The sequence below is a fragment of the Neofelis nebulosa genome, chromosome 2 (assembly GCF_028018385.1).
Source record: "Neofelis nebulosa isolate mNeoNeb1 chromosome 2, mNeoNeb1.pri, whole genome shotgun sequence".
Lineage (NCBI taxonomy): Eukaryota > Metazoa > Chordata > Mammalia > Carnivora > Felidae > Neofelis > Neofelis nebulosa.
This window is the reverse complement of record NC_080783.1, coordinates 203,875,507-203,990,007: the sequence shown is the minus strand read 5'-3', so window position 1 is coordinate 203,990,007 and position 114,501 is coordinate 203,875,507. Positions and strand designations below refer to the sequence as shown.

Sequence of the window (114,501 nt, the reverse complement as noted above, 5' to 3'; positions counted from 1 at the left end):
GCCTCCATTCTGCCAAACTGAACGATCGGTTCTTGATCCTTTACTGGCCCTTGGCTGGATTTGGCTCAGTCGCTCGTGCCTCCTTTGAAACACTGCACTTGGTGCTAGGAGATGCCACTGGTTTCAGCCCTAGTTTCCCTCCTGTCTCATTAGTTGGTCCTTTTATGTCTAATGGCTTCTTGCAAACATAACGTGATGGAAGTTTGTCTTAGTCCTTGGTGGATTTCCCTACATTTAATTCCTCATCCCTTGACTTTAAATGTCCTCTTTCTGTTAGTTTGTCAGTTACTTTCTAGTCTGAACTTCCCCCTCACCTAGACCCTGTCCAGCCACCTACTTGTTACCTCGCTTCAGGGGTCTAAAAGAGATACTGAACGTATCCAAAGTAGAGTATTTTGGATGCCGCCCTCTGGTCTTCTCCCCATCTTCTTCTTTCGGTCCACGTCGGCTTCATTTACTCAGAGTTGGAGTGAGTACTGTTAGGAGCGGTGTCGTCTACGCTCCAGTACTTATCCCGTTCCCAAGTCCTCAGTCAGATCACAGTACTGCTCAAAACCCTCTGATAGCTTCCTGCCCCTGAGGAAAATCCACATTTTTTACTGTGGCCTCCCAGACCTGACACACCGGGTTGAATCTGCTTTGGCAAAACCTCCTCCATCCTTCAGTCTCGCGCCGAACCTGCTGCCTTGCCCTCCCTGTGACCCGTCAAAGTCGATTGCTCTTTCAGGACCTTCACACCCACTGTTCCTTCATCCTGGGAGACACTGCTCCTGACCTTGTGGCTTATTTCCTTCCTTGGCTCTCCTCAGACAGTCTTCCTGAACTCCCCTTCTTTGTCTTCATATATAGCAATTACTAGTACCTGAAATGATCGGGTTTTTGGTCCCTAGGAACTCTGGTCTTGTTCGTGACCGTGTTCCCAGTGCCTGCTACGCAGTAGAAGCACAAGTATTTGACGAATGGATGAATGCATTTAACTGACTTGTCTCTGCACTTGCCAGGTGCAACTAGGTAGGGTTTGAGGCAAAGAAAATGAAAAGACCGCGATTGCTGCCACCAAGGAGTATTTGCCCGCTGGGGCTGAACCATGCAGACACTTCGTAGTGGACAGAACGTCGTACAGACCCTGGTAGACCAAGGTTTCTACCGTAGCCTTCTGTGTAACCTCGATCAAGTTGTACTTGACCTAAGTCCTGCCATTTCCTCTTCTACAAGGCAAATAATGGTGGAATCTACCTCGGAGTGGTTTCAGGGTTTTTTTAATGTGTTAGTTGATACGTATAATCCACTGATAGCACAAAGAAAGGTTCCCAACTTTTTAGCTAAGGACATGGATCCATTTTAGTAATGCAGATTTTAGTTTACACGTCTACAAAAGATTTTAACCAATCACAGCCCTATTCAATGCAGTTTTCTTCTTTTTTGTTGTAACTCAGCCTAAAATTTCCTGTTTTAAAGTGTACAACTCATTGGTATTTAGTATATTCACGAGGTTGTGCAGCTACCGCCACTGTCTATTCCAGAACATTTTCATTGTCCTAAAAAGAAACCTGCTGCCCAGTAGCATTCACTTCTCATTCTCTTGACAGTCCCCTCAGCCCCAGCCCCTGACAACTACTTCCCGTCTGTAGATCCGTCTATTCTGGACATTTCATTGGAATCACACAAGATGTGGCCTTTTGTATCTGGCTTCTTTATTTATTTTTTTTTTTTTTCCAACGTTTTTTTAATTTATTTTTTTGGGACAGAGAGAGACAGAGCATGAACAGGGGAGGGGCAGAGAGAGAGGGAGACACAGAATCGGAAACAGGCTCCAGGCTCCGAGCCATCAGCCCAGAGCCCGACGCGGGGCTCGAACTCATGGACCGCGAGATCGTGACCTGGCTGAAGTCGGACGCTTAACCGACTGCGCCACCCAGGCGCCCCACTGGCTTCTTTAATTTAGCGTAATGTTTTAAGGTTCAACAATGGTGGTACTTTTTTTTTTTTTTTTTTTTTTTTTTTAAGTTTATTTATTTATTTCGAGAGAGCGAGAACTCCAAACAGGCTTTGCATTGTCAGTACGCAGAGCCGGACGCGGGGCTCGATTCCACAAACTGAGATCGTGACCAAAATCAAGAGTCGGACGTTCAATCAACGGAGCCACCCAGGCACCCCAGGACTTCATTTCTTTAATTCCCAAATAGTATTCCCTTTTGTGGTTATATCACATTTTGTTTGTCCCTCCATCAGCTGGACATTTGGGCTGTTTCCACTTTCAGGCTATTAAGAATAAAGCTGCTAAGAACATTTGCATGTAAGTTTTTATGTGGACATGTTTTCTCTTGGGTATATACACCTAGGAGTGGAATTGCTGGGTCATACCGTAACTTAACTTTTTTAGAAACTGCTAGACCTTCCCAAAGCAGCTCACCATCTTACATTCCTACCGGGCGTGTATAAGGGTTCTAATTTGTCCACATTCTTACCAGCACTTGTTATGTATCCATTTATTATCACCAGCCTGGTTGGTGTCACTGTGGTTTGATTTGCATTTCCCTGATGGCTGGTGATGTTGAGCATCTCTTCATTTGTCGATACACCATAGCACTCTTTTAAGCTGGTTTGTATCTACATGAAGATTTTTCTGAAATTTCTGTAGGTTGGATCCAGGTCTCTCAGGGTCTGTAGAGGAGAGCTAATAATTCATTTGTAAAGTGCTTTGACATGTGCTCATACTCACTGCGCAGGTTGGGGCTAAACAAAAATTAGTTCCCTTCTTACAAAGAGGATCAGAAGACTCAGACAGTGTGACTTGCTTAAGGTAAGGGGTAGATGCAGGTCTAGTTAATATTGTCCTTCCTCCGGCGCCTGGGTGGTTCAGCTGGTTAGGCATCCTACTCTTGATTTCAGCCAGGTCATGATCTCACGGTTTGTGGGTTCAAGTTCCACGTTGGGCTCCGCACTGGCAGTGCAGAGCCTGCTTGGGACTCTTTCTCTCCCCCTCTGTCTCTGCCCCTCCCCTGCTCTCTCTCTCTCTCTCTCTCTCTCTCTCTCTCTCTCTCTCAAAATAAATTAAAAACAAAGTACTGTCCCGGGGCACCTGGGTGGCTCAGTCGGTTGGGCGTCCGACTTCAGCTTGGGTCATGACCTCACAGTCTGTGGGTTCGAGCCCCGCGTAGGGCTGTGTGCTGACAGCTCAGAGCCTGGAGCCTGCTTCACATTCTGTTGTCTCCCTCTCCCTGCCCCTCCCCTGCTCATGCTCTGTTTCTCTCTGTCTCAAATAAAGACACTAAAAAATAAAAAAATAAAAATACTGTCCCTCCTACCATCTGATAAAGAACCCAATCTTTTTCTCAGTAGGTCTGTCTAGTATATCATAAAAGGTTTTTGCCAAGATCCCCTTTTATTTCAGGTGTATCAGAGGGGAGGGGCAGCCAGCATGCTCCCAAGATCCCGGAGAGTGGCAGCATCCGTGCAGAGGGCTTGTGGACTCTGCTAACCAGATGAAGCAGTCGTAAACTCTTCGGGTAGGGACTACTTTAATTTAAGGAAGTCTTTTGGAGTCTGCACGTTGAGAGCCAGTAGGGGATTATAATTTTACGATTACTGGATCACAACCAGCATTAAAGGAAAAAAAGTCAAACAGTAAGTTTGGCTGTGAATTGTAGCAGGCTAAGTATCGTTTCATGACGTGTCTATTCCCACGCGCACATGTGTAAGTGGGCTACTATGTGAAATGTAGTCTAATTCATAGTCAACAAAGTGGAAAGCCACTGCCGCACGCGCCGATCATCTGGTCCACCAGTGTTTAAACTGCCCTGCAGCACCCTAAGTGTGTGTGGGGGGGGGGGGGGTTACGGTTCAGATTTTCTCTGTAAACCGGGGCTGCTGGTCATACCTACCTTTGTGGAAGGACAGAGAGATGATGAAGGTAAGCCTTGCAGGTGCTTGACTCTGATACGTAGGTATCTAGATACATACAAACACGTATTTTTTTCTTTCAACTTTGGGCTTTTCCTGTAGTGTTCTGTCTGAATAAAGGGATCTGCAACCAAACACCGTGTGAAAACCACCCATCTAGCCTAGTCCGTGTCTTCTACAGAAAAAGTACAAAGAGGAACAGACTGCCCCAAGGCCCTACACATCATAGTAAATAATACTCCCCCAGGTACTTTCCCACTTCATTGCCCTGCCTCGGCTGGGGGCTGTGAATGGCACCCAACCTTACGCTGTGGTGGGAGGAAGCAGACCCACTGAGATCTGCCAAGTGCCTCGGAAGCAGGGGTGAAGCAGCTTTCCATGGGTATCGGTAATATGGAAGGAGAAACCCCATCTAGACACATATGCAAGTTGCTGGATCCAAGAGTCCGACATCTGTCCTTTCAAGATCCTCCCTAGTGCACAACCAGGCGGGGACCCTTCTGGCATTTTAAGCACAGAGGCTTTGGCCTACACAGCCGACATGACCAGTGGGGGGTAATAAGTCTAACTGGGCTCAGCCCCACCAGGAGGGAGAAGCCCACCCAGACCGGCAGGATCTACCCAAGCAGCCAGGGTTTGCTGAGCACCTGGCAGGTGCTCAAGGCCTGTTCGGGGCTCCTGTCCTGTGATCGCCCGCTCTAATTCTCTTGTTTTTCTCCTGCCATTCTCTGGAATGTTCTCTCCTAATGTCCAAATCCTTTTTTGGACTTATGAATGTATATAAGATGATATTTTCTAATTATAAGGAAAATATATGCTGACTTTCAGAGAATTTGGGAAACAAAAATATAGAGAAAAAAATTGTTGGCAATCATACCGTCCTAATATAACCAAGGGCACCTGTGTCAGGTCAAGTTCTCTACCTGACTACACCCAGTGCCCACTGAGCTCCCCCACGTCTAATATATGGAACAAACCAGGTCTTTTTCTTACCTATTTAGAAGTACATATCAGTCTCATACCGTATATACAATAATGTTTAATAATTCTTTTTTTCATTGGGCATATCCTAAACTAAAATTGCAGAGTACATTGTAAATGTTTTCTATAACCAGGACATTTGGAAATTCGATAAATCACCCCATGCCATTAGCAAACCACAGCTACAGTTCTCCCTTTTGTATACGTCTTACCTAGTGATTTAAAAAGATTTTTAGATGCTTCTCTATTGAAACCCTTAGCTCTGTAGGAAAATTAGTATGCCCCTCATAGGGGTTGGGGGAGGACCAACATGAACAAAACGTAGTCCCTGCCCCATTGGCGCTCAGGGCATTTGACAGGAAAGGGGTGGGAACAGAGGGCCAGTCAGGCAATGATAAAACCATATGACTGGAGGCATAGGATCGAGACAGCAAGGCCGTGCAGAAATAAACAAGGACAATATTCGGCGGCCAGCTTTCCAACCAGGGACGCTGGGACCGGGCAGGTAACTTCACCTCCCTCAGCCTCCCTTTCCTCTCCCGTCAGTTGGGCACGGATTCAGTTAAGACGATGAAGGGCTTGGCTTGTGCCCGGCACATCAGGAGGACCCCACCAACGGGAGTTGCGACCATGTTTCGTCAAATCCCGGGGGCCGGCCGTTGTAGGCTGCAATGCCATCCGTTACGCTCTGCATCCCACTCATTTGTAAAGACGCGTCGCGATTTCAGAGAATTTACAACGTAGAGGGGGAAAAAAGTTCTTACGCTGTGTCACGTTCTATACAGTATTGTGCACAGAAGGGTCTGCCACGCCCAGGAAGGGCTCCTGACCCAGCCCTGCGACACACTCGTGTGTCGCTCCACCTCTCATCCCTCCATCTCGGGGTCTCTAACGCCTGTTTCAGCGGCTTTCTAACATTCTTCCACCAGGTGGCGCCCCGACCCCGGCTGCCGGCAGCGGGAGCTGCCGCCCTGCAAGGGAGTCCTCGGTGGGCTTCCCCCGCTTCTCTTTTCCCTTTCCCTCCATCCCTGTCTTGCTTCCTGGCCGCGGGAGGCCCCAGTGCTCAGAGGCTGCCCGCAGGGTTCCAGAGCTTGACAGCCACAGGGGCCCTCGCAGCCCCCTGGCTCCAGTACATCCAAACTGGAATTTCTTCCCGGCTACCCCCCAGCTCTCTCCAGTTCTGACCCCGCACACCTTTGGTGGCTGGAAACTCACTACTCTAGGAGGATCCTCTTCTGGAAGGAAGCCATGTAATGGTCACGCACTTCGGCTCTAACCGTCCCAGCTTTGCCCCTGGTTTAGCAGGTGTGACTTAAACCCCGTCTGTTTTGTTTGTGAGTGAATCCCCGGGGCCTGGCACAGGCGGGGCACTCATCTGGTGAACGAGTTAGTGAACCAGCTCCGTTGTTCTGAGCATCAGTTTCCTCACCTGGGAAATGGGGCTAATCAGGGTAGTTACCTCATAAGGTTGTGAGGAGCGAAGGAGACGACGTGCAAACAGGCTTAGTCTCAGCAAATACGTCTTTCATTTTGGGTTCTTGTATACCTATGGATAACTCCACTCTTATTTGAGAGTTCTCCTTTGAGAGGGAGCCTGGGTGGTTCAGTCCGTTAAGTGTCCCGTCTTTGGCTCAGGTCAGGATCTCACGGTTTATGGGTTCGACCCCCGCCTCGGGCTCTGTGCCGACAGCTCGGAGCCTGGAGTCTGCTTCGGAGTCTGTGTCTCCCTCTCTCTCTGCCCCTCCCCCGCTCGCACTCTGTCTCTGTCTCTGTCTCTGTCTCTCTCTCAAAGATCAAGAGACATTAAAAAAAAAAAAAAAAAGTTTTCTAGAGCAAATTGCATCCTGATTCCCAAAACTTGCATGCACTGGCCTTGGGCTGAGCTCTGTCCCTCTGTCCCTCGGAGGCACAAAGAACATTTACTCCCTTTTCCAAATGATTCATCTCAGCCGTGCATACATGTACTGCCTGTGTGCCAAGCCCTGGGGTTACCAAGACAAAGACGCAACCCCATAGTTTCTTCCTTTGGGGGTGCCTCTCGGTCTGGCCGGGACAAGGGACAATTGAGCGGTAGTGAGCCCTCGGTGAATGTTTTGAATAATAGGACTTATCTATCGAACCTTCACTGCACCTCATTTCCTCCTTCCACCTGTGTTCCTGGGCACGCCAGCCCCATTTTACAGATGAAGGAACTGAGGCACAGAGACGTCACATAAGCTGGCGAGCGGTAGAACCAGGATTTGGATCCCGTCTGACTCCAGAGCTCACACCTTAACTTCTAAGCCCCGCTATCCCCATACCCTGGAGGATGCTGTGGGGCCGGTGAGGACCCTCCTGTTCCTGATCATTCCGCCACCACTACCTTGACGTCATGGCGATTGCGCGGCTTCCCAGCATCGGTTCCCCATCTCCCCCGCCATCAGAGCCGTGTTCGGCCCTGTTGGGAGGCCGTGTGATTGGGTGATGGTGGTACCTCTAGCTCCAGAGTGGGCTCAGAGGGCTTAGGCCAAGCGCCGCATCACCACGCTCCCAGGGACAACAGTGGACGCTTAAGTCAGAGCCAGCGATTTGTCCGGAGAAGTAGCAGGGCTTGCTTCCCTGGACAACCTGGGCCGGGGATAGGAGGGCAGAAGCACGGCAGCCATTGCCAAAAGAGAGTTCCTTTCGAGGATGAGGCCCACGTACAGAGGAAGGCAGCACCCAGAGACTCTGTAGAGACATAGAAGCCAGTCCGTGGTTTTATTAACTATTGTTGTGCAACGAATCACTCCACACGGTCGAAGAGGCCTAGACGGGTGGTTCTGGCTCGGGGTCTCTCACGAGTTTGTAGGGAGGGGTTGGCGAGGGCCGCACGCATCCACAGTCTTGACTGGGCCCAGAGGATCCACTTCCAAGATGGCGCACGCACATGGCCACGGGCGGGACGCCTCAGTCCCTCGCTAGGTGGTCCTTTCCGTGGCGGACGGTTTCCACCGGAGTGAGTGAGGAGAAAGAACGAGGCAAGGAAGCAACGGTCTAGTCTCCGAAGCGGTGTGCTGTCATTTCCACTTTTTTTCTGGGCTCTGGTGACTAAGTCGGACCCACAATTCAAGGGGGAGGACAATGAGGCTTCCTGTGAAGGGAGTGTCAAAGAACCCGTAGACTAGTTTTTAAGTCATCGTTGCGGCGCCCTCACTGGAGCTCCTGGAGCAGCTCATACCTCAGGACCCTTCTCTGAACTCTCTGATACGTTATGAGTTAGGTAGGTAGTTTGTTAGTGTCGGTTAAGTCCCCTTATCGTTTAAGCTTATCTGTATTATCTCTACATCTGCCTGGTTTGACTGTGTCCCTCTGAAGTGCGGTGCTGAGCGCTGGGCCCAGGCTCCAGGAGACGCAGGACAGGCCCTCCGTGCCTTTGGTCCTTTATCCTACACCAAAGTATGTGCCCCGGCTCCACGGCCACCGGTGAAGACGGCCGTGGGAAACCCCCGCTGCTCCTGACTGCTGACCCAGCACGTTCTTCTCTCCACTTGCTGCTTCTGTTAAGACACGACCTTTACATCCTGGGTTTGCCCTTAAACATCGGGCAACAATTTGCAGGCTTCTCCTGGTCAGTCCTCCTTTAGGGGACGGGGACGGAGGAATCACAAGAATTCTAGGTCAGTCTCCCACCCTGCCTTGCTGTGTGACCTTGAGCAAGTCCCCGCTCCTCTCTGGGCCCCGGGGTTCTCTCCGTATGAAAGTAGCAGATTGGACTTCACGTGTCTGAGATGCTTCGGGATCTTCCTAGCTCCCTTCTGTCCAAAGGAGACCGGAAATTTAAGGAGCAAGCCTCACTTCAGACAGTCGGGTCTTGGGTGGTGGTTTCACATGACGGCGGAGATAAATCCACACGCTGCCGTCCCGCTGGATCCTCCCGGCAGCCAGTGAGGAGCCGGGACAAGGCAGAGAGCCGCAGGCCCGACATGCTTTCACCTCCAGGGCCCGTGACAAAACAGCCACTGTCATTTACTGAGTGCTCTCTGCCCACCATGTGCCAAGTACCTCATGTGTGACCGTCGTGTTCATTCTCACGTCAACCCTAATGGGTGGTTACTATTATTACCCCCTTTTACAGATAAGGAAACTGAAACCCGGAGGGTGAAGGAACTATAGAAAATGCAGCAAAAGTCAGCAGTAGAGTTGGGACTCGACGCAGCTTGAATGTCTCAGAGCCTGTCCGTGCTTTTCATCACGCGACGCCCCCTCTTGGCGTTTACAGGGGCGTGAGGGTAGGAATTGGCTGGAGCAAAGCTAGGCCGGAGCCTTGGGTTCTTGAACAAACTCTGAGCCCTTACTCATTCCGCGGCCAGGGAAAACCACGCATCTCTGCGGGCCTCTGTTTCCTTGTCTGTGAAATGGGGATAATGATTCTCCCCTGCATTGTGAGGATTGGGGAGGAACATTTTTAGTGAAGAAGGATGTGAGCATTCCTTGTGGACTGCAAAGCGTTGTCTAAATGTAAGAGATCGTCATTTTCCTTAATCCCAGCGCAGGAGGTGGGGCAGGAAGTGGGCAGGCTCACGAGGCCGGGCCTCGCGTCCCAGAGGGGCTCTTTCCGCCCCCGCGCACTCGAAGTCCCCGGGAGAGAGGAGGCAGGGCAGGATGAAAGGCCAAAGCCCTGGGTGCTTATCTAGAACTTTCCCTCCATTCCAGGGCCCTCTAGGGGAAGGGAAACTTCTGGACTGTCACCACTGAGTTCCAAGCATTCCAGAGGGCTCACTGGCGAGGAAGTCTGTCATCGCCTGACCCAGCATCAGCCCTGGAAAGGCCTGGATGGGTTGGCTATACTCCTCCCCTCTCAGCCCCTGTCTTTGCACTGCCCTGGTCTGATTGACCAGGACCCAGCCTGCGGTCCAGCCCCCACCATCCGTCCTACGGAGAGAAACACCAGACTCCAGGAGGGAAGACCCACTTCCCAGCCCTCCTGAGGGGCAGCAGCTTTGGAGTGAGGAAGCCGGGGCTCTAGTTCGGTTCAGCCCCTTCCCCTCTCTGGGCCTCAGTGTCTGCACTTTGAAATAAGGAACTTTAGCTTGAGGGGACTGGCCTACTGCAGTCCTGGGGCCTGAGTCTCGTTCTGGGTTCACAGAATAGCCACCTCCCACACCTGTCACAAAGTGCTGCCCCTCGGTCCCTCTTCCTGGGCTGCTGGAGAAACAGTGTTTGTTTTTATTTATTAAAAAATTTTTTTTAATGTTTATTTTTATTTTTGAGAGAGGGAGAGAGAGCGTGAGCAGGGGAGGGGCAGAGAGAGAGAGAGAGAGAGAGAGAGGGAGAGACAATCCGAAGCAGGCTCCAGGCTCTGGGCTGTCAGCCCGGAGTCCGACACAGGGCTCGAACCCACAAGCTGGGAGATCATGACCTGAACCAAAGTCGGACGCTTAACGACTGAGCCTCCCAGGCGCCCCGAGAAAGTTTCCTCTACACACGCCGTCCTCCCGGTTGGCCGTCGCCAGTGCTCCAGCCCAGGGATTCGACACCAAGCCATCTTTATAATTTTGTGTCTCTGATTCCTCCTGAATTCCAGGTCTTTCTTGCCTCCAGAGAGACTTGAGTGCTCGTTTAAGCACAAGAGACCGGGGCCCGCTTGCTTCTGTGCTCCCCTCAGAGCCCAGGGTAGGGCTGAGCACAGAGTACAGCAGACCAGTAACTGACGGTGTCGCCGGCTCCTCCCTGAGGCCTTTGACGAACACCCACCGGACCCCCAGCGTCTAGTGGAAAGAGTCCAGCTGCACAGGAAGGAAACCCGGCTTCTGCCCCTGGCTGCACCCGGCTCGGTCTGCATGACTTCAGGCAAGGCCCTTTCTCGGAAGCCTTTGTGGTTTTTCAGATTGCGCTCAGTGGAGGCCAGGCGTGCCGTGGATATTCCTGAGTGGTGGGGAGAGGCCAAGGGCACGAGCTGGCATTCCAGGCCCGGCTCCCACCGCCCAGGGGGGCTCCGTTCTTCACTTTCAACTTTTACACGCTTGGCTTTCACCTGAGATGTCTGTTTGGTTTTGTTCTCTACAGCTTTACTGGGGGAAAATTGATAGGCAACAAACTGACATATTTAAAGCGTATAATTTGAAAAGCATTGTCCATCAACACAATCAAGATAGTGAACATATGCATCCCCTCAGGAGTTGCCTCATGCCCTTTAATTCCTCCCGTGACCCAAGAACCACTGATCTGCCTTCTCTCATTATATACCAGTTTGCATTTTCTTTTCTTTTTTTTATGTTTATTATTTTTGAGAGAGAAAGAGCGTGTGAGTGGGGAAGGGGCAGAGAGACAGGGATACAGAGGATCCAAAGCGGGCTCTGTGCTGACAGCAGGGAGCCCGACACGGGGATCCAACTCACGAACCACAAGATCATGACCTGAGCCAAAGTTGGACGCTTAACGGACTGAGCCACGCAGGCATCCCAGTTTGCATTTTCTAGAATTTTATGTAAACGGAAGCCTGCGGTATGTGCTCTCTTCTGTCTGACTTCTTGTACTCAGAGTAATTACTTTGAGATTCGTCTCTGTTGCCACATGTATCCGTGGCACATCCCTTTGTAATGCTGAGTAGTATTCTGTCGCATGGAAATGCCAGTTTCTTCATCCATTGACCCGTGGGGGCAGTTTGCATTGTTTCAGTTTTTAGCTATTATAAATGAAGAGCTATGAATGTTCCTTCACATAAGATTTTATCTGAAGAAGTTGCACTACTGAAAGGAAGGAAGAAAGAAAGAAAGAAAGAAAGAAGAAAAAGAAAGAAGAAAGAAAGAAAAAGGAAGGAAGGAAAGAAGGAAGGAAGGAAGGAAGGCACAAAGATAGGAAGAAAGAGAAAGACTAGAAAAAAGACAGAAAGAAAGAAGACAGGAAGAAAGAAAAAGACAGAAAGACAAGAAAGAAAGAAAGAAAGAAAGAAAGAAAGAGGAAGGAAGGAGAGAAGGAAGGAAGGAAAGACAAAAGGAAGGAAGACAGAAAGATAGGAAGAAAGAGACCAAAAAAAAAAAAAAAAAGACAGAAAGAAAGACAGACAAGAAAGAAACAAACAAAAAAAGAAAGAAAGAGAAAGAGATAGAGAAGGGAAGGAAGGAAGTCACAAAGACAGGAAGAAAGAGAAAGACTGAAAAAAAGACAGAAAGACGAGAAAGAAAGAAGACAGGAAGAAAGAAAAAGACAGGAAGACAAGAAAGAAAGAAAGAAAGAAAGAGGAAGGAAGGAGAGAAGGAAGGAAGGAAGGAAGGAAAGACAAAAGGAAGGAAGGAAGACAGAAAGACAGGAAGAAAGAGAAAGACCAAAAAAAAGACAGAAAGAAAGACAGACAAGAAAGAAAGAAAGAAAGAGAGAAGGGAAGGAAGGAAGTCACAAAGACAGGAAAAAAGAGAGACTGAAAAAAAGACAGAAAGAAGACAGGAAGAAAGAAAAAGACAGAAAGAGAGAGAGGAAGGAAGGAAAGAAGGAAGGAAGAAAAGATGGAAGGAAGGAAGGAAGAGAAAGACTGAAAAAAAGACAGAAAGAAAGACAAGAGAAAGAAAGAAAGAAAGAAAGAAAGAAAGAAAGAGAAAGAAAGAAAGAAGAAAGAAAGAAAGAAGAAAGAAAGAAGAAAGAAAGAAAGAGAAAAAGAAAGAAAGGACAAAGTTGGACCAGATGACCACTGAAGTCACAGCCTTCTAAGGACCTGGAAGCTGGACGCGGGCCAAGCTAGGGACTCAAGGATGAAGGGAACTGCCGTTTTGAAGCTGTTCACTGGTTCCAAGCATCTGACCACATTTGTTCATTCAATCGCATCTGTGAGGCAGGTGCCACTGTTATTCCCAGTTTACAGACCAAACAGCTGAGCCATAAGGCAGTGAATGTAACCGATGACCCATCTCGGCCGTGACACCACTGTGACTCAGACCGGAGGTCTGGCTGCCCCGGAGTCCAGGCCCCTAGCCACCACGTGTCTGTGGAGAGAAGCAGCGCCGGTCCCCTGGCTTACTTCGAGTCACTGTGTGGTTGGGGGCGGTATTTGCGTTGGCGCGCCCCGTGCTGGCCCCATGGGGAACACCCAGTCAGCCTGGGACGCCCGCTGGGGAGCTGGGGCCAGCCTAGCAGGAGCAAGTGAGTCAGCCGGGCTACCCAGGGGCACCTGGTCCTGGCCTCACAGAAGAAAACCAAGAGGGAGCCCCTGCTTATGCAGAGGCCACTGGACTTTTCACACCCCTGCCCTCCCACCATGCTTACAGCAACCGTGAGGTGGGAATCATCTCCACTTTCCAGAGAAGAAGACTGAGGCTCAGGAGAGTCTATCTGTTAGGATTCTGTCAGCTTTGAGCAACAGATAAGCCAACCCCAAGTGGCTTAAACGATAAAGACATTTATCCGACAAACCCCCCCAAAGTTCTAGATTTGGCGAATTCCAACTCGGTAATCCAGGGACCCCACGGGCCACCAGGACAGGGCTCTTACCCTCTTCGTGAGCTCCTTTCTTGGCACCTTGGCGCAACCGTCTCTCACAGTCCCCAAATGGCCACAAAGGTGTCAGGGACCCACAATGGCGGTCCGGAGGCAAGCAGCGAACTCTCTCTGCCCTGTGACACATTGTAAGAGAGGGGAGACCCTCCCAGGGCGGCCCGCAGACTTTCTCTTGCCTCCCATTGGCCAGGGTTGCCTGAACCAACCATTGGGTAAGGGGACAAGACCTCTTCTGGAGCAGGGGTGGAGGTGGGAGGTAAGGGCGTAGGGTGGTGGGGGCTCTCCTGGGGCGGGGCTTTCCTTGGATGGGTCCTCCTGGGGCAGGTTCTCCTAGAGGGGAGCTCTCCCGGGGCAGGGCTCTCCTGGAGTCCCCTGGGGGGGGGGGGGTGGGGAAGGAAGGGGGGAAGGAGGAGAGAAGGTAGGGGGGAAGGAAGAGGGGAAGGAAGGGTCTGCCTCAGAAGAGACAAGACTCGCTCAAAGTGATCCATCTGGTTCAAGGCAGAGCTGAATTCTAAAACACGCAGAGGCATTTTGCCTTGCCTGTTATCCTTCCAACATCTTTGTTATCCTCATTCCGTAGAGGACAAAATTGAGGCTCCTGTTGTGGAACCCGGGCCAGCGCCAACGCTCCATTAGGAACCTGTGTGTCATAAAACGTGAACACTTCGTGTGCCAGCCACATATGATTCCATCACCTATGATGTAAGGTACTATTATTATCCCCATTTCACAGAGGGAAACACAGAGGCACGGAGAGGAGAAGAAGCTTGCCTGAGGTAACACGGCCAGAAAGTGGTGGGGCAGGTATTTTAACCGCCTGGTGTTCCAGGATCCCACCCCACCAAAAGGTCAAGGGTGGAGTGTGAGGGAAGCCCGGGTAGGTGAGTCAGAGAGGGTGGGTGGGGGAGCCCCTGGGCCAAATAGGGAGAGCTGAGCAGTAACAGGGGAAGGGTGGCCAGGAATGGGGCTAGGGCAAGGCCAGCTGGCAGGCCCGGCGCAGTCTGCAACCTGAGCCCAGGAGCCATCACCGCCCACCCGCCTCCCTCTCGGGTTCCAGGTCCCCTGCCCAACCCCCTCCAGGAGCCTGAAGTACAGATTCGGGTTTTATAGGCGGGGGCAGGCGCGTTTTGCAGACAGATACAGCCTGGGGTTACCTCAAAGAGTTTTTGGTTCAGTACCCTATTTTCCAGATAAGGAAACGAAGGGCAATCTGTACAAAGGGTTTTGTTTGTTTCTGTCTGTTTTTTTCACTGCTTCGTCCCTGCTGCCTAGAACGATGCTTGGCATATAGTAGGTGTTCAGCGAACGTTTGCAGAATGAATGAGTGAATGCGGTTTTCCTATGGCAAGTAGCCTTGCAACAGAAAGCTGGCCATCAGAAGAATCCCTTTGGGGGTTGCCCGGGTGGCTCAGTCGATTGAGCGTCCTACTTCGGCTCAGGTCATGATCTCACGGTCTGAGTTTGAGCCCCTCGTCGGGCTCTGTGCTGACATCTTGGAGCCTGCTTCGGATTCTGTGTCTCCCTCTCTCTCTGCCTCTCCCCCACTCCCGCTCTGTCTCTGAAAAAATAAACATTAATTTTTTTTTTTTTTTTTTTAAGTAAGAACCTCTTCTCTCCTCCCCCAACCCCTCCCCACACAAGTGGGAAGACTGCGGGTCAGAGAAAAGTGGTTTGTCCACAAAGATATACCCTCACCAAGCACGTGGGCTCTCACGGGCACAAAATTTACTCTATCCCTTCACACCCAGACACACAAGGTCACATAGGCCTTGCTCGAGCTGCAAGGTCAGAGGCCGCTCAGCCCAGCCCACTTAGGCATAAATGGGGTAGGGGGCGTGGGGGATATTGACAGGATCCTTGAGCGAGGCAAGGGCAAGGCACTGCAGCCAGAGCTCCCAAGGGGCCAGAAACAAAACCAGAAAATAAGAAATGCCATTACACGCCACCCCCTACCCCTGCCCCTGTCCACTAGCTTTGGAAGGGCTCCCCGCTGTCTCCAGCCCAGCTTTTTGGGTCTCCTCAGTTCAAGCACTCAGCGGGGGCCGGTGTCTAGGTCTCAGTCGCAAATTCTAGAAGAATAAACCTGATTGACCAGCTGGGGCTGGCAGCCACCCCCGGGGGCCGGGGGCCACCACCCACCGCCCACGACCAGGGCTGTGGGAGCAGGCGCGGCTTCTCTAAGATCAATGTGAAGGGTGGAGGAAGTGATGCCTCCCCAGTCCATTCAGCTGGTCTAGATCCCATCCCAGCCCCCATCTCCCCAGACAAGAAGTCTTGAATAATCTCCATGATGGAGCTCTTACTACCCACACAGCACAATGTTATGCATTGTCCCTAATTACTCATTACTCGTGGAAGGCTCTTAGGTCATCCTTTCTTTCCAACGAGCCATTGCTCATTTGCTCAAGTCTGTGACTGCAGCGTTTACACAGGTTTAGGTCAAGGCTACCCAACCGTTGGCTCATTCTGTGTCTTTGGCTGCTATAAACAACTTTTCACCTCCAAACCCCACAGAAGAGAGGATCCGATTGGTTCTCCCGCTCGCCAACTTGTCAGAGCAGCCCCTGTTGGCCAGAGCATTCACACCAGCTGCCCCGGCCACCCCCCCCATTGGGTGCCAGCCAACCTGTAGGATGGCCGCCCAAGACCAGAGGCCTGCCCATCCCTGCGCTGTGATGGTTGGGGTCGTTTTTGTCTCTGGTTTAGGCAAACGTTTTCTCTGCTTATCCTGATTTTCCTCTGGGCCTGGGCCAGTTCCCTGGGCTCCTGCCCCCACCCCAATTCTCTGTTCATTGTTTTCAGAGGCTTATTCTTCTCCTTCCTGGCATTTCCCCACCTTTTTCCTGCTGATTGCACATTTTGGACGCAGCTCTGCTCATTTCAGGCATGGCCACATACATGGCTTTGGGCAAGTCGCTTCCTCTCTTTGAGCCTCAGTTCCCCCATGCGTATATTGGGGCGACTAATTCCCACCTGACAGGGTTATTGAAAGGATGTGTGAGGTCCTTTCACAGGCTTGAACATTAAGCAAACTCAATGTCTGTCCTTTCTTTTGGCTTCAGCCCTGAAAGCTGTCAAAAGGCCACAGAGGCAAAGCTCGACTAGGAGAGAGAAGAGGTCTGAGTTCAAGTCTCAGCTGGGCAACTGACTTGCTGTGTCACCTTGGGAAAGTCCCTTCTGCTCCCTGGGATCAGTTGTCAAATAAGGATTGGACCAGAGGAGCATTTCCCAGACTGCAGACGAACAAACAAACAAACAAACAAACAAGAGTTAAATGCACTCCATAAAGAGAGAGAAAGAGAGAGAGAGAATCCTTGGTAAACATGTTGGGAAAAACCACCTAACACTTACTGGAATATTAAAGACTCTGACGGGGGTGCCTGGGTGGCTCAGTCGGTTGGGCGTCCGACTTCAGCTCAGGTCACGATCTCGCGGTCCGTGAGTTTGAGCCCCGCATCGGGCTCTGGGCTGATGGCTCAGAGCCTGGAGCCTGTTTCAGATTCTGTGTCTCCCTCTCTCTCTGCCCCTCCCCCGTTCATGCTCTGTCTCTCTCTGTCTCAGAAATAAATTTAAAAAACGTTAAAAAAAATAAATAAATAAATAAATAAAATAAATAAAGACTCTGACGCTGGGCTGTCCAACATGGTAGCCACTAGCCACACGTGATTACTGAAATTAAAATTAATTAAAATCGATTAAAGTTTCAAGTCCATTACCTCCATCTCACCAGCCACACTTCAAGGGCTCCATAGACACGTGCGGCTGGTGGTTACCATGTAGCATGGAAGTGATTAGAGGGTTTCCTTGCTTGTAGAAGGTGCTAGTTAATGGCACTGCAGTCAGAGGGGGCCGTTCCACCTTAACCAGAAGTCCCCGCACACAATTGGCCACACTACCCCTACGGCACATCTGTGACCAATGTGAGAAGGAATACCGCTCCCAGGACCGGGGGGTCGGATGTTGAGTGAGAGGCTCTCTTAGGGCCCTTCCAAATCCAAGTGAAGCAGGGGGAACATTCTGGTAGCTGGATTCCCCTTAGGGGAGGGACCCGCCTGTGTTCGGCAGCTCTCTTGGCTACAGAGACACTGTAATTGTGGAAAGAGAGCCCTCCCTGAATGCAGCTGGGCTGCACTGGGAAGAAGGGGGCTGAGAAGTTCATTGTTCAGGGTGCTAAGCGGCGGGTGTGGAGTTGAGAGAGGCAGTTGAAAGAGCCGAGGTGAGTGGGTTGAGGGTGGGGGAGGGTCTGGCAGCCTGGTGGGAAGATGCAGCCCAGGCAGGAGGGAGGATGGGGGCCCCAGGGTGGCTGAAGGACACTGGAGGTCAGAGAGGGCCGACGGGCGGCTAGAAATCATCCGCACGCAGCCGCAGGCAGCGTAGGGATTCTCGCCCATCATGCGTGAATCACCCATGGGTGAGTCAGTACGAGTCTCCTGCATCTCGACACATGACCTTGGGAAAAATCGAGAGCAAGGGGCGTTGACCTTTGGGCTGCCAGTGGAGTAGAAAGAGCTTTCAAGGGAGTTGAGAGCTGAAGGATGTTAAATCCAGCAGAGGAAGGTGGTACGGAAAGGAGGGATTGCGGAGTGAACGAGGGGAAACGACCCCTCCACAAGGGTCCCCAGAGAGGTCAGGTGTCAGGTGTGGTGGCTCTGAAACGTGGCCCCCAAATGCTCTGACCCTCCCCTTGAATACTGGTTCTGTGGCTGCTTGACCAATAGAATACCATAGAAGTGACGTAAATCTTGGGGCACCTGGGTGGCTCAGTCGGTTAAGCGTCGGACTTCCGCTCAGGTCATGACCTCACAGTTTGTGAGTTCGAGCCCCGCGTCGGGCTCCGTGCTGATGGCTTGGAGCCTGGAGCCTGCTTCGGATTCTGTGTCTCCCTCTCTCTCTGCCCCTCCCCCACTTGTGCCCTGTCTCTCTCTGTCTCTCAAAAATGAATAAATGTAAAAAAAAAAATTAAAAAAAAAAAGAAGTGACCTAAATCTTAAGAGACTGGTAGGTCCCACTTCCTGTTTCTAGAGACACTTCTTCTTGGAATCCAGCCACCGAGCTGTGCCCAGGGCACACTGGAAGGCCACGTGTAGGTGTTCTGGCCAACAGTCCCAACTGCGATTCTAGTGACAACCAGTGTCAGCTGCCAGATGTGTGCGTGAGGAAGCTTCTAGATCACTCCAACTCCATTCACCGTGACTGCATACACGCGAAAAACCCTGAGAGAGAGAGAGCCCCTCTTTAGGCCCACCAGACCCACAGAGCTGTGAGAAAAAAAATAATAACATGATGTTGTTTCACGCTGCTAAGTTTTAGTTGATTCACTTTCCAGCAATAGTTTAACCGGACCAGGAGACAAGCTATGAATCCTGTCACAGTGGGATAGGCTAGGGGAACCAACTTTTTTTTTTTTTTTAATGTTTCTATTTATTTTTGAGACAGAGAGAGACAGAGCGTGAGCAGGGGAGGGGCAGAGAGAGAGGGAGACGCAGAATCTGAAGCAGGCTCCAGGCTCTGAGCTGCCAGCACAGAGCCTGACGCGGGGCTCGAACTCACAGAGTGTGAGATCATGACCAGAGCTGAAGTCGGACGCTCAGCCGACTGAGCCACCCAGGCGCCCCGAGGGGAGCCAACTTTTCATGAAAGCTTAAAACACAGGGGGGGCCTCAGCAAGATGTTATACCTGGTCGACCGGGGTGACATCTGGATGAACTCGGTATGAGATAAGGTTTCTGCTGTGACCTTGAGGAGTGGGCCCAGAGACCGTCCAGGTGAGAGAAAGGAAGGTGTCAGCGGTGACTCGGAAGTTTCTGTCCTGGGCAACTGTCCTCAGTGACAGCTGGAGCTGAAATTGGGGGGAGGGAGAGGGTGGGTGAACAGGTTCGGAGGAAGGTGATAAGACCACTTGGGGACGAATGGCGTTGCCTTTGCAATGTGCCTTCCATAAATACCAAAACCTGCTGACAGAGTAATAAAAAGAGAGAGAGAGAGAGAGAGAGAGAGAGAGAGAGAGAGAGAGAGAGAAGCTTCAGCTCACGTTCCCAAAGCAAAGCTTCGAGAAGTCTGAACCCACAGTCGTTAATTCATGTAGTTACTCTGTGAGTTAGCCATTCAGGCAGGTGTAGTTAGGCGTAAGATCACAGACCCTAGAGCCAGACCGCCTGGGGTTCAAAGCCCCACTCCCCCTCTTACAAGGGCCCGGCCGTGGGCAGGTGACTCAGTCTCTGTGCCTCAGTGTCTTTACCTCTAAATGGAGATGGCAGCAACAGAACCCGTGTGGTCGTCAAGATTAAAGGTGTACATGGGGCGCCTGGGTGGCGCCGTCGGTTAAGCGGCCGACTTCAGCCAGGTCACGATCTCGCGGTCCGTGAGTTCGAGCCCCGCGTCGGGCTCTGGGCTGATGGCTCGGAGCCTGGGGCCTGTTTCCGATTCTGTGTCTCCCTCTCTCTCTGCCCCTCCCCCGTTCATGCTCTGTCTCTATCTGTCCCAAAAATAAATTAAAAACGTTGAAAAAAAAAATTAAAAAAAAAAAAAAGATTAAAGGTGTACATCCGTGGAAAATTCTTAGAACAGTGCTTAGAACATAAGTCCATACGACGTGTTAGCTGGTAATATTCGACAAATGATTTGGGGGCACCTGCTGTATGCTGGACGCAAAGCTGCACTGAGGATACAGCAGGGAACGAGGCAGATACAGGCCTTGGCCCATGAAGCTCACGTTCGAGTCCTTATTCAGCAGCTGGGTGCCCTATGTTTCTTCAGCCTTCCTTCCTTCCTTCCTTCCTTCCTTCCTTCCTTCCTTCCTTCCTTCCTTTTTCTTTCTTTCTTTCTTTCTTTCTTTCTTTCTTTCTTTCTTTCTTTCTTTCTCTTTCTTTCTTTCTTTCTTTCTTTCTTTCTTTCTTTCTTTCTTTCTTATTTCTTTCTTTCTTATTTACTTTTTGAGAAAGAGCGAGTACACGAGTGGGGGAGGGGCAGAGAGAGAGAAGACAGAGAATCCCACGCAGGCTCCGTGCTGTCAGTGCAGAGCCCGATGCGGGGCTCGAACTCACAAACCACCGGATCATGACCGGAGCCAAAATCAAGAGTCAGGCACAGTAACCAACTGAGCCACCCAGGCACCACCCCCACCTGAGGTTTCCTTTCATACGTATTTTCCTATTTGACCCTCAGAGAGGCCCCAGGAGGTTGGTACAACAGTGACCTCATCCCCGTTTGACAGAGGTAGAAACTGAGGCCCAGAGAGAACTGATGCCCTCTTCGCACAGCGCCTCCGTCCACTGTCCCAAATCCGTGTGTCCCTTCAACAAAGGCTCTGTGACACGAGCGGCCCAGAGGCCCCGTGTCTCCTGTCGGCCGGCTTGTATTTCCTCTGCCTGGAAACTTCCAGTGGCTGAAATCTCAAAAGTGACCCGCCCCTTGCCCCTGCGGGAGAAGCTCTGGAGCCCCTTCATGGCAAAGTCCTGGAGGCAGGAGGTTGGGGCGCCGTGCCTGTGCTACCCTCTCCCCGCTCAGCCTCCCAGGGGACGCGAGGGTGTCTCCACTTGGTGTGACAAACAGAGCCCCACCCAATACTATCTTCACGGATGCCTGAAATTCCACTGTTCCTCATTCATTCTTTCGGGTTGAGGAATCGCTCCCAGGAATATCTTTTCGCATCCCAAATTCCTCTGGGATGGGCTACTAAAGGCCTTAAAGATAATCACTTTCTTTCTATGGATGAGGAAAGTTCTGCTCCAGAAGGAAAAGTGACTTGCCCAACGACGTATGACCAGTCGGGGGCAAAGTCAGAAATGACTGGATAAGAAGGGCAGGGATCCATGATGCTTCCGTATGTCTTATGCTACTCTGCCGCCTTCGAGGGGCTTCTCCCCAGCCAGAGTTCACTTGATTCAGGTTGTCCCTACCAACAGGCCGTCCTCCTCCCTGAGGTGGGCATGAGTTTTCTGGGGCTGCTACAACCATTCCCCTTCCGATAACGGAGCCTGGTTGATTACTTCCAGAACTAATCTAAAGGTACTCGTCCCTATCCCCACTGCTGGATCCCTGAGTGGCTAAGATTTCTGGCCTTTCCTAGGCCTGGTTTACCTCCTCCCTCCATTCTTTTTTTTTTTTTTTTTTTTAATTTTTTTTTCAACGTTTTTTATTTATTTTTGGGACAGAGAGAGAGATAGCATGAACGGGGGAGGGGCAGAGAGAGAGGGAGACACAGAATCAGAAACAGGCTCCAGGCTCTGAGCCATCAGCCCAGAGCCTGACGCGGGGCTCGAACTCACGGACCGCGAGATCGTGACCTGGCTGAAGTCGGACGCTTAACCGACTGCGCCACCCAGGCGCCCCTCCTCCCTCCATTCTATAGGCAGCCTCAGATCCTTCCAGCACATTCCTTTGCCGCCGTCATTGCTGAAGCAAGCCAAGGTTGGTTTCTTTTTTGTTTTTTGTTTTAAGTTTATTTATCTACTTTGAGAGCGAGCGAGCCCAAGGCGGAGAGGAGCAGAGAGAAGGGGAGACAGAATCCCAAGCGGGGCTCCAACTCACGGACCACGAGATCGCAACCTGAGCCGAGATCAAGAGTCGGACACCCAACCCACTGTGCCACCCAAGTGCCGCCCCCCGCCCCCCCGCCCAAGTTGGTTTCTGTTGCTTACTCCTAAAGAGCTCTAATTGACATGCCCACTTTACAGATGAGCAGAATGAGGTGTGGAGAGGAAACGTGGATAAGAGGTAGAGCTGGGAGTGTGACCCAGGTGTCCTGCCTCCCACCATACTGCAGACTGGGAGCAGTTGGGTCCTAAGGAAAGAGGAAGGTAGAGAGGAGTATAAGTGAACAGGCCTGGACACAAAGAGTGTTGTGGTTAATTAAGTGAGAGGTTTTGGAGTCAGACAGACCTTGAGTCTGAATCCTCTGTGTTTTATTAGTTTTTTTTTTTTCAACGTTTATTTATTTTTTTATTTTTGGGACAGAGAGAGACAGAGCATGAACGGGGGAGGGGCAGAGAGAGGGAGACACAGAATCGGAAACAGGCTCCAGGCTCCGAGCCATCAGCCCAGAGCCTGACGCAGGGCTCGAACTCACGGACCGCGAGATCATGACCTGGCTGAAGTCGGACGCTTAACCGACTGCGCCACCCAGGCGCCCCAATTTTTTTCTTTAATTTTTTTTAACATTTATTTATTTTTGAGAGATAGAGACGAGCGTGAGGGAGGGAGGGGCAGAGAGAGAGGGAGACACAGAATCCGAAGCAGGCTCCAGGCTCCGAGCTGTCAGCACAGAGCCCGACGCGGGGCTCCAACTCACGAACCGTGAGATCATGACCTGAGCCGAAGTCGGATGCCCAACCGACTGAGCCACCCAGGTGCCCCTCTCTGTGTTTTATTAGTTATGGGACCCTCGGACAAGTCATTTCGTCTTCTCAGAGCCTGCCTTCCCTCAGCTGTAACGTGAGGGGAATGGGACCTTTGTACAGACACAGGTCTGCAGGGATACAGCTGGTGAGTACAGCACTGGGTGCGTTTGGGCCTTCACCCGTCCCTTGCCTGGGTCCCCTGTGCAGTGAACAACCTGTACAATTGTACAAGAAAGCTCGACGGATAACATTGGCCTTATGTGGTTGTTAGGAGGACTAAATGAGATAATGCGCCCAACACTTAGTAAAGTACTCAAGAAATAGCAGTGAGCTGTTATGACACATCACCACAGCCCCAGTCTGGAAGGTCTCTGGCAGTCTGGGCTGACACCGTAAGAAACTCTTTCCTTTCTCACCGCCCACCCCCAAACCTCATAACCTTTCCTGGACGGCCTCGCTGCCCTGCCTTTCCCTCCACAGCTCTCCAAGTTTGGCCGGGCTGCTGGGGACCAGGCTTCTGGCCTGGTCTAGCACACCACGGCTTTCAGTTTGGCGAAGGCCCCAGATCTGCTGGGGGCCAGCTGGCAAGTCCTGCCTGTTCCAAGTTTCTGAAGGTTCCAGCAGCCAGCCTGCCCTCCAGGCTCCTCCCTCAGACTCAAGGCAGATGGAAACCAGAATGTTTAGCGTATACTTGGGGTCTAGCTAAGGCAGGCCCAGAAGCTCCCTGTGGTAGCCCAAGCCCCCTTAGGCCTCCTCCCTGCTCTCTGGAAAGGCCCAAGCGGTCAGAACAAGAATGGCTGCACCCAGGGCCTCTGGGAGAGCCACGTGAACCAGCCCAGTGCCTGCCAGCTCTCAGGCTGATCTCACAATGGCTCCTTTCACCACAAAGAAGAGCTGGCTTGCCTGTAGCCCTCGAGGTGGTGTCCCAGGCCCCAGGGGCATGGAGTGGGAGGTCAGAAACTAAGGAAGGGGTTGCTAAGGCTGGGAGAAGTGAAGGTGCTGAGTCACCCCCTCACGGCCACCTGATGTCAAGGTGACCACCCCGCACTGGGGCCACAGGAGTTCAGATTCTCTGGGGCCCGGGGCTGGAGTAGGGGTGTGTGTGTGTGTGGGGGGGGGGGGGGTTGAGTAAGTGTGGGAGCAGATGGAGGGAGAGAGTTAGTCATGGAGTTCTGGGGGGAAGGGAGGCTGGGCCCTCAGCCCACACTCTTGCTGGCATCTGCAGGCCCATAGCAAGAGGGTAACGTGGTCTTGGTCCTTGAAAAGCCCATCCAGTGACAACTGGGGCATCCCAGCCAAGTGTCTTCTGCACTTCGCCCTCTTCTCCACGCCTTCTGCCCCAGGCTTCCAGGATCTCTTAAAGGGACTTACGACTTCCCACAAGCATGTCTGCCCCCCTTCGCTCCGCCTTCTTCACTCCCAAGGCACAAATCTAATTTAAGCCGCTCAGTGAATTAAAGCCCTCGCCGGCTGCCCACTGCCCAAAGGCCCATGGCCTCAGGGTCTTTGCCCTGCCTTCTTTGCCTACTCGGCACCTGTTCCTCTTCCTTCTGATTTCTAAATCCTTTAGTTCCTGGGAAGCCACCTTTTCCCCACCCCCAGTTTCTGCCGTTTGGGTGGGGCTCACACCTAACCATAGGCCCCCCCCACCCCCCGTCCGGCCAATGAGAATATTCTACCCCACCCCCACACAGTGCCGGTTCCGGGGTAGTCATGTGACCCAAACCGCTCCAGGGAGATCCAGTTTCAGAATCTGTGTTTGAACATTGGGAGAAATGAATCTTTCCTTCCACTGGGCTTGGAACCGAGAGGGTGTCAGCCTGGGGCTGCCTCCATCTGGAAAGAACCTGCTCCAGAATGAAGCCAACGCAGGGAGAAGCAGGAAGATGGGAGACCAGGTGCTGGCGGCATCATTTGAGCCCACTAAGTCCAGCTGTACCTGAAGCAGATAAGCTGCCTTTTTTTTGTTTGTTTCTTGAGGTCAATACGTTTCCTTTTCCTTTAAGCCTCTTGGAATTGGGCTTTCTGTCTCTTGCAACCCAGGAGTTCTGACCAATACAGAGGCCCTGCCTACTGCAGCCTCAAACCACTTTTGAGCTCCCATCTGCCTTTTTGTTCTGGACTTGCCTTCCCCCCAGACACCCCATGTACTCTGTGACTTCTGCTGGGCTCTCTACTTGGGGCTGATTCGCTTTTCCCCTTTCATTAACTTGGTCAGCTGGACCGGAGCCGAAGTCGGATGCTCAACCGACTGAGCCACCCAGGTGCCCCTCTTTTTTTTTTTTTTTTTTTTAATTTATTCATTTCAAGAGAGAGCGAGCGGGGGAGGGGCAGAGAGAAAGAAAGAGAGAGAGGGAATCCCAAGCAGGCCCCACACTGCCAGCGCTGAGCCCCACGCAGGGCTCAAACTCACGACACGCGGGATCATGAGCTGAGGCGAAACCAAGAGTCAGACGTTTAACCGACTGAGCCACCCAGGCGCAAATAAAAGAGAATTTGCTCTTTGTTCCTGTCCACTAAGGAACCATCATTTGGCTGCTTGATAGTGATTTGTGTGTTTGTATACTCCTCTCCTGCACTAGATTATTGGGTTTCTGGAGGACGAGACCTGTGTATGATATCTTTTTCTTTTCTCAGCGCCCAGTGCCTGGCGTGGCACACGGTAGGTGCCCAAGGAATTCTTCTGGACTGATCTGACTTGCCTTCAGGCGGGGTGGGCGCGGCTGAGCGTTGGCGCTGTGGGGACGGGGCCCTTTCTCTGGCTCTACTACGAGGCAGCTGTGCGGCCCATTCCCACGTCAACCTAACATGTCTGTCTCCCTTCAACCCCAAACCCTGCTCATCCATCGGGGGACTCTGCCCCCACCGTGTGACAAAGGGCTGCTTCGGGAGTCAAATGGATTGGAGTTCAAGTCCGGGCTCTTTTATGTGGCACCTGAGTGAGGTGAGCCGAGTCACGGGACTTCCTGGAGCCTCGGTTTCCTTAAAATAGCAAACACATAGTGCTTATTGGTGTGCTGGGCACTCTTCGAAGTGCTTCCCGTGTCCTCACGCTGTTTTCTTACCACCCTGGGAGGCGTAGGTGCTCTCATCGTCCTCTTGTAGTGATGGGAACACTGAGGCCCAGAGAGGGTAAGAGTTGCCTGAGGCCACGGCCAGGGGGTGGCAGGGCTGGGGTTGGAACTCAGGCTGTCTGGCTCCAGGGTCAATGCTCCTCACGCTCAACTGTCCCGCCCCGTGCAAGATGGCGCCACTCCCAGATCCTTCTTCGTTAGGTCGTCGTGAAGCCCAGTCTTGGCACGATGTGTGTGGGGGATCCAGCCGAGCTGAGCACCGCTGTTACCAGTGGGTGTTCCGAGCCTGGCGGAGTCCCGTCGTCCCAGAGCATCCTTGATCTTGGGGTCCGGCTGCAGGGAGTGGGGCTGCGGCTGGTCCCGAACAGCAGCCGCTTGGCTCTGGCTACATTCTAAGGCTCTCTCTCCGCTTGGCAGACGGACCGTACCCATAATGCTCATTTGTCCAGACTGTGGTTCAGCGGCTTCTGCATTCTCTGTACGTGCCGCCCGGGGCCCCGGGAGGGACGGAGGGCAACAGGACAGGCTCCAGCCAGACGGGGGGGGGGGGGTGGGGGGGGGTGGTGGGGGGGGGGGTGGGGGTGGGGAAGCTGCTGGAAATCAAGAGGGCTGGGGAGGCGGGAGAGCCTAGTTTTTAGAAACCCCAGCTCTGCCACAGCCTTGTTGTGAGAACTTGGGCAGACTGCATACTCTCCCCGGGCCTCAGTTCCTTCATCTGTGAAATGGGCACAGTAACGGTACCTACTTCGCCGGGTGGTACAAGGATGAGAGAAGATGACGTGTTTTGCAGTACCGCTGGGGGCTCTCTGTAGACGACAGTTAATTATTAGCTTTGTCCTGCTGTTTGCTCGGCCAGGCTGCCTGGGGGTCAGTCTTGCCTCTACCCCTTCCTAGCAATTTGACCTTGAGCATGTTACTCAACCTCTCTGTGCTCAGTTCCTCACTTCTACACTGGGGACGAGAACAAAACACCGATGAAACAACCCTCCGTCTGGGGCGTTGAAAGCGCTCCCTAAGCTTTAGTGCATGCTGTTACTCTCCAGCTGTAACATCTTGGGCGACAGCCTGCCCCTCCCCGTGCCTCAGTTTTACCACTTGTTCAGCGAAGTTTATTTATTTATTTATTTATTTATTTATTTATTTATTTAAATGTTTTATTTGAGTTTTGAGACAAAGAGAGAGAGAGAGAGACAGAGTGTGAGCAGGGGAGGGGCAGAGAGAGAGGGAGACACAGAATCGGAAACAGGCTCCAGGCTCCGAGCGGTCAGCCCAGAGCCCGACGCGGGGCTCGAACCCACGGACCGCGAGATCGTGACCTGAGCCGGAGTCGGACGCTCAACCGACGGAGCCGCCCAGGCACCCCGCAAAAATAAATCAACATTTTAAATGTTTGCTGAATTTATTTTTCTCATGAAACACGGGACCAAGCGCCTTTTTATGTGCCAGGCACTCTTCTGTGTGCTTGACACAGATTAAAGCGCTTACTCCTCACCGTCTTGGCGGGAGGGACTATTGTTACCCCCGTTTTGTTTTTGTTTTTTATAGATGAGGCGACTGAGGCAGAGAGTTGTGCCCGGGGAGTCAAACCCAGGTCATCTGGCTGCAGCTCCACCTTCTGACCTTCTCTGCCCCTGTCCCCTCTGTTCGGGAGTCGGGGTGCACAGTGGACCCCACTCATCCGTGGGCATCCATTACTCATCTCCTGGGACGGGGGTTCTCCCACCTTTGGGGTGACGGGTGGGGGGCCGGCAGTGGGATGCGGGCAACTGAGCCAGGAGCCTTAGCTTCTGCGGACGGCCTGCCAACACCTGCCACTCGGTCAAGTCCAAAAACGGCTCAGGCGCAGTTCACATCCTGTTGTTCTTCCGGAGCCTGGGAAGAGAACAGGAAAGGCCGAGAGGCCCGGCTTCGGGGCTGCCTCTTGGGGAGGCGGGGCGAGCCGCCGAGTCGGGAAGGGCCAGGACTGCCTTAGCCGGGTCTTCCTTCCTCGGACACTCCCTGCAAGAAGACTGGGCCCCGGAGCCAGAGGCCTGAATGCCAACACGCTCACAGACTTGGCAGGGGGAGAAATGCTAGAAGGGAGAAATGCTGGCCACGGCACTCCTCCGGGAAGATGAGGCTCTTTGCGTGGCCACATACACCGATGGCCACCTCGGGTGTGAGCGGCACGGCCCTCTCCCTGCCCACAGCCTCTCCCTGCCCGTGAGAGGAAGGTTTCTTGTGAGCAAAGGAGGGGAGACTTGTCACCGAAACTGGGAGCAGAGAAACGGAGCCTGAAGAAAAAGGCAGCCTGTGTCGAGTCCCAGGGTTCCCGGGGCGGAAATGTTTGCTGGGCTTTTAAGAAGAAGGCTATTTAACGATCAAATCTCAGCTGTTAAGTGGTGGCACCCTGCACTGTCACCGCTAACCCTCCAGACCGCCTGCCACACCCCAGCCTTCCCACCACTTTGTGGGCGGTGGTGTTCCACGACCGGAACTGGGGGTGTGGACAGCACCCCTGGGGCGCTAGACGTGTCTGGAGATGGCCAGTTCAGTGGATGCGGTCCTGGGAGGCCGATGAGACGGACTGCCTGTAACCTGCACGTCTCCTGGGTTTTTCTCCCCAGGCGGGCACTGGGGCTTTGAACCCTGAAGTTAAGACTGCAGACCGTAGAGATAGATGATGCGGGTTTGACACACTTACTGCAAGGGTAAACTTAGGTCCTGTCATAGACTCTCTGAGCCTTGGTTTCATCTGTAAAATGGGAACAATAACATAAAGACTAAGTTTTTCATCATCTACTAGGTACTAGGCCCTGATACAGGTGCTTTATGTGGATTGTCCTATTTTATTTTATTTTTTTAATTTTTTTTAACGTTTATTTATTTTTGAGACAGAGAGAGACAGAGCATGAACGGGGGAGGGTCAGAGAGAGAGGGAGGCACAGAATCGGAAACAGGCTCCAGGCTCCGAGCTGTCAGCACAGAGCCCGACGGGGGGCTCGAACCCACGGAGTGTGAGATCATGACCTGAGCCGAAGTCGGACGCTCAACCGACTGAGCCACCCAGGCGCCCCTGGATTGTCCTCTTTTAAGCCTTACTACAACCCTATGAGGTAGGTGCTATTTTCAGATGAGGAAACTGAGGACTAGGAAGCGTAAGCAGCTGGTTAAGTTTATACAATGAGTAGCAGAGGTATGAAAACCCAGGAGGTCTCGGTCCAGAGATGGTGCCATTAGCTGTGACACAGATCACATCTACTTACGAAGGTAGCTGTGAATGCTAAGTGAATTTCTGCATGCAGAGCTCTCAGAACGGTGCCTGATGTGTCGTAAGTGCTCGAGAAGTTCAATCCGAGCTCTTGTGGTGTGAGAAGTGATGTGGACACCCGACTCAAGCTTAAACATTAAGGTAATTTATTATTTCACCAACGGGAAGTCCCGGAGCATTCCTGGCCTCAAGATGGATTGATTCAGTGGTTCGACGGTGGCCTAAGGACCCAGGAGATTTCTGTCTCTGACTCTACACGTTGGATCCAGTCCAAGGTTAGCTACCTTCTTGATGACAAGATGGCTGCCCGCAGCCCCTAGACCAACATGCATCCTTACTCTTCCGGCAAGAGGAAGAGGCTGTGCCCCTAAACGGGACATCCGAGGGCTTCCCTTCAGTCTGACTGGGCAAGCTGTGTCATGTGGTCATCCCTGGACCAGTAATGGCACTGAAACAATGCCAGGAGCTGGTTAGCTTTGCCTTCTCTGCCTGCATGCTTGGAACTGATATTGGGGCAAGCTTTCCCAGAATAAGGGGGCTGGCCAGAGGAGGGATCTGCTGGGAACTCATAAAGCGGTTGTGGACGCAACTTTAACTAGTGACCCCTGTCAACTGGAGGGTCTGGGGGGGATCCCTGGGTTACACAAATCATTTGAATACAATGTGTTCGTCCATTGTGCGGTGGTGCCGGATCCGGAGGAGGAAGAGGTTTATTTGGACTGAGGGTGGAGGTTTATTTGTGGGAGGATCCCTGGAGGCTTCGCCTCTGAATCCTGGAGTCTGAGGAAGATTTCCTCAGGCTGGAAAGCCTGAGAAGAGGGTCAGAGGGTACGGCATGAGCAGAGAGCTATACGCTTCTGGGAAGTTGGGGCTTAGGGGCAGAGTAGCCTGGGAGGGAGGGAGGGCGTGTGGAGACATGGCCCTCAGAAGACAGAACGGGCTCCTATCCACCTCACCTCCTGGCCGAGAGCACCGGAATGGTAAAAGTATTGAGTGCATGCCATGGGCAAGCTCTACTCGGGCATGAGAGAGAGGGAGATACAGAAAGCTTAAGTGATCTGCCTAAGGTCACACAGCTGGCCAAGGGCACTCTGACCCCAAAGCCGGGGCTCCTAACACTCCTTGTACCTCCCTTACCGGGTCCCCATCCCAGCAGCGGGAGGAGAGAAGGGCAGACCAAGGCGGGAAGCCAGGTTTTGTCTCTGGTGGCCAGGGAGGTGACCCCCCCCTCCTGAGGCCTGAGAGACAGGGAAAAGGTGGGGGCCCCGAAGTGTAAAGGGGGTCTAGAACCGGGAGATCTAGCGTCACAGGACTAGTTAGTTCTCCCAGTCCTCGTTTTCTCGTCTGAAGTAATAATAATCTGCATGATTCCAAATATCATGCCATTGGGAGGGGGCAGATGGGAGGGAATGCGGAGTTCTTTTTCCCATGCCTCAAAGGTTACTTGTTTTTCTTATTAGAGCAGAAATCCTGGGGTGATTGAAAACGTGAGCAGTGATTGCCTTTGCGGCTCAGCTTTTGTTCTGCTTTTCTCCTTTTTGTGTTTTTTCTCCCCCCGTGTTCTTTACGACGAACATATTTTACTTTTTAATGGACTCCCCGCCACCACCAAAGAAGAACATTAAAATTCATTATTAAAATTCCTCCCTGGGACGCATCTACACAAACCTATGCATATATGCATAGAATGTCTTTGGAAGGCAGTCCAGAAAAATGGTCAAGCGCAGGGCGGGGGGGAGGGGAAATGAGAGACCAAGGTGGAGGGAGGGGGGTGCCTCTGGGCTTAGGCTCCATGGGACTGCTTGAATTTATTATTTACTTATCTTACCATATGCTTGCATAACCTTTCCAAAAAAAGTGTTTTGTGGGTTTTTTTTTTTTTAGATTTTTTTTTTTTTTTTTTTTTTTTTTTTTAAGGTAATCTCTACACCCAACATGGGGCTCAAACTTAGAACCGAGATCAAGAGTCACATGCTTTACCAGCTGAGCCAGCCAGGGGCCCTCAGAAGGTTTTGCTTTGTTTCATTTTTAGTCAAGAATATCAACCAGACCCAAGCCCCAGATTTCCATTAGGTCCCACAGTTGCCATCTCAGGGACCCAGCTATGGGCTCCCCCTCTCATTCTCTATTCTGGTTCTTTTTTTTTTTTTTTTTTTTTTAACGTTTATTTATTTATTTTTACAGAGAGAGAGCAGGGGAGGGGCAGAGAGAGAATCCCAAGCAGGCTCTGCACTGTCAGCACAGAGCCCGACGCGGGGCTCGAACCCACAAACCGTGGGGTCATGGCCTGAGCCAAAATCCAGAATCAGGCTCTTAACTGACTGAGCAACTGGCCCAGCTACCCCTGTTCTGGCTGTTTAGGTGACCCCCTTTTGGAGAGACCCCGGGTCCGACTAGGAGTCTCCCAGCCAGGTGGCTGTTTCTATCAAAGTGGGCACCTACCAGCTCAGGGAGCAGAACCGCGGGGGTGCCCCCCTGCCCACTCCACTCAACCTGGAGGACCCCCACCAGGACAGGCAGCCTCTTCACCGGCTCCTCACTGCACCTCCACACCAAAGAGAAAGGCCACATTTCTTCGGATGGTAGAAAGTCCTCCCTGACCGGCCCTGCCCTACTGTCCAGACTCATCCTCTCTGCTTCCTTATCTCAGACTAACAGCTGGGAAGCACAACAGCCTTCTCTCTCTCCCCTCGGGCCCACGCACAACCTGAACAGCCCTTCTCCCCAACTGCCCAGCTAATATCTACCCATGGTGCAAACCTGATCTTCGATGCGCCCTCCTCCAAGAAGCCTTCCCTGATCAGTCCTGTCAGGGGCCTCCTCGGGGCTCCCGTAACACACTGGGGTCCCCTACTTCAGAATCCCAGCTCTGCCCCTTTTGCAATGCCTGTAGCTTTGGGCTAATTACCTAACCTCTCGGAACCTCAGTTTTCTCATGTGTGAAAGAGTGCTAAGCTCAGAGTTGTTGTAAAAGATGATATGACTCAACACAGATAAAATGCTGAAAATAGTGCCTGGTACACGGTAAGCACTCGATAAGGCTTGGTTCTCATCACGTGATATTCGGAATTGCCTGTTTATCTGTCTCCCCCTCTAGACGGTTTTGAGCTTGAACGCCGCAGTTGGGCTATATCACCCTGATACCCACTCAGGGCCTAGTACACGTTAAAAACTTCTCAAGAGATTCTTGTTAAAGAAGCGAAATGAGGGGCGCCTGGGTGGCGCAGTCGGTTAAGCGTCTGACTTCAGCCAGGTCACGATCTCGCGGTCCGTGAGTTCGAGCCCCGCGTCAGGCTCTGGGCTGATGGCTCGGAGCCTGGAGCCTGTTTCCGATTCTGTGTCTCCCTCTCTCTCTGCCCCTCCCCCGTTCATGCTCTGTCTCTCTCTCTGTCCCAAAAATAAATTAAAAACGTTGAAAAAAAAATTTTTTTTAAAAAAAGAAACGAAATGATCCATTCAAACAAATACACACTTCTCGAGCATTTACAAAGCATGTAAAGTATTTAACACTCTGTGTTAAACACCCAGCACTTTCTTTTTTTTTTTTTTTTTTTTTTTTTAATATTTATTTTTGAGAGAGAGAGGTCATGAGCAGGAGAGGAACAGAGAGAGAAAGGGAGACACAGAATCCGAAGAGGACTCCAGGCCCTGAACTGTCAGCACACAGCCTGATGCGGGGCTCGAACTCACCGACCGTGAGATCATGACCTGAGCTGAAGTCAGATGCTTAACTGACTGAGCCACTCAGGAGCCCCTAAGCATTTTCTATACATGACTTCACTTAATCCTTGTGATGAGGGTGTGAGTGAGATACCTGTAGATACCCCATTTCACAGATGGGTAAACTTTCCATCCCCTTAACTTCTTTTACTTTTTCATCACAGCACGTGACCTCCTGACACGTTATGTATCTATTTGTCTCTTCCTAATAGAACCTGACTCCCCACTGGAATGGAAGTTCTGTGAGAGCTTGTGGTCTATTTTTATGGCATTCATGAGGCCTAGAGCAATGTCTGGCACATAGCAGGTGCTCAGTTTATATCTGTGTTAAACATCCTTGCGTCTGGGGGTGCCTGGGTGGCTCAGTCGGTTAAACATCTGACTTCAGCTCAGGTCATGATCTCATAGTCCGTGAGTTCGAGCCCCGTGTCAGGCTCTGTGCTGGCAGCTCAGAGCCTGGAGCCTGCTTTGGATTCTGTGTCTCCCTCTCTCTCTGCCCCTCCCCTGCTCACGCTCTGTCTCTCTCTGTCTCAAAAAGAAGTAACTGCTCACGCTCTGTCTCTCTCTGTCTCAAAAAGAAGTAAAAAACATTAAAAAAAAATTTTTTTAAAAAAAAGGTGGTTTCTCGTTCGGCTGATTCTCAGCCCCACTGGAGACAAAGGGAGGTGGGGTGTTAGGCTTCTGTCATCATGTGGAGGAATCATGTGCAGCCTTTTCTTTCTCCTTACTTTCCACGTGGGTCCCAGAGGCTCAGAATCTCTGCCTTTTCACTTTGGAATGACAGGGGGGTGTGCCTGTGCTCCCCATGCTTCTCACCTGGCCCACTTGGGAAGCCCAGCCCTTATGGCCAGACTTGGTGGTCCCAGTGGTAATGATCTAAGAGGGCTAGGGGCATCTGGGTGACTCAGTTGGTTAAGCATCTGGTTCTTGGTTTCGGCTCAGGCTGTGATCTCATGGTTCGTGGGTTCAAGCTGTCAGGTTCTGAGCTGACCATGCGGAGCCTGCTTGGAATTCTCTCTCTCTCTCTCTCTCTCTCTCTCTCTCTCTCTCTCCTTCTGCCTCTCTCTATCTCTCTCAAAATAAGTAAATAAACTTAAAAAAAAAAAAAAGAAAAAAGTCTTTAAGAGGGCTAGAGTATTTTCCTGGTTCTTAGCAAAAGAGGAACCAACAAACCCACAAAAAGTCCTTCAAAGAGAGAAGTCATAGAATGTTCTGTTACTCACTCAAAGAGGAGGGGGAAGAACTCCCTGGATTTCAATTGGGGATCCAACTTTTCCCCCCTCTGGACTCCTCTGATGTTTATTTTAATTTAAAATAATTTCAGGGGTGCCTGGGTGGCTCAGTCGGTTAAGCGTCCGACTTCAGCTCAGGTCATGATCTCACGGTCGTGAGTTCGAGCCCCGCATCGGGTTCTGTGCTGACCGCTCAGAGCCTGGATCCTGTTTCGGATTCTGTGTCTCCCTCTTTCTCTCTGACCCTCCCCCGTTCATGCTCTGTCTCTCTCTGTCTCAAAAATAAATAAACGTTAAAAAAATAAAAATTTAAAAAAAATAAAATAATTTCAAACTAACAGAAAAGTTGCAAGAATAATACAAAGAGCTCTTAAATACCCTTTACCTAGATTCACCTTTCTTTTTTTTTTTTACATTTTGCCATGGTTTTTTTTTTTTTTTTTTTCAACGTTTTTTATTTATTTTTGGGACAGAGAGAGACAGAGCATGAATGGGGGAGGGGCAGAGGGAGAGGGAGACACAGAATCGGAAACAGGCTCCAGGCTCCGAGCCATCAGCCCAGAGCCTGACGCGGGGCTCGAACTCACGGACCGCGAGATCGTGACCTGGCTGAAGTCGGACGCTTAACCGACTGCGCCACCCAGGCGCCCCATACATTTTGCCATGTTTATTCTCTCTCCCTCTGTCTCTCTTTTGATGATAGGTAAATAGAGACAGATAGGTGGGTAGATATATAGACATATAGATAGATACATATAATTATGGAATACACATTACGGTTTCTGAACCATTTGAGAGCAGATTGCAGACATTGATGCCCCTTTCCCCTTTAATGCTTCAGTATGCAATTTTTTTTAGGTTTATTTATTTTGAGAGGGAGAGAGAGAGAGAGAGGGAGCACGAATGGGGAAGGAGCAGAGAGAGAGAGAGAATTGCAAGCAGGCTTGGCACTGTCTGTGTGGAGCCTGATGTGGGGCTCGAACCCGCGAACCGCGAGATCAGGACCTGAGCCAAAACCAAGACCCAGAGAGTTAACCAACTCTCTGGAGCCCCCCAGGTGCCCCACTATGTACTTCTAAAGAACAAAAATATCCTCTTACTCAACCACAGTACAGCTATGAAATCCAGAAAATGTAACATTGACATAATACTTTAATCTACTCTCCTGTATCCCGACGCTGTCAGTTGACTCAGGAATGTTCTTTACGGTCTTCTTTTCCCTCCAGTACAAGATCTGGCCAAGTTCACGCATTGCATTTAATTGCCTGACGTGTCTTTCTAATCTCCTTGAGTCAGGAACAGCAAGCCGCCTTTCCTTGCCTTTCACGACGCTGGTATTTGGAAGAATACAGACCAGTTACTTTATAGAATGTTGCTCGATTTGGGTATGTCTGATGTCTCCTCTTGACTCGATTCAGGTTGCGCATTCTCAGCTGGAATATTTGCAAAACTGATACCATATGTATCACTTCCCCTCCCCCCCCACCCCTTCCGCCCATGTCTGTCTGCCTGGAGAGAGTGGTGCTCAATTCGAGCAACAGTTAAGAGGTGGTCTGGTTTTTCTCCACCGTAGAAGTTACAATTTTCCTCCTTGCAAGCAATAAGCAATCTGTAGGGACACTTTAAGGTCATGTAAATATCCTGTTCCTGCTGATTCTTGTAGTGTTTTATTTCTGATCAGCAGGAAGAGGCGCCCGGCCCCCCTTTCACCTTCCTTGTTCTTGTCGCCCTCCCCTGTTGAGGGACTGGGATGGGGCCTATATCAGCATTCTGTGGGATTTGGACATGCCCACTCCTGTGGGAGCCCCGCTGGGTGAACCCAGGGGTTCTGGTCCTTGCCCTGGTGGGGTGTCCCCAGCAGCTGAAGAGAATGGCAGGGGAAGAAAGGATTCCTTCCAGAAGCTCACCTGAAAACTAAGAGGTAAACCAAATGGGAGAAGAAAATAGCATTGGGCTCATCCCTCAGGTCCCTGGCCATGTCTGTGATCCGCTCAGGCAAGGCTGTTGTCCTTCTGTTGGGGACCGTCCCTGGGTGTCCAGACGTGGACATTACATTAGCTCTGTGTGCCAGCAGGTATCACCAAGCCTCCAGCAAGTGAGGAAGGTGGCCCCCCAGGGTGTGGGATGCAGCTGCGAAAACATCAGCCTGCTGCTTTTCCTTTTCCCCTTTTGCAGGGCTCCTCTGGCTGCTGGCACTGAGCACGAGCACGGCTCAGCACTGGGGAAGCGTGAAGGACACTTCTCAGCTTTGAAAAAAATACAGCTGACTGCTTGAATTTCAAATAGTTTAACGCCCCCTCTGCTACCTAGCTGTGATCTAAAGGACTGATTGTTCGGGCCTCAAAGTACCAAATAAATGAACTGTGAATGCCCAAGGATGGACAAGAGACGTCCTTATTCAAGTCCAAATGTACGGCTGGAGAGGACTGTCGACGTTTGCTCTTATGTAGCAAGGAAACAGCCGGGAAGTAGGCTACCCAGGCCTGGGATTCTCCCGGGGCAACCACTTGGCATCCTCTGCACCTTCAGACAGTAGGAAATGAGCTTCTCATCTGACTCAGGGCCACAAAGCTCTGGGTGGAGACCCTCTGTGGTCAGAGCTGTTTGTCTATGTTGAAGATCACAGCCATATTCTTGAGGCAAAGGGCAAAGGGCAGAGCAGGCGTTTAGGGGAAGACTGCTGAACACAGAGTACTGCCCGTGGGATGGCTGTGGGTGGTGGGAGAAGGATGGACGGTGCAGCAAAGCACCATCTAGAGTCAGAAGAGCCTTGGGTTCAAATTGATTGATTGATTTGGGCAAGTGATTTAATCTCTCTAAGCCTCAGTTTGTCCTCAGCAAAATGGGGAGCACTAATAATACTCAAACTCAGGGGCACTGGGCTGGCTCAGTTGGCAGGGCACGTGACTCTTGGTCTCGGGGTGGTGAGTTCGAGCTTCACGGTGGGTGTAGAGATGACTTAAAAGTAACATCTTAAATAAAAAAGAATACTCCTTGGGGCGCCTGGGTGGCGCAGTCGGTTAAGCGTCCAACTTCAGCCAGGTCACGATCTCGCGGTCCGTGAGTTCGAGCCCCGTGTCAGGCTCTGGGCTGATGGCTCGGAGCCTGGAGCCTGTTTCCGATTCTGTGTCTCCCTCTCTCTCTGCCCCTCCCCCATTCATGCTCTGTCTCTCTCTGTCCCAAAAATAAAAAATAAAAATAAAAAACATTGAAAAAAGAATACTTCACTCGTGTCGTAGGTATGGCAGGTCTGAAATGAGGTTGTAGGTATTAAATGAGATTGTATTTGTAACCCACTCAATCAGGTGCATATTGAGTGTCCAGTAAACCCCTCCCCAAATAGTGTCCTATCTAATAATAATAGTGATGATGACGATGGTGATGATCACTATTATCATTTCTGAGCCTCCGGGCTGCTGTGTTAGGGTTGACTAGGAAATTGGAGCCAGGGTGAAGTAGGAGTGGGGTATGGGCTAAGAGAGTAGCCAGTGGCACTGAGCAGAGGCCAGAGGTATAGATAGAATGCCATCACCCTGGTGGCCAGACCCTGTCCGTGGATCTATTCTCAGCAGCCCTCAACATCATTTTAATGACTGTGTATTATTCCATTCTATGGATGAACTATGTCTTATTTAAACAAACAATCTTTTTTTTTTTTTTTTTTAATTTTTGGGACAGAGAGAGACAGAGCATGAACGGGGGAGGGGCAGAGAGAGAGGGAGACACAGAATCGGAAACAGGCTCCAGGCTCTGAGCCATCAGCCCAGAGCCCGACGCGGGGCTCGAACTCACGGACCGTGAGATCGTGACCCGGCTGAAGTCGGACGCTTAACCAACTGCGCCACCCAGGCGCCCCCAAACAATCATTTTTTAAAGTTTATTTATTTTGAGAGAGATAGAGTGTGTGAGCAGGAGAGGGACAGAGGGAGAGGGAGAGAGAGAATCCCAAGCAGGCTCCACGTTGCCAGCACGGAGCCTGACGTGGGACTCGAACTCATGAACCACGAGATCGTGACCTTGAGCTGAAACCAAGCGTCCGGTGCTTAACTGACTGAGCCACGCAGCTGCCCTGAGCAAACAATCGTTTTAACAGCTGCAGAATAGTTCAATGATTAGATGGATCACATTTTAATGGGGAAGCCAAGTGGTATATTAGAATCAGAACAGGCTTTGAAGATAGAGATCATCAACCACATAATCAGCACTTTTGTCAGCATCGACTCCGGGCCAGGCCCTGTGCTTTGTGCCAGGGTAAAGAGGACAGACATGGATGGGCCCTCACAATGCTCACGGGCTACAGGGGAGACAGGCATATAACCTGACCCGCATTCAAACCCCTGGCTGTGTGGGCTTAAGCAAGTCACATGTCTTCTCTGAGTCACGGTTTCCTCCTATTGAAAGCCCAATGTGCAGTGTTACAAGCATAGTACTCAGCTAAAAAATGCTACTTCTCTCTTCTAATGAGGAGTACTTTTACACACACACACACACACACACACACACACACAAACCAGCCATTTGGGTGGAATGTGTGTATATATACATATATATATGTATATATATGTATGTATCATGTGTGTGTGTGTGTGGGGGGGGTTATTTATCATCCTGGATGATTTCTGTTACCCAGCTAAAGAAATTTTTCTAAACCCTCTGCTAGTCTTTAGTGTTCACTAGGCAGAGGAGTGGGTAAAAGCCACCGAATTGGTCAGCAAACAAGTCACCAAACTGTCCAGACATGTGATTTCTTAGCTGCCTCTTTACCATTTCTCCAACACTCTGAGGAGACTCCTGCCTCAGTGCCTTTGTACTTGCTGTTCTGTCTGCCTAGAGCACTGTTTGCCCAGATATTGTCCTACCTCCTTCAGGTCTTTACTCAAACGCCATTTTATCAGAGAGGCTGTTCCTCCCTGCCCCCAGCACCCCTCCCCATCCCCTTACTCTGCTTTGTTCTTCATGGTAGCTCTTATTACCTCCTGACATAGGCAAATTGTCCTGGGTCTTGGCTTATTCTCTGTTTTCGCAAATAAAATGTAATCTTCGGGAAAGCCAAGATGCTGTCTGACCTGGGCCTGGGGCAGGTGCCTGACACATAGTAGGCCCTCAATAAAAATATATGGCATAACTGAATGAAGAGATCAAAGGAGACTCCTCCTAACACGGCGGTTGCTAGTGCCTGGAAACAGTAAAAAGCTGCTCGAATGGAAAGGAGGATCATAATAATTGGAAACTTAATACAGGACCTTATTTGGGTGGTAGGCCATTGAAGATCTTGGCTGGGGCGTGTGCAAGTGGGGACTGGGGTGAGGGAGGAAATATTTCCTCCCTGCCAAGCTGCAGCAAGAGGCTAATGGCCTCCACAGGGATCCAATCCAATTAAGGCCCTGGCTCCAAGTCAACTCGGGTTCCCTTCCTGGCTGCTGCGGCTTCCAAGTGACAAAATGAAACCTGTAACTTTCCCAAGACGAGACAGTCTCCAGGCCAGCAGGGCAGGAAGGGGCTGAGGGTAGGGTTTCTGTTCCCAGGGAAGCAGATGTGCATTGCACCCAAATGGTTTTAATACTGTGTGTGTGTGTGGAGAGAGAGAGAGAGAGAGAGAGAGAGAGAGAGAGCGTGGGGCCAGGATCAGAGGCTGGATCACCATCCTCAAGATCAGTCCTTGCAGGGAGGGAGCTGGATGCAGACAGTGGAAAAGAGATGCGAAGCAAGGAGACGTGAGTCCTCCCACTGAACTGTGCCGGGCTGGAAACCTAGACTGTGAAAGGGCACGCCCTGCTCGAGGTCCCTACTGCAGAAATGGAAAGGCAACTGTCCGCAAGTTTAGGCTTAATTGCACTCAGAATGCTCTTTCAACTATTGATTTCTTTCTAAAAGAAATGTTTGGGGCTCCTGGGTGGCTCTGTCGGTTGAGCTTCCGACTTCGGCTCAGGTCATGATCTCACGGTTTGTGGGTTTGTGGGTTCGGCCCCGCATCAGGCTCTGTGCTGACAGCTCGGAGCCTGGCGCCTGCTTCGGATACTGTGTCTCCCTCTCTCTCTGCCCCTCCCCCCGCTTGTGCTCTTCTAGGCTGTTTTTCTCTGGAAGTGATGTTGAAGGCAGCCAACCCAGTAGATCCTGTGAGCATGTTAGTGAATTCTTTTCAATATGAATAATGGTCTCTCACATCTGTGTAAACTTTCCCTTCCTTCCCTGATTCAACATAAGCCTCTGACCCTTGGCAGAAGAAGAAACTGAGGCTCAATAAGGTGGAACTGTTTGCCTAAACTGGTAAGTGGCAGAGTTGGAATTTGAGCCAAGACCTGTTATGCAACATCTTTTGACCTCAGGACCATGAGGCAAAGGAGAAATTGAGTTGAGGAGGGGTTTGTGCAGAAGAAGCAGATGATATGCACCGTCTTTTCTTCCCTTGGATTTGATTTTCTTTTTTAAAGTAATCTCTACATCCAACACGGGGCTCAAACTCACAACCCCGAGATCAAGAGTCACATGCTCCACCGACCAAGCCAGCCAGGTGCCCCCTATGTACTATCTTTTTTAAACACCCTTAAGAACCTAAAGACCAGCATTATGAGCAGATGGTTGGCCAGGGTATGGGCAACATGGATAAAGAGATCTGGGTCTGATTATTGGCTTTGCCACTCATCGGCTGTGTGACCCTAGGCAAACTGCTTAACTTCTCTGAACTTCAGGTTTCTCCACGGTACCCTGGTTTCAAATGGTACCTGGACGGTCCTTTTCCTAATGAAGGTCCATCTACTGGGGCTTGTGGCCAGGATGAACATGTCCGTCCTTGGACCCACACACTGGAACTCTATCCCTAGAGCCTGGAAAGGCCTGGAAAGGCCGTGTCCAGCTCCTGTGTTTGTGGAGTGACTTTGATGCCTCCAGGTGAACCCAGATCTATAGAGAGGCTGGACAGGTTGCTGCTCCTATGGACACAGCATTCAGGTTAAACTTTAGCCAGAATTATGGCTAAGTGGCAATTAGCAAGATTTTATAGGACCTAATTCACATTATGGGGACATAGCTGAAATTCAAAGCTGCCTTGGGATTTTCCATCGCTGGGTTGATTGACATCACCGAAGAATAATTGAACACCTATTATACGTGCAGTGAGAGAAAGAGCAATATGAACGTAGGAGGTGGGAAGTTAAAAAGCAATGTTTGAAATTTATGTGATTGATTCTTTCACTTAGTCTGATGATTATTATCCTACATCATATGCCAGGCACTGAGGGAAGCAGAGCAGAGCATCCATAACCACTAGTGTTTACTGAGCACTTACTATTCGCCAGGCACTGTGTCAAGTGCTTTACATTTATTAACCTGTATAATCTCCATAACAACCTTATGAGGTAGGTATTGTAATTATCCTCATTTTGCTTATTTATTTTTGAGAGAGAGAGAGACCGAGAAGGAGAGAGAGAATCCCAAGGGACCTGGGGCTCGATCTCACGAACCAGAGATCATGAACTGAGCCGAAACCCAGAGTCGGATGTGGCTGAGCCGACTGAGCCACCCACGTACCCCAATCGCTAACATTTATTAAATGCTTCTTAACTAAATACTTTGCACCAATGTTGTCTCACCTAATCCTCACAGTGACTCTATGAGTTAGGTTCTCTTATATTGCCTGCTGTAGTGACGAGGGAACGTACTTGAGTAACTTATCCAAGTTGATTTGTAGGTCCATTTTACAGATGAGAAACTGAAGCGCAGAGAGATTAAATAAGTTATGCTGAGCTAGTCGACGACAGGGCAAGACTGGAAAGCGGACGGTCTGGCCCCAGAGTCCGCGTGCATAGCACCCCTGTCTACTGTCTAGAAAGTTATAGAAAGGGGGCTGAGCCCGTCAGTCAATAACGCCACATAATCAAGAGTGGGAGGAGGGAAGAGGAAGTCATTCGGGGAAGTTTTCTGGAGGCGCCATCTGGTCCTTTGGAAAACCTGACTCCTCGTCAAGTGGCAATCGTAACAAACACAGACCACCTGGCTTTTCAGGCTGGGCACACGCAGGACCCTGCAAAGGGCAAGCCAGGGGTACAGGAAACTGTAGATCAACAGGGCACACTCCCTCATTCCATAAGTTTTCATTGCGGACCATGAGCAGTTCTACGAGCCGGAAATATAGCCAGAAACAACATGGAACAAAAATCCCTGCTCTCATGGAGTTTACGGTCTAGTTGGGGGAGCCAGACAATATGCGAATAAGTGAGTAAAATATATGACCGAGGGTGGTAAGTGTTACGGAGAGAAATGGCAGGGGGTAGGGTGAGACAGAATGGAACGGCTTGCATTGGCAAACAGGATGGTACTTGGGGAGATCTCTGAGCGGGTGACAGGCGATCAAAGGCCTGAAGGAGGCAAGGGAGTGGGAGTTGCGGGAATTCTGGGGGAAGAATGTCCCACAGAGGTAGAATAACAAGTGCAAAGGACCTGAGGCAAGAGTGCGTTTGGCTTGTTCAAGGGATAGCAAGGAGGTGGGTGTGGCTGGGGTAGAGAGCAAAGGGGAGAGCAGTTAAGATGAGGTCAGAAGGGTGTGGGGGGAGGTGGGAAAGAGAGCACATCTCCACCCGTCTTTAAGGTTTGTTTGTGTGCTACCAAAACAAACGTGAGTACAGAATGCAAAATACAGTTGGCAAACGAGACTTGAATACAATGTGCTCAGGGAGCCTCCCTGCAGAAACATCCCCACTCACCCCCTCTCTACCCATCTCTGTGAGCCTATGGGGTGGAAATGGGGCGGGGGGGGGGGCCGGGGTAGGAGTGACTATGACTGGGTTTCTAAGCACAGGCTCAGGGTCTGGGTCTTAGAGACTGCCGCTGCCTCAGCGTCCCAAGGAGGAGAATGGTTTCCTTTCAGGTAAGAGCTGAGTGTAGTCAAGGAAGTCTAAAGAGCCCTGGTCTTCTCCCCTGCTTCCCTGCCTTCCCCATCTCCTTGTATCCTGGTGCTAGGATGCCAGCACGTGACTTGCAACAGACACCGCAGGGAATGTTCGCTGATTCAAACTGAATTCGACAAACCCTCAGGCACGCCTTAGAAAATAGGATGTCTTGAACTGTTCCTTGGCCCCAGGGACAGTTTGGGGCCTTCTTTGAAGTGCCATTTGATCCTTTTAGACTTGGAACTGCTTTGAACTGGAGGTCCATTTTGGTTGCTGTTCCGGCAGGGTGGAGGGGGGCGGCGGGAAGGCAACTTTGGTTCAGTTCATAATTTTGTGAAAAACTAACACTGGGTTCAGTTCAGAGTCCACACAGGCACTCCAGTTTGTTTTAGGTTCAAGTCCCTATCTCGGGGGCAGCCTCCTAGCATTTAGTCCTTTCCAACAAACGAGCTGGTCACGGAGGGAGTTGGAGTTGAATATGACTCCATCCTTGCCCGCAGGGGGGAACAGGGACAGTATAAGGCCCAAGGCTCTGATAACAGCCACCGCTGACTGAGCCGCACACGTGGAAAGGCAAAGACTGGTAACAGGGCCCCACCGCGCCATAATGAAACTGAGGCTCTGACTCCAGAGCAGTGCTCCTAACCTCTGGGGTACACTGTCTCTTTAACAGAGTCCCTACAAGAACACTTGAGCAACTTGCTACGGGCTGGGGGAGGAAGAAGCTGCAGTTTCACTATATTTTCATGCATACATTCAATTTGGTCCAACACCAATGTGTGTTAATATGCTAAGGGTGTAGAGAGACAAAACCTCCCACGTCCGGCCTTCATCATTCAACTTAACCTGGTAAGTGAGGAGAAGTAGTTGTGAGTCAAGCATTACCTAAAGCCAGAAGAGGGAACAAGTAACTCTTTCCAGAGGGGGGGACATTTCCCCCAAGTGTTCAACAGTAGGAAACCTGGACTGGGTGCATACCTTCTGCCTGGCTCAAAGTATCACAGGGGCGCCTGGGTGGCTCAGTTGGTTAAGCGTCTGACTTCAGCTCAGGTCATGATCTCACGGTTTGTGATTTTGAGCCCTGTGTTGGGCTCTGTGCTGACAGCTCGGAGCCTGGAGTCTGTTTCGGATTCTGTGTCTCCCTCTCTCTCTACCCCTCCCCTGCTCGTGCTGTCTCTCTCTCCAAAAAAAAAAAAAAAAAAAAAAAAAGAAGTATCACAGTTTCTGTCTCCAGGGGCTTAAAACCCAGGACAGTGTTTCCAGTTTGAGGGCCACCTACATCAAAATTGTCCTGATGCTTGTTAATATGTGAATTTCTCCCTTCCCCGGAGAAGGAGAATTGGATGGGTAAAGCAGGGCCAAGTGTAGCATCCAGGTGATTCTGATGCACTCCAGGCGAACGAACGGGGGTGAGAAATCAGTCCAGGCAGGAGGAACACAGACAATGGCTTGGGAATCCTTTCTAGCCTTCAGGCACTGGGGTTGCAGTTCCAGACTGTAGATTCTAGGAGAGGGATCCCGTCCGTACTGTTCACCACCCGGGGCCTGGAACACACGAGGGCCTCATAAATATTTGTCAATATGCTTGCTCCCGAGATAGAAGTGACAGGAGAGTCAAAGGAAAAAGGAAGAAGTCGGAGGAGGAAAAAAAAAAAAAAGGTGTTTCTAAGGGGATGAAAACTTTCCGAAAAGTTGTCCCTCCGGAAGGCAGCTCCGCCTAACAGAAGGACCTGGGGAGGTGGCCGCTGCGGGAAAGGGGGAAAGGGCTGTGACTCCAGTGGGCTGCAGCGCGGGACAGAGCGGGAGGCGCCTCCTCGCGTCCCCAGGCCAGCCGAAGGCATGAGGTCACCTGGCAGAGCGCCAGCGGCAGCTGCGAGGACGCGCCCGCGCTGCGGCGGGAGGCGGTGTCAGGCTCCGACCCCCGGGGGAATTTCCCCCCCCCCGCCCCCTCGGGAGGCGGGGCTCGGAGTCCCGCCCACCTACCCGCCGAGCCTGAGCTGCTTTACCGCCCCAGCCCCAGGCCACGCCCCTCAGCTCCAGCCGCTCTTTTCCTCCCGAGTCCGGAGGCGCCGGGCCTTGGCCCCGCCCCCGGCCCCGCCCCGCGGCTTGAAGCGGCTCGGGCTGGGGCCGCCTCCGAGTCGCTCGCGGGGCGTGGGGCGGTGCTGGGCATCAGCGGCTGAGGCGAGCTCGACGCCGGGACTGTCCAGGGAGGCGCAGCGCAGCGCGGCGGGAGCCCTCAGTCGGAGTAACCCGGGAGCAGGAGCAGCCGCCGCCGCCGTCCGCTGAGCGCAGTCGAGCCGGCCATGGCGTTGTCGATGCCGCTGAACGGGCTGAAGGAGGAGGACAAAGAGCCGGTCATCGAGCTCTTCGTCAAGGTGAGCGCTCGCCCGCCGTCCCGCCGCGCCGAGCCCCCGGCGCCCGTCCGCCCGACCGCGGGGGGCGGCGTCCCTGCGCACCGGGCGCTCCCCGGCCGCGGAGCCCCCGCTGCGCCCCCGCGCGGCGCCCGCCTCCCGGGCCCACAGAGGCTGCTCCCGCGCCCCCAGCCCATTGTCTCGGGCCCACCCGCGCCTTCCCGCCGCCCAGGCCGGTCGGGGGAGCCGGGGCGGGACCGGGACCCCCGGCAGCCCGCACGCGGGGCGGCGGTCACCGCCTCCAGCTGCGCGGGCTCCGGCCGACGCCGGACCGTCGTCCCGCGTCCGGGTGGGAAGAGCGGCTGCGCTCCGGGCCCCGGGCGGGGGTGGGCCCCGTCGGCCCCCAGCCCCGCTCCCGCCCTGGCGCCGGCCCGACCCCACCCCACCCTCGCTTCCAGGTCCCCCCGACCCGGGCCGGGGCCGCAGCCTCTCAGTCGGGAGATGATGGACCCAACTTCTTGGAACGCTTTCTCAAAGAGCATTTCGCTTCCCGCTGGCTTGAAACTGTAACTTTAATTTTCGATGCGGTCTTAAAAAAAAAAAAAAAAAAAAAAAGCAGACATTCCTGGGCTTCCGGGAAAGACCGAGATTCCCAACTTGGGTTTTCCTGTCTTAGGTGTTTTACTACCATCTGGGTTTCTTGTTGCTCAAACTCGGAGTGGTTTGTATGATGCAACATTTTGGCTGCTCCGCTCGGTGCTGCTGCCTCGGGAAAGATTGTGCTCTTTTGTTTTGAAAGAAAAACTGATGAGGGAGAGAGTTTATAACTTGCTTGGGCTTTAAAGGGTTGGTGTTCCCCTCTGGTCTTTTCAGTGTTTGTATCCTACCACCACCTTACTTGCTTACAAATACTACCCCTGTCTCTTTCGTATTTTCTTTTACTATTTTTCATTTTAGCAAAGCAGAGAGAGTAGAAGTTAGGAACATCTGGCTCCAGCTGCCTCCCTCAAAACTTCAAAATCCTTGAGATTCTCTTAGTCACTTAAGCAGACTTCTTCAGAGCCAGGCTGTGAATTGGAAAGTTAATAGGAATCTAGAAGAATCTTGTTCCTTTTTTTTTTTCCCCCTCGAGTTTTTATTTGAAAGAAGGGGACACTTCGAAGGGTGTGTTTGAGAGATGGGAGGGAAAAATGATCAGAACAGTGTTTGTTTCAGGATTTTCTTTCAGTGACAGGGTTTAGAAGCATTTTGCTTTGGGGAACTGAAACAGCGGACCGGTATAGAACCCCCAGAATATCTTCAAAGATTCTGTTCGTTTGGAGGGCAGATCTAGAACTTTGAAGCACCGAGCATGTAGGAAGGAACCTGACATAAGGCAAAGTAAGAGGGTGGAAGGCAGCATGGAGTGGGGAGAAGGGAGAAGGGTGGGTCGCAGATCAGTGTTCAAAAAGTTCTCCTGAGCTAGGAACAGGAAGGAATTCCCATCGACTCCAAAAACAGTGTATCTGTTAAGTTCTAAAAAACCCCATGATACTTAACCTTGAAACTTTAGAAGTAGCATTAAATTTAGAATCAGATAAGGATACTATCAGTGATGGTTTCTTTCTAGCTTTGTACCGTAGGTCCTAGCCAATACAACAAGACAAGAAAAAGAAATGAAGTGTATGAATTAGAGTGGAAGAGATCAAGGCTTCGTGCTCTGCCTGCTATTAATTTAACCCTTCAGTTAGGAGAGGGGCATGTCACTTTGTTTCTGGAACTGGAGTTACTTCCTTACTGCTTCCCGGTTGTCCATGTCTGTGTTGGACGTGTATTCTTGTTCACTAAATAAAACTCGCAGTAACATCTGAAACCGTGGGTGAGGTGTGGTGATTATATTTCTTCTATGCATAACTATTAAAATAAAAAAGGGTTAGAGAGTCCACCACTCATGGTCAGCCTGTCTCCCAGGACTTGGTGGCAGAGACCCAGGGCTCAAGTCATAGTTCTGCACTCACTGGGCAGTTGTTTTCCCAACTGGAAGTTGTTTACTTCCTTCATTTGTGAAGCAAGAGGTGAGCTGTTTTCTGCTGCCCTGTGATTCCGCGTGGGTAAAGCGGTGTACTGATATCAACCAGGATAGTTGTTTCAAAGGGGGAAAAAAGGGCCAGGTAAATGGTGGTAAAGAGTCTTCTTTTTCTTCTTTTTTGGTAAACGGTTCTCTTGATTTCTTCTTGAAACCTATATATGGGAAATGCAAATGGGGGAAGATAGCCTTGTAAGTATAGTTATTTTGAAAGCAGTGAGGGGGCAGAGGCCAGGGTTGTTCAGCACGGTATGTGAAACAGCGTTAATTATTCTGCCAAGAGGTATCCGAGGGTGTAGCCAAAAACTGTTATCTACACTTCAGGCACATGAGTGAAAAGGATATTGAGCTTACCCGTTTAGGTAGATTTAAATTTAAGAGAAATAGGCCAGGACCTTCCCAGCTAGTGTGACTGGACTCACAGCTACATTTTCTTTCTGTTTTTGGAGTTGTCTGCCCCTGAGCCTAGAGGCTCCTCATCACCTGTATAAAAGCAGTTCTCCATTTGGGTTTGTTGACCCCAACACGCAGAGGATAGGACACCCTCCCAACTGTGGGAGGGCCTTCTTCCCCCACCAAGAGGGGCCTGGTGCATGTATATTTTGATGTACCGACACCAGTTGGGAACCACTAATCAACAGGAAGAAGTTCAGACCCTTTAGCAAAGGCATAAGGTCCCTTATAATTTGAATATAATGAAAATTTCTAATCCAATTTGTTCACTTACTAATTGTGTGTCTCAGGACACATTACTTAAAACTCTCTGTGCCTCATCTGTGCAGTTAGGATATTAATAGACCGAGCTCATAGGAATAAATTAGTTGATATATGGAGCATGTAATAAGCTTAGAACAGTGTCTGATATGCAGAAAATAAATGCTAGTTGGGTGTCATTTTGTATGTGTGTATTTATATGCAGATCTCCCGTACTAGATAGAGCTTAAGTTTCTTTTTAAGATAAGATCTGTATATTTATTTTTCTAAGTGCCTGGAACATAAGACGGTTTGAATGTTTGAAATGAGATTGTTTCCTTTTTTTCTTAGCACTTTGCTGTTTATATATGTGTTGACGTGCTTTGGAATTGGGAACTACTTACTTAGATCCTCATAGTCTGAGTCTCAAACCTTGGTCCTTTGCCTCCAAAACCCTATGTGGTTTTATTCACCTACTTTTCTTCCCCCTCCAGTTAGTAGTACTTCTAGTCTTTTCTTGTGTCTTCCGTGTTTTCCACCAGTATTTCTTCTTGGCCATGTTCAGAATTTGGGAACCAAGATTTCTGTATTAAGTAAAAATCTTAATTATTGAATCACGCAATGAGAGAAATTGAAAAGAGACTGGGTTTTTGTTTTTTTTCTTTGGCTTGTATAAGCCCAACTCCTATTGGCCCTCCTGCCTCCCCAGTCCCCACTGGTGGCTTTGGTTTGCTGTGATGGTAGTTCTGATCTCAGCGTAGAAGGAGTCCCTTTGTAGAGTTTAGTTTTGTGGGCTGGAATTTCAACTTGGTGTACGATTTTGAACTGGGACAGTCACTGTTGGCAATGGTCGCTAAACTGCTGGGATTGGGGTGGTGGTTGTAAAAAATTAATCTGGTGCAGGGTGGCATAACACACAGGAATAACTGTTTCTTTTGAGCTATTTGGCAGGGTCTCCAGTGTGTGTGGACCCTGGAGCCAGACTGCTTGGCTTGAATCTGGCTTCTCGTAATGTATCAGGCAAGTTTCTTAAGTTCTCAGTGCCTCAGTTTCCTGACCTCTAATATTAGGGTAATAATAACAACAATTTTATAGGGTTGCTGAGGGGATTAACTGCTAATCTCTGTGTATTAATTAGGGTAGTCTGAGCTGCCTTCCTAATAATGTTTACTTATTTATTTTGAGAGAGCACGAGTGGGAGAGAGGCAGACACAGAGGGAGAGAGAGAATCCCAAGCAGGCTCCGCACTGTCAGCGCGGTTGATCTCATGAGCCATGAGATCATTACCTGAGCCAAAATTAAGAGACACTTAATCGACTGAGCCGAGCCACCCAGGCACCCCAAGGATAGACTATTGAAACCTAATTTAGGTTTTTGCTCATAAAATTTCTCCAGCCTTGTTTATTTTTCCAACACTTCCCTATTTTTTGGATTGCTGTCTATTCACCAACTTCTCAGTGGCATTTGGGAGGGTGTAGTTGAGTATACAGACGGGCAAACTGTCAACTGTTTTGCCAATATAGAGTGAGCTCTTTATATTTTGTATCAAAGGCGGTCTTCAACCTCCTTTTTATTTTTTATTTATTTTTAAAAAAAAAATTTTTTTTTTTTCAACATTTTTTTATTTATTTTTGGGACAGAGAGAGACAGAGCATGAACGGGGGAGGGGCAGAGAGAGAGGGAGACACAGAATCGGAAACAGGCTCCAGGCTCCGAGCCATCAGCCCAGAGCCTGACGCGGGGCTCGAACTCACGGACCGCGAGATCGTGACCTGGCTGAAGTCGGACGCTTAACCGACTGCGCCACCCAGGCGCCCCTTCAACCTCCTTTTTAAACGCACATCAAATATGTTTTCTGTAAGAAGTGATGCAGAGAACTTTGTTCTGATAATTGAACAAAAACAAATTCAACATCAAGACGGTGTCACCTTGGATCTAACTGGTTTGCCATTCCTTTGAGGTTTCCAGAGGGGAAAATTCAGGAGATAGAAATGAATGAGAACTGTATTCTTTTTACATGTTGTGTAACCTGTTCCTGAAGACTGAACAGTGCTACTCTCGGCAAAGGCCAAGGTCATGATTCTGGTTAACTGTAAAATTCTGAGAGAATGGGGCCCCAAATGGGGAAGAGACAGGAGACTGCTGAGGCAGGGGACTGGACACGTGAGAAGCTGTACGTAGTATGAATCATGATGGGAAGGAGGCAGTGGGGAGGACCTGGGTGTCACTGAAAGTTGGTTGGTTCGAAAGGATGCTTACAGAGATGCCTGGAAGCCAGTAAAAGGATGGTGAGCAAGACTTTCCCACTTCCTGTTTCATTAGTGTTGTGGATCCTCATGTCAGGTGTCTCCTGGATAGGGAATTAGTGAGTCCATAAAAGGGAAATGTGTGAGGCAGGATGGGAAGTGTGATTAAAGCCTTAATTAAGATTTTGATCAAGTTAGGGGTAAGTTAAGATGAGTTTGCTCATTTTAGAGTCTCTGGTAGAGAATGGAAAGGGAGTTTCTCAAGGAAAATAACACCAAGGTCATGATTACAAACCATCCAAGTATGAATTAACAGGAATCTAAATTTAATTCAGGGCATCGGTTTGTGAATTCTCTTGGAACTTTTAATCCTCTTGTCTATTGAGACTTGGCTTTTATCCCTCAGTGCTCAGTACTGAGTATTGGTATAAGGGATATCAATTAGTCTTGTTTGGTTTGTGGTTCTCCCCCCCCCCCCCCCTTTATTTATAACCAGGAAACTGTATTCCTTTAAATTTATGAAAATAACAACTTAACATAGATAAGCAAGACAGTATTTGAAAGTTGTGCCAAAGGTGGACTAGGAGTATTTTAAACTTTAATGGTTAATGTTTTGAAGAAGTTACAATATTAGAACCACGGCCAGATACCGAACTGAGTTCATCATGCATATATTTTGTTTCCTAGATTTTTTGTTTGTTTTTGCTTTTCTTGAAGTTGAAATACATTGTGGCCCTAAGTAAGGGGTGTAACAAATTTCTCCCCCCGCTTCTCTTTTTGTGATCAAATCATTCCAGCTTTACATGTGCAATAACTCATCCTTACGAAAAGGATTTAGCTCTCATGATAGAGTTGTAAACATGTCAATCATCTGCAATAATTTGCACCATGCCACATAGCTATTTATTTGTATGTGTGAGAGAAGAAAGAGAATCTGAGCAAACGTTGGAGAATAGAACAGCAAGTAATTAGGTGAAAGCTGAAGTCATTAAGAACTTTTAAGGGTATGTGAGTTCTGCCACCTGTCTTCCTCTGCTAAGAACCGGTTCCTTTATTTTGGGGGTGGAGACCTGGTGGTAGGTGACAAGAGGGAAAGCTCTTTAAAAACTGAACACGAACTGAAGGAGGCTGTCGCTCCTAAGGAAGCCGGCAGCGTGGTGGGGTGTCCGTGACGGTGGACTAGCAGAGAAAAGGAAGGTGTTCAGACTTTAGGAATGAAGTTTTAGCCTCAGACATACAGATGCCCAAGACAGAATTGAAAAGTGTTCAGAGACACACGCTGAGGAAGAGTCTGCGGTTCTAATGCACAGCATGTTTTAGTTAACACGGGGATCCAGAATTTTGGCTTGAAAGTGTTTAGGGCTGTTGATCCTTCACTAAGTCGTGTAAAAACTGTGGCTAGCCATCAGTAACACAAGCTTTATTTACACTTTGTAGTTTTCGGCAGTACCCTTGGTTGCAAATCCTGTTTTTTTTAATCACTTAGCATAAGTAGTATCTAACTTTTGTCTGCTTCAGTTTAAATATTGACCCAAAATTTGGAAAGTAATGCCATTTCCTTTCTGCTTCCTAGTATATTCATTTTACACATAATGCGCTCTTTGAAAAATATGTGTTTTTTTTCGGGGCATCGAGGTGGCTTAGTCCATTTGAGCACCCAACTCTTGATTTTGGTTCAGGTCATCATCCCTGGATCATGAGATCGAGCCCCATGTCGATCTTACGCTTAAGACTCTCTCTCCCTCTGTCCCTCTCCTGCTTGCAGCACTCTCTCAAATTAAAAAAAAAAAAAAAAAAATGTGTTTTTTCCCCAATTATACAAACCATATGTGTTTACTATAGACAACCTAGAAAACACAGGAAAGCACACATAAAATAAAATTACTAAATAAATAAAATTACTAAAAAAATTACCAAATAAAACCTTCCTTCTGGAAATGGCTGCTGTTTCTATTTTGTTATATATCATAGTCTTTTCCATAAACTTGCAAGAATTATTGATGAGAGCATTTTAAATTTTTTTTTTTTTCAACATTTTTTATTTATTTTTGGGACAGAGAGAGACAGAGCATGAACGGGGGAGGGGCAGAGAGAGAGGGAGACACAGAATCAGAAACAGGCTCCAGGCTCCGAGCCATCAGCCCAGAGCCTGATGCGGGGCTCGAACTCACGGACCGCGAGATCGTGACCTGGCTGAAGTCGGACGCTTAACCGACTGCGCCACCCAGGCGCCCCTGATGAGAGCATTTTAATGTTCTTCATGACAGCAGAATACTTGGATGAATGAAAAATGGTATGTAACGTGTAGTGAGTTGTGAGTTGATTTAAAGGAAATATACTTTATTTAGTTTTTTTTTTTCCAAAGAAACTCAGATTGTATCCGGATTTATCTTCCTAATGACCCTAAAAGAGCATTTACTCTGATTTCTGCTGCAAGTAAGCAAGCCCTTTTTGTTGTGAAATTTGCCAATACCTAGAATTGCTCATAGAAAAGATACTGATTAAATGGCTTGAAGGTAGCCTGCCCCTTTGTGCTCTTTAGGAGAAATCTGTTCTGAAAATCCAAATTATATTTTAGTATTAATTTTCCTCTTTAATCTTGTAGTAGGTACCCATTGTACAGCTAGAGGATATAAGATAGAATCTTTGCCTGGAAATGGTCCAGCACAATATAGAGATATTAATAAAAGCAAACGTTAATTGAATACATTCTCTGTAGTCAGTGCTGGAGACATAAAGGCGTGAGAGCAGGTTTCTGGTCTTTAAGGAGCTCACAGTATCCCCTGATGGAGAGTTAGATGGTGAGTAAATGAGCCCTGGTTGATGATGGCATTTTCATATACAGTATAGCGACTTTTTGGCTTGTGCTTTTTAAAATGCAGTTGAATTAAGACCTTAAGAAGTGATTTATTTGGTAACTAACTGACTTGGACACGAGTGACATGTTTATGTTGCGTGCTGACAGATGAAAGGTACTTAGTACTCTGGAACCTACTACGTATGGCATATTATTAGCTGTTTAAAGAAACTTGAACCTTTTCCCTCGGTAACTTAGTTATGTGTTAATATTCTGTAATTTTTATCTATCTAAAATGAAACTGATACTTCTTGCCTCAAACGTTAAATGGAGCCTACTTGGCTCTAGTTGTTTATTGAATGAGATACAGCTCCTTGATCTGGCACGCAGAGCCTTTCAGATCAGGACCCAACTGGGTTTCCAGTCTTATCTCCCACAGCAGCTGTAAATTTACCTCAAATTCTAGCTAGACTCATCCTGAATATGCCCTGTACTTCTGTGTCTCCACGCAAGACTTTTGCTGCTATTTACTCCATTTGAAATATCTTTGACTTCTCCAGCCCCTTCCCCACCTCCAATTTCTGCCTGCCCAGAGGAATAAATTGTTACTTTTTCAGTCACTTTTTCATTCAGTCAACGTAACAGATAGTGAGGTCGTTGTTGTGGGGCCTTGGCTACATCAAGGAATTTCATGGCTTTCATATTCAGTTGGGGGAGGCAGACCATAAATTATGTCCACTAGTGGTAAGTGCTGGAAAGAAAACTCGAGTAGGGTACGGAGTATAGAATAGTAGGGGGTGCTGTTTTTGATTTAACAGGACCTTTGGCTAGCCTTGCGGAGAATAGCCTAGAAGGAGGCATGGTCAGAAGCAGAGAGTCCAATTAGCTATTTAGTAATTCAGGCAGGAGATTGGTGGCTTGGGCTAAGGTGAGAAGTAGTCTGATTAGGAGATTTTTGTTCTGAAGAAATTACAGGATGACGAAGTTGCCACCGATTGAGACGGGGAAGGCTGCGGAGAGCTAGTTCTGACTGGGCAAAGATCAGGAGTGTCGTTTTTGACACGATAAATTTTAAGACCTCCTGTAATCTTTTGTCTAGTCGGAGAAGCTTATGTTAAAGAAATACACAAACACAGACAGCATATAATTACATTAAAGACAAGAATAGGGCATTTCTTGAGAAGAAATGCCAGGAAATCTAATTTAGATGGAAGCTGAGTGGGGCCTTCTCTGAGAAATGACATGTAGGACGAATAGTAATTAAGAGAAGAATGAGGGGAATAGGATTCCAGGCTGGAAGAATTGATGCATGTAAAGGCTGGAAATACTCAACAAATTGAGAGTGTGACTGGAATAGAGGGAACAGAATTGAGGTGCAGAGTGAGATGGAGATGGGCTACATCATGGAGGTCTTTGTAGGTCATGTGACTTTTATCCTTAGTAAAAAGAGTAGTTCTCAAAACATTTTAAGCAACGGAGTGCCGCGGTTTGATGTGCATTTTGATATGAGTAGTCTCCCCACTCTGGAAAATGAAATGCGGAGAGGCGAGAGTAGGAACAAGGCAACCTATTTGGAGGCCATTGTGGTCGAGACAGATGATGATGGCTTGGATTGGGGTGGTGATGGGGAGAAGAGAGTGGATTTGAGATACATTTTGGAGGTGGAGTCAATAGGAAGCTAGCAAAGGAGTTGTATGTGAGTTTCTAATCAGATTCACTGGTTGAGAGCGGTGCTTTTTATTGGAGGAGGAGGAGCAGACAGTGTTCATGTTTTGCCTTCTGGAGTCTGGGATGACAGAGATGTCAAGTGGATATGTCTAGTAGAAAGTTGGATATACAGATCTCATGTTCTGTAAGAGGTCTTGGGGCGCCTGGGCGGCTCAGTTGCTTGAGCGTGTGACTTTGGCTCAGATCATGATCTCTTGGTTCGTGGGTTCGAGCCCCGTGTCAGGCGCTGTGCTGACAGCTCAGAGCCTGGAGCCTGCTTTGGACTCTGTGTCTCCCTCTGCCCCTCCTCCGCACGCTCTCTCTCTCCCCCCCCCCCCTTAAAAATAAATAAAATGTTAAAGCAAACAACCACAACCAGAAAGAGGTCTGGGGGTGGTAGTGCCTGGGTGGTTCAGTTGGTTAGGCATCCTACTGTTGATTTTGGCTCAGGTCATGATCTCACAGTTCATGGGTTCGAGCCCTGTGTTGGGTCCTGTGCTGACAATGCAGAGCCTGCTTGAGATTCTCTTTCTCCCTCTCTCTGCCCCTCCCCTACTCATCTGTGCCCTCTCTCTCAAACTTAAAAAAAAAAAAAAAAGGTCTAGGCAGGGTAGAGAAAGTTGGGACTTGTTACATATAGCTGCTTATATAGTATTTAAAGTGTGAGACCATTCACTGGGTGAATGAGGAGCAGTAGGGAAAAATGCCCAGGACCAAGTTCTAAGAAACTCTCAACACTTAGGGGTTGTGTAATAGAGAAGCTGAAAAAAGGAGAACAGGGAGGAGTTGCAATAAGGCAGTGTGGGGAGAGGAGAGCTGCAAGAGTGGGGTACCAAAGAAGCCAGGAGAGGCTTTTAAGAAGGAGGGAGTGACCATATGTGTCAAGTAAGATGAATGTCTGTTTGATTTATTGCCTGGAAGTCGTTGGCAACACAGCAGTAGCCTTGGTGGAGTCCTGGTGGGAAAGCCATAGCAGAATGGGTAGAAGAGAGAATAGAAAAGTGCCAGCAGAGCCCATGTGTAATGCCAGCTCTAACGCGAGACCTGGCTATGCGGAAGCAACAGGTTGGTAGTCAGAAGAGGAGACATTTTAAGGGGAGGCATTTCTAAAAATTATGAGCTGAAAGGGCTATAATGTTGGAAAGAACACTACATCATCATATTGGAGGGGAAAATAGTTCCCATGAGAGTCTCCTGATTCACCGACTGGGAGGCCTTTTTCAGTGAGGAAGGTCTGTTTTGTGTATATTTAGAATAGATGTGCTTATTACCACTGACTTATTTTTGGGTTGCATTTCCCAAATGCATGAGGTAGAATAAATATGTAGAAGATTATTTCATATTTAATTGAAATAATATAAACCTGTATGGGTGCTTTCTATGTGCCAGGCACTGGGCTAACTGCATTACTTGTGTTGACTCAATAAAATGTTTGCTGAAGGAGTATACAGAAGCCCCCCCCCCCCCCAACCCCCGTGCTCAGGGTTGAATCCAGAGGAGGCTGGTGGGAAAAGAAGATATAAAATAGGTGATTGGGGAAAAGCAAATGCTTATGAAATTCACAGAAATTTTCAAACAAGAAGCCAGAGAAATAGACTGTGATGCAAATCACTGGGCTCAGTGCATTATGGCTGTTTTGATTTAGTGCCTCAGAATGACTCTTATTTTAGGTTGAAGTGAACAGATTTACTTTTTTCCCCTCGTACAATAAAAAAGAGCGAGGGGAGAGTCCGTGACTGCGTCCTGGCCCTGAGTATGTGGCTTGACAGCCAGAGGGCTGAAGAGTCGCCATCGCTGTCTTGATGACTGAGCAGGGACCCCTGTGCTAGATTATAGTGCTGCCTTTGGTGTTGCTTGTAAATGTTCTTTCTATCCTTGGTAATATTTGAGATTGGAGAGCCCAGAGTCAGAGCCAGGGGATGATTATCGACTTGAAGTATCATTTGTATTTTCTATGTGGCACTAACTAAATAGTCTATTTCAGAGTTGAAGATGGTTAGAATAAATATTGCAAGTAGGCAATTGAGTTGTTGTTTGGAAGACTGGATCTTTATGTTGTCGTCGCATCGTGGTGAAGAGCATCGTCTCTGGAACTCATGTGGACTGTGTCAATATTGGTTCTGCCTTTCGCCAGCTGCCTTGGTGTCTCTACTAGGGTAATGGTATCTACTTCTTGGGCTTTTGTAAAGATTACAAGAATTAATACAAGGAAAACACTGAAGGTCTGGCATATCCTAAGCATTATTTGCTTATTATTATTACATGGGCCTTTGGCATGCTGAGTTAAGACTCTACTGGCTCGTGGTTGGTTTATTTGTTCAACACATGTGGTTTCAATCTCCAGGATGTTGCTAAGAGAAGCATCTGCCAGACTGCTACTACAAATAAATAGGTGGGGAACTTTCCATTCTTTATCAGAAGAGCAGATATAATTAGAAAAAAAATTCAAGATCAGTCTCAAATTTATTCCTGAATTAAGTGAACCATGATCCTGTTGACACTTTCTAGATAACTAAAGGACATTCAGATTGGACTCTGCCTCAGCAGCTGTTTCTGGACTAGTAGCTAAAGTTTTAAGAGTTTATTATTAGTAGGAGTGTCTTCCTTCCTCCCTCCCTCCCTCCCTCCCTCCCTTCCTTCCTTCCTTCCATTTTTTTGTGAGAGCATAAAAGAAGTGGAGGAATAATCTGTGGCTTATTGAATCTGTCTAGTGTTTCTGTGAATTATGGATTTGGTATAATAGTGCCTTGTGCTGCTACATTTTCACTTACAAAGTTGAACTGGTCATACATTAACTGACATTTATCTAATGCTTTCTTTCTTTCTTTTTTTTTAATGTTTATTTATTTTTGAGAGAGAGAGGAAGAGAGAAAGAGCAAGCGTGAGGGAGGGAAGCGGAGGGAGAGTGAAGAATCTCAAGCAGGCTCTGCACTGTCAGCACAGAGCCTGACATGGGGCTCCATCCCACGAACCACGAGATCATGACCTGAGCCAAAGTCAGACGCTTAACTGACTGAGCCACCCAGGTGCCCCATTATCTAATGCTTTCTTTATGGGAGATACAGACATGTTTAGGAGAGATTAGGTTCTATTTAATTTGTAGCAGAAGAAATTGAGCTAGTGTAGATTGACAGGTTTTATGCTTAGTAATTTTTAAGGGGGTAAGAGTAGAGAGAGTTGAAGTCTCCTAATTCTTAGTTGATTTCTAGACCCTAAGATTGTTACTGTTGTTGTTTTTTAATTCCACTTTAGACCACAATGGGATGATGATAAAACTTTAGCATGGCTGTAATTAATAGGTGATGTAAGGATGGTAAACTGATTTTAAAACCCTTCATTTTATGATAGTGTTTTAAGCTCCTTGAAACCACTTAATTTATTCCTGTGTAAGAGTACACTGGTACATGAAAATGAGCAGTAAGTTTTTTTCTGTTAAAGTCAGAATAAGAGGCATAAGATATTAGAGAGCGTTGTATATTTACTCTGGTCCAGGCACGGTGTGCCACGCCCTTTTCATGTTAGCAAATTTAATCCTCCTATAAACTCTGAAATAGGTACTATCGATACTGTTTTACACACGAAGCTTAGAGAGGCCATTGCTTGTGTGTGGCTGCAGGGCTAGTAAGTATTTGTACGGAGGTCTTTGTTATCCAGAGCCTGACTCTTAACCACTAAGAGCTTTTGTGTTTATATTTTTTCTTTATTTGGAACTTGAATGTTTACCTAACGTAGTTTTGTTTTCACTCTTTGCTGTATTCAGTCACCCTGAAAAATAAAAAAATAAAAGAAAACATTCTGAGAATGTTTAAGGGTATTTCTAAAACATACTGACAACCAGCAAGTCTAGATGGTTCGTTAAATGAGTTTGGTTTCTTTCAGTTCTCTTGGTTAAATTTGAAAGGAAACTAAAATTTCCATTACCTCACCTCTGTGCATTTTGGGGGCCTGGTTAATTAGTATTGTAAAGTTCTGTAAAGGGTTTATTCATAAACTTGTTAAGGAACTTGACTGGAACATCACATATTTGATTTTAGGATTGCTTTACAATTTAGATGTGTCCAAGCAGTCTGAGTTTAACAGAAGTAACATACCAAGTTGTTAATATTTTTCTTTGTGTTCTTCTTTTTTTTTTAACCTCCTCTCCCTTTAGAGGAGCCTACAGTAATCTTTGCATTGTTAATAGAAAAAAAAGCAAGGAAGTTTCTTTTTGTGGAGAGAGGAAATGACTGTTAGTTCGGGACTTTATCCATATTAGGTATAAACTAAATATAGAAGTGTAATCCAGGAGTGAAGTCACATCTATAAAGTTTCTTAAGCAAAGCTAATGAGATCAGCCAGTGCTTTTGGATTTGGGGTTTTTTGTTTGTTTCATTTGGTTTCGTTTTTTTCTTTTTTCTGGCTCACTTAAAAGGCTATGAAACTGATTAATCCTGTGGTCTGTCTTCTTTTGTCCCTTAAAGAAAAACCAGACCATTTATAAGGAATCTTTCTTTAAAACACAGACACACACACACACACACACACACACACACACACACACACACACACAAATTCTGCTTTCTGTAGAAAGAATTGTTGCTTGTGTCTTTTTTGAGGGAGGTTGTAAATATGTTCGTTTCTTTAGTTTCTTGACCCTGTTGTCATTTTCCTGTTCCCAATTCTCTTCTCTTCTCTTCTCTTCTCTTCTCTTCTCTTCTCTTCTCTTCTCTTCTCTTCTCTTCTCTTCTCTTCTCTTTTCTCTTCGGTGATTTTAACCTTAAGTCTTTTTCACATGTATTTTTACTGTGAGGCTAGACTCTTTCGTCTTTTTGTAAGAAGCGTCTGTCTTACATAGTATTTTCTTGGGTTTATTCGGTTTTTAACCATGAAGTCAGATCCCTGTGTGGTCAAGTGGTATTAAGGCTCTTCTGATTGGTTGGTGGTAGATATTGTAGAGCAGAATGAAGGAATAAATCTGTTTCTGGCCAGAGCACATGTTGTTCACAAATAAAGACTCTTAAAAGCCCCCCAAAACATTCTTACTGACAATAACTGTTTTCAGCTTCTGTGTTCCTCCTCAGAGCTCTTGGCAAGCATGCGGACGCATTCAGGCACTTAGGAATGTGCTGTGCTTCTGGAGAGAAGAACGATGCATGCACCTTTATGGTGTATTTCATTATAAATATTTTGGAGTACACCAAACTCTGTAAAAAGTGTAGCTTAACATATAATTTCAAGGGTTTTAGCTCCTGAAACCAAATGCCCTCCAAGGTTTAGCTCCTTCTCTGACCTTGTGCCTCCCTCAGCTGAGCTAATCCTTCCTCCTGTCTGTCTGGAGCATTTGGTGTTTGTATGTTTCTGACCCTCATCTCAGTCATTTCTCATCATATCTTTGTTGCGGGCCAGAATGTGAATTCTAGGAGGTCAAGGATCAGGGACTGTTTACTTCATCTTTCATATTTTCCACCCAACACAATCTTTATATAGGGGAAAACTCACTAATTCAGTAAATATCTATAAGAGTTTTTGGGCAAATTGGTTGTGTAGTCTGGGGATAGATGAATGCAAGAGAATTTTAAATCTGTTTTTGGTGTTGGGTTCTGTGTTACCTCATAGTAAAATGCCAGAGATAAAAATAGTATTCAATTATTGAGCTTGAGACCTGTAATTTGGGTTTTATGATTAGGGCTCGCTAGATAGCCATTGATCTAAACTTAATAACAGATGGGTTTAAAGGCCTAGAGTCTTCAAATTACATAACTGGAAGACCAGGTTCAAATTGTTGTTCTCATCTGTAAAGTGGGTGTGTTTCTTACAACTGATGTCCAGTCTAGTCCAGATTTATTTTATATGCCAGAGTAGCCTTAGTCTTGGGTATTTAGGTCCAGACAGAAAGTTGAGACCTGAGATTTCAAAGTCTGATCCAGATAATTGAATTCTCATAATTAGATGCAGTTTATCAGAAAACAAATACAAATGGAGCTAATAAAAATTCTCTTTAAATAAAAAATTCTCGGTGATAATGAGGGCAGTTTGTCCGAGAAATGAAGAATATTTCATGAGTGAATTCTTTGACTAGAATAGTATGTTCTATTTTCCAAATGAACTACCTGAAAATCAGCTACTTAAAAGATAAAGGGAAGATTTTGTTTGTATGTCTAAAATAAGACAGATACAGAACTCTTGTAAGTTAGGATTTGCCTTTATCATATTTAATGCACCTGTGTGTTGAAATAGCAAGTAAAAATTTCAGTAATAAACGTGCTATCTTGTACCGTTCAGATATTTGATACTGATTTTAGGCTAGCCAGGAAGATAGACAAGAATCCCAAATGTTAACTTTTGCAGCTACGGTACATTGTTGAATGATAATTTTATTTTTTTATTTGTAATTTTTTTAAAAATGTTTTATTTATTTTGAGAGAGAGAGCCTGAGCAGGGGAGGGTCAGAGAGAGAGAGGGGGACATAGGATCCGCAATGGGTTCCATGCCGACAGCAGGGTGAGCCCGATGTGGAACTCAAACTCACACACCACAGGATCGTGACCTGAGCCGGAGTCAGATTCTCAACTGACTGAGCCACCCAGGCACCCTGGGTATATATAATTTAAAAATTTTTATTTTGTAAGATATTTTAGTGAAAACTTTAAACACAGATGATCCCAAATAAAATACCAGAGAATGATTCATTCTTTCATATGTTTATTGACTGCTAATATTTTATGTTAAAATTCTGTAGCACTTTTATGAATGCACTTTTTCATTGTTTCATTGTTATCATTATTATTCCACTGTTCTTAGTCATTTACAGGTCCAAAATTTAGCTATTAAGCAGTACTGTGATGTATATCTTTATAGCCAATTTCCTGTGCATAACCGTATCATGTAAGTCTGTTGTTAAAGTTGCTCACATACCTTATTTATTCTCTGAATTCTTTATTTTTACTTTGCTTATCTAAAGTGTAATCTCTTAAAAAAGAACTTCATGGAGAATTCATATTTTTTACAAAGGGAGAAGTTGGATTTTTGACCCTACTTCCGAACTCTTACTGGAATTTCTAGGTCTGGGAACTTGTTGATGAAGAGAAATACCTCTCATCCACTAAAATCAGGTAGCTGCCATACACAGATGGGGGAGGAAGTTTTCTTTTACTTTCAGGACTCTTTCTTTTTTTAAAAAAAATTTTTTTTTTTTAACGTTTATTTATTTTTGAGACAGAGAGACAGAGCATGAACGGGGGAGGGTCAGAGAGAGAGGGAGACACAGAATCTGAAACAGGCTCCAGGCTCTGAGCAGTCAGCACAGAGCCCGACGCGGGGCTCGAACCCACAAGCTGTGAGATCATGACCTGAGCCAAAGTCGGACGCTCAACCGACTGAGCCACCCAGGTGCCCCAGGACTCTTTCTGAATGTAGTTGATACTACAGCGTGTGTATTTTAAAGCCCTTAGTGAAAGTGGGCTGCTGGATTTTGACTAGCATAAGAATTTCACCCCTCCCTTCCCTGCTCCCCCCAACCCCAACATATTTGTCTTCAGCTGATAGAGGAAGACTCTGGAAGTTAGTGAATGTATCTTTGTTGTTTTTTGTTTGTTTTAAGTAGGCTTCACGCCCAGCATGGAGCCCAGCGAGGGGCTTGAAGCCACAACCCTGAGATCAAGACCTGAGTTGAGATTAAAGAGTCGGACACCCAACTGACTGAGCCACCCAGGCGCCCCAGTGAATTTGTCTTTGTTTACAATATGTTAAAAGAATGAGTCTTACAATGAAAAAGGTGGAGATACCTTTTTTGTATGTGACCAAAGTGCGAATGACTAATTGTAAAGGGCACGTGTTTCTTTTTATAGTAATATAATCATGACAATATTAATAAGCACAAGTTAGTTTTCTATATTCCAGACATTCACTTATTGAAATGTCAAACGTGCAAATTCTACATAGTTTTATCTGAAAATGCCTTGATTTTATTTCCATTCTTTAAAGATATTTTTGGTGGATATAAGATTTTGGGGTGATTTTTGTTGTTATTTTTATCTAAGCATTTAAAAAATGTTCCATATTTTCTGGCCTCTGTTATTTCTGATGAAAATTCCACTGTCATTCCAATCATTGTTTGTATGCAGTGTGTTTTTTTTCCCCCCAACTATTTTATTTTATTTTTTTATTTTTTTGCTTTTTAGCATTTTAATTGTGATTAACCTCGCTGTCACTTTCTTTATATTAATCTTGATGTTCATGAAATTTCTTGCATCTGTAGATTTGTCATTATTTGGGAAAAGTTTGGCCATTTTTTCTTGAAAATTTTTATGCCTCATTCTTTTTCTTTCTCTCCTTCTGAGACTCTAATTAAAAATGTAGGCCTTTTGATATTTTCCCATGGGTCTTTGAGACTGTTGATATTTTCACCTTAAAAAAAATTCTTCTGATTAATTTCTTGGATCTGTCTTCCCATTCATAAACCTTTCTCTTTCTTTTCTCTGTTCTACTGTTAAGCCCATGTAGTGGTTTAAAAAATTTTCAGATAGTATATTTTGTAGCTCTTGAGTTTCCATTTTCTTTTCAGTCTTTACTGAAATTTTTTATCTTCCTTTATGATGAACATATATATTTTGTTAAGTTCTTGAGCATAGTGATAATAACCGCTTGAAAATCCTTGCCTGCAAATTATACCACTTGGGTCAACAAAGGGTGTGTCCGTGATTATGTGATTATGTTTTTCTCTTGAGAATGGGTTGTGTTTTCCTGTTTTCTTCCTGGGAATAATTTTGGATTGCATTCTGGATATTGTGAATGACAAGTTGTAGAAGCTTTGGATTTGGTTATGTTCCTTTGAAGAGTATGGATTTTGCTTCTTCTTCTTCTTTTTTTTAAAGCAGGAATGAACTGAACTCAAAGTACAAAACTCTTTCCCCCATGATGGATGGCAGCTTAAATTTCAGTTCAGTTCTGTTAGCTGCTCTGCTTGGATTCTGTACTGTGCCTGTGTGTGCTTAGGCAGAGTTTTATGCAGATTTTAGGGCTCTGGTTCTCCCGCTGTCTTTTTTATGGTGTTCTGCCTTATTTTCCAGTGGTGCTTTGAATGCTGTTCTTCAAGCCAGCAGAACCTTTTGGAGTTTTAGCTGCCCTGCATGGCACAAGAATAAAAGATAAAAATTGGGGAAAATTGTGCAGTGTATTTCCTTTCTTCCAAGTGTCAGCTCCCCTCCGATGTCTGCTGCTTTTGTTTACTCTCCAGTGCCCACAAGTGGTTGCTTTTTTTTTTATTTAAAAAAAAATTTTTTTTTTTTAACATTTACTTATTTTTTGAGAGACAGAGAGAGACAGAGCACAAGTGGGGGAGGGGCAGAGAGAGAAGGAGACACAGAATCCGAAGCAGCTCCAGGCTCCAAGCTGGTCAGCACAGAGCCTGACGTGGGGCTCAGACCCACGAACCGTGAGATCGTGACCTGAACCGAGGTCGGCCGCTTAACCGACTGAGCCACCCAGGCGCCCCAACAAGTGGTTGCTTTTGTGTGGAAGTTATCATTGTTATCGGGGTAGAGGGTTGATTTGTGGGAACTATTTGACCATACCAGAAGCCTCAAACTGTTTTTTTTCTTTTTCTTTCCCCCCCCCTTTTTTTTTTTTTAAAGGTTTATTTATTTATTTTGAGAGAGAGAGGGAGAGAGAGAGAGAATCCCAAGCAGGCTCCAAGCTGTCAGCACAGAGCCCAATGTGAGATCAAGACCCACAAACTGTGAGATCAAGACCTGAGCCAAAATCAAGAGTTGGACACTTAGCCAACTGAGCCGCCCAGACACCCCTTCTTTTTATTTTTTAAAAGATTTTAAAGTAAACTCTATACCCAATGTGGGGCTTGAACTCATAGCCCCAAGATCAAGAGTCACATGCTCTACTGACTGAGCCAGCCAGGCACCCCTCAGAAATTTTTTTTATGTTTATTTGTTTTTGAGAAAGAGAAGTGGGGGGGGGGGCGGTGAGAGATGGGGGAGGACAGAGGATCTGAAGCAGGCTCTGTGCTGAGAGCAGAGAGCCCAATGTTGGGATCGAACTCACGAACTGTGAGATCATGACTTGAGCCGAGGTTGGATACTTAACCAACTGAGCCACCCAGGCGCCCCTCAGATTGTTTTTTTCAAGGTAAGTTTATAATTTTAGGGTAGTTTTAGATTTACAGGAAAATCGCAAAGATGGTACAGAGAGTTTTCAAATTGATTTATTTTTTTTTAAAGTTTATTTATTTTGAGTGAATGAGAGAGAGAGAGAGAGAGAGAGAGAACGAATCCCAAGCAGGCTCTGCACAGGCAGCACAGAGCCCAGTTTGGGGCTCGAACTCATGAACTGTGAGACCGTGACCTGAGCCAAAGTTGGATGCTTAACCGACTGAGCCACTCAGGTGTCCCTTAAAATGCTGAATTTTACTGCCACTTAATGCCAGCATTCTGATGAATTCCATAATGCTGCCATGTCCTGGGGAACTGTTGAGGTATGGAAGACTGTTTTTGCCTTTTTGCTAAGTGTCCTCAACTGTTACGGTTTTTGAACCTAGATCTCCTTTTTATGTGTGCACGCCTGTGTGTATTTATGTTGTGTGTTTTCTGTTTCTTCCTTTGCCCGCTCAGCTGTGTTCATGCAGTCCATTCCCTTTACTTTTCTGTTGTCATCTGTTGTAGTTTGGTAAGTCAGGTAGACAAACTTGTTAAAATTTGTTTGGAATAAGAATAAATCATTTCTGAGAGCTTGAGTGTTGATTTGATGAGTTCAGGTACATGACCTTTAGTATGTGGTCTTGGTGACCTTGGTGTTGGTTATTCAGAGGCTTTTTCTCTAGACGTCTGCTGACCAGTGTGAGAGCCACTAGCCATATGTGGCTTTTGAGTGCTTGAAATGTGTTTCGTTTGAATTGAGATGTACTATAAAATATATACCGGAATTCAAAGATTGAGTACAAAGAAAAGAATGTAGTATTTTTTGTGTCATTTATGTGTTGAAATAATGTTTTAGATACATAGAATTAAGTAAGATATTATTTAAAGTAGTTTCACGTGTTTCTTTTTTACTCTTTAAAACATGGCTCCTAGAAAATTTGAAATGAAATTTGTCGATTACATTGTATTGATTGTAGGTCAGGGGATTTATCTTGGTAGTAATGTGCATGTGAGTGAGGTGGTGGTTGTACCCCCAAATCATGAGGTTAAGCAGGCAGGAGTCCAGCGTCTCTTTCTAACCTTGGTGTAAGAAATTATGAGAATGGTTAATTGCATGGACCTCAGCCATCAAACTCGGTTCTGCTACTCCTCAGTTGTAGGACCTAAGACGGGTTGCTTAAGCTTCTCGGAATCTGTTTCCTTATCTGAAATATGAGGAAAATAATACCTAACTTCATATGGTTATTGTGAGAATTAATATATATAAAGCATTTTCATAATGGTGCATCTCACGTGAGATAGAAGCTGCTAAATGAAACAGTAGCTGTTAGCTTGTTCGTAGGCCACTTGTGACGTTTCATTTGCTGTGTTTGATTCCTGTGGGGAGTAGAATCCAGTTTGATCCAGATGGGAAAAGGGGTTCTACTTTTGGTCGTCTTTTTTTTTTTTTTTTTTTTTTTTCTGACTTGGCATTTAGTATTTTTAATTACATGTGGCATGTAATTTTCTCTGAAGAGATAATAGACTTTGTTCCTCCTATCTTAGGCTTCTGATGGGTGAATGTAAATGAAACATTGCAGCAGAACTTGTTTTTGTTATAGTTTTGTTGTGCTTCGATGTAAAGTCTGGTCACTGTATATCTGACACTTTGTTTTAGCAAACGATTCTAGCTGAGACATTTCAGATTTGATTTGAGTATAGATTAGAACTTTTGTTTTCGTTTTCAGCATATGTTTCCAATATGTAACAGAACAGATGTCCTCAATAGAATCTTTCTCAACTGTCATTAATTCCCGATTACTTTGCATTCAGCATTTTTTCAAGCAATATGAAGAATTCTAAAGAAGTTCTGTCATCTTTAAGCAGTTTAGTGTTTTGGCAGTGGTTAGGGACAGGAATAAAATGGGTAAACATTTTGAACATTTTCTTTTAGAATGTTCTTAAATCCAAAAAAGAAGGAGAAACCAAACAGTGCAGAAGTGTATCAAGTAATAACCCTCCCCCACCTCTCCTCAAGTGTGTCCTGAGGTCAACAGGGTCAGTTTTGGTTTGTAGCCTTTCACACTTGAGAAATATTTCCAAGCCATGGTGGTAGTTGTATGGTCATCTCTTGAGGGATTGCTCTGTCTTCCAGCAAAGTAAAGGCACACCCCCACCCCTATCTCGAGGCTTTCCTCTACCCAGTTCCTCAAACCAGAAATCTAGTTCTTTGATTTCTTTTTTAACTTCACTTCCCACATGCAAGTCATCCACAAGTCTTTAGGGTTGTATCCTCTTGGTTCAGTTTAATCCATGCATTTCTCTCCAGCTCCATTGCCTTGAATCCAGCCCACATTCTAATTTTTTTTTTTAACGTTTATTCATTTTTTTGATAGAGCGTGAGTGGGGGAGGGGCAGAGAGAGAGGGAGACACAGAATCTGAAGCAGGCTCCAGGCTCCGAACCGACGGCACAGAGCCCGACGCGGGGCTCAAACCCACGGACCATGAGATCACGACCTGAGCTGAAGTTGGACGCTTAACCGACTGAGCCACCCAGGCGCCCCTAATCCAGGCCAAATTCTGAATCTCCCAGCGTACGTTCTCCACCAGCTCCATGCCCCCAACCTGCTCTCCATATGGTGGCAAGTGTTACTTATTGTCTTAAAAAGGAATTTGGATGTTGCCCTCATATGCCCCTACCCTTCAGTGGTATCCCGTTACCCTGCTCTCTGGCATTTCCCCCAAGCTCAGTGAAGTCTGGAAATTGTTCTCTACTCAGCACATACTTTGTTACTGAGCACTAACCAGATGCTGGGCAGTGTTTTAAGAGACTGTCATATTAACTCATTTAATCTCCTAACTATGAGGTAGTATTATTCCCCATTTGACATATAAGGAAACTGAGTCCCAGAGAGGTTAAGTAGTGTACCAATATCACACAGCAGGTTAAGCAGAAGGACCCATATAGCAAACCAGACACTCTGCTTCCAGAGACCTTGCTGATTAACCATCGTGTGCAGTGGTTTCTTTCTGCGCGAGAGGCACTGGGCCAACATTTGTTACATGGGAGAATAAATTGTTCCCTTTGTAAATGTAAAATTCAGACTCCTTAATTTGGTCTAGAAACTCTCATGATCTGGCCCCTGCCAATACCACTTTCTGTCGTACTCATGCTGGCGCTTTGCATGGCAGACTCCTTGTCTTTCTTTAGCTCTAAGAGAGCTCTTACGACCATCCAAAGTAGGTGCTCTTTACCCTTACTCTTACTACTTTGCTTTCCTCTTGGCACTTACTGCGGTATACAGTTTTTCACTTGGTATATTAACTGTTCATTCCACACAAATCTGCATTTCTCAGTTCTGCTCTTTTTTGGGGCTGGTTGCAGCCTCTGGCTACCGTCAAGTTGGCCACAGCAGCCAGAGGTTTCACATTCAAGGTTTCCTCTTCTGGTGTCTTTGTTTTAAGAGCAGGAAACTTCTCACGAGACTCTTGTCCACCAGAACTGGGGCTAGTCACCAGGTCTGCCACTAATCACTGGCAAGAGGAATGGAGCTACCATGACTGGCTTAGGATTAGTCAAGATTTACTCCTAGTATTGGGGATTGGGTCATCCTCCCCCTGTGTCCCTTGGGGGAAGGACAGAATGGATACCTGATCACAAAAGGGAATTCTTTCTTTCTTTTTTAATTTTTAGTGTTTCTTTTATTTTTGAGAGAGATAGAGGGTGAGCAGGGGAGGGGCAGAGAGAGTGAGACACAGAATTTGAAGCAGGCTCCAGGCTCTGAATTGTGAGCACAGAGCCCAACGTGGGGCTTGAACTCAGAAACTTCGAGATCATGACCTGAGCTGAAGTCCAACACTTAACCAAATGAACCACCCACGTGCCCCTCTTTTATTTTATTTGTATTTTATTTTATTTTTTAAATTAAAGCTTTTTTAAAAAACGTTTATTCATTTTTGAGAGTCAGAGAGACAGAGCATGGGCAGGGGGAGGGGCAGAGAGAGAGAGGGGGACACAGAATCCAAAGCAGGCTCCAGGCTCTGAGTTGTCAGCACAGAACCCAACGCAGGGCTCGAACTCACAAACCGCAAGATCATGACCTGAGCTGAAGTCAGACGCTTAACCACCTGAGCCACCCAGGTGCCCCGCTCCCGTTTTATAAATGGGACTTCTATCAGCAATAAGTAGGAGAATGGATACTGGGCAGGCAATTCTCAGAGTTTGCTATAGTGGCTTCTGTAATTTGCTAGCTGTGTTCCAAGTTCACTTGGAGAACTAATTTAAATTTTTGAGAAGCATTAATCAAGAAGATTTGACTTTAATAAATACATTTTTTTCTATGCTAATAACCTGGAGCACATTTTTTGTAACTCAGAGGCTTTCATTGTTAGCAATCAACGGAAAGCTAATAAATAGTAAAGCACCTGTAGCAGATGAGGTCCTATGGTAAGATGAAAAAAATGTATGCCATCTCAGTTGAAGTTACAGGCTAGCTCAGGAGATAACTGTGCAGGGATATGAATAGGAAACTGGTAATACACAGTAACAGTTTAAGAGATCACAAGGCAACTCAGTATTCATTGTTAAGTAAGTGGCACAGGCTTGCTATGCCCTTGGAGTTTGTAAGAGATGGAGAATCTTGAGCCCTACCCCAGATCTCCTGGAGCCAAAGCTGCATTTTGACATGATCTTCTGATGATTTGTGTTGACATCAGAGTCTGAGAAGCCAGAGTAGAAGGTGAGAGGACAGGTAACTGGTTTGGGCTAGAGTGATCCAGAAAGATTTCTTAAAGGTGAGGCTTGAGCTTCACCTGAAGGACAGGTGTGGCAGTGGGCATTTTTGCGGAAGATGATGTGATTTGAGTCACCAAAGTGTCTGATTCACGTGGCCTTATTGTACAGGATGAACGGGAGGGGATAACGGAATTGTGGTGTAGGGTCCTCAGGGACACGGGTTGGTAAATCATCTTGAAAAAGTGAGAGGGGCGCCTGGGTGGCGCAGTCGGTTAAGCGTCCGACTTCAGCCAGGTCACGATCTCGCGTTCTGTGAGTTCGAGCCCCGCGTCAGGCTCTGGGCTGATGGCTCAGAGCCTGGAGCCTGTTTCGGATTCTGTGTCTCCCTCTCTCTGCCCCTCCCCCGTTCATGCTCTGTCTCTCTCTGTCCCAAAAATAAATAAAAAACGTTGAAAAAAAAATTAAAAAAAAAGAAAAAGTGAGAACTGTGGCAAAGACCTCATTTTTAAAGACAATTGTACATGTTTACAGGCTTTTTTTTTTTATCTTAAGTTAAACTATCAGCTACATTGGATAATTGAATCATAATGTGGTGATTTACTAAAGGAAATAAATAGCCTTAGAAACTACTGGAAAACGAATTGTTTGCCTTTCAACAGGTTTAACTCTCCATCGTTGTGGGTAGAAGCAGCAGCTTAAAAAAGGAAGATTTATCATTAAACCCTGACGTGTAGCTAAAACAGTGGGCTGAATTGTGTATTTCAGTGATTTCCCCCAACTGCCTTCAAGTAACTTTGAATCTCGATGACTTTAGTAATAACTGTAAATTTTAGAAGGTTATTTTAGATGGTAAAGTATGAAAAACTTTGTTCTTTTACCTGCTCCCTCCTTTTTTTGTATTTGAGAGTAAAGTGAAAAGACATGTTTTTGTGCAGTTTTGAATGCTTTCTCAGTTCAGTGATTTAGACTAAAGCAAAAGAACATCAAGTCTCCTCTTAAAAGCTGAATCACCAACGCAGAGGAGCAGCCATGGCAAAAGCCCATAAAACTGAAACTCTCAGAACCGTGATTTATTGGGGGATGTTTATGACACTTTTGAGAAAATGTTGAAGTGCTATTTCAGTTGTGATAAGGTTGGGGAATGTATTTTGAATTTCACTGTATCCTGTTTTGATTTTCATTTTTTAGCGTGTTCTAACATTCTTAAATTACTCAGATTCAGCTTTGTAGACCATAGGTATTACAAATGTAGGGACAGTCTTTTCTTATCCAGCACCGGATCTCCAGGATTTAGTGTCGGTCCTCGTACGGTTGATGAATGATTAAAAAGCAAAAAAATTTAATTTAAAAAGATTGATTTTTATCTACCCTTGGAGATAATATATAAATGGTACATTAAAAATGAGTTATAGTTAGAAACTATTAGGACAGAAGTGGAAACTAAATGAATAACTTAAAAACCACTAATTTGGAAATAATTTCAAACTTTCAAGTTGCAGGAATGAGAACAGTACAAAGACCATCCTTTACCTGGTTTACCTATTAATATGTTACCCCATTTGCTTTATTATTTGCTCCTTTTCTTGAAGTTCCATACATTGTGCTCTCTAAGAGTAGGAATATATTCTTGTATCACAACATTGTAGTTTCCAGCTTCTGTAACTCAGTCTCCACCCCCAAACCCCTACGCTAGGACTGCCCGTTACAAGAGAAAACTAAAGGCAAAGCCGTTAAGTGACTCGCCTAGTGTAAAGTTACATGGCTTCTAAGTGGAAAACCCAGCCTGTTCTTCTTTTCTTTTAGTGTTTTTTATTTATTTTTGAGAGAGAGAGAGCGCACGCGCGCATGCGAGCACATGAGTGGGGGAGGGGCAGAGAGAGAGGGAGACACAGAATCCAAAGCAGGCCCCAGGCTCTGAGCTGTCAGCACAGAGCCTGATGCGGGGCTCCAACTCACAAGCCGTGAGATCATGACCTGAGCCGAAGTTGGATGCTTAACTGATTGAGCCACCCAGGCGCCCCCCGCCCCCCACCCCAATTCTGTTTTTCAATTCAGGTATTGGTCCTTGTCCCTAACATTATAGTAGAATCTTTTTTTTTTTTTTCTTCCTGAGAAGTCAAATCATTTAGTAATGTAATATAGTAATTACAATTATAGTTCTTTTAAACCAGATCTAACCATCCCACAGCATAAAGGACTTGATCTATAGAGGACTCCAGACACCATTATTTCCTCGACATTGTTTGGCTGTAAGACAAACCCTTAGAAACATTGTTGTTACCTTGTTTTGCTTCTGCTTCTTAGTTTGTGTAAATAAGAATGTTCTTGGGGCACCTGGGTGGCTCAGTAGGTTGAGCATCTGACTCTTGGTTTTGCCTCAGGTCATGATCTCATGGTTTCATGAGTTTGAGCCCTGCATCAGCTCTGTGCTAGGGATTCTCTGTCTCCCTCTCTCTTTGTCCCTCTCTGTCTCTGTCTCTCTCAAAATAAATAAATAAACTTTTTTTTTTTTTTTAAAGAATATTCTTGAATGTGAGTGTTTAGGTTTCTAAAGGGCTTTAGGTTGGCCTCGTTTAAGTCTTGGTATGCCCTGGTTTGAGGCCAGATAGCGTAGTATTCCTTTAAAATATGGGAGGCGGCTGTTATGTACCCAAACTGCCTCTAACAAATAGTGACCAGGTTGCTGGCCTACAAAGAGCAGAGTCCAAAAGGCATCACGAGGAATTCAAATTCAAAGTCTAACTGTGGAGTAAACTTCCTTCCAGTCTTTATTTCTTGGCACATTTTTCTTCTGGGTCAGTGTTTACCAAAATGTGGTCTGCCCACCAAATGCATCAGAATTTGAATTGCTTGACACACTTGTTAAAAATTGCAGATTCCTGGACCTCACCAGAGACCTACTGAATCTGAATGTCTGGAGGTGAGGCCTGGAAATCTGCATTTTAAACGCACTTCTTGTGGACTTTTCTGTAGCCTGAGATGTGAGAATGCTGCTCCTGTACATTCTGTCATATCTCTGTCATTCAGCTTCAGAACTTTTCCACGTTCATTCTGTAGCTTTTGTTTTACTTCATTTTCATGTTTGGGGTGGAAGGCTTTTGTTTGCTTGCCTTTTTTTTTTTTTTAAACTTTCTTTATTAATTTTGAGAGCGTGAGTGGGGGATGCACAGAAAGGGAGAGAGAAAGACTCCTAAGCAGGCTCCGTGCTGCCAGCACAGAGCCCAGTGTGGGGATTGAACTCATGAAACTGCGAGATCGTGATCTGAGCCGAAACCAAGAGTTGGATACTTAACCTACTGAGCCACCCTGGCACCCCCACCCTAGCACCCTGCCTTGCTTCTTTTTTTTTTTTTTTAAGACGAAAGATTCATGTGCATAGTACAAATATCAAAAAATGTGGGAGTGTAAAAGGTATGCAGTGAATAACTCCCTCCCAGTGTCTTGGCTTTAGAGCAGTTGTGCTGTTCTGAGCCCTTTGGTGTGTTATCTCATTCAGTTCCCCTCAACAATCCAATGGTAGGTCCTGTTATTGTTTCCATTTTATGCCCGAGGAAGACTGGCCCAGAAAGGTTGAGTCACTTTTTCAAAGTCACACAGGAAGTGGTGGCTTTGTGTGAGTCTGGCTTTTAATTAACCACCGTCCTCTGCTGAATTAGAGAATGCAAGGATCAACTAGGTTTAATACATGTAAAGAGCTTGTTCTGGGAGAGTAGAGAGTTCATTTTCAGTAGGGTAAATGTTTTATGTGAACTCAAACAGCCTAGCCTGGAGTTTCATCTAACCCTGGTAGTTGGGTATCCTCATGTAATTTCACACGAATCAGTTCTTCTCTAAATTGCACAGTGGACTTCAGGAGCTGGTGACACTGAACAAGAAAATGGTAGCAACTGAGGTCTTTCCCAGGCCCTGCCATTGGCTGCTTTATTTACATCGCCAGAGCTTGGGATACAGGAATTGTTCCACTCCGTGTCCTTTGGCTTTATTTGTAGACTTAGTTCTGTGATTCTTTTCCCTCTCTCATTTTCTGGAAGAATAAAGTGACTGGAGATTCTAATGACTAAGTGCTCCAACTTAAAAACCTGTTGTTAGGGCTTGAGTTCTGTGCATGAAGTGTCTTTAAAGTCAAGTAACATTTACTAAACTCTCACCATGTGCCAAGAACTGTGTGTACCCTAACAGACTTGACCCCCTAATAACATGGCATAGGAAGTCCAGTTTCACAGATGTTAAGTAACTTACTAAAGATTACACATCTAGTAAGTAGTGAAGTCAGGATTCAAAATCCAGATGTCTGATTCTTTCTTTTAATTTATTTTATTAAAAAAAATTTTTAATGTTTATTTTTGAAGAGAGAGACACAGAGTGTGAGTGGGAGAGGGGCAGAGAGAGAGGGAGACACAGAATGGGAAGCAGGCTCCAGCCTCCCAGCTGTCAGCACAAAGCCAGACGTGGGGCTCGAACCTGTGAACCACGAGATCGTGACCTGAGCCTCAGTCGGACGCTTAACCTACTGAGCCTCCCAGGCGCCCCAGATGTCTGATTCTGAACCCTGTTTCTGACATGCTCTGCAGACCCTGTAGACGAGTGAAGGCTTGTTAAACCTCAGGACTCTAAGCCTTGGTTCTAGCATGTGTTTAGGAAAGTCTCTGAAGAAATGAATAATAGAAACCAGGTGACTTTGCCCATTTATCATGTTGTTTTGAGACTTTTAAGTTAATCTAAATCAAAGGAAGCCATTTAGTGTATTCAGATAGCAAATTTAGGTAGAATCCACAGTAAAGGTAAATGAAGCCTTAAGGTTTTTAAGTTTACTCTTTTAGCAGCATATTGTTATATACATTCCTTAGAAAGTATGTCAAGGAAAATAATTTAATGGTCAGGAGCACAGGTTTACCTTAGGTTCCTAGTTTGTCTTTCTTACCCTAGTCACCCCTACGCCACCCCCCCCCCCCCCAAGTCCCTTAGTCACAAAGGAGGAATGGAGTTCAAACTTGCCTTCTTGGGTGTTTTAAAATGACTATTCTAACAACTGATTAAACTAGGTTTTCTAAGTGAGCCATTCCTTAACCTTGAATTAGTAAAACATTAAAATATTTATGGCATCTACCACTGACCCCTATTTAGCAATGTAGGAGTTAATATGGAAGTTTCTGATTAAATACTGGTATTAGGCAATTCAGGAATTACAACAGAGGCCTGGAGGGAGAAGGGTGAGCAATAGTGAGTGTGTAAGAGGAGCCCCAGATAGCAAGTTAAGCAGAACTGCTCCTTTTGTAAGAACATTTAAAATGAATGTTTAGACCCAGCCTTTACCTGGAAATTGGTGGTCATTTCTGGGTCAGTGGGATTATTGAAGTTTTTACCTTATTTGGGTTTTCTAATTTTTGAGAAAACATGGACATGTTTGTTTTTTAATAAGAGATCATAATATTAGAACTATATATTCCAAGTTAACATTTATCTGGTATGTATATATTTATATTTGTAGTTTGTGCCTGTGTATTTTTTTTTTTTAACGTTTATTTTTGAGAGAGCATGAGCGAGGGAGGGACAGAGAGGGGGCAGGGACGGGATTGGAAGCAGGCAGAGCCTGATGGAGGGTTTGAACTCATGAACTGTGAGATCGTGACCTGAGCCAAAGTCTGACACTTAAGTGAGCTGCCCAGGTGCCCTTCGTGCCTGTATATTTAAAACCGCTTTTTTGAGATATGATTCATATAGCATATAGCGCATCCATCTAAAGTACACAATTCAGCGATTTTTAGTATGTTCGCAGAGTTGTGCAGCCATCACCCCAGTCTAATTTTAGAATATTTTCATCACTCCAGAAAAACATCCCTCTCTACATTTGCCTGTTTTTTACATTTCATATACATGGAATTATACGCTACCTGGTTTTTGGTGACTGGCTCCTTTGAGTTAGCATAATTTTTCAAAGTTCATCCAATTTAGAGTGTATGTCAGTACCTTATTGCTTCTTCCTGTTGAATAATATTCCATTGTATGGATATACCACATTTTCTACATTTTTAATTTTGCTTTCTAATTTTAATACTTCTGAGAGACTTCTGCTTCTGGAAAGATAGAGTAGACAAATTGCTTTTTGTCTGTTTGTTTTTTGTTTTCTATGTTTTGTTTTCCGTCTCGATATGTCCCAGACCCGGAGCTGTAGGAGCCGGCAGCCTAGAAACACCAACAGGTGCAGACAAAAACCACTCTAACAGAAGCCTGCTCTCCCTGGCCAAAGAACCAGGAACGGGCAGCCTAAGCTTAAGACGGAAAGTTTTTAGGGGCGCCTGGGTGGCTCAGTCCATTAAGCATCCGACTTCGGCTCGGGTCTTGATCTCATGATCTGTGAGTTCGAGCCCCGCGTTGGGCTTTGCGTTGGGACAGCTCGGAGCCTGGAGCCTGCTTCGGATTCTGTGTCTCCCTCTCTCTCTGCCCCTCCCCTGCTCATGCTCTGTCTCTGTCTGTCTCAAAAATAAATAAAAACATTTATAAAAAAATTTTTTTTTTTTTAAATAAAGTGTCTGTGTGTAGGTAAGAATCCTAAAGTGAGACCATCCCATATGGGCCTTAAGAGAAGGAACTGTGTGGTGGGGCGGGGGGTTGGAGCTTGGGGGGCTCAGTCAGTTGAGCAGCTGACTTCGGCTCAGGTCATAATCTGGCAGTTTGTGAGTTCGAGCCCCGTGTCGGGCTCTGTGCTGACAGCTCAGAGCCTGGAGCTTGCTTCGGATTCTGTGTCTCCCTCTCTCTGCCCTTCCCTGCTCGCAGTCTGTCTCTCTCTCTCTCTCTCTCTCTCTCTCTCTCTCTCTCTCAAAAAAAAAAAAAAAAAAGCTGTGACCTTGCCCCTACCCATAGCAGCAAAGGCCAAGCGGTTAGCCCAGACATCCCCTCTGGTGGTGGCCTATAACTTAACAAGTCCTTTATCGATCTGCATTGGGTGGTCTCCGGTGGGTGGCTGTTACAAACAGTGCTTCATTGCTCCTCTGTCTCTGGGCATCTGTATACATGTTTCTACAGAATAAATTTATAGAAATGAAATGGTTGGATTAATAGCATAAATGAAGCCTTCAAACGTAACTGTTTGATGGATGGCATCAAAATATGGAAACATATAGGAAGTAGCACATTTTCAGTCTACGTTTTCTCTGTTCAGAGGGAGTGATTTCTATCCAGCCTTTCTGTCCAGTGATTCTGTCCTCTGTGCCTTCCATTTGGCAGTTTAAGCTCATCCTTTGAGCTCTTTTCTTTTCTTTTCTTTTCTTTTCTTTTTTGGTTGTGAAATTTCCATCTAGTTCTTCTTTGCACCTTCTACTTCTTGGCTGAGTCTATGTTTTCACTTGTTTCAGGCTGGTCTTCATTGCTCCTTGAAGCACTTTTATTACGGCTGCTTTAAAATCTTTCTCAGCAGATTTTAATATCTCCGTCATCCTGATGTCCACGTTGTTGGTTGCCTTTTTTCATTCAGTTCGATACAGTTCTTTGTATGACAAGCGATTCTTGATTGAAACCGGTACCTTTTCATATTACGTTAGGAGACTCCGGCTCTTGTTTAAACTTCCCGAACACTCAAATAAGACTTCTGTGACACTGCTGTGGAGGGGGCTGGGAGGGGAGAAGGGCAACAACACTGCCTGGTTACTGTCAGAGACGGAATGTCTACAGTGGCCTCCGCTGATACCCCAGTGGGGTGGCCTCATTACCTCTGGTTGATGGTGAATGTCTGACTGCTCTGTACTGGGCCTCCTCTGACGTGCACCCGAGCAGGGGGGAGTAGGGCTTCCTTTTCCTGGCAGGGTTGGAAGCCCTGGTGCCCCCCTTGACCTTCTTGGCCACCATCCTGGCGAGGGCATGACAGCCTTCACAGGGTTGATTACATTACATTGGGAATAAAAATGCAGATTATAAAAAAGTTATGTAGGGTGCGATCACATATTTTTCAAAAAATTTTTAACGTTTATTTATTTTTGAGAGAGAGAGAGAGAGAGAGAGAGAGACAGCACAAGCAGGGGGGAGGCAGAGACAGAGAGAGACACAGAGCACAAGTGGGGTGGGGGGAGGCAGAGACGGAGGGAGACACAGAATCCGAAGCAGGCTCCAGGCTCCGAGCCATCAGCAGAGCCTGACACGGGGCTCAAACTCATAGACCGTGAGATCATGACCTGAGCCAAAGTCAGATACTTAACCGACTGAGTCACCCAGGCGCCCCAGCGATCACATATTGGAAAAAGAAAAGTAGTATGTACATAGAAAATAAAAATTCAGGAGAATAAGGAACAAACTAGTGAATGTTTCAAAGGTAGAGGAACTCTGACTTTCTGTAGTGTTTCAATTTTTATTTATCTTTAACATCATGAATGTACTGTTAGAAGCAGTAAAAAGCAAAGTGGTTTTTTTTAAACATACTTTCTTAGATGCTATTGTTAGATATACCTATGTGTTAATTTTTATTATAATAAAGAACTGGGTATGGAATAAAGGTATCTTGATTTCCAGCATATAATGCATTCCACTATACCACAATGTCCTCCTCAGTCCATTGTACCGATAGGTTATGTTCAACGTAGTTCATATTGAAGAGTGTAATTTTGATCCTTTAACTTGAATGAATTTTATTGAAATGTTTAAATGGAATTTTATTACAACACGGATTAAAGGAGGAAGTCTTTGATCTGTGACTTCTAGAAATCCAAGTTTTTCCAGTCTCACTGTATGTGTACTTGATGAAAACATCCTTCTGGTAGCTCCCAATCTTATGCTGTTGAAAGTTCAGAAAAACTTGTAGTTGGCAATATTTCTCATTTGAATTGTCCTGAGTTTTGGCCTTAGTTAATGAAAAGCAGTTTTTCAGATCTGCTTTAAAGAGCACACATGCTTTTATTTGTGTTTGTATAAAAGAACCGTATAAGGAGTGCGGGATGTGTAACGAGCGTCAGACATGCCTGAGAGGGAAGTAAGTGCACGAAAGCAGAGGCGGCATTCGTGTCCTGACTGGGTCTTCACGCAGCGTCCCTGTCCCAGGGTGCTTCTGTCTCTACTGTCGCATATGCTCTGCAGACTGTCATAGGGGTTATGGCGCGGTGTTTCTGATCTGTAGCCAATCGCCGTTTATGTCCGGCTGGCCTTTGGTTGAATGTCTTTCCAAGTGGCTCTGTGTAACATCTTTATTGCAACTTCTCTACCAATTTAATTATTTTACACTCCTATGACAGACTTTTTGGGAAATTATAGTTCATTTCATAGATTAAACAAATGGAATAGGACAAAGTGAGTCAGACTTGTTCTTTGGCTACCAAACTATACTGCTTTTTTAGGAAGTCTGGAGTTTGGTGTACTTTTTCTTGTAGTTATATATTGAAGTTTATTTATTTTGAGAGAGCGAGCGAGCAAGGAAGTGGCAGAGAGAGAGGGAGAGAGAGAATTCCAAGCAGGCTCTGTACTGTCGGCACAGAGCCCGATGCAGAGCTCAAACTCGCAAGCTGCAAGTTCATAAAATTTGAGTATCTAAAGTCACAGCCTTGTGTAAAAATATTAATCCTCAACATATACAGAAAAAGAATACCTTAACTTTTTATTATCTGCGATAAACTCACTTTTATGTTATCAGTGTTCTCTGTGTGTGGGGATAGCCAGCATCCTCAAAAAAGCAGCTTTGTGTACCATTTTGTTACATTGTATCATTGGATGACTTAGTTTTATGAACTGACTCGTGCTTTGTCCAAGGAATATCACCCTGACCCTTCCCACACCAGTGTTTCTCAGTGTGACTAGCAGGTGCTTTGCTGTGTGATCTCCTTGGGTGCCTGTAACAAAAGAGGATTCCTGGGCTCCACCCAAGCATTCTTCTGAATCACAGCCCACAATCTCTGGGTATAAGGCCCAGAAATCTTCTATCCAAACTGTCTTATTTAGGTTATTATTATTGTTTTAAATTTCATTTTAGGGGCGCCTGAGTGGCTCGGTCAGTTAAGCGTCCGACTTCGGCTCAGGTCATGATCTCACGGTCTGTGAGTTCGAGCCCCGAGTCAGGCTCTGTGCTGACTGCTCGGAGCCTGGAGCCTGTTTCGGATTCTGTGTCTCCTCTCTCTGCCCCTCCCCTGTTCATGCTCTGTCTCTCTCTGTCTCAAAAATAAATAAACGTTAAAAAAAATTAAAAAATTCATTTTAGAGAGAGTGTGATGAGAGCATGGGAGAGAGGCAGAGGAGAGAGAGAAAAAAAAATTTTTTTAAATTTATTTTGAGAGCGAGAGAAGGTACAAGTGGGGGAGGGGCAGAGAGAGAGGAAGAGAGAGAATGCCAAGCAGGCTCTGCACCATCAGGAGAGAGCCTGATGCCGGGCTCCAGCTCACAAACCGTGAGATGATAACCTGAGCCCAAGTCGGACACTTAACCATCTGAGCTACCCAGGAGCCCCAAGAGAGAATCTTAAGTAGGCTGTGTGGAGCCTGACGCGGGAGTGCAATCCCACGACCCTGGGATCGTGACCTGATCTGAAATCAAGAGTTGGATGCTTAACTGAGCCACCGAGGTGCCCCTTATTTAGGTTATTCTTAATCACCTTAAAGTTTAAGAACTAGACCTTCTTCAGGAAGTCAAGATTTGTGCAAGTTGCAGTACTAGAAATTAACATGAGTCAGTCTGGTGACAATTCTGTGTATGTTTTGTTTCTGATAAAGAATGAATTAAAAAAAATTTTTTTTTACGTTTATTTATTTTGGAGACAGAGAGAGACAGAGCATGAACGGGGGAGGGTCAGAGAGAGGGGGAGACACAGAATCCGAAACAGGCTCCAGGCTCTGAGCTGTCAGCACAGAGCCCGATGCGGGGCTCGAACTCACGGACCGCGAGATCATGACCTGAGCCGAAGTCGGCCGCTTAACCGACTGAGCCACCCAGGCGCCCCAAGAATGATTTTTATTATTTTTTTTAACCAAGCTTAGTTGTAACTCTCCCATGCTGATGAGGGAAGGGTTCTGGGATCCTCCTTTTATACCCGTGTGTTTTGTTAGTTGTGTTGTGTTTAATCGGTTAACGACTTTATTATTTTTTTTTTTTACTCCACCCTATTTCCCCATTAGTTTAGGAATACTTTACTAATGTAGCATTTTACTGAAATGGCTTCTGAATATTTTGAGAGTTACTTTAGGATAATAAATAGTACTTGAATCATTCATCTTTGAATGAGTTGTCGAAAGTTATTTCTGGCTTTTTCCACCCTTTGTGGTGAAGAGGACTGTTTCTCCCTAGCAAGTGTTAGAATGTTCTCTTCCAGTATGCTCTCTTTCCCCCCTCCTGTTTCCTGCTTCCCCTGTCTCTGCTTTGTAAACTTGGGGGCACATGTGATGGAATTAAAGATTTGTCCCACTGATTTTTAGGAAAATTCTACCTCATCATTGAGCTTAGGGAAGTCATAGTCATCAGCTGCTCCATTCACATTAAGTAGGATTACAAATAGCTTATTATAAAGATATCTTGTTATTCTCTTGCTCCTGAATGTGTAAAACAGGATATGGGATTTTTATAATGAGTGTTTTGTAAATGGGGAGGGGTTGGTGATGATTTAACTTTTTGGAGATAGACACACCTGTAAATTTCCCTCTTTATGTTGCCTTGTGAAGAATACTGTCTCATAGAACAAGAAATGACTTACGTTTCATACAGTTAATTAAAAGCAAATAGGGGCGCCTGGGTGGCGCAGTCGGTTAAGCGTCCGACTTCAGCCAGGTCACGATCTCGCGGTCCGCGAGTTCGAGCCCCACGTTGGGCTCTGGGCTGATGGCTCGGTGCCTGGAGCCTGTTTCCGATTCTGTGTCTCCCTCTCTCTCTGCCCCTCCCCGTTCAGCTCTGTCTCTCTCTGTCCCAAAAATAAATAAAAAACGTTGAAAAAAAAAATTTAAAAGCAAATAAAAAGCCTCAAACTAGCTACATTTTAAGCAGTCGTTTTAGCCATATGTCACAAACGACTGCTGTGTCGAACAGTGGCGATGCAGATCATTTCTACCCTTGCAGAAAATTTTCTAGGGTGGTGCTGTAGTAGACTGGCCATCTTTAAGAAGAGAGGAGGCAAATGAAAGAGCAAAAAAACAGAAACCTGAGTTTCCACTCCTTCTTCTGTAATGCAACTTTTGCTATCTTCTTGCACCCCTGATTATAAGTCAGAAGAAAGTCTTTTGTTTTGAATGTCACCCCTCTGACCCTGGTTTTCGATGTTGATTTCTGTTTCCTAGGCTGGGAGTGATGGTGAGAGCATAGGAAACTGCCCCTTTTCCCAGAGGCTCTTCATGATTCTGTGGCTCAAAGGAGTTGTATTTAGTGTCACAACCGTGGACCTGAAAAGGTAAGATTTTGTTGTGGTTGGAAATTAACTTGAGTGTATAGTGTTTTCAGTTTGAGCCTCTCTCCTCCCTATGTATGTATATGCTCTTTAAAGGAAATACATTTATTAAAGTTCAGCTGATTTGTGGACAAATTTAACTTGTGTAAGTATTATGGATAACTCACAGTATCAGTAAATTGCATTTACTGGCCACTCAGTCTTTTTAGGAACTTACTGTATGCTTACTCTTAACTTCAAGACCAGCACCAGGATCTTTGACTTTCCAGTGTAAACGTGGAACTATGAAGAACTTTCTAAGCAGACAGCTTCTTCATTTAAAAGGTGCTAAACTCATGGTGTATATTATCTGGATCCTTCAAGACAAGAGTGGGATTTTAGGAGGACGGATACGACTGTGTGCTATTTTATTTATTCTCCTTTACAGGGAACTGTCTGTAATATGATTTTAACCATATTTGGTTAAATATAATTGTGAAGTAAGAGCCATTATCCATGGCACTGTGATTATTCTTGCTCGGTGAAGAGTTGTTTCTAACTCTGCCTCCACAGGCCCAAGTGGAGAGGACTGGGAAGGGCCCTGATAGGTAGGTAATAGGCTCCTTGTGTTCAGGAGCCCCTCTGTTCTTCCTCGGCAAATAGGCTCGACGTGAAGAACATTCATACTTAGGGGAAAAGAAGAGATTGGTTTATTTATTAAAAAGAATTTTTTTTTTAAATGTTTACTTCTGAGAGAGAGAGAGAGAGCACAAGTGGGGGAGGGGCACAGAGAGAGGGAGATGCAGAATCCGAAGCAGGCTCCAGGCTCTGAGCTGTCAGCACAGAGCCGGATGGATGCGGGACTCGAACCCACAGACTGCGAGATCATGACCTGAGCTGAAGTCGACGCTTAACCGACTGAGCCCCCCAGGCGCCCCGAAAAGAAGAGATTTAAATCAAGGGTTAAGAACAGTTATAACAAAAGGAAATCTAGGATTGGGCAGTGGAAATGTATGCCTCTTGCGCACATGCAACAACATGGCTTGTTGCTCATTTTTTTAAGCATTATCAGTCACGAACAGCGTCCAGGAAAAAACATGGGTGGCAGAAGTCATGCATGTTATCCCTCTGGGCGTCACAAAGTGAGAGTTTTATCATCCCATTTCCAGTTCCAGGCTAGCATTCCCTGCATTTCTGTCGGTAGCTTAAACTTTATTCTTTACTTACTGCTAGTGCCCTTATTTGAGATTTTGGAGTCTTAAAATCTATTTACTGAAAATAATCCAGGAAGTTGTCCAGGAACCCGTTAATTATGTATATGAAGGCAGAGGTAAGGTAAGCCTTTGGGGACAGTAAGAGTTAAAACTATAGTCTGTTTCAAAGGTGTGCCCACCTCACATTGGACAGAGCTGTTGGAAGAATGAAATAATTCAAGTAGTTCCCCTTCTATGACTGTTCCTCCCCCCACCCATGCATTCAAAAAGCAAGTTTCCCAGTGTAACTTCTAAAAATAGACCATGCTACCAGGCACACACCCTTACTGTGTCTTAAAATACACGGATTTCTCCTATTCCATTTTTGGCTTGGAGCAAGTGAGTTGGCGGCCGTGCTTCGAAAAAGCCTTCTTTGAGCAGCTCAACACAGTGCGTGATTGTGGCACAGACCAGCAACAGTGCCATAAACGAAGGGAGTCTGGTTCAGGAAAGGAAGTGAGCTCATAATGGCTCTTTCACTCTTCCTGTACAAACTCTTGACGGCATTATTTCTGTGTGTGGATTGATATTTGAGGATGTGTATGTGTCTCAGAGTAATACACCCTGCGTGTGAAAAGTGACACGTGGCAGGTAGGATTGAGGGATTCAAGGCTCCCTCCTCAGTGAGTATCACCCCCCAGAGAAGGTGTCTGTTTCTGTCCTGCTTTGCGTGAAACCAACAGCACTTGACACTGGAGCCTGTATTTCGTAGTTTCCTTCAGAAATCTTGGGTCTACAGTACATCCAAAACCTTCTCAAGGGCAATTATACGTGTATAAGGAGCACCTGGTAACGAATCCGTGCCACCTCCAGCCCCTGGTCGGCAGCTTCCGCTTCACAGATACCGTCGCATCTAGGTTTGGTCTTTATCCTTCCAGACCTTTTCAGTGAGTTAAGACACTTAAAGTCTTGTGTCAGATTTAAAGAGAGTGAACGCTGGCTCAAAACATCGTTGTGAAATGAAGTTGTCACAGAGGAATCAAGCATCCTGTAGTAAAAAAAAAAAAAAAAAAAAAAGGTACCTCCCACAGTATGTTCTTAACTTTAAAAACTTTAGACAGGACCGTTTCTAAAAAGCTGCGGGGGAGAAAATGCCTACGGTGCTGATTTTCCTGCTTTTCCCGGTAATTGTCTAATTCCTCGGTGAAGACTGCCGACCGCCCCACAGACCGGTGGAGAGCAGTTGGACTCAACTGAGAGCTATTTCGGGGCCCACTCTGTGCTCTGAAAAAATTATTGTTCCGTGACATTTCATCCATAAGAACAAGCCAGTTTCTCGTTCTGGCAGTGTATGACACGTTCTCTTTGAATCTCAATTGATGTTAATGACCGTGCTGGTGGTATTCATGAGCCCCTGTGAGGCTTAGAACAATCCCCCTCGGCTTGCCTGCCAGTGCTGCCTTAATGCTTTAGTGGGAGTCATTCCTAAACCTCATTTTCTGTTCATGCTGCAATTGTATTGCAGAATTGGAGATTAAAAAAAAAAAAGTGCTCAGGCTTCGGAAGGAATTTGGGCTTTACATCAGCCACCATTTAAGCATGATCTTCAGATGAATAGAAACGAAAATATTAAAATTGGGAGTATATTTAAAGGTGTTATCACATGTCATCAAATGGGGAGCAATGGATTAGGGATAGAGACCTGGTTCCGTGTAGAGAGAGCCCTGTCACTTATTTCCGTGGGACCTCGGGCAAGATGCCTGTCTTCTCTGGAGGTCAGTTACCTTGTTTCTAAATTCAGGAAAAAGGAAGGAAAAAATAAGATTTCCCCAGTGTCTACTGTGTACTCAACGCTGTTCAGGGTACTTTTTACTACTCATCAAACCATTTTCAGACACTTCTGTTGAATAGAATTCATTGTCTCATATCATACTGGCTGGACAGGTTTGTGGCAGTGATGAAAATCTTTGAAGACTTCTGCTACCTTCATTATACTTAATTATAAAAATTTTAAATCAACGATTAGCATCTTTGGAGCACAGATAAGCCTGAGGCAGGCAAGGGGAGGAGAAAGAAGGAAGAATGACAACAGTAGACTCCCCATCCCCTGTCTCTCTGTCTCTGTGTCTCTCTCTCTCTCTCTCTCTCTCTCTCTCTCTCTCTCTCTCACACACACACACCTGTTTACATGCTGAGACCCTGACTTGGATATATCTAAGTGTGGCCATATTTTGTCACATGTTTGTTAGGTAAGCTTTTCTAGTTTTGGGGAATGAGAGGAGAAATGATAACGCTAAGAAATGAACCTTTTTTTTAAGTTTATTTATTTTGAGAGAAGATGCACGTGCGGGAGGAGCACACAGGGAAGTGGGTGGGGGAGAGAATCCCAAGCAGCGGAGTCGGACGTGGGGCTCAAACTCATGAACCGTGAGATCATGACCTGAGCCCAAATCAGGAGTTAGACGCTTAACCAACTGAGCCACCCAGGCGCCCTAGAAATTAGCTTTTTGTTGTCAAAGTGGTGGTATATTACCAGTGAATAAAATCCCTCCTCTGTGATATTCTCTGAGAAAATAAATTGGAGAAGACTGCTTTTAAAAATTATGGGAGATATGGGGCGCCTGGGTGGTTCAGTCGGTTAAGCATCCGACTTTGGCTCAGGTCATGATCTCACGGTTTGTGAGCTCAAGCCCCGCATCGGGCTCTGTGCTGACAGCTCAGGGCCTGGAGCTTGCTTCACATTCTGTCTCCGTCTCTCTCTGCCCCTCCCCTGCTCATGCTCTGTCTCTGTCTCTCAAAAATAAATAAACATTTAAAAAAATTTATTTAAAAAAAGTCTGGGAAATACACGTTTCCATTTTCCCATTTCCACCGTAAACTCTGAAACTTGCCTATCATTTGCACTGTCATAAATGATTTCCTTCTGCTTCACATGCTGATACAGAATGCGTAAGAGACTGTGTAAGACTCACTTGTAAGTTGCCATAATAATAGCATAAAGTTTTGGATGATTATTATGACAGTTTAAACTTTAACAATTTTGTAATCATTTAACAAGTTACCACGGAGCTATAAAACTGATAGTTCTGCGTGTTTTGAGAGGCATTTATAGACTCAGAACAAAATCTGATTTCTAGATTCTTCAGGTAGTTTGCTTTTGTTATCATGTCTCTGTGATTCTACCCTTCTGAAAACTGTCTTCAGCAAGTTGAGAGATCAGTTTGGTTTCCAGGTGGTGACAACAGTGTGAATGACACATGCAGAGAGACTAAATGGAATGGAACAGGCCAGCCTTTTAGAGAAATCATCCATTGCCTGCTACTGGCCAGTCAGGAAGGTACAGACTCCATTCTTTCCCTTTGTAAAGTTGACTTGAGCGACACGAAGCCCTTGTTACCACGACAAATCAAGATGTGTGTCTCATGAACGCATTATGAATCATAAGTACACCCCATGTGTAGTGTTTTGAGCGGGGGGAAGGGTCAGAAACACAGAGAGAGAGAGACAGACAGACAGCCACGGACAGTCATAGAGAGAGAGAGCTTCACTGCCACGTCTTTATGTTCTTTTTCAAAATGACTTCAAAGATGGTAAATCCTGTTGAGGTGGTTAAGAGCTGAATTAGAAAAATGGATTAATGGTGGAGGTACTTCTAAACTTAGCATAAACTCTATAAACTGTGTTGAAGAACTCTCTTAAGAATTATTGAAGTTGTGTTTGAAACCAGTTCGTGGGTGCTGTTTTGTTTTAACATGATTGATCCACAGATTGACACTAAAGTAGACGAACGTTTGGCAGCATACCACATTTAATCAAAAGAAAATCCTTTAACTGGTTGAATTGGGACACATAGGCAAATGCTTAGTAACTGGGACCTTGGCGTGTATGTTTTGGTGAATCCATGACTCATTCATTCAGTTGGTGACTTTAGTATTAGACTATAGCAAACCTAGAGAAGAATAATTAATAAGAGTACAGCGTTCTGAAACCAAGGATTTTTGGTGTTAACTTTTCCCCCCATACTTGCCATACAGTGTTCAATCTTCTCTTGATTGGTATGGATGAATTTTATGTCTTGAAAAGCAGTACCTTCAAAAGGAACTCAATTAAGAATATAATGTCTACGTACTTAGTATTTTTGTTTTCTCCATTTAGTGGAGTCAGCTAGTTACAGATAGGTCATCTTTAAGAACCGGCTCCAGTGTCCTAGGACTCTACTGTGCTCATCTTCTGAGAAGCAGCTGGACCTGAGTCACCTGCCCGGTGTTCTCCAATTGTTGCAAGTGTACTGAATTAACTTTCAACTGAAGTTAAGCCACTTAAGTTGCTTAAAGTATTAGGTCCTATGAGGTTCCTCCTCTGTCTCTTGTATTCGTTTGTTTCTCTTTATTTTTCCTTTTCTTCATCTAGAAGCAAAACGGGAGAGAATAGAATATGTTTGTTCATCTACTATGACAAAGAAAAAAAAGACTACTCAGATAAGTAACATTTAAAAAAAAAAAGAAAAGACACCTCAAACATTGAAGAGTATTTGTGCTCTTATCTCAAAGCACGAATTATATGCACTTTGCTTTTTCTAGATGTCACTTAAGGAAAACATTTGAATGGGCTTGAATGAATCATTGAGTATTTATTAAAGGGCTTTTATGAAATAAGCCAAGGATGGCCTGAAATGTTTAGCCGTTGCCTGTGTTTCAGTTTCATGCCTGTCACCCTGCGCTTCTGAAATGTTAAGTTTCTGTGAAGCATCTGTAAAGTGAACCTTGTGGGTCAAACAACACCTGAGGCCTTGGGGTGCCAGGGGAGATTCTGCCTTGTTGATGACCTGATAAAGCTTCTAAGTCACCTCAGTGTTTGCAACTTGAACATTTATTTGAAGTCCGCTATTCCGTTGAGAGGCATTCAAGTTTCTTCTCAAATTTGCTTTCACTTGGGGTAAGGACCTAACATGGTTCTCCTTCACGTCAACACTTCATCCTGGAAAATAGTTTCGTCACCTTTGGTTTTTCAAGATCTAGATAGGCTTTCGGCAGCAGCAAAACGGACTATCCACTAGTCCCTAATATGAACAGAACATTGGTAATCGCGTGCCTGGTTTCACTTTACTTATAAGCCTCTATTAATCAGATTTCTTATTACCAGTCAGCTAATGCTAGATAGCCGGTTCTGAACCATCAGACTCAAGTAGAGTTTAAAAACCGCCTGTCTCATCCATCTCCTGCAGCATGCTGCGTTAGCGTGCTACTGAAAGCCGTCATGGATTTCCTTTGCGTGCTTTGGTTTAGTTCAGTTTCATAGGCCTTATTTGATTTGATCTTCACCGGCAGAGCAGGGCTCATGTCCGCAGTGCAGAGGAGGAAATCCAGAGGCCGTGATTTCCTTAGTCACACAGCTCGTGGATGGATGGCAGAACTATTCAGTTTGAGACTTGGACCACTCCTTCTGATTCAGCCTTTGGCTCTTTCTCCTCTGCCATGCCAACTTTATCCCTCCTCTAATAAATTTGTTTGGAGAGCTAAAAGCTGTTACAATTTATTATAGAAGTAATAGCTGTTACTTATTTTGCTGCCCTCCCTCCATGTTGTTTTAAAGCATCAGTCCCTTTCTTCCCCTTTGTCTAACTCTACCCTGTTCATGAAAAAATTATTTGTGAAACACACAGACGTATGTTGTTATTACCTTACATTTAGGCATTAATCGACTGCTAGTCACAAAAATGCAGATGGATAGGTTTTATAACGTGGGAACAAAACAAAGTCTTTTTTTTAACTTTAAAATGTTGAGATTTGAAAATAAATTGGGGCGCCTGGGTGGCGCAGTCGGTTAAGCGTCCGACTTCAGCCAGGTCACGATCTCGCGGTCCGTGAGTTCGAGCCCCGCGTCAGGCTCTGGGCTGATGGCTCGGAGCCTGGAGCCTGTTTCCGACTCTGTGTCTCCCTCTCTCTCTGCCCCTCCCCTGTTCATGCTCTGTCTCTCTCTGTCCCAGAAATAAATAAAAAACGTTGAAAAAAAAAATTAAAAAAAAAAAAAAAAAGAAAAGAAATTGTTTAAACCCTGAACTGTTAGGGTTTCTGGACCATTGGTAACGTACAGGGTCTTCCCGAGTTGAGCAGGAAATGGAGGGTAGCTGGGAACAGTCGTGAGCTGTGAGCTGGAACGTGAGGGGGCTTGAAGACCAAAGGTGACACGGCCGTGGACCTGCCGGGCCCGTTGGTGATCACAGATGAACAGATGGTCAGGGTGAGGCGTGAAAAGGAATAACTGAACAAACCAAAGAAATGACACCTGGAAAAGGACCTGCTCCGACCTGGATACTTACATGAGTTCGGGAGTCTCACAGGCTACACCACTGTTTAAATATGTGTGCAGCCGGAAGACTGCTCAGCTTTCGTGATTCCAGTCATTTTGTGCTCAGCTTTACCTTTTCAGACCAAAGTATGCTCAGGAAAGGAATCAGAATTGCACATCAAATCAGATTTTGACTTTTAAAAGTCCTCTTTTAGAGCCTAGGTTCTTACACAAGTCATAGAAAATACGTCTTCTTTTTCTTTGGCTTGAAAGGGAGATGGGCTCTAGAGCTTGGGTTGAGGGGGCTTGGAGTTAGAAAATTTGGACTAAGCAGACATTAATAAGTCTCTTTGTTTTTGGAATGTAGTCATAAGGAGATGAAGTGCTTTCTAAACCTAAATGGGGGTGTAGGGAGAAAAAAAAGGAGAGGGACAGAGAAGGAATATGAATAAGACCAAGGGAAATTGATAAGCTGGGATGAGACGTTGGGGCACACTCTGTTTTAAACATTATTTTCAGTGACAAAGTATTTCACCTTCATGATGCATTAAAAGACATCCTTTAAGGGGCACCTGGGTGGCTCAGTTGGTTGAGTGTTCTACTCTTGATTTTGGCTCAGGTCATGATCTCACAGTTCATGGGTTTGGGCCCATGTCTCTCTGTCTCTCAAATAAACATAAAAAAAAAAAAAAGGGTGAGCTTTAAAAACAAAAGATATCCTTTTAAATTCTGTGCATTTGTGATAGGGAAGGGCTATAATAGTATGTGGGGGAAAAGTTGCTTGAAGCAATATATTGCTTTTTTAACATTTAAGTTTCTTAAGGTTTATCTTTTTAATTTTGAAACTTTTCAAACATACACAAGAATAGAATAAACTTCCCCACAACTTCAACTCAGTTTTCAAGATTTTACCCATTTGCTGTGTCCCTATTTTTTCTAATAAGTTTCAAAGCAAATTCCACTGTCATTCCAACCCTGCACCCTTCACTGTATGTCTCCAAATAGTAGGGACATTTTCTTACCCGACCACACTGCCATTATCACGTCTAGTCCCCAGCATATGATCCGATCTCCCTGGTTGTCTCCATAGTATCTTTTTTCTTTGACTGCTTTCTTCAAATCAGGATCTAAACAAATTCTACTCATTACATTTGGTTGTTATGTCTCTTAAATTTTTCTTAATCTGCAACAGCCCTTTCCAACCCCCATTTGTGACTTTTTTCCCTCATGCCATTGACTGGTGGAAATCCATTCCATTGAACTGCAGAACGTCCCAAATTCTGTATTTGGCTGATGGCTTCTTTGTGGTATCATTTAACTTTGTTCAGAAGTCCTTTATACACTTAAATTATTTGAGGACCTCAAAGAGCTTTCAATTGTGTGGGTTATACCTGTCAACTTTACTGTATTAGAAATTAAAGCTGAGAAATTAAAAAAACATTTACTAGTTAGAGCAACCATGAACCTATTATTATCACAAAAAATATGTCTTAAAAAATGTATTTTCCAAAACAATGGCGTTGCTTTCCATTTTTGTACATCTCTCATGTCTGCCTTAATAGAAGACAGATTCTCATATCTGTTTCCGTATACGTTACCTTGGGACATCACACACCAGGTAGTCTATGGATAACTCTGTAGGCATGAAAGAATGAGGGAGAAGAAAGTAAGTGACGTGTTAGTATTATGAGAATGGTTTTGACTTTATGGACCACCTGGTGAAAGGGTCCCCTAGACCGCATTTTAAATTTTTTTTTTTCAACGTTTTTTATTTATTTTTGGGACAGAGAGAGACAGAGCATGAACGGGGGAGGGGCAGAGAGAGAGGGAGACACAGAATCGGAAACAGGCTCCAGGCTCCCAGCCATCAGCCCAGAGCCTGACGCGGGGCTCGAACTCACGGACCGCGAGATCGTGACCTGGCTGAAGTCGGACGCTTAACCGACTGCGCCACCCAGGCGCCCCCTAGACCGCATTTTAAGAGACAGCTGCCTTAAGAGACTCGATTCTAGATTCAGGGGCAACTTTTTTGTAAGAATACCTCCCAGATGGTGATGTACGCTCCGTATTTTATCATTAGGATCACACTGTATTGGGTCATATTATTGATTCTAGGATTCACTGATGGGTTCAGGCGAGCCACCGTGATTTTTAATAGGGTGGTACCAGTGTTCTGTGGTATTAGTAGCTGTAAGTATCCAATTTTGCCGTCTTTATCAGTGTTCTATGTATTTTCAGTTTTCCCTAATTAATAGGAAGGAACTGTCGTCATAGTTTCCTCTTGAATTTCTTTGGTAATTGGTTTTTTGTTTTGTTTTTACATTTTTCCACGTGTCCACTTATTTTATCTATCGTGTATCAATTTCTTTTGACTCCTACCTGTTTGACTTGTTGATGGCTTTTTAATGAATTTGGACAAAATTCTCATCTAATACGTATTTTAAGCCTTTCCTGTTCACTATCCTGTTTTGCCCTTTCTGTGTTGCATCTTACTTTTGGTTATGCTATCTCTTACGTACTGAAGTCATTTTGACTGGTGATCTCTTTCCTCGCTGAGAGTGGACTTCTAGGAAAGTGGAAAATTGGTAGCACTGAATTGGAATCTTGTAGTTGGAAAAGGCTGTATGAATCAGCTGCTCTTGTTCCGTGTTTTACAAAAAGAGAAGGAAGACCCAGAAAAGTTATGGTTTACGCCATGTCTACACAATGAGTGGGTGCCACAGTTGAGACTAGAGACCGTTTTCTCTCAGTTCTACCACCGTTTCTGTCTTTTTTTGAAATATTTTTGAAGTGTTATTTATTTTTGAAGGAGAGAGAGAGAGAGAGCACGAGTGGGGGAGGAGCAGGGAGAGAGGGAGACACAGAATCCAAAGCAGGCTCTAGGCTCTAAGCTGTCAGAACAGAGCCAGACTTGGGGCTCGAACTCACAGACTGTGAGATCATGACCTGAGCCGAAGTCGGACGCTTCACCGACTGAGCCAGGCGCCCCTCTACCACTGTTTCTAATAAGCACTTCCGTTAAATTTGGAATGAGAATGGGGGACTTGTCTTTTGGTGAAAAATCAAAGATTTCTGATTTTCTTACCATGAATTTTGTGCTTTGTGAAGGTTCGCGTCTTATTAGAAGAGCAGTGCAGCTGTTGTACTTAGTGGAAAAAGTACTATTTCTTATTCATTTTTACATACTTTAACATTTAGAACCACTCTGAGTATTTAAAGTATTGTTGCCTTCCCAGAGTAGAAAATGATCCAGTTTTGACCACTGTTTTGCCCAACAGGAAGCCTGCTGACCTACAGAACTTGGCTCCTGGGACCCACCCACCATTTATAACTTTCAACAATGAAGTCAAAACGGATGTAAATAAGATTGAAGAATTTCTCGAAGAAGTCTTATGCCCTCCCAAGTGAGTATCAAAGAAAATGCGCACGGAAGTATTGCCATCTCTTTAAAGTTTGGTCTTTTCTGGCCCTTGGGGCCCTTTCTCCAGATGGTCCTGGGGTCAAACTCTTACAGCAAGCATTAAGGGGCAGTGGCTGGGCTTCCCTTCATTCATTATAATTCATGCTCCACAGATGTCAGAACTGGCTTCTGTCAGAACTGGCTTCTGGCTCGGCCAATAAGCCTAGATAAGAGTACACACTGAAGGCGGATTTGAGACGTGGGAGCTACGTTAGGTTAGCTCTGGTTATTTGAGGGGTAGTGGTCCCAAACTGAGAAGTTTGGGAAGGAGAAGAGATGGAGAGAGAGGTTCAGATGGAACCTAGCCAGAATGGCTAAGCAGGAGTGTGGAATACGTTGCTGGGGGATTCCTCATCAGGGCATTTTAAAGGTAGCTGTCTAAAGCTGTCACCCAAGGGAATTGACTTCAGACTGTGTCCCTGGGATTCAGTTTTTATTTATGTATTTCTTTGAGCTGTTATAGATTCCCAGGCCCTGCACATTAGCCCACGTGGTTAATGATTTTGAAGTACTCAACTATATTTCCTACAATGTGAGGTACACTTGAGGGACAGATGGACTGTGGTGACAGTTACCCGCATTGCACATGTGCAGTGTTGCATCCTGCTATAATCCTGGCATAGGTTCAATGCATTATGGATTTCTTTTAGACTTTTCTGGTGCCATCATCCTGAAAACAGAACTGTTTTTCTTCTGGCCTGGGGCTTTCTTGCTAGTTGATCTGACTTTTACTCTCCATATCCAGATAAATTTCCCAGGAATGGGATTATTGGGTCAGAGGGTTCTAAAACAATTGGTTCCTCAGAACTCACTCGCTCATTTATGCTACAACCAAAGCCCTCTGAATACAGTAGTGAGTAAGACACAGTTCCTACCCTCAGGAAGCGCGGTCCATTATGGATGGAGAGGGGGTGGTGGCATGGTGAAGGGAAGTGAGTGGAGGCAGGAAAGGCTTTAGAAAAGAGACAATACCTGGCTTAAGCTTTAATGAACAAAAAGTGGCATCCTGCAGGTGAACGAAGGAGAGAGATGGGCAGTCTAGGCTTTCCACAACTGTAGCGACGATTTTCATTATTCCTTCTTGTTGTTTTTCTCAGAGGGAACAGACATTAAGATAATAGATAATAGTAGAACTAATATCAAAAATACTCAAGTTTCTTAGCATTCAGTGCTCTGTGAGACATCACAGCTTCTTGAATCGGACCTGGAAAATAAACATTTTCACTTTGCTTTTTATATACAGAAATTTCAGCTCCATTTTGTTTGGACATGTTCACAGAGATACTCTAACCAGAGATGGTCTTTTTTTCACTTTAAATAATTTAAAACTTGGAAAACTTTCTAAAAAAAAAAATCAGTAAAGAAAAAAAAAAAGTATCTGGAGATCTTTCTGTCCTAAAAGGTTCACAATGTGCTGAATTCTCTCTAAGGGTATTTTTTAAAAATCATTTTATTTTTTTTTCATCATGCTGAATGTACTCTTTTTTTTTTTTTGAAATGTTTATTTTGAGAAAGAGAGAGCGCGCATGTGCACAAGTGAGCGGAGGAGAGAAAGGGAGGGAGAGACGGAGAGAGAGGATCTCAAGTTGACTCCACACGGCACGGAGCCCAACACAGGGCTCGATGTCACAAGTGTGAGATCATGACCTGAGCTGAAATCAAGAGTTGGACACTTAACCACCTGAGCCACCCAGGGACCCCCTAAGTGTACTCTTTAATCCCCATGCCTTATTCCCATTATATTCCTTGTTTTTATGCTGTAGTTTATATTCTGAAGAGTTTCTTTTTTTAAATTTTTAAATTTAAAAATTTTTTTCAATGTTTATTTAATTTTTGAGAGACAGAGAGAGGCAGAGGGTGAGCAGGGGAGGGGCAGAGAGAGGGGGAGACACAGGATCCAAAGCAGGCTCCAGGCTCCGAGCTGTCAGCATGGAGCCCGATGCGGGGCTCAAACTCACCAACCCTTGAGATCATAACCTGAGCCGAAGTCAGCACTGAACCGACCTAGCCACCCAGGTGCCCCTCTTCTGAAGAGTTTCTTCAAATTTCACTCTGTAGAAGGGAGTATTTTTTGATGTTGCTGATGGCTCTGCTGTTTAAATTAACCAACGTTCAAGTGCCAATTATGTGCCGTGCACTGTGCATTATGGATTATGTTTGTGGACGATCTGTGTCCTCTCAAAGACTTTATGGGTGGGGCGCCTGGGTGGCGCAGTCGGTTAAGCGTCCGACTTCAGCCAGGTCACGATCTCGCGGTCTGTGAGTTCGAGCCCCGCGTCGGGCTCTGGGCTGATGGCTCGGAGCCTGGAGCCTGTTTCCGATTCTGTGTCTCCCTCTCTCTCTGCCCCTCCCCCGTTCGTGCTCTGTCTCTCTCTGTCCCAAAAATAAATAAAAAACGTTGAAAAAAAAAAAATTAAAAAAAAAAAAAAGATTAGTTATCTTTAAAAAAAAAAAAAAAAAAAAAGACTTTATGGAGAAACTGAGGGCGAGTAACCTACGTAGCCTGTCCATGGTCTTACAGTCACTGGTGGCAGAGCTGGCTCCAAAGCCAGGCCTATATGACTTCCAAAACCTTTGTTTCCTCTATTTTCTTCCTTCTAGTTTTCTCCTCTTTATGTTGTTGAGCTTGACTTTTATAAAAGAGGTGAAATGTAAGTCTTTAGTTGGATTGTGCTTTAGTGAGTATAAAATTGTAGGCTAGTTCAAGTTGGGAGGAAGGGCAGGAAAGAAATCAAAGCTTCCTGTGATGAGCCAGTGGGACTGAAGGTATTTGTCAAACTTAATTCAATGAATCCTGTTTAAGAAATAGGTGAGGCTTAACTTGTGATGAGTTTTTATGTATATGCATTGGAAAAGCACGTTTGGATGGGCAGGGGCTTCCCCTTACTGGGCCCTGCGGCCCCTACTGTGAGGTGCTGATGAACAGCAGAGTCTCTGTTGGGCACAATTGTTTCTGGAAGATGAGCAGGAGGAGGAAGGAAGTTCTTTCCCGGACCACCACGGGCATCCCTTTCCCTTCCTGTGGTGTTCTAGGGCGTTCAGGGACTGCCCTGGCTCATTGCCTTTCCCCTCAAGGACAAGAAGGTCTTTAGTCCTTAACTACTGCTGACCCTCCTCACTCCCTGATTGAGAGCCTTCGTGTTTCTAGACTGGATGAAGAGAAAAGGCAGAGGAGTTGCCCAAGCTGGCAGACCAGAAGCTAGCATTTCTAATAACATGTTTTTGGCATTTGATGGTACTGAGAACAGAGTGTTTTTATGTGAGCACTTCTGATTCGATCATGACAAATATAAATACAGGCAACTGTTTGTTCTAGAGTTGTTTAGAATTTAGTGAAAAGCTTAAATCCAGGAATTTTTTTTTTTTTTTTTTTTTTTTTTTTTTTGCTGGTCTGTTAACCAGCATACATAGAAGAAACTTTCTCTTTCTTTTCCTCTGGGGAAAGTATTTATAAATATATAACTAATTCCCCTTGCTTGAATTAAGGAACTACTTTGCCAGAAAAGCTTTCAAAAAAGCTTTGAAACTTGGGAGTTTTAACTGAAGCAGACCGGTATACTTGGCTAACTTACTGATAAAAAAAAAAATAGAAGGATAGAGGAAGTTAGATAATTTTGGAGATGAGCTCTGTAAAGGGTTATTCTTTTTTTTTTTTTTTTTTTAATGTTTGTATATTTTTGAGAGAGAGCGAGAGAGAGCAGGGGAGGGACAGAGAGAGAGGGAGACATAGAATCCGAAGCAGGCTCCAGGCTCTGAGCTCTCAGCACAGAGACCGACCTGGGGCTCGAACTCACAACAGTCGAGGTCATGGCCTGAGCTGAGGTTGGCCGATCAACCAACTGAGCTGTCCGGGCTCTAATCTTAAACCCCTAATCCTGTTTTTGTTGTTTTTTTTTTTAAAGTGAAAAATACAATGAAAGTTGAATTTACAGGGATAATTTAATGTGTTGTATACTCAGACTTTATTCTTATATTCTCATGAGAAAGAAAATGCCTGAGATCTTTCCTAAAAGGATGGGAGTATTCATAGCTAGTCTTACCATTCACAGTCTGTGATGTAATACAGAATAAAGGACTGATCTGAAAGTCTTTGTACCCTGGATGCTCATCCCCGTGGTGTTGCTGACAGGTAGCCTTTTGTTAATTACTTGCCTTCCTTTTTGTTAAATGTTGAAATGAAGGTTCTCAGTCAAAGTTTTGCTTTATCAAGCTGTTTGGGAAAGTGAATAATGATGAACTGTTAAAATCCAGTATTTGAGGAAATGCAAAATGAACTGGCAACTGATTTTGGACCTCTTGGTTTAGAATTTGCTTTATCTTTCAGAGACCCCAATCTGTCCTAAAACAAAAGCAAAAACAATACTTGGAGACAGGAAACCTGGGTTTTAGTTTGCCAATACTTTTAACTAGTCTAGGGATTTGGGGACCAAGAATGTAAGCTTTCTGGAATAGAATTTCCTTTTAGGCAAAATGAGAATTTGAGGTGGTCTCTTGTAAGTATTCTATCGATTAAATAGTACAAATTTAATGGTTTGTCTTGGAGAAGAGTAGGGTATGCCTAACCTGCTTTAGAGGACAGTTTTTATTTTTTAAGAATCATAATAGCATCTGTTTTCATATGGTTAAGGATATGCTGATTGCAAATCCTTCTTCATTCTTCCCTGTTAATTAAAATAGGTCTTTAGTAAATATGCCTCTGTATGCTCATCATTATATCCCCTACACCTACAATAATGCCTGACAGTGCAGGCCCATAATAATTAGAATAAATGAATATATGTGAGTAATGAATATATAAATGATCTACAATTTAAGCCTACCTTCACGCCTCTTACTTTGAGAATTAGGAAGTGAACTTTATTAGAAAAAGTAGGTACAGCTAAATATTGGGTGGGGAAAAGAAGAATAATTATGGAAACTTGGCTAGAGGAAAACACAGATGTATTGAAGAGGCACGTAGGTTCCTTGCGCTATTTTTTGTTTGGAATGAATCAATGAAGTTACTGTATTACAGGCAGTAAAAACATTTAAACTGGAGGCTGTTGTTTTTATACTCAAGGGGACTTCAGGGAGGTGAACCTGGAATTAACTCTTTCAGCCCAAAGCCGGGGGCAAAAAAAGAGAGAGAGAAAGAGAGGGTAAGGTTTTCTATAGTTAAGAGGGGGAAAAATATTATATATTATTAATGTAGTATACATTATACTGTATGAAATTCATCATTCATTGAAGAATTTGTTCTGTAAATATTTCTGTTTATAAGAGAAATCTTTAAGCTTAACAGTTGAGAGTTACTAAAATGAAAGACAAATGGAGCCTATGAGTATTCAGTAGATACTTTATAATCTCCTTACCCATGTAGTCCTCTGTCCAGATTTTTAGATGTACCTGTCCTTGATTTCAGAATCGCAGATGTAAAAAAATACGAATATAAAAGCTAACCAGAAACTATAGCTTGCAAGTAAATTAAATTTCTACCTAAAAATACCTCACCTTCATTTTTAATTTTAAAGAAGTGGAAAGACCGCATCCTAAAATATCTGAGGAAATCAAAGTTCGTAGTTTCATGTCAGATTTTTCCCAAAGTCTAACTCCCCCAGGCCCACTTTCCAGGGGAATTTGGCAGGGCCTTTGAGGAGATGAACCTGTCTTCCTACTGGGGTGCTGATGGTCTGAATTCCTGTGGCCGCCAACTCCCTGAGTGCGTGCGACTCCGCCCAAGGGAAGAGGGAGGAGCTGAGCCTTTTCACATGTATTTTCCAATTTGAGCAAGAAATAGACACTGAATATGTGTGTTTGGGATTTAAATATGCAAAATACACATCTGTGTGTGTGTGTGTGTGTGTGTGTGTGTGTGTGTGTGTGTGTAAAGCTATGTCTCATGTCAAAGTAGACCAACTTTGTAACAACACAACAGAACACTTGTTAGCAAAATTACGGGCAACTTCTCTTCCTGTTGCCCAGTGCCACCCTTACAATGTCTAATACAGGGAAGGTTTTGGAAAATCCCGAGCGTGGGATTGAAGTGAGTGGTCTGCTTCCTGCTGTTTTTGTCTTGACCAAAATGCCTGATCTTTCCCGCTGTCGGGATTCTCTGGCACTGCTGCATGGGGTGGTTCAGGGCAGGGCACACACCAAGAATCTGGTTGGCATCTCTGTTTTGAGAAAGCTCCGTAGTTAAAATGTGGCTGGTGCAAGCGGAGGAGGGGACTTTTTAACTTGACGTAACACTGGTTGATCGAAATTCCTGTCCAGATAGCCAGCCACACATCACTAGTGGCTACCCTACTGGGAAGTTCAGATATAGAATATTTCCTTCATTACAGAAAGTTCTTTTGGACAGTGCTGCTCTGGAGCTCTCTTTCTAAGACCCGCATTGGCTTGGCACCCACCTCCGAGCAAGCAGACTGTTTCCCCAGCGTTCTAATTTATAAAATGGAAGTGAGCGCGGATGCCCTTTGCTTGCCAAGAATATTAATATGCGAACAAAAACACTGTGCAGAGCTTTGTTTCCTAAGGAAAAAACACATCTTAAAAATACCATAGAAAACAGATGATGGCATTTCTTAGAGTCATAACTGTTAGAAGATGTCTAGTAACTGCTAGCACGATGGTTTGTGGATTGAGAGAACTCAGCGCTAACAGATCTCTGGAGGATCTTTCTAATCCTTTATCACCTTTTCCCGCCAGGTACTTGAAGCTTTCACCAAAACACCCAGAATCAAATACTGCTGGAATGGACATCTTTGCCAAATTCTCTGCATATATCAAAAATTCAAGGCCAGAGGCTAATGAAGGTAAAAAAACAAAACAAAACAAAAAAAACCCCACAGAATACTGGATTACCACTGCAGATAAACAAACCAAAAAAACCCCTCGAATAAATCCAAAAAATCCCGTTATACGGTGATTATAAATGGTTACTTTGGAGTCCAGATAGTCCCATTAAGTATTAAAAACTGGCTTTCCAAGTTGATTAGAGGTTGTCGTTTTCCTGTCTGTGGCTACTGGTACAGTGCCTACCATATAGTGGATGTGTGATAAAATGTTTATTGAACAAATTGTTTTCACAGTCTTCTGAGAAGTTACCATGAAGGGGAACTACGCAAAGACTTAACGGTGCATCAGAAACCATGGATTCTGTGGTTGTGGTGGTTTGGAATAGACTGATTTAACTTCATTTAAATTATTACTAAATCTTTTGTTTATTCTTGGGTGCTGGCAGCCTAAAGTCAGCCTGGATGGATTTTTGTGATACTTGTCCTTTTTAAATTTTTTTTTTTTTTTTTACTTTAAAAAAATTTTTTTAAGTAGGCTCCATACCCAGCATGGGGCTTGAACTCATGACCCTGAGATCAAGAGTTATGTGTTCTTACCACTGAGCCAGCCAGGCGCCTCTATGATAATTATCCTTAAAGAGCAATTTTGGGAGGGACTCTTAAGAGGGCATTTATACTGGGGAGTATAATTCCTAATTTCTTGCATCCTGAAATAGGATTTTAGTTTTAAGTCATATTTTCATGGTGAGTATTGTTTAGGGTAGTACAGATATAAATTCCTTCTTTTATTATTATTTATTTTTATTTTTATTTTTTTAACGTTTATTTATTTTGGAGACAGAGAGAGACAGAGCATGAACGGGGGAGGGTCAGAGAGAGAGGGAGACACAGAATCGGAAACAGGCTCCAGGCTCTGAGCCGTCAGCCCAGAGCCCGACGCGGGGCTCGAACTCAACGGACCGTGAGATCGTGACCTGAGCCGAAGTCGGACGCTTAACTGACTGAGTCACCCAGGTGCCCCCAAATTCCTTCTTTTATTTATTAAAGGACACTACCTTATTTCATTTACCGAAACTATATATGGTGAAGGGAGGTCTTTTTGAAAGAGGGCCCATTTAATGAACCTTGTCTTAACTATACCATTCAGTAATTTTTCTCTTTCTTCTCTTTGAGAAGCATCAAAGCATCCAGAATCGTTCTCTCTGGATAAAACTCTGTGGAGAGAACGTTAGTGTTTATTAATTAAAAGTAATCACAATACCCAAAACGCCAGCTCCTAAAGACACTTGAATCCATCGTAGTTTCAGACAGTTTGGTAGCCTGGGTGAGGTTCTTTTGGGTAGAAGTTTATGGCTACAAATGAACAAGGACACCAAAGAGGGGAAATAACAGTGCTGGTTAAGCAAGAATAAACATCTTTTAAAAAGTTGAAACACTTGCTAATTTTCTGATGTTATTTCAGTAGGCAGAGTTCCAAGCTATTCAGGCTTTTTAAAAAATTATTATTATTAAATTTTAAAATTGCAGCAGTTTATAATTTAGTATTGAATTTCAATGGTTTCTGGGATAATATTCACTGCATGCGATGTTTTCCTACAAAGGGAGGGAGGGAACAGTCTTAGTGTCCGGCCCTGGCTTGTAGCTATTAAATGTGTTCCAGTAATTGCCTTGGGTTTGGGAGCACTTTTCCTAAGTAATTGGCTTTTTTCCTGATGGATGTTTCAGTCTAAGCCTTTTAGATACTAAGTAAACAGTTACATTGGAGCCCCTCCTGTCCACACACAGTATCTTCTGTTGTCCCCTTCCTTTATCCAGGTGACTCTTCTTTCCGTGAAACTGCCCTTTTATATCCAGATGCTCTTGCCCACATTTCTTTGAACTCTCAGAGTTAAATTCATAATGTTTTTATTTCTCCACGTAGCCTTTGGAAACTGGAGGGTGGTTGAATTTCTTTTGACACTTGGTGGGGAGGAAAGGGGAAAAAATATATTTGCTTAAACACACGCACGCACACGCACACGCACGTGCATGCCAAACAATTGCTTTGGGGGATGGGATGGAGGGGAGAGAACAGGGGAGAAAGTGACTCACTTAAGTATAACTTTGTATTCTATTTTTTCCTATCAATTTGTTACTGTCTTAAGTAGCCACCTACGCTTACTGTCCTTAGAATTGTAACCACTAAGAACAAACAACATAATGGATCAGACAGTGCATAACTTAGAAGGCTTTATATTAAATTACCTATTGGTAAATAAGAATTCCAGTTGCCAAGCAACCTTCCCCCATAGGGCCTGTCACTGCCCTGGGACTTTAGAAAACAGTATTCCAAATTACTATGGAGCTTACTGAGTATATGTATATATGTGTGTGTGTGTATATATATATATATATATATATATATATACATACATGTTTCAGATGTCTTATCTGTTTAGTGCAATAAAATGCCTTAAATAAGCCTAAGAAATTAGTGCTTCTCCTTCTTCCCCCAAACTATAAACTGCTTATGTGGAGATGAATTTGTCATTTTTACACAGTAGATCGGGGTAGGCAAGGTTTTGATTAGTTTTACCAGCCTATTAAGTATTTTACAAAACTCAGTATGTTTGAACAGTTTTAAGACCTTTTAAGACCTAATTCTAAGTGCGGGATTAGATGTCTAGATACTGCAGTATTGGGCCAGTGAACGAGAAGGGTCAGCACTTAGATTGGGTAGAAAATAAACAAATAGGGTTTAAAGAATACAATAAAGGGAAATATGGTAGGTCTGGAGAGAGGGAGGAAGGGAGCAAGGAAGAAGGAAGGAAGGAAGGAAGGAAGGGAGAGAAAGGTTCATTCTTTTGGTAACATGTCCAAGTTGATTGGGAGAAGATTTGTGTAATCTTTTGAAGCATTAAAAGAAGTTAATAGTCATTCCTCTCATGGGAATGAATTAGGTAGGACTTGTCCAGATCTACTTTTTTTTTCTTCAGTTCTGGGATTTCATTAATTTGTATAAATTATTAAGTTCCCAAATGTAACTGTTTAATAGGTAATTTATTAGGGTGTTGGTACTTTAGATAATGGTCTTTTTTTTTTTTTTTTTAATGTTTGTTTATTTTGAGAGAGGGAGAGAGAGAATCCCAAGCAGGCTTGGAACTGTCAGCGCAGAGCCTGACACAGGGCTTGATCTCACTAACTGTGAGATCGTGACCCGAGTCGAAATCAAGAGCCGCTTAACTGACTGAGCCACCCAGGCACCCTGATATTTATAATATTCTTAAGAGCTCAATGAATTGGCAGTGATGAAACCCGCCATTATACGTTCTGAGGCATATTTCATAGTGTCCAAATTCCTATTTTTAAATGGAGGCAAGGGATCTCTGTAAGTTCTAATTAGTTCCTTTTTATTCAAAATTCATCTTTCCTCCCCTCTTCCTTGGCTGTCGAACCCCCCCACCCCCCCACCCCCCCGGAAGTGTTTGGAATCAGAGGGTGGTTGTTCACCATTGTAACTATGTAACCAAATTGTAGATTTAATCATCTTTAAATACTCATTACCACTCCCTATTTTCTACTTGGCCTTTAAAAATTGTTTGTGTAAGATTACCCTTTATTGAAATTAGCATGATCGTGTTACATTTCATGCTTACTGCCTTGCATTTACTCATTCAAATTATACAGTGATTGAGTAATGTATGCTTACTAAAAAAGTTACAGTAGTTTAGAAATAAATTTAATGGAATTTCAGTGTCCTTAATAACCTTATATAAATTCTTCCCCAACAGTTAGTATTCACCCTTTTTTCTATGTAATTTTGCGAACATTGTATATGAGTGTGTATTTATGTGTGTTTTACATTCTGCTATTGTCTTTTTCACATATTATGTTGTAGAAGTCTTCCCATATAAAAAAACATAGCAAGCGTTATGTTTCAAATGTTGTAAATTTAGGATATTTTATTTTTCTGTTGGATACATTTGAAAACCAGTTCAAGAAAAGGATGAATCTAGAGTAGCTTGGAGATCATAGATCTACCTCAGTTTTTAGAAATGTTGCTTAATGTGTTCCACAATAAGGATTTTTATTTAATTATTTCCCTGTTGATAGTCGTATAGATTGTCTCAAGTTTTTTGTTTTGTTTTTTATTATCACAAACAGTGATGCCAGTCACCGTGTCCTTGTGCTACATTCTAAATAGGTCAGAAGGTTTTGTTCTTCAAAAGTCCACACCAGTTTATATTCTCACTAATGTGAGAGTATTCATTTCCCCACACTTCTGACCCTGGCATGTGTGTGCGTGTGCGTGTGTGTGTGTGTGAAAATTTTTGCTATATTTTCATAGGCAAGAAAGGGTGTTTTGATTTTCAGAATTAATTTAAAACTAATTGTATGGCCTCTATTGTAATTAAGTACTAATTTTTTTTGGAGAGCTTTTTTTTTTTTTTTTTAATTTTTTTTTTCTTTTTTTCAACGTTTTTTTTAATTTATTTTTGGGACAGAGAGAGACAGAGCATGAACGGGGGAGGGTCAGAGAGAGGGAGACACAGAATCAGAAACAGGCTCCAGGCTCCGAGCCATCAGCCCAGAGCCTGACGCGGGGCTCGAACTCACGGACCGCGAGATCGTGACCTGGCTGAAGTCGGACGCTTAACCGACTGCGCCACCCAGGCGCCCCTAGAGAGCTTTTGAAATACCTTCGTAGAGATATCAGCATTACCACAGGAGGGGTATTAGAGTAACAGTGCTAAGACAAGAGCTACTTTCTCATGGCTTGCTATTGCCTTCTAGTGGTTAATGTTGACGTTTTCTTTCTCTTAGCTTTAGATTCCTTCGTGGTTTGTCTTCAAAATTTCATTATATTTATTGAATGATGCTCTGTTAGTACCTCTCGGCACCTCTGTTTTTCTTTGTTTTGTTGGGCTTCCTTGTGTTGTTTCATAAAAAATTGAATCAAAGTAATTCAGCGTTCTTTGTTTTCATTACTATACCCTTTTTTCTGAGATTCTTAATGAATAATCACATTCTAATGAGGTCCAGCAGTTCAACTTCATTGTGGATGCTTTACTAAGTCCAAAAGGATGGAAAGAATAGGAATTGTAATGTTTGGCTAGGTTCTTAAGTTTAGTCTGTGCCTTATTATCTCTGGGACGATAAGCATTATGTTTCAAATATTGTAGATTTAGGATATTTTATTTTTCTGTTGGATACATTTGAAAACCAGTTCAGGAAAAGGATGAATTTAGAGTAGCTTGAAGATCATAGACTTCCCCAGACTTGTCATTCCCCTCAAGTGCCATTGGAGACATTGTTTCAGTGTTTGAATTCAGGCAGTATTCTCCTCCATAGAGGCCCCGTGACTCTGTTCACTATAAACCCATCAAAGAACAAGTCATTGTATCTAATGTGTATTTATTCTGTGTTCATTGATTTTGATAGGAATCATATTGAATCTTTGTTTTTTATTTATTTATTTATTTTTTACCATCCTGAGATTCTGCTGGCCCGTCCCCAGCCCTTTTAAGTATAACCGTGAAAACTTTTCCATCAAGCCCTGGACTCCTCACTAACCCGCCTATTTCTCACATTTCATTCTCTTGTTAATTTATAAATTTGACATTTCAGATGACCGTGTGCATGGTGATAACTTGGATGTAATCAAAAAGTTATATTAATTGCCTTTGTATTTTTGATCTATTTTTAAATGGCTTAATTCCTTGTCACTTCCATGGTTGCAATTGAGTTCTGCTAACTCCTCAACTTTATTTTACTGGGTTCTAGTGCCCTCCTGCTTAACTGTTTGCTCTAAGAAATAAACTAACTTGATTCCAGCTATGGCTGGAGTGACCTTTTATTAATAAAATAGGTAGTTCTTTGTTCTGGAGCTTGTCCCCTATCGTTTGACATACATACATTCCAATTTGATATTTGCCTAAGTAAAAAATTTTTACCGTTTCTTCTTTACATTTTAAAATGGCTTTAATGTTCCTAGCAATACGCAGTTCCTGGCTCTGTTTTCAGCTTCCCACAAAGATGTAATAGATACAAATATCTCCCCTTGTCTGACTTTAAAAGTATCTATTCTACATTTTCACATGATTTCCTTTTGAACCCTCTCCAGACATTTAAGAAACTCTAAACTTTTATGCTTCGTTGTCAGCCTTTCTCAGTCTGGGGCAGATGTTGAACAGGCATTTAATTTGTGCTTGATTAGAGTGCCATAAATTTTAGACGATATACAGAAGCATAAGACACGGACTTCACCTTCAAAGAAAAAATAGTGTGGTCGGGGAAACAAGAATAACGTATTAATTGAATAACAAGAATTAGAAGGAAGGAGTTCAGGATTTAGTAGACTATTAGTTTAATATAAACTAGCCCTGAATTAAAAAATTTAACAGTTCTAAAAAATCTAACAATGCTCATATTAAAATACTGAGCATAACTAATACATATTTTTAAAAAGCATATTAAAAAATGGGTGATGGGCACTGAAGAAGGCACTTGTTGGGATGAACACTGAGTGTGTATGTAAGTGATGAATCCTGGGAATCTACTCCCGAAGCCAAGAGCATACTGTGTCTATACCCTGTATGTTAGCTAACTTGGTGATAACTTATATATTAAAAAAGAAAACGTTTCAGGTAGAGTGGAAAAAAAAAACCATATTAAAAACTACAAGGTACGCAGTTGTCAGATACTGACTTTAAAGTAACTTTGGGGCACCTGGGTGGCTCAGTCAATTGAGCGTCCAGCTTTGGCTCAGGTCATGATCTCGCGGTCCGTGAGTTCGAGCCCCGCGTCGGGCTCTGTGCTGACCGCTCAGAGCCTGGAGCCTGTTTCAGATTCTGTGTCTCCCTTTCTCTGACCCTCCCCTGTCCATGCTCTGTCTCTCCCTGTCTCAAAAATAAATAAAACGTTAAAAAATAAAATAAAATAAAGTAACTTTAAAAAAATGTTTATTTATTAAAAGTTTTTTTAAGTGTTGGGCGCCTGGGTGGCTCAGTTGGTTAAGCGTCCGATTTTGGCTCAGCTCATGATGTCACGGTCCGTGAGTTCAGCTCAGGGCATGATGTCATGGTCCCTGAGTTTGAGCCCCGCATCTGGCTGACAGAACATGAAGCAGGCTCCAGGCTCCGAGCTCTCTGCACAAAGCCCGACATGGGGCCCGAACCCACTGACTGCGAAATCATGACCTGAGCCGAAGTTGGATGCTTAACCGACTGAGCCTCTCAGGCACCCGTCTGTCCTTTCTCGATGTACAGTTTTGTTTCCAAGCTCTGTTGGTTTTTATCTCCTAAGTACCTCTAAAATCCATTTATTCCTTTTTATGTCTACAGCCCCTTTCATCCAGCTAAGACTGCCATCTTTTATCTGGACTGCTAGGAAGGGACCAAGGGATGAGTGGGTGGGACTAATGTGGAAGAAGACGTTTTGGGTTAGGACATATTTATGTTGCTGGTGAAATACCTAATATGTAGCATATGAAAACTTTGTCTTTTTCTCTAATGGAACCAAGTTTATTCAAACTTATACAACCGTATTGATTGTCACCTCAGGGTATTTAACTTTCTTTTATGGCCAAGCACTGTAGTCATCAGTGTGAGCTCGTCCATTCAGGGTGTGGGGGGGCGGGGGGGGTGAAGGTAGATTGGGAAGGCAGAGGATAAGAAGGGATGATAGGAGACCTATCTGTGTTATTCCACAGTCCTCTCCAATGACATTCCCACCCCCTCTGCTGAAGGTCCTTAACCTTGATCAGGTATACAGGGGTGGCTCTGTCTCACTTAATTTCTGAATTATAGCAATCATAGCATCTTAATCTACTTGGCTGAAGAGCCCCCTGATTCAGTATTATAAATTGAACTCACTAATCTGACCTCTGTGTTTTCCATGTTATTATAAAATGTGCCATTCTTGGCTTCTTGTGTGTTACATGACAGTGCAGGAACTTCGGGTTTTCTGCTCGGATTGTCTGTATTGGAGTTTCTTAACACGTTTCTTGGTGATAAATCCAAATATTCCTGGGGAAGCAGGCGTTAAAATTCAGGGCAAGAATCTCCGTCGTGGCAAGATTTTATTCCCTATATTTGAATTAATAGGTTTTGCCTTTTCTCACTCACTTTTCTGGTTTAAACCTCAACTGTGTTGGGCCACAGTGTGTTTGTAAGTGGGGCGCTTAGTTATTAAGTTTTACGGATTCCGGTTTCTGAAACCGTCCCGCTTGTTTCTGTATTTATCTGAACAAATGTATTTGTTTGTCTCATACTGGCCCCATGTAAATAAGCTCCAGGAGAGCAGGAACCTTGTCTGTCTAGTTCGACAGTGCTCCGTGTCGGCGTAAGCATTTGATAAAGTAGTTACGGGCTGGAAGAGGAACGCTTCTATTTTGGGGCTCGGGTGGTTTTCCTTCTTACAGTATCCCCATCTTTCTTTCAGCATTGGAGAGGGGTCTCTTGAAAACCCTGCAGAAACTGGATGAATATCTGAATTCTCCCCTCCCTGATGAAATTGATGAGAACAGTATGGAGGACATTAAGTTTTCTACACGTAAATTTCTGGATGGCAATGAAATGACATTAGCTGACTGCAACCTGCTTCCCAAACTGCACATTGTCAAGGTAGGTCTCTGGGATGTGGTGTCCCTTTGCAATTAGGGGGCTCTTCTCTGTTTATTGAGATAGCGCTTTCTTTGTGTGTGAAATTTCCTCGATCTTCTGTATATGACCAGGAACCCCCAGACAGTAGAAATTAATGCTATTTAGGCAACGGTTGAAATGCCTTAGAGTTAATTAAATGGAAAATTGTGTCTTAAAATTGAGGCATCTGAGAAAGAAGAATATTTTTTCCTATGACTGCATAAAAATTTAAAAAGGTAGCAGGTAACTTGGAATTGGAGTTTGCTACACAAACTTACATTGTCAGATTCTGTTCTGTGATCATCTGGTACGAGGCAAAAAATATTTACTGAGCGTTTCTTGTGTAAGACATTGTGCTACCTAGAATAGGAGTAAGCACTACTTGTGCAGTAAAGGTCAAGACCAAGGAGAACAGACGTCTCAAACAGCATGTGCGCGTTAAGGTATTTATCGAGCAATGGCACTTGGCTGTCTCCTCCCTGGATCCCCAGAGCAGGCGTTTACGGTCACTGTGACACTACTGAAGTTCTGATGTCGTGTGCAGTCCTGTCATTATTTAAAACTCCAGTTAGGACGAAGGTGACTTCTTCTCCAATAGAAGCAGTTCTCAGAGATGGTTGGAATTCGTTTGTCCCCAAACTGGAGATATGTCTGGTGTACAAGTCATGGAAAATAAATGTTCACTTTCGATCTCTTTGTGTTTTCAGGTGGTGGCCAAAAAATATCGCAACTTTGACATTCCAAAAGGGATGGCTGGCATCTGGAGATACCTAACTAACGCTTATAGCAGGGATGAGTTTACCAACACCTGTCCCAGTGACAAGGAGGTTGAAATAGCATATAGCGACGTAGCCAAAAGACTCACCAAGTAAACTATCACTTATGAGAGAGATGACTTCACGTCTTCCCCTAAGAACATGCTTTTCCTAACAGACTGCTCCTGTTCCTATAAAGTAGAAATCTTATTTTGCATGAACATGCAGTTATTCAGGATTAGGATCAAGGATAGACCAGGTATAGTAGCTGTCTTTAAGTACACACTCCTAAGCAGTATTATGTTAAAATTCTGCACCCTGCCTCCCCTTCCTGCCCCTGCCCCTTCCCCTGCCCCCCATTTGGGGACACTCCATCACGCTCTTTTCACTTTAGAGGTCGTTTGCCATCCTTCCGGAACCCTCACTGTTGTGTCTGTTCACTTTGTGTAGACGGCGGAACTTTGAGTGTTGATGTGTGAACATAGTAACCGTGACCTCCTCAGTCAGCCCCCAGCTGGTGCACAATGCGTGGTACAAGGAATATTTATGTATGTTTGGAATTTTAGAGTGTTTCGTATATGAAGGGATCGCCACCATATCAGAATACCGCCGTATCCGTCAGTTTCGGGATGATCTGTCCTGGGTGTGCTCCCACCAGTGAAGAGAGCCTTCCACAGAAAGTCACTACAAACTTTGCCGTTCCACTTTTGTACGTGGGTTTTTACTTTTGCCCGAAAGCATTTATCCCTCAAACCAGTTGTAACATCTGACACTATGTAGAAGCTAAAAGTTTAGAGAGAGAGAGATGATAATGATAATTCTCAAGGTCTTCCTCAAGTCCATATGAGAAAAACCAGTGGGCACCTGCTCTTCTGTCTAAATGTGTGGTGGATTTTTTTTGTGTGGTTTTTTTTTTTTGTTCTGGGTTTTTTTTTGTGTGTGTGATTTTTTTTTTTTTTTTTTTTTTTTGGTATGTATTTTGCCCAGTGCCATTCATTTAGAACCATATTGCTTTCCTCCTTTATTTAAAAAGCTCCTTTTTAGGTAAGCATAGACCTTGCTGTCTGTAGATCTTTTGAGCAACACTACATAAACTGACCTTTAGTTGATTTTGCTGTCTCAGTACAACGATTTGCAAAGATTAACCCTCACAGATATTAACCGAAGGAATGTCGGGTGGGTTTGTCAAAATGGCAAGTAGAATTTTGTTTCTAAAACATATTTAATTAATGTGGATCATCTAAACAATGCACTTTCCACCCTATATTAAAAACAAGATAAAACACACGTTACGAGCTTTCCCATTCCACTCCCGTTTACTGTTAAACTTTGGGTTAGAGGATGGTTCGCTCCTTTGGGACTAAATTGTAGTTGTGATGGTGAGAACGCATTTACCGAGTTTTGCCTAATCTCAGTCATTGTACGTCTTTCAATTAAATTTTTCTAAAGCCGCACTGAGGGATAGCACTCTGCATGCTTGTTTTTTAGATTGAAGTCCTAAACCAGGGATGGTCTGTGCTGTGACAGGGGAGGATGAACTTGGCAAAAATAAAACAAAAACTCTGCTATGTATTTATTCATTTTTTAAAAACGTACTTTATAAATACTGCTCCAAAGACCATGGCTGTGACTCGAATACACTTTTGGTAATTTTTTATACGTAACTTGTTTAAGAAGTGCTATTTCTCAGAGGCTGTTTTTGGAAATTCAAGTATATTATTGCTTTAAAGTGGCGGTGTTTCCCCCCACTTTGATGTGGTAACATTCAGTAAGCACTGGTGTTATGGAAGCAGCCTGATTTCTATAAATGTACTGCATTTTTATCCGTAATTGCTTGGTATAGAAGGATGAGCTCCGTATTGTCTCCGTTCGGCTCAGGGAAGTTTCTTTGCCTTACCTTTCTTAGAACTCCTTATTGGTGATCGAAAGTTTGGGCACCCACCTTTTTATAATTAAATATTGGATGATGACTTACCTGGTTCCAAGAAGAGCACTCAGGTTATCATTGAGAGGTTCTATAGCCTCAGTGGGTGAAAATGTCACATCTGCACTGGGACGCACATTGCCACTTCTCACCTACTTTCTAAGTGGTAAGTTGGCATTCAGGTGATACTGAGCCTGGCCTCGTAGCCTGAAGTATGAAAAAGATTCAAGAGAAGGGGTCTGTTCTTCCAAGTGAATGGTGGCCTCGGTGCAGAGGAGAGGGTAATGAGGACAGCGGCACATGCCTCAAAGTAGAGCGATGGAAAACACATTCTGAAATTCAGTTGTGAAGTATTTCCACTTTCGATATTTATTCTCTTCAGTGTCTTTTAAAAATTTATCCCATGATTATACTTGGCTATCCCTCTGGATACCTAAGGAAGGCAGGTTTCTCTCTTCTGATTTTGATGTAGAAAGACCTTACTACTTTATCAGGGAAGATAGATAAAATTGAGATTGGCAAATGGACAAAAAGCTAGTAAAGAGAATAATCCTAGAACATTTTTTTTAATCCCATTTTGTACTTGTGGAAAGGTCATAGCTTAAGATATTGGGAGATATTAGGACATAAAAGTTTTCATGGCAATTAGTGTATGATTTGACATAATGTGGATCATCTGATATTTATTTCTACAACTACTGAATCATTTCCCCCTTCATTTAAACCCCTTACCTTCCCCTTCAACAAGATTAGATTCTGAATGGAAACTCTCACTGTTTTCCAAGGAATTCTGAGACATTTTTGTGTTTAACAGTTGGAAAGCTCTTTATTTCAGCAGATATAACTTCCTTTTTTTTTTTTTTTTTAAATGTAGATGCAGATATTCTCTAGCCTTCTTTTATTAGGATTGTTGGCTTTTGTGATGAAAATCATATAAGATTTGATTTCTTGGTAACTCAGCTTACACAATTTATGTTTAAATTCTTGAGCAATCTGTATGCAATTAAGAGACTTCTGACATTCTTACACTAAGTTGATCAACTCTAGAGTTTAGGCATTTTAACTTCTGTTGAGTTTTGAATCTCTCCAGAGTTACGTAGATAGCTTTTATTTCTGTACATTTAAAATCTCCATTTAGAAAATATCTGCAAGGTAAAAAAAAATGGGAAGAAATAGCAATGTATTTTTTCATGAACATTTTGATACACATTTCATCAAGTTTATTGATTAACCATTTTCTTATACTGGTTATAGTCAGTATTTGATTCTGAGAGGGAAGTATTCATTATTGATACACTGTATGGGCTTTTTTAATTCCATCCTTTATAAATGATCAAGATTGGAACCGTCAAAATTATATTTTTATCATGGAAAAAATTTCAACTCCCCAAGTCATAATGTTGAACAGAATTGGAATATTTTCTTTAGAATTACTTGAAAAGGCAAATGAAAGCTTATTATAGAATGCTTGTATTTTCTTTTCTCTCTAGAACCAGTATATTGCTGGCAGCTATTGTATTAAAAAAATAAAGTATATTTTCACTATCATAAAAGGTTCTTTTTTCCCCCCCTCATGAAAATAAATAGTAACCTGGGGTAAAAGTGTTTTACTTGAGACTACTTTTTTCCATGAGTGGGTGATTCGGCACATTTAATAGATTAAAGGGGGAAAAATATAGTCATCTCAGTAGGTGGATAAAATAATTTGATAAGAACTTTCATAATTCTCATTCTTAGCAAAATAGGACCAGCGGCAAAAAAAAAAAAAAAAAAAAAAACGTTTAACCTGGTGAAGCCATCTAAGAACCTATAGCAAATTTCATACATAGGTTGCCTTTTATCATGGCTATTATCCAGCTACTTTCTACAGCTATTTTATTAGAAACATTCTAGCCAGTGCAGTAAAATCAGTAGAAAGAACAGGGGATGGAAAAGAAGTGACCAAATGGCTACTCTTTGCAGATGATACATACACATAAAGGAAATCCATAATAACCTGTTAGAAATAAGAAAATTAAGCCAGCTTACTAGATACAATAATGAAGAAATATAATTACTATATACTAATATTAACCATATTAAAATTAATAAACTAGTGACACTGAGTGACAATTCTGGAAAAACCTGGGTGACAGGAAAATTGGTAGGAGATTGTCAGTGTATACTTTTTTGAGCTTTGAGAAATTTGTAGCAAATATATTACCTATTCCAAAAAATAAAACTGTTTTAAAAGATAAACTATAAGCTATTTAGGGTCAAAATGTGCAATTCTTTATGAAGAAAAGTGCAAAATATTATCAAAGGACCTAATAGAAACCTGCTCAATGGATAGGTATACCATGTTCATGGATAGGGAGCTTAAGAGTCTTTGAGTTTCAATTCAGTCTCAAGTAATTTATAAATTCAGTATATTTTTCCCCCAAATCCCAAGTGTGTGTGTGTGTGTGTGTGTGTGTGTGTGTGTGTGTGTGTAAACTAGATAAATGGATTTTTAAAAATTCATATGGAAGAATTAATGCCCCTCAAATAGCCAATATATGGAAAAGGGAAGGTAGGCTAGCAGACTTGCCTGATAAGACATAAAGACTTAAAAGCTTACAGTAATTGATGGGTAGGTTATAGTAGGTCACGACAACACAACATTCATACTACAACTAGTAAAAACACCAAAATAATATTTTTAAACATCAGAAAACTGTGGAAGCAAGAAGAACTAAATGAATTGGAATTTCAGAGGAGGAAGCCCTTCTGAGGTGAACTGATGGTCTGGTAATTTTCTTCCCTGGAGGCATTTGCTGATTCTGGGCCTGGGACTGAGGACTGGGTTTGGCCCATGCAGAGGGGTTCTTCTGGGGAAATGAAAATCACAAGGCTCTTGTTTACAGGGCACACTGGAAACCTGAGGTACCCCAAATACATGACTGGATTTCTCACAGGACACTTGCTGAACTCCAGAGCTGTCCAGGGCATGCTAGAAGCTAAGCCCAGGGCTTCCAAAAGGCAGAATGAGATCTCCCACAATCTCACCATATTTAGGAGACAAAATTTCATTAGCTGGAGGGGTTTACTCAAAACACAGGAACGTAATGGTTGCCTGGCACTGGGGGTGGGAATGGGAATTGCAAACAAACATAAGGGATCTTTAAGATGATGGAACTATTCCAAATATGGATGATAGATAAGGGTCTAATGTCCACAATATATAAAGAATTCTTATAATAAAAGAGCAAGGATGTGAATAGACATCTCTTTAAAGAAGATACAAAGATGGCCAAGAAACACATAAAAGAAGCTTAATATTAGTCATTATGGAAGTGTAAATTAGAACCACAAAAAATACCCCCTAGTGTGGCTATAATCAAGAAGACAGACAATTATTAAGTGTTGGCGATGAGGTGGAGGAATTACAACTCTCATACATAGCTGGTGGGAACATAAAATGGTGTAGCTGCATTGGAAAACAGCTTGGTGGTTCTTCAAAGAGTTAAACATAGAGCAACCATACGACCCAGCAATTTCACTCCTAGGTTTCCTAGCCAGGAAAATTAAAACTGTCTCCACATCTTGTACATGGATGCTCGTGTCAGTTACAATAGCCCCCAAATGGAAACAACCCAGATATCATCAGATGAACGG

The 114,501-nt window shown here is 45.0% G+C and overlaps 1 protein-coding gene across 1 annotated transcript; it reads left to right on the top strand.

Annotated features, from left to right (window-relative positions):
* Positions 1-44,956: 44,956 nt before the first annotated feature.
* Positions 44,957-112,467, top strand: CLIC4 (chloride intracellular channel 4). Its single transcript, XM_058718608.1, has 6 exons — positions 44,957-45,206; positions 81,763-81,872; positions 92,608-92,733; positions 99,477-99,583; positions 107,987-108,168; positions 108,894-112,467. The coding sequence occupies exons 1-6, from the start codon at positions 45,135-45,137 to the stop codon at positions 109,056-109,058; spliced, it is 762 nt and encodes a 253-aa protein (XP_058574591.1). The 5' UTR covers positions 44,957-45,134; the 3' UTR covers positions 109,059-112,467.
* Positions 112,468-114,501: the final 2,034 nt, after the last annotated feature.

What these genes read in the sequence shown, in the direction of transcription:
- CLIC4 (XM_058718608.1), top strand. Translation starts at nt 45,135, where the DNA reads ATGGCGTTGTCGATGCCGCTGAACGGGCTGAAGGAGGAGGACAAAGAG. An exon ending in ACAACCGTGGACCTGAAAAG is followed by an intron (nt 81,873 to 92,607) that starts GTAAGATTTTGT and finishes TTTGCCCAACAG; the next exon opens with GAAGCCTGCTGACCTACAGA. An exon ending in GAAGTCTTATGCCCTCCCAA is followed by an intron (nt 92,734 to 99,476) that starts GTGAGTATCAAA and finishes TTTTCCCGCCAG; the next exon opens with GTACTTGAAGCTTTCACCAA.